Source organism: Nothobranchius furzeri, chromosome 9 (genome assembly GCF_043380555.1).
Source record: "Nothobranchius furzeri strain GRZ-AD chromosome 9, NfurGRZ-RIMD1, whole genome shotgun sequence".
Classification (NCBI taxonomy): domain Eukaryota; kingdom Metazoa; phylum Chordata; class Actinopteri; order Cyprinodontiformes; family Nothobranchiidae; genus Nothobranchius; species Nothobranchius furzeri.
The window spans coordinates 6079572-6222323 of record NC_091749.1 but is presented as its reverse complement, the minus strand read 5'-3'; the positions used below and the strand labels follow the sequence as shown (position 1 = coordinate 6222323).

General features: G+C 43.8%; 1 protein-coding gene across 2 annotated transcripts; it reads left to right on the top strand.

Moving 5' to 3' along the window:
- The first annotated feature begins 63273 nt into the window (after positions 1-63273).
- Positions 63274-121370, top strand: fah (fumarylacetoacetate hydrolase (fumarylacetoacetase)). 2 transcript variants are annotated; one of them, XM_054732457.2, is made up of 14 exons: positions 63274-63433; positions 68166-68276; positions 72110-72231; positions 74314-74363; positions 77118-77208; positions 77472-77569; positions 77812-77864; positions 90591-90690; positions 92479-92609; positions 104866-104941; positions 105121-105167; positions 107611-107712; positions 115302-115419; positions 121204-121370. In XM_054732457.2, the coding sequence occupies exons 1-14, from the start codon at positions 63332-63334 to the stop codon at positions 121278-121280; spliced, it is 1278 nt and encodes a 425-aa protein (XP_054588432.2). In that variant the 5' UTR covers positions 63274-63331; the 3' UTR covers positions 121281-121370. The 2 variants fall into 2 exon arrangements, with proteins under 2 accessions (XP_054588432.2, XP_054588433.2); XM_054732458.2 differs by lacking the exon at positions 107611-107712.
- The last annotated feature ends 21382 nt before the right edge of the window (positions 121371-142752 follow it).

The window sequence follows — 142752 nt, the reverse complement described above, 5'->3', positions numbered from 1 at the left end:
CAGAACTGTGATGCAAACCCTGGCCTCATATTTACCTGTTAATGACATCAGCCTGTCTGTGAGCACAGGTAAGTCTGTGCTCTGGTACAGAGAACGGGATTCAGTAAAATAAATATGAGGTAACATAAAATAACTCATTCATCACAACTGTAGCTACATTCCTACCAGCATTAGAAAGACCAACAACCCAGATAAAAGGTGAAATCTGAACATTTCATGACAAAAAGTCAACTAATAAAATTCTGCACTGATATAAAATATTTTCAGCTAAATAAATATTTCATGTAAATATAAATAATGCTGGAATGAAGCTGAATCATTTAGTAAATAGTTGAGTGTTCAAAAAAAAAGCCAGTGTGACTGTAATCTGTCCCTCCTCGTGTCACCATCTACAGAAACTTCTGGAACACCTGACCAACCAGGTGGATGTTCTGTATGACGTTTCCATAACTTTATAAAAGCTGCTGATGCAGATGATCAGATCATCTCCGTGTCCTCCGCTGTCCCGTTGCAGGAAGAGCAAAGAACGGCAACAATGTAAATTCCAAAACCCTAAGCCAAAAACATGAGAACCAACTGGATCACCAACAGATGACACTAACCAGATGGACGTCCAGACCAAACGTTGTACGGTTATCCTGAATACAACAGATTACCATATCAAAGTCACCACGCTCTCGAGCAAAAGCACCATACATGAAGCTCTGAAGAGGAACCCTAAGTGGAAATTCACGGACCATCTACGGAAATGGCTAAAGGACAAAGCAATCAACTGCACATTTTATAGACTATCCAGGTGTAACGTCCAGCAATGGTAAGTTTTTAGGTACAGTTTGACCATTCAACATCTGGTCAAAATGGAGACACGAGACTGCATGTGTTCCCTTTAAATTGGCCTGCCTTCATCCCATCAACTGGAGCCCAGAGCCTCTCTGCAGCTCTGAACATATAACGTATTGTCAACAATGTTGTTCTCTCCTCAAGGTCCAAGCTTCCTGTATCGTCCTACAGATTCTTCATGCCTCTGAATAAGGAACATTCACAGCTTGGATTAGTTACTAAATCAAAGAATGATTTCTTAAATTAAATATAAACTTCTAAAACTTATAAGCTAGATAATCATTAAATAAACATTTGTTTATGGCTACTTATAATAATTATAATATAAATGAAATGCTTTCATTAACCTGTGCTTGAGTGATTGAAGTTTGAAATGAATGTTATGATTACAGTGATTTATGTTTCAGCATGTTGATATGACAAGGTCATCACCATTTGCACTCACACAAGGACAAAGTTAAGTTAAACGCGTGACACATAGATAGTCCTTTACCCCAGATCAGAGCATCCGGAACAAAGAAGGCGTGGTTCTGAGATGTCTTGGTAATATTCCTCAACTTGTCAACCTCTGGTTGGCTACACAAATCATAACATGAGAACATTAAAACTGGATCACTGGTGATTCAGCAGTTCTAGAGAAAGCTTCAGATCGGCCATCTGAAGCGAAACCTCTAACCCTTCAAAGCTTTTGACACACCATCAGAATCTTTTTGCACCTGCGAAGCTGATACAGCAACAGTTCCTGCAAAACAAGCTGATATTGTTCAGACTCCTTAAGAGTCCCAGACGCACGGTTCCATCCATCTCGTGTGACCTGGAGACATCTCTGGACTAAAGAGTCGGTACTACGGTTTCTACAGCCCTCGGTGACAGAGATCATCCGACCTTTCTGATCTTCGGATCCACAAGACGGTCTCCGAGAACGGGTGAAGTACACACACAGATAGCGTCTGATGCTTTTTGATAATAATCAACTTCATAGCTTAACGCAAACCAAATTCTTTTGCACCCAGAACTCAGCTCTCCTAGATACGGAAGTTCTGATAACATCACATTCACACATATGTTCATACATCACATCTCCTCCATCTAGATTCATCCACTCACAGTAAATATTAGTTAACCTGTCATGTTTTAATTGTTTGTGAATTAAATTCTTACTTTTACAAACCTGACTCTTTTCTGAATCAAAACGAAGTGTGTACAATCCCTGAATAAAACAAAGAATCCTACAATCTTCTGATTAACACAGTAACGAACAGGCAGGTTGATATTCTATATTTATATAGAGTATCACAGCTTATTGGTCATAAGTAGAGGTAATATATATATATTGAGCTCTTAAAGCACTCAGTTTACCAAACCCTACACGGGAGAAGCCACCCCAAGTATATATGGTCTTGTGAAAATCCACAAGGAAGGAACACTACTCAGATGATCCATCAGCAGCATCAACTTGGTTACGAACCGCATTGCAAAACATCTGTCTGCCATCTTTGCCCCTGATGGTTGGGAAAATCCAACATCACATACAGAATTTAGTGGATTTTGCTAAGGAAGTTCAAGATCTGAAACTGGCTTCAGGTGAAGCCAATAGCCATGTTTCCCCTACCGGAACTTCAGGTGGATTTACAGGAACCTCCCAACACATGCGTGTCTCCACCTGACCGGGCTGGCCGAACGGCCGTTTTAAGGAACCTGAGTACCTGCTCTGGGGTAGGCTATAATTAATTATGATTGATGATTAAAGGGATGTTTTATGATGACCCCTTTGGGGTTGGAGCTCCCCTAGCTAAACTGCTAGTTTGGGCCACCTGGTGGCTCCCAAATATAGTCATACCTTTGAGTTGGGGTCATTACAGCTTTAGACAACGTCCTCTGCTGCCCTTGGATAAATGGAGTAGGAAGTGACGCCACCATCAGCGTCAGCTCTGAGGAAGTTTGCAGCCGCGAACGAAACTATCAGCAAGGTAAAAAGAAACCTTTTCTGTGTTTTAAAAAGGAACCAACAATGCCGTTAGAAAAGCAACACAGTAAGAACATACCAAAAATAATTTGGATTTTTATAGAAAAATGACTTCTGAAATAAATTTTTATATTTATAAACACATTTTAAAAGTAGAATGAAAAATAATTCATAAAATTAAGCTTAGATTTTTCATAACATTCTGTTTCACCATTTCATAGTCAGATTACATAATTAATGTCTAGTAATTATCCATGTAGATTTTTAGTTCACAATGTCTTGTTCATTTGTTGAATTTTGAATACTTTGGCGTTCCATACTGGAGCCCTTCTAGCCAATCAGAGGCGAGAAAGGCGGGACCTTCCTTGGACATCCTACGATTCCCAATTACGCTAACCGGACACACGTGAGTCGCGCGCATGAGCGAAGCAGCAGCAGGACGGGATGGCCACGCTGAGAGCAGCGAAGCGGGCCCTGCGGAGGGAGATCAAACAGCGGGTAGCGGCTCTGAGTAGGGACGAGAGGCTGAGACAGTCCCTGGTGGTCTCACACAAGGTGAGACAAACACGGCACCCTCCGCGGCAGGGACACAACAGGGCTGGAGGACTTCTACCGTCCACTTTCTAATGAAGGGCTAGTCCACACTAACTGACCCACAATCAGATTCTAGGGTTCGCACGGTGCTTGAAAACAGTGAAAATGCTTGAATTTTAATAACGTGTTTTCAAGGTATGGGAGTGCTTGATTTCTGTAATAAGTCCTTGAAAAACCAACTGTACAGTTTTGTATTCATGATCAACCGAGACAGTTTGATGAAAAAATATATATTTGGACAACAAAAACTACAGAGCGACCATTTAGCCTTTAATAAAGACGGTTGCTGCTGCTCCGAGAGGGTCAGCTTCTTTCTGTAACGCCGGTGTGTGAGTAGCAGACTCCTCCTATCAGAGACTGGCCGCTGGACCGGCGGTGTCCTCTGGTTCCGCTATGGAGCAGACCTACTGTGTACTTAGTTGCGTGTGTGAGGGCCCTGCTTTGGGACTCGAATACAGCGGATCATTATGTGATAGTTATGAAATCAAGAACCAAAAAATGACAAGAAGTATCTTTTTCGGTGCGCCTTTGCACGTGACGTCACCAGTGGTGTGTCCAGGCCTTTTAAAATGGGGTGGCCCAGGTGGGCACTTGTCTATGAATGGGTGGCACCTATGGTCATCCCTCACAAAATAATGATTTTTTTCATTCTAGTGAAATGGAGTGGAGTGGGACTGGGGCCAGGATTCTAAATACTATTTATGTCAATATGAATAATAAATAATAAAAATACAGAAATGTTCTGTAGTCCTGACGAAGAAAAGATCTTTTCTATAGCGCCTCAAGATAAAAATCACGAGGCGCTTCACAAAAACAAAAAATGTAAAAATATAAAAAAGGAATTTAGAAAATGGTTAAAATATATTTAAAATGAGCAAAAAATAGACAATTGTGATTAAAAATGTAAAGAAAGAGAGAGAGAGAGTGAATAGTAAACAGGGAAATGAGTGGATCCTGAGGAAGGTGGCGCAGTGGTTAGCACTGTTGCCTCGTAGCACAAAGGTTGCAGGTTCGAAACTCGGCTGCGGCCTTTCTGCATGGAGTTGCGTGTTCTCCCCATGCATGCGTGGGTTTCCTCCGGATACTCTGTTTTACCCCACAGATCACAACATGCCCTACAGGTTATAAATTGTAAGTCGCTTTGGATAAAAGCGTCTGCCAAATAAATAAAAATAAACAAAAGGTGGAGTAGGTAGGGAGAGCAGAATAAAGAGAGGGTGGTGATGAAGGTCACACCAAAACCAGTCTGAACAAGTGAGTTTTCAGCTGCTTTTTAAAGGAGACCACTGAGTCCACTGATCTTAGGCTCAGGGGGAGAGAGGTCCAGAGTCTGGGGACCTGCTGGGGGTGTAGGGACTAAGAAGATCACCAATGTAGATGGTGCTTGTCCATGTAAGGCCCTATAGACCAGAAGAACCAGGATCTTGAAATGAACCCTGAAGTTGACTGGCAGCCAGTGAAGCTGGAGGAGAAGCGGGGTGATGTGGGTGTGTTTGGAGGACTTGGTCAGAAGCCGAGCACAGGCATTCTGAACCACCTGTAGACGGTTCAGGGAGGTTCTGCTCAGACACGTGAAAAGAGAGTTACAGTAGTCTAAGCGTGAGGAGATGAAGGTGTGGAGAACTGTCTCAAGTTCAGAGCGGGACAGAATGGGACTCAGCTTAGCAATGTTCCTGAGATGGAAGAAGGAAGAGCGAACAAGATAACTGACATGAGAATCCAGGGTGAGAGCCGGGTCAAAGGTCACACCAAGATTCCAGACAGAAGGTTTGGTGTGAGAAGCAAGCTGACCAAGAGAGTCTCTGACTTTGGGAACCAGCTTGTCTGGGGCATAGATGAGGATCTTACCCCGGCTTTCCACCGGAGCCGTCAGCAGCACGTTACTGCAGCAGCACGTCATAGCTGCTGATAGGAACCGCTGTGGTCAACAGAACCTTTTCCACTGGAGCCGTCAGCAGCGCGAGTCGGCCGCGTCTCAGGAGCAGCATGTCGCGGCCCTTACGCGCCGGTTCTATTTTCTACGTGCGACGCCTCTGAAACGGGTCAAGTTCGACATTTTTGGGGAAGGAAAGACAGGAAATCTGACGCGGAAATGGAGAGAAGCTACCGAGATTTTCAGAATAAAGAACGTACTGCCTTCCGGTTGCTTTACTTTAAAAAAAGGTTACTAACTGTGCGGCCCCGTGAAAAGTTATCCCCTAGCTAGCGGTCTCCTTTGTTTTTCAGGTCCGTATTGGTGATTATAAAACAGACAGAACATAAAACACAAACCATGTTGTAATTTTCTCCTGCTTGTTGTTGTGTTTACTGACGAAGTCACTGTCAGTGACAGCTGCTCCCCTGCTGCTTCGCGTCTCGTGGGAAGGGCCAAGCAGCAGCTTACGCGAGCAAGACGTGCTGCTGCAGTAACGTGCTGCTGACGACTCCCGTGGAAACCCGGGGTCAGTCTTATCTTCATTCAGCTGTAGAAAGCTCCCAGCCATTCAGGTTTTGATAGAGTCTAAGCAGGTGTGTAACAGCTGCAGCTTAGACATCTCATGGGACTTAAAGGAAATGTACAATTGGATGTCATCTGCATAAAGATGGTAAGAGATTCCTTTGAAGGAGCTCAGGATGTGCTGAAGAGGAAGCAGTTAGAGGAGGAAGAGCAGAGGCCCCAGCACAGAACCTTGTGGGACACCATGGGTAAGGGAGGTGGTGGAGGACCTAAACTTGGAGACGACCACAGAAAAGGAACACTCAGAAAGATAAGAGGAGAGCCACTCCAGAGCAGTTCCTGATAGGCTGGGGTTGTAAACCATTGTTAAAGGTGTATGTTGCCACCTCCTGTTTGGGGTTTATAATTCTAAGCCTTTTCTGGACAATGTCAAGTCAATTTAAATGGAACTCAGTGGGGTGGCCAATCTGATTTCAGGGGTGGCATGTGCTATCTCAGGCCACTCCCTGGACGTCACGCCACTCATGTGACCGCCCCCATCGCCATGATGGACGGCAAAAAGACCCTTTACACCCATTGAAACTCCAGTGAAGGTAGTCAAAACAAGCCAGTATGTAGCCTTTTATCGCTTTTATTTAGATGATTGGACAGTAAAATGGTTTTAGCTTGCTGCGTGGTTGGCTGCATTAACAGTCAAGGACGTAAACTCAACTCGTTTTGTTTTTTTAATAACTTTGATTGAGACAGAGGATGGAGATGAACTGCAGCGGTCAATCAAGTGGACTAGCAGCCCTCAGATTTGCAGAGAACATGTTTTTACCGGGTAAGATTAACATTCATTTATTTCACGAGGAAGACGGGGACAGGGATAAATGTGGTGTGTTTATACTAGTTATTGATAATCCTGATGGATGGGTATTTCACCACGGGGGCTGCGCTCCGTCCACTGTAGTGTAAAGCGAGAAAATTATTAACAATATTAAAGCTCCTATGTATGATTACTTGTGTTAAAATCACGTTATTTATATATATGAGCGTCGGTGTTCAGAGATCTTCTCATTCCGGTGTGAGAGCAGCAGCTGAACCCGGTAACACCACCAGTAACAGAAGCTGGTAGGGATCCGGACTTTTTAAAAATCAGCTTTGGTGTAAAGTGAAACGCTGTTTACAACATAAAGTTATAAATCCAGAGGGGTGAATTAAGGCAAAGTCAGCAACATGTTTACATCGGTGAACAGCTGCAGAGAGAACGTAAGCTAACGTTGGTAAGCTAGTTAGCATACCGCTCTCTATGAGCCCCGCTAGATGCGCTACTTCTTCTGATAACTTAACTGGGCATGAACTAGTTGAAGGAATGCTGGAGGAGCTTTGTTTTTGTTTTGATCGCAAAAACAATTTCAGGCTCTACTTTTCCCTTTGTTTAGTACTCGTGTCGCTCACTGTTTACATGCTTTTGCCGTCCACCTTGGTGGACCCACGTGATTAGGTGACGTCGGTGCAAAGGGTCAATAAGCTGCTAAGCCCCGCCCCTCTTGCTGCTGTGGTTCACGTCAGACGTAGGCTGCTTTCTCAATCACAAGCTTTGTTTACAAAACATCTCCACGTTTGCAAACTAATAAAAGGCAGAAAAAAAAACGTTTTGGCTGCGTCTTGTGAAAGTTAACAGCACTAGAGCTAAACGCTAGTAAGGGGTCCAGCAACACTGACGCACCGGCGCATGTGGCAAGCCGGTGGGATCACAGATCGCTCACTTTTGTATTTGTTCGGGAATTTAAAGTCGTGTAATTGAAATACTGAGTGAGTCCAACTGTTAGTTCAACGTTCTTTATCTTTTGCTTCCCGCCTGAACATCCCTACACGTCTTCCCCGCGACTCTGTAGTCTTTATACATTATATATAGTTGCATCCAACTTACTAAAAATGACATTTTTCTTGACCATGAAAAAGTTCTGAAAGCCATCACGCACACTCAAGTACATGTCTCTCCCAGCAGCTGATAGATTAGGGCCATGCAGGATGTCATCCGCCTCAACACCCATGCAATATATCAACGTATTAACTTGATTCTCCTCTGAACTTACATTCTGATTACTGGCCAGGCGAAATCTTTCAAAACGTCGGATCCATGTGTCCCACTCATGCGGCTTAGAAAAGTCGAAGGACTCTGGCGGCTGGATATTAAAGGTAGCGCACTGCCCCGTAGTAGCACTCTGTGTTGGCACAGCGACAGCTAGCCACTGGCTCACGTCACTAGCCTCTCCACCTTGGCTCATTACGTCCTCCCGACGGTGTACAATAATCTTCCAGAACGGGTCTAAACTCTTAACGCAAACTACCAGACTTCTGACACCATGTCGTGTAATTAAAATACTGCGTGAGTCCAACTGTTAGTTCATTTAACGGTGTCTAAATCGCCGTCTTTATACAAAAAACGCTGAAAAAAGTGGCGGAAATCCCATCAGAAGGCCACATTATACGCCGTCTTCATGTAGTATTTCAGAGTGCCGTAAAAAACGTTTTTTTAAGGTTATTGAACGCATCACTGAAGCACTTCTAGCGCGTTGTCAGAATAGTGCAAAAGACGGCGCATTTGACAGTTCAAAACTTTACGGCGTTCTGTGACTTTTTCAGCTGCGTAAAAGGCGCCTTTTTATTTTTGATTATGCAGGCCACTCTCAAAGGTTTTCTCAGCCACTTATTTTAAACTGCGATGGCCCAATCCACAAAGAGAAAATACAGACAGTACTAGTTCATCCTAGATGCTATTTCCTTCTTTCCTGAAGATGCTACTTTCTGCTTCAGTTCACCAACTAAACCGTTTTTAGTTTAAAGACGGCAATTTAGACACCGTTAAATACCCGAACGTGTTCAAAAGTGGGCAATTTGTGATCCCAACAGCTTGCCATATATATCTGGTTCATTAGAGCGATACCTGTGTTGGTGTGGGCGTCGTTTAGGAAGTAGTTACGTGACCGACACAGCTGCTGTGTCGAACTGTGTTTAAATGCAGGAGCGTCTCCTTCTGTCAGCGGGATGAGTTTCTGCCACAAGTACATCTTCTGAAGCAAAATACTGGTGAAGGTTCTCAGTCATCCAGGTCATGGTAATCCAAAAGGGATTAAATGAAGGCAACAGGACTTCTTTGGTTTCTTGAAGACGTTTCTCTTCTCATCCGAGGAGCTTTGTCAGTTCTGACAAGAATATGGGATAGTCAAGCTTATAAGCTGTAGCTGTCTGTGTTTGTTTAACGAGCAGAAACTACTCTTGAGTACCCCTCCTCTCCATCCCCTGAGTCGTTGGCCTCTTGAGAGGGAGTCATTGCGTTGATTAGATCCAGGAAGGTGTAACCTAGACTGAAACTGCTGCTGCATTGTAGGTACTGGAAAGGTGAAATCTAAGCCCCTTCCTTTTTTAAAGAGCAAGTCACATCAAAATCAAACTTTTTTAGCTGATAACCAGTATAAATGAGTGTCTAATAGTGTTGTAGACATGTGTAGTTATTATTTTTGCATTTTGATGCATTTTATTTAAAAACTCTAAACTGTCTGAAAACGTCAGTCTAGCATCCTCTTCAGCTCAAAAGTATAGAACACGTTTATTTTGAGTCGGTTTTAGCCAATAGCTAACGAGAACAATGCAACGTAGTTAAGAAAAGTACTACCTAGCAGCTCTGTGGCTGTAGGTTATAAAAGCACCGCGGTCTCAACCAGCTTTGCAGCAGTCGGGGCTCAGATTAGCCGCAAGTGAGTTGTGCTGTTAGCATTAGCATTGTGTCCCAGCAAAGCTTCTAGTATTATAATTATTTAGTTCTAGTAGCTTGGCTGTTAATATTGTGGTTTAGTGATTTTCACACGACTCTTTCACCAGCTTGATAGAGTTTGAACCAGGTTATGCTGGTTTGAAGAGCGTTTCACAAATTAGTCCAAGCCGTTCTAGTAATTAGCCGGATCCCGCCGATTGCTGCTTCCTCTAAACGGAGATTTTGGGCCCAATCAGAGGTGAGTAAGCTAAATAATTACTTTTAACAGCTTCTAAAGATCGTTCTCTAACTGTAATTTTGCAGCTATATTTGCTATATTTATAAATGCAAAGTAAGAGAAACGTGGATGTGGTTTATGTAATTTAGCTAGTATCAGTCCACACTGCTGCAGGCTCGGAGCGAGTGTTGTGTGTGTGTGTGTGTGTGTGTGTGTGTGTGTGTGTGTGTGTGTGTGTGTGTGTGTGTGTGTGTGTGTGTGTGTGTGTGTGTGTGTGTGTGTGTGTGTGTGTGTGTGTGTGTGAGAGAGAGAGAGAGAGAGAGAGAGAGAGAGAGAGAGAGAGAGAGAGAGAGAGAGAGAGAGAGAGAGAGAGAGAGAGAGAGAGAGAGAGAGAGAGAGAGAGAGAGAGAGAGAGAGAGAGAGAGAGAGAGAGAGAGAGAGAGAGAGAGAGAGAGAGAGAGAGAGAGAGAGAGAGAGAGAGAGAGAGAGAGAGAGAGAGAGAGAGAGAGAGAGAGAGAGAGAGAGAGAGAGAGAGAGAGAGAGAGAGAGAGAGAGAGAGAGAGAGAGAGAGAGAGAGAGAGAGAGAGAGAGAGAGAGAGAGAGAGAGAGAGAGAGAGAGAGAGAGAGACTGGTTCAGGTTGAGTTTTTGTGCCAGTTAGTAATATCAGCGCTGATGCAGAGCAGGAGGGACACTGACGAGCAGCTCCTCCTTCTGCTAAAAAAACTGACCCGGTTCTGAACTGGTGCTGAGTCCGGTTCTCATTAGAACATGTCTGATTCTGGACCCCGAGTTAGCTCTGAGAGCAGTCAGATCACTCACCAGCCGTGTTATAAAGCACATATATTAGACAGTTAGTTTTGTACATGATCTAAGTTACTAAACTCCCACAACAACGTGATATTATTATTTTCAGGCTAGATCTGCCCAATAAATCTGCTGTCCTCCACCAGCCTGCACCGGTCCAGGCTAGAGCCTTGCAGGTGAATTATTTTTAACCATCTGTCTCTCTTTACCTTCTTGTTTTAACATTGTCATTATTTTAGCTTATTGATACACACGTGTGTTGCTGCTCTTAAAAACAACTATAAATATATTTGCTGTTTCTTTATATTTCACATAGCCTCCCAGCAGCTGTGTGTCTGACACTGGGACCGTGATGGGAATTCCACCCAGACCAGCTTCTACACTCCTAACAGACCCAGGTGTGGTGGAGAGCTTCTGAGCAGCTTCCATCTGAATGACAGGACAAGCTCTATGAACTGATCCAGGTAAAAACATTATAAATAATAATATTGTACTCTGTATTCTGTTTTCTTCTCACATCTCAGCCTGGTTGGTCACCACTGGAGAGGAGTATCTTCCCAGACTCACACGAACATCCCATTTTACCTCAGAGCCTCCTGATCTAACAGAAATACCTGTAGCTCCATCCTTGCTCTGCTCTCCACACGTTTCTCATCATCTCTGGAAGCAACCTCCCACAACACTGTGATGTTATATATAATTTGTTTCTTTCAGGCTAAATGAACCCAAGTAATCTGCTGTCAGACTGATTGTTCCAGCTACAATTGTTCCAGACTAACACGAAGCCTTGCAGGTGTAGTAAAGGTGAGTTGTTTTTAATCATCATGTAATCTTCATTACAGCCTTTGAGTTTTAACATTAACTATGTATTTGTTTCATAGCTTATTGCTACACGTGTGTTGCTGCTGCGAGCTTGGAGCTAGATTACATCATGACATCATGAAGGAGGCTACTGATTCTGGTCCTGTGACACTTGGTGAAGTGTGAGCTGATTCACCTGGTAAATAACATGTAAATTAAATATTTTGTTTTGTTGCTATCCAAAGTAAATTAACTAATAACCTGCATTATTGTTGGACACCCAGCAAAATATGGACGCTACACCATGAGGCAGGCACATGTTAATACTCTATAAGAGCACATAAGGTGAGCAACACCACATATTATTATTATTATTGTACACTGTCCTGGATTTGTTTTCTTTCTGCATCTCATCATTACCCTGGTTTCACACAGCAAGCATCAGCGGAACGGAACGGCAGCGAAGCGGCACCGCTTCAAATAGAATAGTCTGTGGAGTGTTTCAAACCAGCCGTGACACGGCAATTTCCAGGCGTGTCCCAGAAGCGGCATGCTGCGCAGCGCCGCCAAAGATAGGATTGAGTTCTATTTTTTCCGCGAGCCGCTTCTGGGACACGTCAATTTCTGCAGTTCACATAGTGCGAGACAGGAAACCACACACGGTTTCAGTGTAAAATCCCCGGTTATTTTCAAAATAAAATTTGACGTTGCAATGTTATATATAACTTACGTCAGCACGTGTGACCGAACGGCTTTGTTTACCACTAGTTTCTTTCGAGAATGCAACGGTATGATTCCTCGCGGGGGTTGTGATCTCTCAATGAGGAAGGTGTCAGAAGTCTCGAGGGATTTTAGAATCTCGCGAGTACAGGGAGCCGCAGTGAGGAAGCTGTGTTGTGGCCAAGACTCTCCCGGTGTGAAAAGGACCACTTTGAAATTTGTGAGTGAGCCGCTCCACTGCTGTTCCGTTCCGCTGATGCTTGCAGTGTGAAACCCCGGTTAGCCTGGCTGATCACCTGATAACTCCTGTCATCTGGTTACGACAGCATGAGGATGTCCTCACACACCTGTAACCTATCAGCTCATCTGGCAGAATAGAGAGAAGAGACAACACCACATCTCCTGTTCCTGGAAAGCTTTCAGCCATCCTTCGATGACTGAGAACCTCCATCAGCTCTGTCTCCTGTCTGCCTACAATTATTATAATAAATATTGTGCTTGACAAGTTTTTTGTGCTGCCAAATATCTCATTTTGATTCCAGTTTTTATATTTTAATGGATATTTATAAATTACATTAATTGAATTATCACATTGTTGCATGTTTAACTAGCTCTATTGTGATGAATTAAACTAGCACCTCACTGTTAAAAGCTTGTTTTAAACTCAAGTGTGTTTAAATATTTATGGACATGAACAAAAACAGGAAATATATAAATTGAGATTTATTTAAAATAACAAATAACTGTTTAGAGGAGTAAAGAGTCATTCAAAGGCACATTCTTCTGGAAGCTCCTGATCCTGACGACACCACCAGAGACCACCTGCAGACACCAGAGGGTCACCTACGACCAAGAGAGCAGCTGGTATCCGTAAATAAATAATGAAATCAGGGCAGTTTTAGTGGGCTGTTTGGGATTGTGTAACATAAATGAACACATGACATTTTTTTTTTTACCCACAAAGATTGTCAAGAAAGCGTGTTATGTTCATGTGAAATTAAACTGATCACAAAACACAGATTTACTTTCTTTATTGGTGTATTCACCTTTAATACTAGTTATTAAAATGCAGCAGTTGCTGGATTGGTGCAGTTCAAAGTGAAGTGCATCAAATGAAACAGTATTAACATAAAGGTGAGACATGTCATAATTTAGCGTAAAGGCTGGCACTGCCATGCTGAACTACCAAGTATAGGAAGTGTTCACTCTTTTAAGGGTTCATTATTTATAGGTTTTAAACAGATTTGAGACATTTTAATAGGTGTTTACAAAGAGTCCTCAGACCTCCCCTTTCTTAGAAAAGCTTATTTCAGTTAATATGTGAAGTTAAACTCATTTGTTAATACTGACATAACAGCTAATAAATCATTATTAAATTATCAATTAGACTCATTTGGTGTATTTAAGATGTGAAATAATGCTTTTCAATATGTTGACAAATTCATTACTGTAAAGCAGTCAAGACATTATTAAAGGCCCCGTGTGTGAAATTCACAGAAATCATAGTAAAAAGATCCGACTCTTTAGCACCACGCAGTTTAGAGTCGGTATTGCAGCTATTGGAGCCCCCGAGGATCAAAAAGTTTTTTTTATCATTATTTAAAACTTTATTAACAAATATAACAAATACAATACAAAATCGTGTTGCTGTAAACGGCAGCATGTCATCATCTAATTCCAGCTTTCAAGTCAGCGAACAGGTTAGTTGTTTTCATCTAACTTATTTTATTAATTTAATCTAAATAGGTTTTGAATAAGAAAAACTTTTTTATGTCAGTTATGTTTGCTAATAGCAAACGGCAGCTAGTTAGTGATGACTTCTGACTACAAAAAATGACAATATTTTGTTCATTTTATTTGAGAAATGTTATATTTCTATTTGCCATTTTGGAAATATACAAGGTAGTGTAGTCTGTAATTGTTTTCTCTCCGTAAACAGAGTCAGATATCATCCGATGGTTCATCAGTGGAGACAGACAGAGGACGAGGGAGAGGAAGAGGGCGAGGAAGAGGGAGAGGACAGACGTGTGCCAGCGCACAGAGAGGCAGAGGTGTTAGACATGCGACAGAAGCAGGGCAAGCATCCCAAGATGAAGGAGCCGAATTTGCTCAAACCAGCTGCAACGTCCCACGCACAAGAGGAAGAGGCAGAGCTGCAATAAAGTCTAGAAGATCGGCGCTTTCAAGCGCTTTCAAACTATCCCGTTTCTCAAGTTTGCTTGTAGAATATGTGTGATCCTCCATCGCTAGAAGTACGGTGTGGCTAGTTTCTTCTTCTTCTTAGTTACTTTGTCAGACTGCATGCTTACAAGGCACACTTCTGCCCCCTGCTGTTTCTTTGAGGTTACATCATTTAAAAAGGCAAACATCAAATGCGAAGCTTAATATGTTGTATGTCCCTAAAAGGTCACTGTATTTTAAGATGGCGCATGCCATATGGAGCACCGGTCTGCTTCTTTTGTCTAAAATATTAAAATATAAAGCTAATAATAATGCTTAGAATAAATGCTTGTTTGAATTATCATTAAAAAAAACAAATTTGAGAATGTGATACAAGAAATTTGATAACTTATAAGATTAAATATCACACATTGGGCCTTTAAATAACTTTAAATAGAACAATAATTGTAGATATTGTTGGACATGATTGTAAATAACTAGTGAAGTTAGGAAATCATTTATGAGACCAAATAAGATTCTTTATTAAAGTTAGAAAGAGTATGAAAGTCTCGTCTCCTGGAGGAGACCTTGTGAGTGCCGCTCCATGTAAGCATGAGAGGATGTTATGACGGCGTACCCAGATGGCCAGAGTAGGAACAGAAAAACGGGACTGTTTTGATATGCAGAAGCACACCATATTCCAGGCAGATGAAACCGGCTGGGCACTTCATGTCTGATGACCTCTGCCCACTGGTAGGGCAGGTGGTTAACATGTCATATGTCACACCCTGTCCTGTCTCCCTATTCTGTTCAGTCCTGTGTCCATGTTAATTGCTCCCACCTGCCTCTCGTCTCCCAATCACCCAAGGTCCCAGCTCCTCCTGTATTTAAACCCTGTTAGTCCATTTTGTCTGGTTGGTTCATTGTTTCATTGTCCCGCGTGTCCTCCATTAAATCAGTGTTTTAAATGTTCCTGTCTGCCTCCCTGCCTGTTTCTTCCCCCGCACTTGGATCCTTACCTCAGTCTCACTCACCGGCACGTTGTGACATCATAACCTTTGCATTACATGGCCTCCTCCTATGCTACAAATGTTTTATTTTCTGCAATAAACAGAATGTGGTTCATGCTCCAACATTTCTGAAATTAGACCATTGGTCCAAAACTAAAATGACAAACTTAGCCAAATATTTCATTTATTTATTTCTTACGCCCTTGAACTGCAGCCTAAATACCGTAAATCCTCTAATATTAGCCTGTATTCAATTAACGGCCGGGTATCATATTTTGGCCAGTGTCGGAGTCGGCGGAGGTGAATAATGGCCGGTATTTTATTGTGGCCGGGTGGAATGTGGTAACAAGCAAGTACCACAGGGGGGGCGGTTGTGTCATCCGTCTCACTTTTGACTTGCCAGTGACAGACCGCGATTTGGCAAGTGCGGAGACGAAGAGGAGGCGAAAATTTGATATCAAGTTCAAAGAGAACGTGCTGATTATGCTGCAGAACACTGGGGAGCAATAGGGGTTGTATGAACTAGTCAACTTCACTATGGTGACTTTTTATGCCTGTCATCGACTAGTCGCTGTCACGTGATAATGACCACCAAGATGCAGCCCTCAGAAAAGACAGCAGCCTGCTATCAGCCGGTGACAAGCTCCTGCGCTCAGGGGGGCAACGCGCTGTGCCAGAGCGTCTGTACTGACACGCGATCGTTCATGTTGGCTCATTTCCTTTTATGTTTTCTGTCTTTTAGTTGCGCCTGATGCGTTTCACTGCTGTGGAGCGGGGCCATCACCTTGTCCTCCGGTGACCCACCGATCACTGATGCGGCCGCCAAGCAGTGAGCACTCCGCTGTTTTTGCGGTCGGTAGATCTGCGTCCTGAGCACGGCCCCAGTAACATTATCAAATCAGGTGTCGCCACCTCAAAAACTAATTTAACACGCAATCGTTCATGTCGGCTCATTCCCTTTAATGTTTTGTCTTTTATTTGCGCCTGATGCGTTTCGCTGTGGAGCGGGGCACATCACCTTGTCCTCCGGTGATGCACCGATCACTGATGCGGCCGCCAAGCAGCGCGCACTCCACTGTTTTAGCGGTCGGTAGATCTTTTAGAACTGCAGTTCAAAGGTAACTCATGAGGTGAATATACAGGTGCTGGCCAGTAAATTAGAATATCATCAAAAGGTTGAAAATATTTCAGTAATTCCATTCAAAACGTGAAACATGTACATTATATTCATGCAATGCACACAGACCAATGTATTTCCAATGTTCATTACATTTAAATTTGATATTCATAAGTGACAACTAATGAAAACTCCAAATTTGGTATCTCAAAAAATTAGAATATTCTGAAAAGGCTGAATATAGAAGACACCTGCTGCCACTCTAATCAGCTGATTTACTCAAAACACCTGCAAAGGCCTTTAAAAGGTCCCTCAGTCTTGTTTTGAAGGCACCACAATCATGGGGAAGACTTCTGACTTAACAGCTGTCCAAAAGACAATCATTGACACCTTGCACAAGGAGGGCAAGACACAAAAGGTGATTGCTAAAGAAGCTGGCTGTTCGCAGAGCTCTGTGTCCAAGCACATTAACAGACAGGCGAAGGGACGGAAAAAATGTGGTAGAAAAAAGTGTACAAGCTCTAGGGATAACCGCACCCTGCAGAGAATTGTGACGACAAACCCATTCAAAAATGTGGGGGAGATCCACAAAGAGTGGACTGCAGCTGGAGTCAGCGCTTCAAGAACCACCACGAGGAGACTCATGAAAGACATGGGATTCAGGTGTCGCATTCCGTGTGTCAAGCCACTCTTGAACAAGAAACAGCGCAAGAAGCGTCTCGCCTGGGCCAAGGACAAAAAGGACTGGACTGATGCTGAGTGGTCCAAAGTTATGTTTTCTGATGAAAGCAAGTTCTGCATTTCCTTTGGAAATCAAGGACCCAGAGTCTGGAGGAAGAGCGGAGAAGCACAGAATCCACGTTGCATGAGGTCCAGTGTAAAGTTTCCACCGTCAGTGATGGTGTGGGGTGCCATGTCATCTGCCGGTGTTGGCCCACTCTGTTTCCTGAGGTCCAGGGTCAATGCAGCCGTCTACCAGGAAGTTTTAGAGCACTTCATGCTTCCTGCTGCTGACCAACTTTATGGGGATGCAGACTTCACCTTTCAACAGGACTTGGCACCTGCACACAGTGCCAAAACCACCAGCACCTGGTTCAAGGACCATGGTATCCCTGTCCTTGATTGGCCAGCAAACTCGCCTGACCTTAACCCCATAGAAAATCTATGGGGTATTGTGAAGCGGAGGATGCAATACGCTAGACCCAACAATGCAGAGGAGCTGAAGACGACTATCAGAGCAACCTGGGCTCTCATAACACCTGAGCAGTGCCACAGACTGATCGAGTCCATGCCACGCCGCATTACTGCAGTTATTGAGGCAAAAGGAGCCCCGACTAAGTATTGAGTGCTATACATGCACATTCTTTTCATGTTCATTCTTTTCAGTTGGCCAACATTAGAGAAACAAAAATTTTTTCATTGGCCTTTAGAATATTCTAATTTTCTGAGATACCAGATTTGATGTTTTCATTGGTTGTCACCTATAAATATCAAATTTAAATGTAATAAACATCGGAAATACATTGGTCTGTGTGCATTGCATGAATATAATGTACAAGTTTCACGTTTTGAATGGAATTACTGAAATATTTTCAACCTTTTGATGATATTCTAATTTACTGGCCAGCACCTGTATATGAACCCAGGTAGCAGTTTTTCTTTAGGATTGAGAAAAGATGCAGGAAGATAATAAACAGACAGGACAGAAAAATAGTCAAATAAAAACAAGTTATTTTTTGTACCTGGTGGTTGCAACAAACAGACACCACTGAAGGTAATCAGAAGTGAGGAACAGAAAATGAAATAATTATTTTAATGTTTAGAGCAGCATGAATTCCGAGAGGCTGCAGGCGCATCAGTGAGTTTGAGGCTGCTGCGCAGGGGGAGGGGGGAGAGGGCTGAAGCAGAAACTACCGTTGTTACAAAAAATGTGTTTAACTTTGAAAATGTGGGCGCAGTTTTAATTGTCAAAAACTCATGCGAACCATTAGTTCATTGTGCTCAAATAGAAATAGAGGCCTGCTTCTAATTATGGCCCTCCTTCCAATAAAGGCCTGGAGCTTGATGAGCTTGAGTAAAATACAGGCCCGGGCCTGTATTAGAGGATTTACTGTATGTAAAGCTGCTCCAAAGACATTAAAAGCTAATATATGGGCCCATTATGGATTTTATTACCTGAATTAAAGACGGAAATTGGATGTGTCATCTAGGTTTTCAGTGGCTTATAAGATTTTGTGAGCATCTGCAGAGCATGTTTCCCAGCCTATGTTGAATGAGGAAACATATTTTTTTACTTTGTTAAATCTTCTTACGTTTTAAATGTTTAGCATTTTCCTAAAAACTGTTGTGATTAAAGAGCTGTTGGGGGGATGTCGTGTTGCATCAGAAATGTTTTTGATTTTAAAAAAGCAAATATCTGACATCTTCTACTTATTGATGAAAACAAATCCATGTGAAATAATCGAGATGCATCGAGATACCGAATTGAATCACTGACACGGTAATCTTAATCGAATCTTGCCACTAGTGTAGATTCAATTCAAAAATACTTTATTAATCCCAGAGGGAAATTCAATTGTTTCAGTACATACACTTCTGAGATCAGACATACATACACAGACACATGACAAGAATTGGTGACTGTGGTCATTCGCAACTCGAGTTGCGCTACCGTAATAGATCAAGAGGGTTTATATGAGGATAGAGTCGGGGGAGGGGAAAAAATGCACTTCTGAGTTACCCTCCACAGGAAGGGCAGCTTTGCTATGCAAAGAAACACCTCAGATAGAAATGCAACAGACTTCAGACATCACACAACATAAGTGTCCACTAGGTGGCGAGGTAGGGTTGGGACTCTCCTCACTTCAGTGCGTGCAGCCGCATGGAGCAGCGCTCATCACCTCCGTTTGGACAGGGGAGGGAGATAATGGGTTAGAGGGCACAGTGACTCCTAGATACGGTTCCATGGCCTTCACCGGTCACAGTTCTGCCCAGGCTGGGATAGGGAGAAGAGTTACCATAGCTACGGCAGCATTCCACATTTCTTCTGAGGGGGGAGTTATCATTTCAGCCTCACAGGCTCCAAGGGCACCAGATTCAGATAAGGATTGCTTTGTGGACAGACAGATAATTTCCTCTGCCTTAGAGTTCTGTTGGTCTTCAACCCCTCTAGATCCAATAATGGCGTAATTAATCTATTCCAATCCGTGCTTATCCGTCCACTCGCTCCTTGATGGTATCCACCTTTTGTGCCAGAGTCTGAATCTCAGCTAAAGTTCCAAGCTTTCGACTCATCTCGACATTTATATGAGTTTGTGCGTTCACAGAGCGATGCATTCCATCCCTGAGCTCCGGGATTGAGCCAATATTCCTCGAAAGCTCGTTAATTTTCCGGTAAGCCAGGTAACCGCTCAGGCCAAACAGCAGGAATCCCGACACCAAAACGACGAATATCCAGACATCTTCAGAATCCTCTACAGACAGTTGAGAGAGGCAGATCAGGTTCCACTGTTTCCAGGAGTCCATGATATGCCCAGCTGGCTCTTCCCAGAGGGGCATCCGGGAGCCCCTTCTCCCGTTCTCATCGTAGAAAAATTTTGCCAATCGCGTTGAGAGACCAACTGACCAGGTCCATTTTTAATAAGTTCCAGTTTCCAGAAAAAATGCAGAAAGTGCAGTGCACACAAGACAGGACAAAGAGCCTTGGGATGAGGAGGGAGGGAGAGGAGAAAAAAAAGCGTCTGTACTCTCCAAGATCCGGTAGAAGAATGCACCCTGTGATTACTATATTCACAGCATAATTCAACAATAATCAGACTGTGTGGTTTCTGTTATGCTGTTTCCTTTTCCGTAGCTCTTCAAACACCCCAAGTATGTGTCCTCCCAGCGAATTGCTGTGTTTCTCAGCATGGATGATGAGCCGTGCACTCAAGAAATCATCAAAGACATTTTTAAATGTGGCAAAAGCTGTTTCATCCCCAAATACGACAGCAGCAGCTCCCATATGGACATGTTGAGGACAAACAGTCTGCAGGACATCCAGACGCTGCCACGGACTTCATGGAGCATTCAGCAGCCTGCTGCAGACGATGATAGCAGAGAAGAAGCTCTGTCCTCAGGTACACACACATAAAACACTCAAACCAGTGCTGATTACAAAATTAGTGTATGATCACAAAGTAGATTTATTTCATTAATTCCATTTAAAAAGTGAAACATGTACACTACCAGTCAAAAGTTTTAGAACGCACCAATTTTCCCAGTTTTTATCGGAAATGATGCAGTTTATTGTCACATTGCACTCTGAAATGAAAGCATGGTACAAATAAGCAATTGGAGTTAAAAAATAAATCATGGAATCAATTTATAAACAAAAATGTATTTTAAACTTTTGACTCTTCAAAGTAGCCGCCTTCGGCAGATATAACAGCTAAACACACTTGTGGCTTTCTTCTTACAACAGAAATCAAATATTCTTCGGAAAGTTCTTCCATTTCTGTTGCAGAAGTTCCCATAAATGTGTGGCACTTGTAGGTTGCTTTGCTTTCACTCTTCTGCTCAGTTCATCCCAAACCAGCTCCATGGGGTTTAAGTCTGCAGACTGTGCTGGCCACTCCATGTTTACAAGCTTCTGGCATAGCTTGGACTTATGTTTTGGGTCATTACAGCATTTTTTCAATCAATTTGCAACAATTTTCACAACATTGATGTCTTCTTTCACAACTCTAGACACAAAACTCATAACGGTCATCACTTGTAACACAGGCTGTACAGTGTTCTAAACACTGGATTGTGCATTCACATGTTTTGAAGAAATCTTGCACTTGCACAAACATTGGTGCAATAAAAAAATTACTGTGAAATACCATTGAAACACAACTCTAGATCACCCACACACAAGTAACATGTAGTCTTAATAAGTAATTGTTTGAACAATCATTTAATATTGAACAAAATAGGTGATACAGGTTTTATAATTCAAACATTCTAAGTTTTTATTGTCATGTGCAAAGTAAAATTAGAAAAATATTTTCTGCACAATAAAATTCTTACTTTGCTGCCAACACTAGATACAAGGGCTGGGCGATATGGCCTAAAATCAGTATCCCGATATATTGAGGATTTCACCTCGATAACGATAAATGGACGATAACTACAGGTGTGCACAGAAACAAAAGTTGTCCACAAGACGGGGCTGTCACCCGTATTACGTTGAGCCACATTTTTACGTGACTTAAAGTGGTACAGCTTCTTAAAGGGACATGAACGTTGACAACCTACACACATCTTTTCATTTTTGTTTATTATCAAATTTATTAACATGGGAAAAAATATCTCGAGAAGAGTCAGACATTTCGATACCGATAAATTTTCTATTTATTTCCCAGCCCTACTAGATACAAAACAAAAAAAAGGTAGAAACAAAAAGATCTAAACAAATACACAAGCTAACAACTCTACCTTGCAGAACACAATCATTTATGGTACTACATGCAGGGGGGGTGCCAGAGATTTTGGGCCCCATGGAAAAATATCAAGTTGGGCCCCCTGGGGGCTCGTCCATAGCTGGAGCTGGGGTTCCACCCTCCCAGATTCGAAGGGAGAAAAAAATATAATATATATATTAGTGTTTCAGTTTTGTTTAATTATGTAGGTCTACATGCATTCTTACTTATTTACATATCATTGTCACCAGCTGTCATTAAACAGTGAATTTCCTTCAACAGAATTAGCAATATCACTGCTGGAAAAAGCAGGAAATGCACATGCTGAAAGGTTTTAATCTCCTTTTCCCTATTACTCCCTTAAAATGTGTTTATTTATTCTAAAATTTTACTTGATGATAAAATTCAAATTTGGATATTTAATTAAATTTCCATGTGTTGTCAAAGCTTTACATAACTACATTTTCAGCTGTCCTTCCTCTTGAAATCAAGTATTTCTGTATGACTGACAAAAATTAAGGATTCACTGCTTATAAGTTGACTTCTTTATTAAGTCTCCATGTCTTCATCACAGACACAAAATGAATAAGCACACAGTTCAAACAGTTAGGGTTACATAAAATTTTAAAGTAGGACAACTTTGCATGAATATGTACAGTGGGGCAAAAAAGTATTTAGTCAAGAGTCAAGTCAAGAGTCATTTATTGTCATATTCTCCACATGTGCAGGACATACAGAGAAATGAAATTCAGTTTCAGCACACACAATTCAAAGATCAGACATACGTGGGTAAGACACATAACAAGAATTGGTGACTGCGGTCATTCGCAACATGAGTCGCGCTACCTTAATAGTTAGATGAAAAGGGTGTTACATGAGGAAAGTTCAGGGAGGGGAAAAAAAGGCATTAACAGGGTTACACCAGCAGGGTGTAGCACTCCAATGCAAAAAAACACCCGACATGGAAGCACAGACAGCACGTGTACAACATCAGAGTCCAATGGGGAGGTGGGGGTGGGCGGGATCCTGAAGCCTCCAATGGGAGCTGCCACTGCGGCGCATCGACCAGCTGCAGAACAACAGGTGGGAGGGAGAGATAAGGAACAGAGAGCACATTGAGGTCCCTGCAGATATAGCCTGAAGGGAGAGGGTGAAGGTCGGGACACAGCATCTGTCGGCATTCCTCCTTTTGTGGGGGTGTGTTGAGGCAGCCTTGAGAGGCTGCTATGGCGTCAGATAAGGATAAACATAACTTTGTTTAGGGTAGACAGAGATAATCTTCCCCTCCGTCTTGTAGTCTCTAAGTGGTCATTCATGTCCACCAGTGAAGCCAATTTTACATTCCACATCCCCGCATCGTCCGGCGACCCTCTCCAAGATCAAATCCATCTTGCGCACTAACACAGGCAACGCCGCAAGGACATTGTCCAGCTTACGGTTCACCTCGAGTAACGTCCCAGTCTGTGAGGTCACCGCACGAGCGGCACATTCCGTGGGTACGGGTCGCACTCCAATCGCTCCCGTCTTCCCAAATTTCCAGAAAACCAGATATCCTCCCACTCCAATCAGAAGAAATCCAGTGATCATCAGGCCGAATATCCACAAATCTTCCACGTCCTCGATGGACAGCTGAGAGAGGCACACGATTCGCCAGACCTCCCAAGAATCGAGTGCATATCCCGATGCGAATGTCCCCTCGGGACAGGTGGGAGCCCCCTTCTCCGTTCTCATCGTAGAGAAAATTTTGTCAATCACGTTGAATGACCAATTAATTAAGTCCATATTTCCAAAAAGAGAGTAGTGGTTTCAGGAGAAATGCAGAGAAGTGCTCTGTAGGCAGACAGGACAAGAGCCTTGGGGAAGCCGATAAGGGAGCTGAGAAAAAAGCGTCTGTACTCTCTGAAGGCTGAAGAAGAAGCCAGCCACCGATTGTGCAAGTTCTCCCACTTAAAATGATGACAGAGGTCAGTAATTTTCATCATAGGTACACTTCAACTGTGAGAGACAGAATGTGAAAAAAAATCCATGAATTCACATGGCAGGATTTTTAAAGAATTTATTTGTAAATCAGGGTGGAAAATAAGTATTTGGTCAATAACAAAAATTCAACTCAATACTTTGTAACATAACCTTTGTTGGCAATAACAGAGGTCAAACGATTACTATAGGTCTTTACCAGGCTATCCATTGTTTTACACATTTGTCCTGTACCAGAATGTTTCACCAATTTTGTAATTTGTATTTTGTCATTTGAATTGCTTTTATTTTTGATTTATTCAATATATTTACCTTCAACTGAACCATGTTCAGCGTTTTGGGCTTTATAAATAAAGCTTTGAATGATTGATTGATTGAAAAAACTTCTTGATGTGCAAGTTCATGCTTAAAGTGCAGTGCTAAATAAAGTGCTGAAGTGCCTTCACCAAAGTGCAAGTATTTATTTAAAGTGCTGTACAAACAATAAACCCGTTATGAAGATCCCTTCATTACAGTCTACAAATATTGCCCGAATTTCGTTAGATACTCTGTGCTTTTGGAGCTGCTATCTGGGTCTCTGTCCTCCACCACGTTGCCCCACTCCTCTCAAATGGGGCCCACGACCACCTCTCAGAAGGGGAGCCTGTCCTTTTCCAGTCCTTTGACCAACACGTCTTCCTCTTCCTTCTCCTCTCACCACGGCTTGATCTCCATTGTAACTTGGCTCTCTTGCTGGCTCCATGTCACCATGCTGGCTCCAAATCACCTCTTTATATACTCATTACACAATGTGCATCCAATCATCAGTAACGAGCTGGCAGAATTGGATAGCAAATTACAAATGAACCTATTGTTTGTTTGTCTTTATTCATACAGTATTGAAAGTATTGCAACAGTTATCATTTTGAGTAGTTGTATCAATTAATAGTTAGTTCATTTATAGGAAATGAACAGACTCATTTGAAACGTAATGAGTGAATTGCTTTTTGAAATAGTAGTACTTTGATGTTAAGTTGTGTCAAAATGAACCGGCGGTTGTTCTTAAATGAACAAATGACCTAAGTTTTATGTGTGTTGCATCCAAGCAATTGAGAAATGAGGGAGAGTTTAGAAAAAATGTGCATTTTGATCGTTGGCTGTGAGTTTTATGTCTAAAGTTGTGAAAAAAGACATCAATTGTTGCAAAGTGATTTAAAAAACTGTATCATTCTGTACCAGAGGGTACAGCATGATGCTGGGGAATGCTGTGGTTGCCATTTTGGTTCAGGTTGCCTCTCTGTACAAGTCACCAACCCTGGATCCAGCAAAACAGCCCCAGACCAACACACTGCCTCCTCCATGTTTGACAGTTGTTGCCACACACTGTGGAACCATCCTTTCACTTGCTCGATGGCGTAAAGATTCTGCGTGATGAACTGAAGATTTCAATTTTGGATTCATCAGTCCATATTACCTTCTTCCAGTCTTCAGTAGTCCAATGACGGTGTTTCATGGCCCAGGCATGCCTCTTTCTCTTATTCTGACGTCTTAGCAGTGGCTTTCTTGCTGCAACTCGTCCCGTCAGACCTGCTGCTCCAAGTCTTCTCTTCACAGTTGAAACTGAGACTTGCTTACTACTTGAAGCTGTTGTCCTGTGAGCCGCCTATCACACAAGCTGTTAACTCTCAGAAACTTGTCCTTTGATGCAGTTGTGGCTTTGGGTCTGCCAGACCTCTTCCTGTCAGAGTTTGCCCCAGTTTCCGAGTGCCTTTTGATGGTGAAGGAACCTGTACTCACTGACACATTGACTTTCTTCAGTTTCTCTGTAGGAAAGACCTACATGATGGTCTGTCTCTCTTCCATTGGTAATTACCTTTTTCTCACCATTGCTGTAGCAACACTATTATCGGCAGTCCAGTACTGTTTACCTGATGCTCACGAGGGTTTGGTACCACAGTACAGTTGTGGTCAGAGGTTTACATATACTTGTAAAAAATATAATATAATGGCTCTACTGAGTGTCTCGTTATTTCTAAAACTCTGATTTTTCTCTGATAGAGTGATTGGAACAGATACTTCTTTGTCACAAAAAACATTCATGAAGTTCGGTTCTTTAATGTCTTTATTATGGGTTAACAGAGAAAAGTGATCACATTTGCTGGGTCACAAATATACATACAGCAGTGCTAATACTTGGTTACATGTCCCTTAGCCATTTTCACTTCAATTAGGCACTTTTGATAGCCATCCACAAGCTTCTGGCAAGCTTCTGGTTGAATCTTTGACCACTCCTCTTGACAGAATTGGTGAAGTTCAGTTAAATTTGATGGCTTTCTGACATGGACTTGTTTCTTCAGCACTGTCCACATGTTTTCAATGGGGTTTAAGTCAGGACTTTGGGAAGGCCATTCTAAAACCCATATTCTAGCCTGATTTAGCCATTCCTTTACCACTTTTGATGTGTGTTTGGGGTCATTGTCCTGTTGGAACACCCAACTGCGCCCAAGACCCAACCTTCGTGCTGATGATTTTAGGTTATGTTGAAGAATGTGAAGGTAATCCTCCTTCTTCATTATCCCATTTACTCTCTGTAAAGCACCAGTTCCATTGGCAGGAAAACAGCCCCACAGCATAATATTCCCATAATATTCCCACCACCATGCTTGACTGTAGGCATGGTGTTCTTGGGGTTAAAGGCCTCACCTTTTCTCCTCCAAACATATTGCTGGGCATTGTGGCCAAAAAGCTCAATTTTCGTTTCGTCTGACCACAGAACTTTCCTCCAGAAGGTCTTATCTTTGTCCATGTGATCAGCAGCAAACTTCAGTCGAGCCTTAAGGTGCCGCTTTTGGAGCAAGGGCTTCCTTCTTGCACGGCAGCCTCTCAGTCCATGGAGATGCAAAACACGTTTGACTGTGGACAATGACACCTGTGTTCCAGCAGCTTCTAATTCTTGGCAGATCTGCTTTTTGGTGATTCTTGGTTCACTCTTTACCCTCCTGACCAATTTTCTCTCAGCAGCAGGTGATAGCTTGCGTTTTCTTCCTGATCTTGGCAGTGATGAAACAGTGCCATGCACCTTATACTTACAAACAATTGTTTGCACTGTTGCTCTTGGGACCTGCAGCTGCTTTGAAATGGCCCCAAGTGACTTTCCTGACTTGTTCAAGTCAATAATTCGCTTTTTCAGATCCATGCTGAGCTCCTTTGACTTTCCCATTGTAGCGTTTGTGGGCGTTTGTATCCAATGAGCCCTATTTACCTGAGAAGTCACCAGCTGTAGTCACTCATAATCACTCACAAGAAGTTAAGAGGCCATGCTATGAAGCTCAGTTCACTGACACGTTTCTAAGTCACCAAAATTGCTAGTTCATGTTGCTGTATGTATATTTGTGACCCAGCAAATGTGATCACTTTTCTCTGTTAACCCATAATAAAGACATTAAAGAACCAAACTTCATGAATGTTTTTTGTGACAAAGAAGTATCTGTTCCAATCACTCTATCAGAGAAAAATCGGAGTTTTAGAAATAACGGGACACTCAGTAGAGCCATTATATTATATTTTTTACAAGTGTATGTAAACTTCTGACCACAACTGTATGTTCTAGCACTGTTTGTATGCAGACAGAGGCGGTTGTAAGGAATCCAGAAATGTTGGAACACCTGTGGGAATTAGTAGCTTTCAAGGTTGATCAACCTCCATTGCTGCAGAACAGCTGTGTTCCCTGAAAAAGGCCTTTTTGTATAATTCTGAAATGTACATTATTTTTCAGTTTTGAATAACCTTACCTTTTTTAACCTCTGGCAGGTCACCCCTTAACTTTGTACCATTTCAAGCTATTCATTGGACTTGAATGACTTAAACTGCAATAAATAAGTGGAAAAATTGGGGCGTTCTAAAACTTTTGACTGGTAGTATATACCAGATGCTTAATATGCCTTGGTGTGAGGTGAATTAATTTAGGGTCGGGAAAATTAGCGCGTTAATTATTAGCATTAATTTTGTTATTTAACGTGTTAAAAGTAAATGACACAATTAATTTGACCATCTCTCCAACCCGGAGCCACCATTCTCCAAAATTTCTCCATATTTCCCCCTGGACAATATTGCTAAACCATCATTTACTGAGCCCGAAAAATGATCAAGTTTCTACCCATATTATAGACTCTCAGCATCGAGGATTCTTTTGAGCGTAGAAGATGAACAGAGGCAGAGCGCTCATGCGCTCCACCGGCATCTGCGTCTTGTGCTCGGCCACAGTAACATTCTCAAAGCGGCGCCACCAAAATATATTAAACACATGATCGTTCATAACTGCTTTGGTACTTTCTGTCCTTTGTTTGTGCCTGACACGCATCGCTGCTGCGCTCATCACCCCTGCTCCATGGCCGCGGCCAGGCAGCGTTTTTTCTGGAGAACTAGATCCTGCATCTCCCTGTGGCAGATGCAGGATCAGAGACAGACAGGACAGGTCAATGGTCAGATAATAAGAAAACATAACAAAGAGCTTGGAAAGGAAAATGTAGGTAGATTTATCCCACTACATGTTTTAATGTGATAAAATAATTATTATTTATAAGCTCATAATATTCATAAATTCCATACAATTCCGATCACCTTCAAAACTCCGTCCCATCCAGGGCCGTATCTAAGCATTTGGGGGCCATGCCAGTGTAGTGTAATGGTTTATGGCTCTTTTATTAAAGATGAACCATCCTACATATTAATTTGAGATATTAATTTTTAATAAATTAATAACCAAATTTTATAGGGTTAAGAAGACTCAAAGGTTGTTTTCATCGATAAACTGACGATCATATCCGTGTGTCTGTGTTTCAGTTCAATGAAGAGACAAGTTGAAATTTAAGAGTTTTAATTCTTCAATTTAAACTAATGATTTGAAATGACAATCATAGGAAAAATAATCAACATTGGCAACCTTGTTGGACAATCTTTAACAGTTGATATTTTAAGCTTGCACAAATAGACCTTGTGTTGGATGTGCTAAGATTGAGGATGATGGAATTATGACTGCATGCATGCAGGTGTCTGAGATTGCTTCAGGGAGAGAAAAGGCGATTCTGAGTGAAAATGATGGTTTGAATTAAACTTAGTTCTTATTAGAAAAGATGCATCAGAAAGCTATCTGGTCGTGTGCTGCCTCACCGTACGAGGACCCCCTTTCAGACCCGGATCCCAGGAGGGTGTGTACTCCAGATGACACCTTGGCTGGCAGAGGAGACGAAGGTGTGCTGGCGATCCGGTCCAGAGTTGCCCCCCGATACACGTTGTTGACGCGTTCACAGATGCGCTTTCTCAAGTTTAAATTAACTCAGAAATCAACGACTCTGGACGAGTCTGCGTTAGCAGTTGCATTTCAGCTATTCTGTCTGGCTTGACAGGAATAACGTGGGGGGGGGGGGGGGGGGGCGAGGCTCCGTTCCCCCTTTCGTTTGTTCAGCACGTCCACTCTCTCTCGTTGTCAAACTCGAACTGACTAACTTACCAAAACCCACTTCTCTTCCCAAAGCAAACTTGTGCGTCAGAGCAAATGTGTTTTGGAGTTACTGTGAATACAGACCTGTGTGAGCGAGTGTGAAGGTCATCACTAAAACATCTCCCAAAACATTGTTTAATTAAGTATTGATTCATTATAGTTCATTATGATTACCCAAAGCATAATAATCATTCATTTGATTAAAATACATTTATAATGAGTAAAATGGTAAAATTATTATTTAGCATTAATAAACAAAGGAAGCGTAAGACTCTTTTATTATGACTAGCTTGTGTGGGAACTCCTTCTTCTGGAGACCAGATGTTCGGTTGTTGTGGAATCGTGTAGACTCGCTGGCGGCTCAGGTCTTTATCTGTGGGTGAAAGTTGCTGGTGACCCAGCTTCGACCCAGTCGGGCAAATACAACCTTTGTCACAGAAAAACCCCTACTTCCTCACGCTACACCAGTGAGGTGTCCCTTATTTGTTTTTTGGGGATTGGCAATCCTAGTTCAACTGAGCTAACTGTGCTTGATTTATTTTCTGTTCATTGTTTACTTAATAGACTTTTTCAAACAACTCTGTTGTTATTGTGGTAACGAGCACACGCAATAATGAGTTAGTTAGCCAAAATCAGGAATGTTCTGGATTGTTTTTACTGGAATTTAAAAAGGATCGTTATTCGTTACTTAGCGCGGCGAGTGTAACTAAGGACTAGATCACCATGTAAACCCTCGCTGGAGCCTCCGGGGTGACAGTCGGTGCTGCGCTCCACTAAAACTTTCTGTGTTGGTGGATAGGACTAGGTGGGGCACGGGGCTCTGGCTATAAATCCCCATTTCAGAACCAGACCCGACTGGACTCTGGGTCAGAAAAAAGACAAAGATTGCCCCTGAAAAGGCTTTTTTTGATAGATTAATTTATAAAATTTGTTTAAAATTTTAAAGTTTGGTGTGAGTGTTTTTGTCATGACGTGTTCTCTGTTCCTGCTTTCAACTATGGCTAGATTCTCCAGTTTTACCGAGTGAACTGTAATTATGAAAACATGATGCGTGTTGGTAAAACACATCGGACACATAACCCACGTATTTTAATATTGCCCGACAGAAAACCTTGGATCTGTTGGCAGAACTTCTTTTCATCTGATCAGCAGAGCAGAGATGACAGCCGATCTGTTTCCATGGTCCATTTTTCCTCAGTAGCTCCTTTATTCTATCAGCTGAGAGACTTAACATCCCAGCACTCTGAAGCCTAATTAATACTTCTCTGTCTGCATCGGGTCAGGGACACCCAATGGCATTATGCGTCGTTGCGAGCCTGCTGGAGAGCCCTCGCAAAGACAGGCGGAGTCGAGCTCTCTTTTCTAAACACCCGTCCGACAAGATGGAAAATGCAAGCTTGTGATTGGTCATGACACCGCTTTTGAGAGCCGAGCCATCAAAGCCAACTCCCCACCAGGTAGTAGTCCGTTGACAGCTCCACCCCGTCTTCACCCCAGTGCCCAAGACATGCAGCTACAGATAAAAAGAAATGACAACAGAGGCAATCATGGGACTGCGGCCAAAGTCATCCTGGTGCCAAGAGCACAAATGGACAACTTTATGCTTGAACATGGTAATCATTATGGACAATCCTGTCATGTCCCTGAGCAGAGGTGAGTCCCACCATCTCCTCCCACCAGAATCAGAGTTCATACTCCGCAGGTGGGGAGCAGAGGGAACTACACCTGCAGACAATTCCCTAATCAGGAACGCGGGTTTAAAAGGAGGATGGAGACACTTCATTTTGCCAGATGATTGTACCAGTTCAGGTAGCACCAGCCACTCGATTCTGAAACCTTGAAATTTGTTAACTCGTGTTTTGACTCGCCTTCAACTTTTGGATTATCGACCTTGGATTGTATTTTCGGATTTGGATTTGGATTATCCCTTCCACCTGGTTGTCTCGCTCAGGATCACCTCGTCATCTTCTCACCCTCGCTGTCTTCACTTCTGGAATTATTCAACACGTCTCGTCCTCCTCTGCCGTTCCTGCTCGGACTTCCCTCTGCTGCCTCACTCCTACGAAATCTCACCCTCTGCTCAGCGTCCTTCCCGGCTTCTCTTCCCCTCATCATTAAACCTGAACACTTCAGAGACTCGAGCCGTCTTGGCTCCTCAGCACAGGACTTCCCTGTTGCGGTTTTCAGTTACCGTTTATAATAAAGACATTTTTACTTTACTGCTTTGGACTTGTGTGATGATTCTGCATGTCTTGGGTTAGGCACTTACCTCGAGCCATGACAATTCCACAATGAGCACAGATGTCCAATAACAAAACACTACTCGGATTTACATCAAGGGGGCCATTCCTCTCAACCACACGCGTCCAGGTCTCACTGTCATTGCCCACATGAGTGTCAAAAGTCCCCCAGCAGTACGAATGAGTCACCAGAAGGAACACTCTCAAACACCCTCTCCAAGGAAAAAAGGATGAGTAGTCTGAACTACAGTTGTTGTGGCCGATGACCTTTTACCTATGATTGTAAGCATGACATTCAAAATTTTATATCAAGACCATAATCAGACCATAAGTGTAGAAACATTTCATTGTTTGCTTCAAAGTGTTATGTAATCCAGCAATCCAGGAAGACATCGGAGCACTTTTCTGTCCATGTTATGCGCGTAGTAGAATGGAGACAATGCTAGTGTGTAAGTGACATTAGCTCCTAGGTTCATGGGGACACTCCAACCCCTCCATCACGGTAAGGTGGAAGTCCAGGGAGGGGTGTTTTCTCTATGTGTGCTGTAACGAATGAATTTCCCTACTATGGGTTAGGAAAAACAGGCTACTAGTTTAAATTGAACAGGACGGGGCTAGTAAACATCCAACACTGTTTGTTCTCTATGTCCAGGGGGTCTGGACCTGATACTGATGCCAGGTTTGGGTTTCGACCTGGTAGGAAGACGTCTTGGACGAGGAAAGGGTTTCTACGACACCTACCTGGAGCGCTGCAGCCAACACCCTAAAGGAAAGCCTTACACCATTGCTCTGGCCTTTAACGAGCAACTGTGTCAAGAAGTCCCAGTGGATGTCCATGATGTTCTGATAGATGAAATTCTGTATGAGGAACTGTAATCAGCTCAGGGTAATTCAAGTTGTCTTGGTCAACAGGACCTTTTAATGGCTTGTCTGTTTACAAGCAACTGAACAGTTTTTCTGGACTTATAGTCTGAGCTTGGCTACATCACCATGGTAACATACCCTAAAATCATATCCTACTTGGATTCAACCATTCAAATATAAACACTAGTGTTCACTGATCATGTAATCTAAAAAGAAGCACCAGCCATGGATCCCAGCTTATATGTGGATTGTTGGTATTCAAATGACATCACAAAATCATGTTCAACATCTGGTAACAAGTTTTTTTAATTTCTTTGGACCAGAACCCTTCAATTCTTCTCTTTGCCTCCACTCAAACATTTCCACATGTGATGGACAGGTGGCCTGTTCATAGGCGTCACACCCATGGGGGCTGTGGGTGATTCTACAGCAGAACAGCAAATTGTGGAAGCTCAATATCTTTGTGCAAATCAACAATTGGCACTTGAGTAGTCAATTCAATTCAAGTATTTTATTTAGCAGGTACATTGTAATCCAAAATAGTACAAACTAGTTGCAGCTATCATGGCATCATCTAACGCTGACAAGGAGGGGAGCTTTCTGAGCCTTGCCAAAACTAGGTCAAGAGTTTCCAATAACAGATGTTTAAAGACTGACAAGAATTATTGGTCACACTTGTGCTTTGTTACTTGGGAATGACTTAGGAGATAGTAAATGATTAATGAACTAGGGACTAATGGGTACTTACTGAAAAAAAACATCCACCAGTTTTATTTAGGGACAAATGTTAAATTATCTAAACAACAGAGAAGGAAAAATTTAGGGACTAATGGATAGTTAACCAGAACTTACTAGGGGTATAACGGTATGCTAAACTCGTATTTAGTTAAATTCAGTGTTTTGAAGGGCTTGGTTTGAGGAATTTTCAATATATTATTATTTGATTTATTTATGTATTTAATATCTGAAGCGGCTCCTATAGTGAGCAGAACCAGGTGTCATCACAGGCTGCTGATCTAGCATGATGTATTTAATTATTTCACAGGTTATTTGCTCCACAGACATGTATACGTAGATGCCCTGTGGACTGGCGCTGTCTATTGGAGATGCCGTAATGGCCGACCACCATTATAGATAGATTAGCCCCCCAGTTCATTCATTTCTACTGAAGAAGGTGCTTACCCAACTAAAAAACATGTTTTATCAGACACAAGGTACGGCATTAGAAATAAAATATAAATATAATTAAATAAAAGTAAATATAAAATCCTATCAGGTGGGCTAGAAAAGTCACTAATAATCCCACATGATCTGTTTCAATAGTATGCTGGTTGTTGTAAACGTAGGATGCACAGAAACGGGCATAGTTGTTCACTCTGCATTGACTTCGGAGAGTGAGGAGACCCATCCAACATGGTGGCGACACTGTTACACTCTCCAGCACCCAATGGGGCGTCTACGTGTTCATGTCTATGATTTGGGCAGCTCACTCTCATACAGACGAGACGAGTGTTGTGTTTGACGTGTTTTTATTTCTTAACTCGCCTCACACTGCCCAGAGTTTCTTCTTTACAACTCGTATTAAATAACGAGCTTCCTCCGCGCCGTGTTTTTGTTGTAAGATGAAAACTTTGCATCAGTTGTCACAGTGGAGAAGTTCAGCAGACATGTTTGTTTACACGTTTGCTGCTGCATGCCTGCTCGGTGTGAGAGAAGGGAGGGAGAGGAGACACGACGCTCCATTCAGAGTCTCTACAGACTCCACAGCAGCAGCGACAGCCAACTGGTTTGATCCTCTCTGAAAGATGTTGATCAGACGTTGCAGATCACATTTTTTGAACGGATATCGGGCGTGTGCAGCTATCATGTGTCATTCAATACAGCGTCCGTGCGGAAACTCGCCGGGAAACTTTAATCCGCATCACTTAAATCACGCAAATGTGTGAAAAATTCATTATTTAACGGAATAAATAAACCGAAACGGTACGCAGGTGGACCGAACCAAACTGCCCGGACCGAAACGGTTCAAATAACCCCCGTGAACCATTACACCCCTAGTAATTACTAGTTAAAACATTCACTAATCTTATTTAGAGACTTATGGGTAGTTATTCTAGGAACAGAGGAGGAATGAATCATTACTTACTCGGTACTTAACCATTACTAAATTTGTGTTCTCTATAGTAAAGTTAAGCTTTCTCCCAAGTACCTACTGAGGAATGAATAATAACTTTCTCAGTACCTAACTATTAACACCAATTTTTTTATTATCCAATTTTGAGAATGAAGTTAAATTGCCCTGAGGGCAGAGCATGTGCTAACGGTCGAGCACACGTAGATTCACAGCTATGTTTAAAGCAGATGGCAGCTTGTCATCAAAAAACAAGATGCATTTTGCCTAATTGATTTACTGACAAAGTAAATGATCCAGTAAGAATAATTAAACACATACTCCAACAATCTGGAGGACAATGGAGAAATTTTAGAGAGTCTACAAAATGACATTGACCAAGTTTTTGACAGTTTTGTCATGGGGCCGAAAAATCAGCAGCTGACTCTGACACACACGAGACCAAGAGAAGCCGACCTCGAGAAACTCCAGAGGTGGTCTCGTCTCCCGGTCAGGATAACATTCAAATACTGGATTCAAGGCATAAAAGGCTTTTGGGATTTGAGGGACGTCTCCACCTGCTATTCTGCCCAAAGAATTCCAGAATCTGTGACAGTCTCTGAAATTTAGCCAGGTAGAACGGCTTGCTATTGAGAACACTTCCTCGAAGGAGTCCATGTCTTCTCTGACAGAGGGAATGACCTGACTCTCTCAAGACAACAAGACCCTGAAGGAGATGGTTTTGGACCTTCAGGCCTGCAGCATGAGGTACAACTGGTGTTCACAGACCTGCCAGAGCAGACAGGAGAACAACCGGAGGACTACAGACAATCAAGGATTTCCGTCAAGGACTTCTTCCAGACCCACATGAAGTTCCCTGAAGAAATGGTTAAAAACATATAACTTTTCCAGGTCTGGCCAAGAAACTGGACACTGTCAACAGAGAGAGCGGTTGTGAGGATTTGGCATTGTGGAAGCAGTCCATTATTAACCACCTCTACTGGACAACAGCATCCACACCCGATGCAAATCTAGATTTAATGGAAGCGAAGTGGAAGTCACTGGTGAACCAAGCACAAGACGTTCACAAACATGGAACACAAGTGTTTCCATCTCGTCTCCACAAACAATGGCTAAATCCAGGTGGACACATCCTAGGAGAAGTTAAATAATTATGTGTGTCCGACAGGATCAAGTGCAGCAGTTAAACTGGAACAAGTAGCATGCCAGCCGTTGTTTGTGAAAGATGTCAGACAGCCGTCACCACAGCGTCAGACATATTCACTCCAAGCATTCCACTCCCTGATCCTGAAATTTGCTCCACAGCAAACAGGGTTCTCGTACCTGGGCATGTACACTAGGCAAGTATTATTGAGTGTGTGTGTGACCATATTTTTTTCCTGTTTCTCTATTTCTGCTGGCTGCTTTTCATCATAACATCTTCATGAATGGCAACAGCGACATGGCCAGAACCAAGGCTGGTGTGGACAGACGTGCAGCGCACTATCCACGCTTTAAAAAAGGTGGATAGACTGCAGCCAGTCAAAGATAAACCAAACTTCTGGTAAATGTTATTTTGATTACAGAGTATGCCACAGTACTACTCAGCAGGCTACAGGAGGCCCACAACAAGAACCCTCAGCTACTGAGCTCCTCAGTAACTACAATGAGGGCTGCAGATCCTGGACCCCTGGCAGCTCTGTGTGACAGAGTAGAAAAGCATGAGGCTGTTGGGCAGCACATCAGGATGTCAAGGTTTTCAAAATGGGTAGATTTTAAATTCAATGTATTGACTTAAGTTTTTTTTTGTGTGGATAATTTGCAGAGTCGAGTAAAATTTCCAAATGTACTTTTAGAACTTGTTACGGTCTCTGTAGGTTTGCTCCAGCCCTCCGGTCATGCTGCTGCTGTTTTCTCCCGTTTCCCTGCCATTCAGCCCCAGTCACAGCTCCAGTCCCACTCCTCCTCCCAGCCGGTTCATCACCAGAGCGAGAGCCACACCTAGGAGCAGCAGCAGCGGTGCTACGTCACCCGATCAGCAACCAGCCTTCACCTCGGGCATAATTAAGCAGAGCCACTCAGGAAGACACAGACCGAATCTGGTGATCTCCTTAGCTGTGACTGAAATGTAGTAATTGATCTAGATTGTAGTTCTTTAGTTTGTCATTTGTAGTTTAGTTTGTTTGTAGTTATTGAGCTGTGGGCCATTTTGTTTTTGCTTTAACAGTTTTCATATTTAAATGTAGGTTAGTGTGTTTACACTCTATCATTTAACAAGAGGGAGTTGTTTTAACATTTTGTATAAACTTGTATATATATATAAACCTTTTGTAAAATAAAACATTCATACCATCACTTAACACCTCATTATTTTACTCAGACTGCTTATTTTTCACTAGATAAACGCGATGTTTGCAGCAGGTTCCAAGCATTTTCCATCAGTCAGGCTCAGCGTGGGTTCAATGATGCGCTACGACTTTCAACTGCATTTGCGTCTTATTTATTCATTCCACATCAAACTTGCAAGATGATAATGGATCAGCACACATGATTACGCAGTATTCAGGTAAACGGTCAACGAAATTCTTTCACCCAAGCTCACCCCGCCATCATCCTTCCTGCCATCAGTCTGTGCTCAACAGGCGACAGGTGAAGATAAGTAGCTCAAGGACGCAGCCAGTGACACACCCTCTCCCAATACACACTAACACAAAAAAATCCTCATTTTTGGCTCCTACAGCCACCTTTTATATTCTCATTTCACTCTGTTGTGCTTCCCCACCCCTACAGCTAGACTGCCAGTGAGGCCGTAACAAACTTTACAATTTGTAAAAACTTTGTCAGTCAAAAGATGTTTTGCAATGACCAAGATCAGGAATGACATAATTTAATGTTTGTTTCAAGTCAGAGTGGATTACAAGCAGCAAACACTAACATTTTCCTGTTGGATTATGTACAAAGTAGTTTCTGAGCCACGCTAGTCCAGACTAGGCCACTGGAAGCCTTTAGTGGTGTCCAGCTTCATCTGGGAAGGCTGCTCTGATGGCGTTCACCACACAAGATGGCAGAGGTTTGTGGATGTGTCGCCCAATGATGCCATGTATCCATCGGATCATCTGTCTATAAGCAACATAACGATACTGTCTGCAAAATGAAGAAGTGGAATTGTCTTTTATTGTTAGCAGGAAATTTTTAATGACTATTTTCAGTAGCATTTTGTCAAATATGGATGACGACAGTGATGCACTGTTGCTAAACTTCATGCTTATGACATCAATGGATAAATCTGTTCTTATTCAGTGAACTGCAGATGTAGGGGTCCATGTTGCTCCTTAAATGTTTGATAAGCTAGCATCAACACAAAGGGATTCAAGCAGCAGCCCACAAATCCAGGATGGCCCGTTACACAGATGTGGTTCTGGTGGGTCCAGACTCAACAAGAGCTCCCTGAATGGTTCCAGTTCCTGACAACACACGCTGTGAACACACGCTGAACTTGAGCTGCGGAGATTTGGTTTTAACAGAACCTCAGAACATGCCCTCTCTGTGTCAGAAAGCTTGTCGTTATGGAGCAAAGACATGTGAGAGCAAGTTACCTTTACTCTGGATTCAGTCCTGCATGATGCGTACATGTGCGTATGACCTTCTGGTTACTGATCACACATTACTGATTATCATGAATAATAATTATTATTAACCCAAAGAATAATAAGTCATTTCAGTAATTAGATACATTTATACTGAACTATGATGATTATTTATGATGATTATTATATGATTGTAATAAACAGTAAAAAGAGTTTATTAAAATTATTGTTTTAAAATCTTGAAGTGTCCTTCATCTTGGGACGGAACAGCAGACAGATAAAAGATGGTGTTTAGCGGACTGTCGTCTCCTGTGATGGATAATCTGTGGAACAAAAGTTACAGCTTGACCCAGCTGACTTAGCTGGGGAAGTGTGACCTTTGGATCACAAATATGAGGTCATTCATGTCGCTGCATAACTAAAAGATCTGCCTCCAATCCTAATTTTAGATATTCTGGGAACCACCAGTAGACCTGCAGTCTGAGAGTGAAGTGCTCGGTTAGGAACGTATGGAACAATCAGATCACTGATGTATGATGGAGCTTGATTATTAAGAGCTTTATATGTGAGAAGAAGGATCTTAAAATCTATTCTGAATTTAACAGGTAGCCAATGTAGGGAAGCTAAGACAGGAGAGATATGATCTCTCTTTTTAATTCTCATCAGAACTCTAGCTGCAGCATTTTGGACAAGCTGAAGACTTTTAACTACATTCTGTGGACTTCCTGAGAGTAATGAATTACAGTAATCCAGTCTTGATGTAATAAATGCATGAAGTAGTTTTTCAGCATCACTCCTGGAAAGGATGCTTCTAATCTTAGCAATATTCCGAAGGTGGAAAAGGGAAATCCTACAAACCTGTTTAACTTGGGACTTGAATGACATGTCATGGTCAAAGATAACACCAAGGTTCCTTACTTTGTTCTCTGAGACTAATTTAATGCCATTCAGGTCAGGTGATTGACTAAGCAATTTCCTTTTCTGGATTTCTGGTCCAAAGATGAGAACTTCTGTCTTTTCTTGATTTAAAAGCAAGAAGTTAAGAGTCATCCAATTTTTTTATGTCTTCAAGACAAGCCTGTAATCTAACTAACCGATTAGGTTCATTAGTGTTGATTGATAGATATAACTGAGTATCGTCAGCATAACAGTGGAAGTTTATCCCATGCTGTCTAATGATTTTACCAATTGGGAGCATATATATAGTAAAAAGAATTGGCCCAAGCACTGAACCCTGTGGTACTCCACCCTGGAGTATGAAGAAGATTTGTCATGTACTTTTACTAAATGAAATCTATCAGACAGGTAGGATTTAAACCAGCCTAGCGCTGTTCCTTTGATCCCTACAACATGTTCAAGTCAGAGAGACATAATAAGATACCTTTCGTCAAACTTTTTGACAGGTCTATTGTTCTTTGACCTTTTAGACCTTTCACTCCTATTGTTCATTTTGACCCTTGACCTTGCCCCCCTTTCCTATCATTAATCAAATGGACAGGTGTATTGTTCAATCTTTGCCCCCACTTCCGTATCATTAATCAAATGGACATGTGTATTGTTGATCGTCCAGATGGCCTAGACCCCCCACGCCGCATCATCAATGGTGTATTGTTGAGCGTCCAGATGTCCATGATCCCCCACGTCATAGGCTAATGTGTGTAATGGCGCGTGAAGTTTCTTATTGTGTTGCTCAGTGGTTCTCACAGCCCCCTCCCTTCTGAGTGTAATCCTTTAGTGGATAACTCTTTAAAAGCTCAGATCGTGTCCGAATGCTGAAAAGCCGAGCTCTAAGAAAAAATGATGAACCACGAGGAGATGCGTGAAGCACCAAGCCACGAGGAAGAGGAATGTCTTACCTCTCAGATATGTTCATCACCTAAATTCAACACACAGAAAGTTTTGTCATCTAAATTGTACTGCAAATGCTGAAATGCAAGAAAAAGAAGGCCAGCCTCACCAGTGAGCAGAACCACATCAGTCTGACGCTGCAGTCATTATAATGCATTTACCAGCCCTTACTGGCACACCATATCAGTCTAAACTCATGGACTTTTTATATCAAACATGACATGGCTCACTGACAGTGGATGAGTGCGGCCTAACTGTTGTGAATGACAGCCCCACACGCTGGTCAAGTACTTATGAAATGGTTGCAGGTCTCGAGACTCAGCCATCTGGCAGATGTTCACAAAGTGCTTTTCTCCCAAATATTAGATATTTGGATTTTGTATGTTCAGTCTTAAACTTTGTGTTTAAATGTGTAAATATTTACATGCAGCTCACTGACACTTTTTGACCAGAACTAAAACTATTGTGTAAAACTCTCTGTCCAGCAGCACATCAGGGTGAATCATCAGAGGCTGTAAACACACACACACACACACACACACACACACACACACACACACACACACACACACACACAAACTCTTCAGAGTGACACATTGTCTATGTCATTAATACTCTCTTTGATTTACTCAGCCATCTGGTAGATGTTCACGTTGGATCTCGTATGTTCAGTCTTAAACTTTGTGTTTAAATGTGTAAATAATTACATGCAGCTCACTGACACTTTTTGACAAGAACTAAAACTATTGTGTAAAACTCTCTGTCCAGCAGCACATCAAATTAATGGCTGTAAGCACACACACACACACACACACACACACACACACACACACACACACACACACACACACACACACACACACACACACACACACACACACACACACACACACACACACACACACACACACACACTTAAAGCACTTCCCCCTTTCAGAAAATGTCTGACTCTCTCTAAGACAAGTAAAGAATGTAGGTTACCAACTCTAAACACCATTCATACATTTCTCTCACTTCACAAAATCAATGGTTTACTATCCTAAACCATTTATGGTTCTATTGTAAAGCACCCTGCATACTCAAGCCTATAAGAATAAAAGTTGATCCTTACCTCAGCGTGACGCTTTTAATCGACAACTCACAAAGCAAATGACTCTGTATTGTTCTGCAGGTGGATTTGTTTGAAAGAGTGCCTGGAAGTTGGTCAACAAAGATCTGTTGAGCTTTCTTAAAGCTCATTCTAAACAATTTTGCACGACCAGCGACTTCTGACAAAGCAATTGACTTCCTTTTTTTTGCAGGTGGCGGGAAAGTTGTAAAACAAAGAACTGGCTGAACCAAGTCGTCACGGAAACAACACGCAAAAGCAAATTACTTACTTTTTTGCAGGTGGGGTGAATTGAAAGAGTGGCGGGAAAGTTGGTGAACAAAGATCTGGTTCATCTATCTTAGAGCTCATTTTAACCAAGTCGGCATGGAAACAATTCACAAAAGCAAATGACTTGCTATTGTTTCAAAGAGCTATTTAGGTGAACAGCATCTTTGGTTCGTCATCATCAGCAGTGAAAGCTTAACCATCGCCTCCTGCCTTTAGTGTCACATTTTGTGACTTTTTGTTTTCACTGTCACACACACACACACACACACACACACACACACACACACACACACACACACACACACACACACACACACACACACATTGCTTCCTGCCTCAGAGAAAAGATTTGATCCTTTTTTGTAGGACCTATAACAGCTGAAATAAATAAAAAGCTGTTTATGAGGTTTGTTTTTTGGGAGGGGTGGATTAGTAAAGTCTCAGAGCAGACGTACCTCTGGTCAAACCTTTAATGTCATACCTCTCAGAATAGTTAAACTAAGGCACATGCATGTCGTAAACGGATTTACACACGAGTGAAGGAGCTGCTACATTTTATCCATTATTAAGGAAACATGAGCGATTTCAGGAAGAAATGTCCGGTACAAAACCGGTCCGGTATTATTTTTTGGATCGTAAAGGTTTTTTTATTTCTGCTCCTGGGAGTTTTGAAGAAGCAATGGATACGAGTTAAACACACACACACACACACACACGCACGCACGCACGCACGCACACACGCACTCACACACACACACACACACACACACACACACACACACACACACACACACACAACTCTAAACACCCATTCAGACATTTGTCTACCTATACAACAAAGCAAATGACTATGTATTGTTTATAAACATTTTTTTTCGACCAATCGCAACCGTTTTCTATTCAAGATTTTTTTAAACAGCTGTATAAAATGTAAAACGCATTTTCGGAGTCGTGATTTGAGGTGTAACAAGCTAAGATGACGGGTAAGTTTTTAACTTAAGACGCAAATCTTTTTTTTCTCTTTCTGGTTTAACATCTTTATTTTCAGACGCTATTGTCATATCGGACGGGGAGTGGGAAGAAATTCCTATTGAGGAATTAACTTGTAAAACTCCGGTACCTTTTCCCCTCGATGATTTGTCTAAAATTAATCGTGCGGTCGACAATCTGAGTGAGTGGATTTTATAAATATATACGTAACGTTCTTTTCTTCAGCTGAGAAATATCTCATTTTACAGAAAAGGAGGGGGTTCAACCTTACCCCGGAAGTGATAACTTTTACCCAACCACGCCTCCATCCACCAGCCGAACCGTCTTACATTCGTATCAGCCCAGCCAGACCGTCAGATCACACGCGAATGCGAAAGCTGTTCGTTACAGGAACATCACGCCACAGACGATCCTCGAAGCTGGTAAGTGATTACAAAATAGCGATTAATAAGTCAGAGATGTGTCGTTCATATTTATCGTTTTTATTCTCCAGAGCAACGGCCGACGGCCTACGCACCCCCAATATCTCAGCCCCCACCACCTCCAACCCCTTCTCATGCGCAGACGGATGGTAACGATAAAAAAAAACAACTGATTAATAAGTCAAAGATGACTCGTTCACATTTACCGTTGTTTTTATCCTTTCAGAACAACATCCGACAGCCGCTTCAATATCTCCGCCCACACCTCCTCCTCCTCCTCCCCCTTCTCCTGCACAGGGTAAGATATATATAAAAAGGTGGTTATTTACTTCAAAGATGATTCGTTCATATTTTTCCTTGTTTTTATTCTTTCAGAACAATCCGACAGCGACTCTGAAACCGCTGAACGTGCTCCTGAGCAGCCAGCCGGTAAGCTGTTTCACAAAACCGCTCCGCAGAGTATATTAAATTTTGAAGTAAAAAAGATGATGTTTTTTATCCTTTCAGAACAACCCACGACCGACGAAGAGAACGCACCACCTCCTGCACCTGTACAGAGTAAGTTAAATTTATATATAATTTATTAAAAGCTCGTTCATTTTATTTATTTTTATTTATTTTTTCATCAGAAAAACGGTTGAAGAAGAAGAAGCGGGGCATATTTACGCCATTGCAGAGATTAAACAGAATAAAGCTTGGCTACCTGCTCCTGCAAGTGAATTCTGGCCTGGTGGATGTGGTCCAACAAGTGCTCACTTTGTAAGGACGACACAGATTTTTTTTCTTCATTTTTAGTAGGTTTTTAATGTCTTTTGTATCATGAGTGAAAATTGGTTGATGACCTTTCAGATTTGTTTGAAGTAGATGATGAATTAAACGTAGTTGATGATGAATTAAACGTAGTTGATGATGAAATGTTAGATAGAATTTTAGCCAGCCAAAATCCCTCAGTGGAGGAGGCCGATAATTTGGTGTTAACTGACTGGTTTGATGTAAGCGGACTGAGTGAAGTAGATGAATTAGCTTCAGATAGTGAGATCTTAGACGATATTTTAGCATCCCAAGCCGTTTCAAACGAGGTCGATCAAATACTAGCAAATTCAGATGAGCCTTCATCAGAAGCAATAAACGAAATTTTGAGACAAATAGAACACCAGCAGCGCGTAAACGAGATCGATCAAATACTAGCAAATTCAGATGACCCATCTCCACAAGCTGTAGATGAAATTTTGAAACAAATAGAACACCGACAGATCGGAGGGAGCGTAAACGCAGCTTTTAACCAGCGTGAAATTAGAGAGAGAGTGTCTTTTCAAGCAATCAACGACCCAGCCGAGTTTTATATTAATCTGATGGAAATATTAAACAGGTTTGCTGAAAGAGGAAGCCAGATCGCGCGTCCCAACGATAGAGTCCAGTTTGAAATTAATACTTTGCACATGACGCACCACGTTAATTTTAATTATGACGGATCAAATATGTTAAATCAGCTTCAGTATTTACTGGATCTGTTAGTCCAATCAAATGAAGCATTAGAGGCCGACAACGAATTTAATTTCAGACTGCAAGTGATAAATAATCCTTCCGGCGGTGGGAAATGAAAAATCGAAACCATTCTGGATCACGAATTAGTCAATAAAAAACGAAACCATCTCATTTGCCCTCCAGAGGCCACTCAGCCGTTGTGTTTTGCGCTAAGCATAGCCGGACTGTTAAATCCCTCAGCGAGAGATACAGAATTATTGAATGTGGCTAAAAATATTCATCAACAGGCAGGGCTTCAGGAGCAATCAACCGTTTCATTTAGCGACGTGATTCGATTTGAAAATATTGTTCAAAGAAAAATAATCATTTTTTACAGATCCGACAGAATCATTTCTAAATTTGAAACAGATTTTAGCGATCGGTCAAATCCGTTGTTCATTTTGCTACTGAATCAACATTATTACGGCATAAAAAATATTAAAGGTTTCTTAGGAGCCAAATATTTTTGTTCATGGTGCTTTTCTCCTTATAATAACATGAACGGACATCATTGTAAATGGTTCTGTCGCGTATGTAATACCGATTTATGCAAACGAACAGAAACGTCTCTCATCACATGTTCTGATTGTAATCGAATATGCCAAAATGTAATATGTTTTCAAACTCACAAAACACCTGTTTTAAGGCCTCAAGCAAACAGGTTAGTTTCTCCTTGCGAAATGTTTAAAAAATGCACCATTTGTAAACAAACTTATTACATCGCCATGGGTGGAAATGGTTCACAGCACGTTTGCTCAGCGACCAAATGCATCGTTTGCAAACAGTCGGTGGTCACGGATGATCATCGCTGTTTTATTCAGCTTGAAAAAAAAGATGACGGTTTAACGGAAAAGGTTATTTATTACGACACTGAAACGTTTACGGATCAGAACGGTGTGCATACACCTTTTTTAATCTGTGCAAAATCCGATTCAGGCGACGTTTGGGAGAAATTTGGTTTAGATTGCATTAAAGATTTTATTATGCAGATGCGTCGTCCTAAATTCAGCAATTATACATTTGTTGCACACAATGCGCGTGGATTTGATGCTTATATAATTTTGAGAGCTATGTGTCAATTAAAAATTGTTCCCAAAAATATACTCATGCAAGGCTGTAAAATCCTGAGTTTTCACGATCCAGATTTCGGGTTGAGATTCATAGATTCCTTAAGTTTTCTCATGATGAAATTAGCCAACCTTCCAGCTGCTTTGGGCTTTACAGATAAAACTAAAGGTTATTTTCCTCACAGATTTTCATCGCTTGAACATCTGAATTATAAAGGGCCTTATCCAGATGTCAGCCATTATGGGTTTGAACAAATGTCTCCGGAGCATAAAAAAATATTTTTAGAATGGTACACCGATGTGTCTAAACAGCAGCTGTTTGATTTCAGGAAGGAGGCCGTGTTTTATTGTAGAAACGATGTGGAAATTCTGCGTAAAGCATGCGGTATTTTCAGAGAGGAGTTTTTTAATGAAACAGGTATCGACCCGCTGAAATCTGTCACGATCGCTTCAGCTTGCATGCGCGTGTTTAGATCAAAATTCCTAAAACCAGACACATTGGCCATTCCTTGTCCGCTCGGCTATCGACCGCAACAAAAACAATTTTCAAGTTCAAGCATCGTGTGGCTGGAATGGGTTTCACGCAGTCAAAATGTAGACATTCAACACGCTTTGGGGGAGTATAAAGTGGGAGATTTTTATCTCGACGGATATGCTGTGATTTCAGGCGTCGAACAAGGGTTTGAGTATATGGGTTGTTTTTTCCACGGCTGTCCAAAATGTTTCTTACAGTCATCCATATGTCCTCTGAGAAAAATCACTTTTGGTGAAATTTATGACAAAACCGTCGAAAAGCTTCAGTCGTTGGAAACTGTGCATCGATTAAAAATGAATGTCATTTGGGAACATGATTGGCAGGAGATGGTAAAAACTGATCCGGACGTGAAACAGTTTGTCTCAAGATTTGACCCACCGCCAGCTCCTCTCTCACCTCGTGAAGCCCTGTATGGAGGCAGAACTTGTCCGGTTCGGCTGAGGCATTCGGCTCAGAGCGGTGAAAAAATCCACTATGTGGATTTTACGAGTCTGTACCCTTATGTAAACGCCACACAGACTTATCCCATAGGCCATCCCAAAATTCATGTTAAAAATTTCAGAGATCCAAGTCACTATTTTGGCTTGATTAAAGCTGTCGTTTTGCCACCCAGAAAACTGTTTTTCCCTGTTCTGCCTTTTAAAACATCCAAAGGTAAACTTGTTTTTACATTATGTCGTACATGCGCTGAAATGAATAATCAATCTGATTCTTGTTCACACAGTGCGTCTCAACGTGCTTTGACGGGCGTTTGGGTGAGTGTAGAGTTCAATTACACTTTGGAGTCAGGTTACCGTCTGGTGAAAATGATTGAAGTCTGGGATTTTGAGAAAAGCTGTAAAGATGTGTTTTCAGGTTACATTAACACGTTTCTCAAACAAAAACAGCAAGCGTCTGGTTTTCCTGAAGGATTGATTGACGCTGAGTCGAAAAGAAAATACATTCAGGACTACGAGCTTCATTAGGGAATACAATTAGATGAGTCTAAGATTCAACACAATCCTGCTAAGCGTGCCATTTCAAAATTATGTCTCAATTCACTCTGGGGAAAGTTTGGCCAAAGAGATGATCTTGTACAAACCACATTTGTTCAAAAACCTGATGAATTTTTTCACATTCTGTTTTCAGGGAAATACAAAGTTAAATTCTTCAGCTTTGTCACTTCAGGAGCCGTTCTGGTGCAGCACAGTTTGACAGAAAAATGCCTAACGACTCCTGGCAGAAGCAACAACATATTTATCGCCGCTTTCACCACAACTTATGCCAGATTGAAATTATTAAATGCGTTGAACAAACTGGGAAATCGCGTCATTTATTACGATACAGATTCTATAATTTATTCTGTCAAAGAGAATGAGTGTGTTTTACCAACAGGACCGCTGCTGGGGGATTTAACCGATGAACTGCACGGCGATTCCATCACGGAATTTGTTTCAGCCGGTCCAAAAACGTATGCTTACAAAACCCGGGACCGCCAGCAGGTGGTGATAAAGGCTAAGGGTATCACACAGTCATTCATTTCATCTGATCACATCAATTTTGACAGCTTGGCGCTGCTGGTGGAGGGCTACATCGCTGGAGAAAGGGGGAGATTTTTGCAAACTCGGCAGGAGATCGTCAAGAGGGATAAAAAAGGCCTCACTCTCTCGAATGTTTCATTTGTGAAAAGGTTTCGTGTGATTTTTGATAAGCGGAGGTTATTTGCTGACGGCAGTACAGAACCATTTGGGTATTAAAAATGGAAACTGATTTTGACGCTAGACTAAAATCTCCATTCAGTGCACAAATTGCTGGTCCGTCAGGCTGTGGAAAAACCTTTTTTGTAAAAAGTATTTTGGAAAATTGTATGCAATGTTTAACTGAAATGCCAAAAAACATCGTGTGTTTTTTTACATCTTATCAACCTATGTATGATGATCTTTGTAATAAAAGTATTAGATTCATTCAAGGTCTCCCGCTTTCATTCGAGGATGATGATTTATTTCCATCGGGTCAAAACCACTTGGTGATCTTGGATGACATGATGTCTCAAACGTCCAGCCATCCTGGAGTGCTAAAATTATTTACCCAGCTGAGACATCACAGAAATATGAGCGTCATTTTAATCACTCAAAATGTTTTTCATCAAGGAAAACATAGTCGTTCCATCAGCTTAAACACCAATTATTTGATTTTGTTTAAAAACCCTCGAGACAAATTGCAAATCAATGTTTTAGCAATTTAAATATATCCTACCCAAAAAAGATATTTCATGGAGAGTTTTCAAGACGCTACGTCAGAACCGTACGGTTATTTAATTGTGGATTTAAAAGCGGAAACGCCAGAATCTTTCCGTCTCCGTACGGGTTTACTTCCGGATCAGCTCACTGCGGTGTATTTGTCTAAAACAGAGCCATGTCAGCCCGGATAAAACGCAACGCCAAGATTCTACGTGCTTTGTCACGTATGAAGTCTCGCCAACGTCAGGAGTTTTTAAAAGGGTGCTCCGAGGACGTTCTGAAGGCTTTGTGCGAGATAGCTTTAAACGTGATCAAAGGAAATATACGTCTGTCGCCGCGTCAATTTCAAAAGTTGTCTAAAAGCAGAACGGTGCTCAGACAGTTGACTCATAACAAAACTAGCCTTTTTTAAAAAAAAGAAGCTTTTAGTCGGCCAGAAAGGCGGATTTCTACCCATACTCTTAGCAGCCGCTGCGCCTTTGATAGGTGAACTGATAGGTGGCTTAATTAGGAAATAAACGATGGCTTCTCAAAAAATGTTTATGGTCACCCCCCAACAATTACGTCATCTTGTTAAACCTACGATACGGGACGTGGCTGAAGAGAATCTTGACTCTGAAATGAAATTAATTATGCAGGAGACGGGATTAACGCCGTATGAGAAAATTAAAAAATACAATGCGCTGCTACAGCGTTATTTAAAGTTGTTGAGAAGCGGATTACACGAAAGTGCACCTCCCACTGAACCGCCCACTGTGACGGCTGAGCCTACGTCAGCTGTAGAAACAGCGGCTGACACACTCATTAATGAAACGCTACAGAATCTTCCTGTACGCGGAAGAAAAAACGCCGAGTACCTGCTGAAAATGACACGATTAAACTGGACTCCGACGGGGGAATTTAAATATAAAGGCGATGTGCAGAAAGGATCACACATCCTTGACTTGATTAAAAGCATCAGCAACCCGTTAAAAAAACATCCACAATCAGAACCGACGGGTTGGACTCCTTTCCTAAAAACTCTAGTAGAAAAAAATGTGCCCTTATCTATCGTGTCCAATCCGCTAGCGAAACGTCAGATTACGCAACTCAGGAATGGAGGGGTTGTGCTTCCGGATTCTGAAGACGGTGTTTTGAAGAAAAAAAAAGAAAAAACCGAGGAGAAATATCATTTTTTCACCAAGCTGGAGCGATGTCCCCACTATGAAGAAATGGATCAGCTTTACACCTTAACTCTCTTGTTTGTTCAATAAAACTTTATTCAAAACAAATTTCACAGTCCGTGACATTCTTTAAACATTTCAAGAGTACAATTCACCTGTGTGAAGTATACATCATGACGTTTGATACAATTTGAAATTTTTTTAACAAAATGATAAACCATAGCATCATTTTTATCTACATTTTTATGATATTTAGACAGAATTTGTTTCAGAGAAAGTCCACAAGCCTTATGACACAGGAAAAAAACACAATGCTGGCCACAACGGTCGGATGCAAAACTCTGTAGCTGACGATCCTGATATTGTATTCGTGAACAACGTTCTGTTAGAAAATTCAGGATGTTTTCAGGGTAATATTTAAATTCAGGCGATAGACCGTAAGAGTCAAAAAATGTCCCGAGGCCATTTTGTTCCACAGCTAGCGCCAACCAGTGTTCACCGGGTAAATGGACAGGATGAGTGTTTACCACAAAGTAGGCCGGTAGTCGAATGTTTTTTGGGACGGTAGACAGCTGATCAGACGCGTACACGCCACCAAAATAATCTCCCAGCAGGTTCGATAATATGCCGTCCAATTCGTGATTATCCATTAATAATAATCCACCAATACCTCTCTCTTTGAGTTTATCTCCAGAATGGAGTCGTAACACGCATACACAATGAGTGTAGCCGTGGCTCTCAGAGGTTCTCCAAAGCGCATCTCCATCCTCAGGTTGCCGGTGGAAACGGTTGAAAGCGCCTCCGAGTCATCCGCTGTGTTCAGATTAAAGGCAAAGAGTGTATACCCCTGTTGATATTCCAACCTATTAATCGATAGAGGCAAATCTTTCAATTGTCTTGAAGTGGCGGTAAACAGATTATAAAATTCTCTGACCGATCTTCCCTGGTAAAAAGTAGGTTGGAAGGCTTTCGATGGAATCTGTTTTCCGTCTCTGGACAACGCCAGATATTCCACATTCATGTGGCGAAAATTAAAAGGCGAAAGATCTCTTCGTCCTGTGTAAGCTTCGTGATCCACTAATCCTAAGACGATATATTTAGGAATGGCGCCGAGAAAGAGGTTCTCCAGATTACATATCCTCGAATTTTGTGGAATGGAATAAGTTTTGACGGTCACGCGTGAGAGCGGGTACATGGCGTTTGCTTTTAGTAAAGCAGACTCGTGACCCAAACGTACGGCGGGTGAAATATTAACTTTCTTCACAAAAAGCGATGCACCCAGCAGTTTCAGCTTGTAGGTGGAATCACGCGCCCCCATCAGGCAAAAAGCATCACACGTGAGTGTCAGTTTAATTCTGAGATCGACAGAATTTAAAAGAAGTCTTTCACAGAAAAATATATCAGAATGCAGGGGTCCTATCAGATCCACTTCTCTGGAGTTTTCTGTAAAAGTCGCTCGTTGATTAAGGCCTAAATTGCGTCCGTTAATTACAACGGTGGAATCGTGCGCGCCTGCGGTGTCTTTGAAGAACAATCCCGCGCTGAATTGAGAATTCAAACTCGCTTCAGAAAAGTTCAGCAGGGTTTCGATGATCGCTCTGTAGGGGTGCGTGGCGCTGGACTGTGAAATCAGACGATCGCCGAGAACCACGTCACATTGTGAGAAAATCGTGTTTATCGGGTAATTAATCAGACCGGTGGCAGCACCATCATCTAGCGGGCTGCCGTCATCGTTTGTAATTTTCACCCGCAAAAATAGAAGAGTGTCGTTTAAATCCAAATATTTTTCTCCATCTCCGGGGACAAAAAATTCTACAGGCCCGCCGTCCGTCAGGGCCGCTATGGGTAAAATTTCGCTGTAGATCTTATCTTCGATAGACAACTGCGTCATGGGTACGGTGAAGAGATCCAGTTCACTCAGCGTACATTCTGACGATTTGCTGTGGAGCAGTGACATGATTAAAAAATATCAGAGTCCGTCTGACGAGACTTCTTCCTCTTTTGCTTGCGTTTTGTAACTGGAGCTTTGATGCGCCGGTCGCTTCGTGATGTAGATGTCTTTAAACGCCTGCCGGGGGGTCTTTTGCGAACACGCCTCGACAGAACCATGAGGCCTGACCCCTCTTGGGCATTAGGGTCATTGATTTTACCGACGGCTCTCGTCAACACATCTGACACGATTCCTGTAGCGGCCTTTTTGAGATGCGGTTTAGCCAGAGCAAATCCTTTTTTAACAAAAGGTGATATGAATCGAAACAGTCTTGAAAATATCGATCCAAAGCCACGTCCGTACATATAAGGAACACCGCTAAAACCTGGTAAACCATGACCGGCCTGAGTGACGTAATAATTGATTAAACGGTTGGGATCGTTTCTCTGCAGGTGATAAATCATGTTTGCAAGACGTACGAGCGTAACTGACTCTCTCACCCTGTTTCACGAGCGTTATATTATTGTATTTCTCTGATGTGCGGGCCTGAAATGAAGCCTCACCGTTGTTTTTCCGTATAAGAAGTGAATCGGCTCATTCTGATCAGATTTTATTTCGATATGAATGCTTTCTATATGATTCGTAGAAACGCTGATGTAATCCACAGGATTAAACACATGAGTGACCGTGTGACCGAAGGTCCCTTCAACTTTCACCGTACGTAATAAAGGCGCAAAGACGTCGCCGACCAACTGCTCGGTCACGACATCCGTGTAGCAGTAAAATTGATATAGACCGCCTGTTAAATCGGGTGGGTGAGGCGCCGATTTGATCGGTTCATCGAGGCCTGAAGTACCTTCAGGCGTCAACCACTCACCCGCGTTGAAACCTAACAGATAGGCCAGAGGCGCTAAAAATCTAAATTCTATTTCATCACCGATCTGATATTTGAGAATGGGGTCGGGGAATCTGTGAATGAGATAGAAATCAGGATCAATCTTTCTCATAGCAGTCTCACATTCCATTCTAAGTGTTTGGATAGCTTTATAATATCCGGGAGTAATCGGAGCTCTGTTGATTTTCTTAGGTTCTTTCACTCGTCGCCATTCAACAAACGCACGATCGTTCGGTAAATTAAACCACGAGTGCACGTAAGTGATTTCAGACAGTCCCACTTGCCACCTGCCATTGAGATTGATGTGACGGGCTAGATCGGTTCTGTAACTGGCAATCGTGTTATTTTTAAACACTTCGTTACTGGAATTAGAGGGTAAAGTGATATAAAAACCCTCCTCTTGTCTCAGATCCATTTTTTTATTGTATCTGTTTTTAAACGTCGTGCAGGTCTGAGGCTTTAATCCAACTGGAAAATTTTTGAGGTCAGCCAAGCCATTTAACAAAAACTTGCTTCTGGCCTCTGTAAGTTCTGCGCTTTAAAATTTTTTCAACGTGGAAGGATCGTTCGGTCGATAAGTTTACTTTCTGCAATTCGGGTTCATAAAATGACCCTTCAATTTTTTCCCCATCAAAATCTTTGAGTTTATAAACCGGCGGTGCTCGATGAAGACACTGGTCCACTGTGAACAGCTCGAGCGTGAAACTCTGCTCATATTTTTTATCAAAAACACCTCTGAGTTTGGAAATTCTCACAACGTCACCCCTGTTAAACTTCATTTTCTTTGCAGGCTTCGGTGCGGTGGTCCCGTAAAGGTTGCAAAACACTTGCCATTGATTTTCCGTGTTAACTTCAAAGGGGGCCATTTTGATAGAAGTGTGGTAGCTATGATTATAACCTTTCACCAAATCTTGAATCACATCTATGTAGCGATGGGTGTTTTTGGCTGTGAAATATCTCCACATTCTACCTTTTAGAGTCCTGTTAAATCTCTCCACAACGCTGGCCTTTACGCTGCTGGCTGTGGCAAAATGCACAATTTCGTGTTTCTTCATGAGGGCTTCAAATTTCTTATTAAAAAATTCTTTACCGGAATCCGTTTGCAATTTTTTAGGGACACCGCTGTCTTTCAAAACTGAAGCAAAAGCTTCTGTAACATCTTTCCCCGATTTGTTTTTCAGGGCTCGTACATAGGCTTTCTTTGAAAATACATCTATGGCGGTTAATAGGTAATTAAAGCCGTCGTTTGATTTTGACAAGGCCTGCATGTCGCATAAGTCAGCTTGAAACTGTTTTAGCGGCCCTGAGACAAAAACCTTATTTCTCAGAAAATGAACTCTTGCAGGTTTGTGAAGTGTATAGGCGTCTTGTTCTGAGAGAAAATCGCGAGCCTTATCCGATGAAACTTTCTCCCCAATATCTTGTTGTAAACCGGTTCTAAACCTTTCCACACCACCGTAACTACCCTGATGTTCTGGTGTAAAATAAACCTTTTTCATTACCTCCTCCTCCATCTCTGATGAATGGTTGGCAAAAATGATGCATATTTGTTTTCATTAGTTCTTTTTATTTCATAAATTGTACACACAGTCTAATCAGAACTAAAATCTAACGACGCTACCGTCAGAAATAAAATCTAATCATACTGTAAAAAACAACAGTCATCAAATATAATCACACAGTCTAATCATACTGTAAAAACAGCAGTCGTCAAATATAATGAATAAAATCACACAGTCTAATCATACTGTCGTCAAATATAATCTAAACACTAGTCAGAACTAAAAACAGTCGTCAAATATAATAATAATAAAGTTGTAGAAGAGACCCTCCGCAGCTTGCTCACTCCATCACCACCCCGGACAGCGCGTCCAGGTCAGCTTTGGACAGGCGATCGTACACCGGAAAAATGTCTTTGTGAATGGGCATCACAGCCCTGAATCCGTGCAGCTGCGTCACAGCCATGGTGAACAGAATCTCAGTGTCCAGAGGCTGGAAGCCGTGCAGACTGAGAAAACTTTGAAGAGCCGGAATCAGTTTAGGTGTTAAAACCCTGCGAATAATGTCCGTAAAGTGAAAATCGTAAAATAATTCATTTTCAGCTACGTAAAGACATTCGTGTTGCCGTTGACTGGGGTGATCGATCTTGCATCCGTGGCAGATGGTTGGTAAGTGAGCTTTGATCGCCATGTTGACCAAGTGAAGAAGACCCATTTTCACACGGTCTACTTTGTCTTCTGAAAACACCCAGTCAGGCAGACGGTGAGGCTCCTCATCGGTGCTCTGGATGTCGAGGGGTTGCACATCCTCCTCCTCCTCATGACCTGGCGGCGGCTCAGGGTTTGATGTCACCAAAGGTGGATCAGCCCCATCGACCCAGGGCCTGAATGGTACGTTCTCCGGAACCTCCATGATGGTGGGGAGTCGTGATAGGTTATCCTCTGGAAAACACGGTGGCGCCGATGCGGGCCTCGGACTGCCGTTGTATCTCGGCGGTGGTGGTGATGGTAGCGATCTGGACCTCGGACTGGTGTTGTATCTCGGTGGTGATGAATCCGTTAGTACCCAGCTCGGTGGTGGGCTCCAAAGGTCTTTAAGGGTCGTCTGATTGTAGAACCCCGTCATGCTGATGCCTAGATCGTCTGGATGAAATGGCTTCTAACTGTAAGCTCTTTATAACTAGTGCTGGGTGGGGGGGCGTGGTATGATGCAACCTCCTCCTCCTCCTAAGGCAGGTCTTAGAACTCCAGCTTTTTTCGCACTGTCAGAATGTCGTTCCAACAGCGGCTGGTACGAAAAAGTGAAGTAATACGATCCTCCACTTCATTTATTTTTTCACACCAGGCTTCGAAAGGTACAACCTGTAGAAGGCGGTAAATTCCGCATACAGAATGCACATTCTCCAGCACAAAAAAGAGCTCAAATCCTCTCGCACGGACCGAGGCCTTGAACATCCACTCTCCATCCGCATCCTCTTCCCCCTCCCATGAAGCGCTGAATGCTGTCACAGCGTTCTGGATTTCATCCAACGTTGGAAGAGCTTGCGGCCCGCTGCGATTGACTGGCGGACGAGGTCTCTCATCATCATCTCTGTGCACCTTGCGTGGAACAGCCAGCCTGAGCACAGCCCAATCGTTGTAGGAGAGAACCGCTGGTGAGTTTGATAAATAGGATTTAAGAGGTTCCCCCTCAGCCACATCTTGGATTAAACACAGTTCCTTAGTGTCGTAGCTGAACCGGTACCCAAAACTACCGGAATAGCCGTAAGGTTCCAACTGCCATATTTGCTCCAAGATCTCTTTACCCCCGAAAGGAGGAACCTGCACTCTGCATATGTAGAATGTAGATTTGCGGGGAGCTCCAATTCCAGCCGGCATCTGATGTATAGCGATGGATTTTTCACAAAGCATGATTTTTGACAGCGGCGTATCCACGCTCTCTTCTTTCACTTTTTGAGTTGAAGTTGAAGCGTCGGATGTAGTAGGCACCTCTTCCTCGTGGCTTGGTGCTTCATGCATCTCCTCGTGGTTCATCATTTTTTCTTAGAGCTCGGCTTTTCAGCATTCGGACACGATCTGAGCTTTTAAAGAGTTATCCACTATAGGATTACACTCAGAAGGGAGGGGGCTGTGAGAACCACTGAGTAACACAATAAGAAACTTCACGCGCCATTACACACATTAGCCTATGACGTGGGGGATCATGGACATCTGGACGCTCAACAATACGCCATTGATGATGCGGCGTGGGGGGTCTAGGCCATCTGGACGATCAACAATACACATGTCCATTTGATTAATGATACGGAAGGGGGGGCAAAGATTGAACAATACACCTGTCCATTTGATTAATGATAGGAAAGGGGGGCAAGGTCAAGGGTCAAAATGAACAATAGGACTGAAAGGTCTAAAAGGTCAAAGAACAATAGACCTGTCAAAAAGTTTGACGAAAGGTATCTTATTATGTCTCTCAAGTCTTTCTAAAAGAACATTGTGATCAACTGTGTCAAAGGCAGCACTGAGATCTAACAAGACTAGAACAGACACAAGATTCTTATCTGAGGCCATGAGAATATCATTTGTAACTCTCACTAATGCAGTTTCAGTACTGTGATACTCTCTAAAACCAGACTGAAATTCCTCAAACAGATCATTAGTGTTTAAATGCTTACATACTTGGATGGCCACTATTTTCTCCAGGACTTTGGATAAAAATGGAAACTTAGATATTGGTCTGTAATTCATTGGGTCATCTGGATCCAGAGAAGGCTTCTTAAGTGAAGATTTGATTACAGCAACCTTAAAATCCTGTGGTACATATCCATTTACTAAGGATAGATTGATTATATCTAGAATGGGGGCAGTAACCAAAGGAAATGCATCTTTAAATAATTTGGTTGGGATTGGATCTAACATGCAAGTTGAAGGTTTAGATGAAGCTAATATTTTTGATAACTCTGAAAGCTCAACTGGATCAAAACGGTTCAAACACAGATGATGCTGATGCTGCCTCACTTACTGAGGAAGAAGAAATCGCTTTAAGGATTATGCTAATTATTTTGTTTCTAATAGAATTAATTTTACTTGTAAAAAATCCCATAAAATCGAGGGCTGAGGGCTAAGGGAATAGATGGTTCAGAGCTGTGATTCTGTGTAAGTTTGGCAACTGTACTGAAAATAAATTTAGGATTATTCTTATTCTCCTCAATTAACGCTGAGAAATAAGCAGTTCTAGTTTTTCGAAGCTTATTTTTATAAAGCACAAGACTATTTTTCCAGGATAAGTAGGACTCCTCCTGGTGTGTAGAGCACCATGTTCTCTCCAATTTTCTAGAGTTTTGTTTTAAGGCTCGTAAATGAGAATAAAACCAGGGAGCCAACTTCCTGTCCCTAATTACCTTCTTTTTTAAAGGGGCAACATCATCTGATGCCACACGTAAAGAGAAAGTAACATTATGATCTAAGGCATCAATTTGTGAGGGGCTAGAATTGAAACTATTGCCCTCTGCTACGTTCCTCTGAGATGCCGAAGATAGTAGAGATGAGCTGGATGCTCATTTCAGATGAGTATTCGGTACGGATAAAGCATTTTTGATGAACACGAGCATGAAACGAGTAAACCTCGTAAATATCTGTAATCGTGCTGAAGGAAAATCCTCATTGGGTAACTGACTGTCTTCACGCTCTGTGATTGGCCAGTCACATAGAGCGCACGCCCCTCCCAACACACAAAACTCTCCAGCCGGCCGGGAGCGCAGTCCATCCGGCTCATCTACGCACACACAGACAGTAACGGATCTCGCTGTGATTGCTTCACTGTTGCTCACGTTTCTTCAGTTTCCTAGGTTTTCTTCAGCTCGCCTCTTTTTCGGTTGAATATTTAAAGTTACTTTTTTCGTAACTTACATGGTGCATTTCTAGCATCTCTCCTTCAGCCTTATCGCTGCCTCTCCCGACTCCAACCAGGCCCATCATCCTAGATAGCTTTGCTCCTGTTTCTTTGCCTGAGTTAACCAAACTAGTTAACTCTATGAAGACCTCTGCATGCCCCCTCGACATCTTACCTTCATCTTTGTTTAAAAGTGCTTTTCTGTCCATTGGTCCCAGCGTGCTCTCTATAATTGATGCTTCTCTGGTTTCTGGTCAGGTCCCTGCTTACTTTAAGAACGCTGTAATCCACCCGCTTCTTAAAAAACCGAGTCTCGATCCCTCTCTCCATAGCAGCTTCAGACCCATCTCTAAACTTCCGTTCATCTCCAAGATCTTGGAAAAGGTTGTGGCTAAATAACTCACAGCTGCTCTTGATGAACATAACATCTATGATAGCTTCCAGTCAGGTTTTCGTAGAGCTCATTCTACTGAAACAGCTCTTCTTAGGGTCTCTAATGACCTTCTGACTCACAGTGATGCAGGGGACTGTTCTGTTCTGGTCCTGCTGGACCTGACTGCAGCCTTTGACACTGTTGACCATCACCTGCTACTGGAGAGGCTGAGAGACTGGGTAGGCCTATCAGGATCTGCTCTGGAGTGGTTCTCCTCTTATCTTTCTGAGCGCTCCTTTTCTGTGGCCGTCTCCAAGTTTAGGTCCTCCACCACCTCTCTTACCCATGGTGTCCCACAAGGTTCTGTGCTGGGGCCTCTACTCTTCCTCCTCTATCTGCTTCCTCTTTAGCACATCCTGAGCTCCTTCAAAGGAATCTCTTACCATCTTTATGCAGATGACATCCAACTGTACATCTCCTTTAAGCCCCATGAGATGTCTAAGCTGCAGCTGTTACACACCTGCTTAGACTCTATCAAAACCTGGATCGCTGGGAGCTTTCTTCAGCTGAATGAAGATAAGACTGAGATCCTCATCTGTGCCCCAGACAAGCTGGTTCCAAAAGTCAGAGACTCTCTTGGTCAGCTTGCTTCCCACACCAAACCTTCCGTCAGGAATCTTGGCGTGACCTTTGACCCAGCTCTCACCCTGGATTCTCATGTCAATTCTCTTGTTCGTTCATCCTTCTTCCATCTCAGGAACATTGCTAAGCTGAGTCCCATTCTGTCTCGCTCTGAACTTGAGACAGTTCTCCACACCTTCATCTCCTCACGCTTAGACTACTGTAACTCTCTTTTCACGTGTCTGAGCTGAACCTCCCTGAACCGTCTACAGGTGGTTCAGAATGCCTGTGCTCAGCTTCTGACCAAGTCCTCCTAACACACCCACATCACCCCGCTTCTCCTCCAGCTTGACTGGCTGCCAGTCAACTTCAGGGTTCATTTCAAGATCCTAGTTCTGGTCTATAGGGCCTTACTTGGACAAGCACCATCTTACATTCTTAGCCCCTACACCCCCAGCAGGTCCCTGAGGTCCAGTGATCAAAGCCTACTGGTTGTGCAGCACCAGGCTAAAGACCAAAGGTGACAGATCATTTGCTGCTGTGGCCCCCAGACTCTGGAACTCTCTCTCCCCCTGAGCCTGAGATCAGTGGACTCAGTGGTCTCCTTCAAAAAGCAGCTGAAGACTCACTTGTTCAAGCTGGCTTTTGTATGACCTTCTTCACCACTCTCTCTTTATTCTGCTCTCCCCACCTATTCCACCTTCCTCAGGATCCACTGATTTCCCTCTTTCCTATTCACTCTCTCTTAACATTTTTTCTTTTAAATCACAATTGCTTATTCTTGCTCATTTGAAATATTTTTTTTAAACATTTTCGAAATGCTTTTTTATATTTTTCCAATTTTTATATTTTTGTTTTTGTTTTTGTGAAGCGCCTCATGATTTTTATCTTGAGAGGCGCTATAGAAATGATATTTTCTTCTTCTTCTTCATTTGACAAGACAGAGCTGACATGCTGCATCAGTCACTTACTACCTCCGCTCCAATCGGGTTTTTTATTTTTTTAACTCCTTCTCTCTCCCTCTTACCCTCTCTATGTCTCTCAGACACACACACCTTAATCAACATTGTTTTGTTTAACTTTATGTGGGGCAAAATTCCGAGAATGTTAAGAAAAAAATCAGTTCAATCAAATTAAAATAAAAAATATATATGAAGTTGTGTCTGGTTCTAGCATTTCATATTTCCTAGTTCCTACTGCATGAGTTCAGATGTATTAATCCATTCACTTAAATATTAATGTTCTGATTTTATTGAAACACTTGTTCTGTAATAGTTCCTTTACTATTGTGATCAAACATATTTAATCTCAATTCTGAGGCTGCTCTGTAAATAGTTTTCAAATAAATACTATACATATCAACTTCTGATCATTCCATATCAATTTCAGACTTAAAATAATATATTGATGTAAACCACACCCACTTCCGGTTAAACCACGCCCACTTCCGGGGTATGCCACGCCCATTCCGAGTACAGATACAGATAATTTAGTTGGTTGAACAGAAACAGATACAGATACAGATAGAGGTGTACTCGCTAATCCCTAGAAGATAGTAAAGATGGAACAGTTGATTTAAAAGATGCAACAGCATTGTCAGATAGACACCGACCATAGTGAAATTTACTTTCATCTCTCGAGAACTCAGTTATAAAAAAGTCAAAGGTCTGAGACATTTATCTGTTCTGACAGACAAATGTCAGATCTTTATACTGGTAAGAAATGTATTATCAAACATACTCACTTAGATAATTATTCAGTCAGAGTTACATCATATAATCCATTCGTTTCACTGAAAAAGGAGCAGGCAGAACTATGAACTTGTTTAGCCCGTCCAAGTAGCATGGAATAAAAATGAATATGTTAAGATGAGTTTTTAAATATGTCTCTCTGGAACAATAGACTATTGTCCTGAGGCTTGCACAATGGCATGCTTAGCAGCTAGCTAGTGAGCTAACGTCTGGTTAAAACCAACTTAAAAGTGGCTTAACTTACAGATTAACTTAGATAACATAAAATATACCATAAATCCTCTAATATTTGCCTGTATTTAATTAACGGCCGGGTATCACATTTTGGCCGGTGTCGGAGTCGGCGGAGGTGAATAATGGCCGTTTTTTTATTGTGGCCGGGTGGAATGTGGTAACAAGCAAGTACGGGGGGCGGTTGTGTCATCCGCCTCACTTTTGATTTGCCAGTGATAGACCGCGAGGGTAACTTTAACTGTGCGGAGACGAAGAGGAGGCGAAAATTTGATATCAAGTTCAAAGACAACGTGCTGATTATGCTGCAGAACACTCTGGGGAGCAGTAGCGGGGGTTGTATGAACTAGTCACTAGTCGACTTCACCGCTCTATAGTGACTTTTTATGCCTCTCATCGACTAGTCGCTGTCACGTGATAATGACCGGCAAGATGCAGTCCTCAGAAAAGACATCAGCCTGCTGTCAGCAGGTGACAAGCTCCTGCACGTCGGGAGGCAACGCACTGTGCCAGAGCATCGGTACTGACAGCCGCCATAAAACGGACATTTAACCAAATTGTGACCTTTACCCTCTTGCAATTTAACCTTCCCCTCACCCCCATCCTAACCTTAACCAGCTTGCGCATGCAAAGCTCTGATTGTTGACGCGCTCCAGACATCTGTGTCCTGAGCACGGCCACAGTAACATTATCAAATCAGGTGTCGCCACCTCAAAAACTAATTTAACACGCGATCGTTCATGTCGGCTCATTTTCTTTTATGTTTTCTGTCTTTTATTCTTTTATTTGTGCCTGATGCGTTTCGCTGCTGTGGATCGGGGCGCATCACCTGTTTTGTCCTCGGTGACGCACCTAACTGATGTGGCTGGCAAGCAGCGCGCACTCCACTGTTTTTGCGGTCGGTAGATCTTTTAGAACTGCAGTTCAAAGGTAACTCATGAGGTGAATATATATGAACCCATGTAGCAGTTTTTCTTTAGGATTGAGAGGAGATGCAGGAAGATAATAAACAGACAGGACAGAAAAATTGTCGAATAAAAACAAGTTAGTTTTTGTACCTGCTGGTTGCAACAAACAGACACCATTGAAGGTCATCAGAAGTGAGGAACAGAAAATGAAATAATTATTTTAATGTTTAGAGAGCAGCAGGAACTCCGAGAGGCTGCAGGCGCATCAGTGAGTTTGCGGCCGCTGCGCAGGGGGAGGGGGGAGATGGCTGAAGTAGAAACTACCGTTGTTAAAAGAAATGTGTTTAACTTTGAAAATGTGGGCGCAGTTTTAATTGTCAAAAACTCCAGCGAACCAACCGAACTCAAATGGAAATTGAGGCCTGCCTCTAATTCTGGTCCTCCTTCCAATAAAGGCCTGGAGCTTGATGAGCTTGAGTCGAATACAGACCCGGGCCTGTATTAGAGGATTTACGTTATGATCAATACTTACTTTAGATCCTTAGTAGACATGACATACAGCAGAATAACGTGTTTGGGGCTCAAAACTCATGTTGTTGACGGAGGTGGGGAAAAAATAAAGTCTTGGAGGCTATGTCACTTCCGGGTCACTGAACTGTCACTCAAGAGAAACCACTGTCCCATGGGAGAGGACTTCTCAGAAGTCCCACCCACCCAAAAGGGTTGTGTGTGGTATTGCCTGCCCTCCCGGACGAAAACAAAGTGACTTTATTCGAGAAGTTACATTTTGTTGTGAGCAAATGCACTTCATACATTTGGTGGCGGCTGTACAAAAGGCCCCATAGTTGTGAGTTCTCCTTTCTATTCTGCTCAGTTGTTCACCTGTAGTTGCTTAGAGTGACCTGTAGAGGTCACCCCACCATTTTGGATGGGAGAGGTTTTGGACAGGTGGATACGTGGGTGAGATCTATATGAGTGTGTTCGCTCCCGCTTACCAGCAGAGAAGTGGTCATTTTGTGAGAAGTGTGCGTTACTGAGCAACGTAAGTCTGTGATGTGTGAGGATGTACGGATAAAATGTGTTTGTGACTGTAATCGAAGTTAGAGGGAAATGACGATATTTCTGTTTGTGTCGCTAGCGAGTGCTAAGCCCCAAACATGGCAAAAAAAATGATAATTTCCCTTGCCAAAAATTGATTACAGTGTCCTGGTTACCTGTAAAGGGTTAAATTGACCTAAATATTACTTTATTTATTATCTCTTGATGTTATTAGTCCCATCACAGGATGCTGGGTCTCTTCCACATTCATAAACACCCCTTTCTGTATTACTTTCTGTAAAGTAATATTTAGGTCAATTTAACCCTTTGATAGAATATTCAAATACTAAAATATCTGATAGCTGCTGCCCTAAAAATCCTGTTGAAAGCTCAATGTAGAAATTCTTGGTTTGGTAACCATAGGAACACAAACCTCAGTAAACTCCATATGTGTGTGTGTGTGTGTGTGTGTGTGTGTGTGTGTGTGTGTGATTTTCTATAGTTTTGGACTAAATCAAAGCATATTAGTGACTTCAGTTGAAAGAAATTACAAACCAGCCTGGCTTATTATTTATTAACACGACTGTCACATATATTTCTGGCCTAGCAGGTCCTGTTTAAACTTACAATCACTGCAAAACTTTATTTTTCTTTTATTTCTGTTTAACTTACACATCACTTTTCCTTTTCTACCCGTGGTTAGTGTTTTTTCTCTTTTTGTCCAAATCCCTCCTAGATGAGGATGCACCTCCTCTGTAGTTCTGCTTAGTCATGCTCAGGAATGGTGTGCATTAGTGGTTTGGAGCAGGGCGGTGACTGAAGGCTGCATGTGATTGGCTGGGCGAAGGGAGGCGGGCTATTTTCAGTTAAACATCTGGAGTTGTTTTACTCCACTCAGTCTTTCACAAACTTGGTGAAGCTGATGAAGAGCAAAGACAATAAAATGTCCTTCATTGAAGTGGATGCAGATTGTGATTTCTCTTTCCAGAACCTTCCTTATGGAGTTTTCTCCACGGCTAATAATGTAAGTGTTTCTATTTTTCACAAATAGAGAATCTGAGGGACCAAAGTTCAAAGTTCATGATCCTGATTATTGGCTTTTCGCTTTGTTTTGATAAAGATGTGAGTTGATGGGTGAAAGATGCATAAAAGAGGCTACACAATTAAAGATGCAATAAAAACATCTGTCAGCGACAGGGCTGTGAGGTGCTGCAGGAAGGCTGAAGGTCTGAGACCTTCCTCACCTGATGACCCCTGCAGCTCCCTATCAGCCTGAAGTACATACATGTTAGAGTTCACTGAAATGGTAAAACGTCACTTATCGGTGACCAGAGAGAGATCCAAAAACATCTGCATGTTTCATTTGAAGCTCACACCAGAAACGTGTCCCGAGTCACGGAGACCAACCTCAAGTGCTTTCATCTGTAAACGCTGCCCAGGTTGACCTGCATGACATGATTCTGTCCCACCTCACAGTGTGTCAGTGACTGGTGTGTTGTAAAGCACCTTGGGGGGTTATACTCTAGAAGATGGTTAGGGTTCGGCACAAAGCATTCGCTAAAATGAATGGAAGTCAATGACGGTCCACACAACGAATGCTAGATTAGAGTGAGTGTGTGTGTGTGTACATTGGTTGTGTATTAACTCAGTAGTTACATTACCAGTCCACTAGTAGCACCACTCTGGTGTTGCTCCCACTGAGAGGCACCGAGCGGGGGTGCCCACACCAATTGCCCCCCATCTTGATGCCTGTATGTTGGGGTTTACCACGATGAATAAGAGGGTAACTACCCTCCGTCTACCTGTGGGGGGACAGGCCCTGACTGTGGTTTGTGCTTATGCACCAGTCAGCACTTCAGACTACCCACATTTTTGAGACCTTTGAGCAGGGGGCTGGAGAAACACCCTCGTTGTGCTGGGGCCCTTTAACGCTCATGTGAGCAACGACAGTGAGAGCTGAAGAGGTGTGTTCGGGATTAACGGCCCCTCTGTTCTGAATTCGAGGGGTGTTTTGCATGTGGGGCAACAGTGGCACAGGAGTCATATTGTCATATTCTGTTCAAAAAGGAGTAAGAGGAAGCAGGTGCTTATTAAATCCTTTTAGGCCGGCCCAAAAAAAAATAAAAATAAAATGCAGTTTTAAGCAGTTTTTCAGAGTTTTCATATTTCAACAACAGAATGACAGCAAAAGTACTAACATTTTTAGAACCATTAGTTTACTTTGAATATTTTTTCAATGGGATGTTGTTTTTAGTGGAAAATTTATTTAAAGAGCAAGTCACCCTCTGCAGAGTCTTACTCCACTCCCGCTTCCCATTTGAAAAATGCAACAAATGCTGTTGCCTGGCAGATCGAGAGGGCGGAGCCACTAACAAGTACACACACAGGCTCGCAACAACATTGTGACATCATAATGTACCAGCTAAAGTCATAGTGTATCTCTTAGCCAATAGCGATGGCATATTTCAATTCAAATGCAGTGCAGAGTTTTTACTTGACGACTGTGCACCACTGACAGTTTTAGGCAGAATATTTAAATATGGACTAAGATGCACTAAAGTGCCAAATTATTAACTCCACGTCTACAGCACGATTAAACACTCATTTATAGAAATGATCAGCAAACAAAAGTAGATTTGGGGGTGACTTGCTCTTCAAGCTATTTTTTGCCATTTAGTCTTCTTAATTTATAAATGAAAAGTTTATTTCTTTTCCAAAATGACAACAAATCTGTCAGAAAATATTCAAGGGAGAAAAAAAACATCACTTACTGTAAAGGCATTGGCCAGGCTCGGCATTAGAATAGTAAAAAATCAGTATAACTACACTTTACCATCTATATAAACATGTACTGGGTTCAGTTTTTTATTTTGTTAAGGACTTTTGTCATAAATCATTACAGAAAATCCAAATCCTCTCCTCCAGACAGTGAAGAACTGTGTTTTGCATACGTCACTCCAGCACGTAAAACAAGCTAGCTTAACTGTATTTGTGTGTATTTTAAGAAAGTGACCTGAGGGTGTGTTCAAACTACAGGGGGATCACTCTCCTCAGCCTCCCTGGAAAGGTTTACTCCAAGCTACTGGAGAGGAGGGTCCGATCGATAGTTGAATCTCAGATAGAGGAGGAGCAATGTGGTTTTCGTCTTGGCCGTGCAACTGTGGACCAGCTCTATACCCTTGCAAGGGTGATGGAGGGGGCATGGGAGTTTGCCCAACCAATCCACATGTGTTTTGTGGATTTGGAGAAGGCTTATGACCTTGTCCCAAGGGGCACCCTGTGGGGGACGCTCCAGGAGTATGGGGTGGGTGGCTTTCTGTTAAGGGCCATTCAGTCCCTTTACCAGAGGAGCGTGAGTTTGGTCCGCATAGCCGGTAGTAAGTCGGACCTGTTCCCGGTGAGGGTTGGACTCCGCCAGGGCTGCCCTTTGTCACCGGTTCTGTTCAATACCTTTATGGACAGAATTTCTAGGTGCGGCCGTGGTGTGAAGTGTGTCGAGTTTGGTGGCAGGAGAATCTCGTCTCTGCTTTTTGCGGATGATGTGGTCCTCCTAGCTTCATCCAGCTCTGACCTTCAGCTCTTGCTGGGTAGGTTCGCGGCCGAGTGTGAAGCGGCTGGGATGAGGATCAGCACCTCCAAATCTGAGACCATGGTTCTCGACCGGAAAAGGGTGGCTTGCCAACTCCGGGTCGGGGGAGAGGTCCTACCTCAAGTGGAGGAGTTTAAGTATCTCGGGGTCTTGTTCACGAGTGAGGGTAGGAGGGATTAGGAGGTTGATTTGCAGACTGGTGCTGCATCAGCAGTGATGCGGGTGTTATATCGGTCTGTTTTGGTGAACAAATTTACTAGTCAATCTACGTTCCTACCCTCACCTATGGTCACGAGCTTTGAGTAGTGACCAACAGAATGAGATTGCAGATACAAGCGGCCGAAAGGATTTTTCTCAGCAGGGTGGCTGGGCTCTTCCTTAGGGATAGGGTGAGAAGCTCAGTCATCCGGGAAGAGCTGGCAGTAGACACATCGAGAAAAGACAGTTGAGGTGGCTCGTACATTTGGTCAGGATGTCTCCTGGAAGCCTCCCTGTTGAGGTTTTCTGGGCACGTCCAACCGGGAGACCTAAAGTGAGACCCAGGACACACTGGAGGGACTATCTCTTGCCTGGCCAGGGAACGCCTCGAGGTTCCCCTGGAAGATCTGGCCCAACTGCCTAGGGAGAGGGAAGTCTGGGCCTCTCGACTTAGGCTTTTGCACCTGCGACCCGACTCCGGATAAGCAGAAGAGAATGGGTTGATGGATCGGGTCAACTCCGTCTGTCCTTGTGGGCCTGCTGGAGAGCCCTCGCAAAGACGGATAATGGTGATGCGTGTCTCCGCACAAAAGCATAAACTAGGCTTTAGGGTTCACCTTTCCAGCACCCGTAATGCAGCTTTGAATCTCAGTCCTAAGCAGTTTTAGTCTAGGTCATACCTTCCTGCACCTAATACACAAAACTCCCTGACAATAGAGGCTAACAACTCCTCAGGTGGCAGGAGTATTAAGAGTATGTTCTGCTTATTAAGCAACAATAGACAGACAAAGCTCCTCACGTGAGAAGCGGAAACTTCTTCAAGAAACCAAAGTCCAGTGGCTTTCATTTGAACCCCTTTGGACTTGCACATATTGTACACGAGAACAGTCATTTTATTTCTTTTACGTCTAACTGTCTTTTTTAAAATTTTTATTTAGTTTGTTTTTATCTTATCTGTCGGTGTAAAGCTACTTATGTGTCTGTTGGTGCTGCCTCTTGTCCAGATCTTTGTATATCAGAATGGGTTCTGAATCAACTCATCTGGTTAAATAAAGGTTAAATAAGCAATCAAGTTGACACTTCAGCAGTGTCACGTGATCAGAGAAGCTTACGTTGATTGGCTCAAAGCCACTCAACTTGATCAAGTGATGATTGCTTATGTTTGGTTCAGCAGGAATTCCCCTCATTTGTTGTTTATCTTGAAATGTCTATTATGAAATTCAGTTGTTGAAATTTTGCAGCTGAATTTTTACTAGTATATATGTAGGAGCCAATATTGTTTTGGTTTAGATTATCTTATGGTCTAAGTTTATTTTGATAATGTTTTATGTACATTTCAGTTTATTGCACTATGGTTTGTATTTCCTTTGACCACTGGTGGCACTGCGGAGCCTATAAAGGTGTTGAGGTGGCAGTGCACTGGCGTTTTCTGGGTGACGGGAGGTCACACGGTTTTTACCGCTTCGTTTGGTTCCATATGCCACATCTAATTTGCCGTTATAATTTTCATCATTTACATAAACCTGGACAAGAAATAGCCATTGTGGACCCAGCTTGTGATCATCATCATATTCAATAAATGGGACAATAAACCCAAACCCGCTTTCTGCCTGGACAATATTGTTGAAGCGAGTCATTGCCTCCACCCGCACCCGAAGGTGACTAAAAGTGGGATTTGATAGTCACTACAATATATATATATATATATATATATATATATATATATATATATATATATATATATATATATATATATATATATGTATATGTATATGTATATATATATATATGTATATGTATATATATATATATATATATATATATATATATATTATATATATATATATAATATATATATATATATATATAATATATATATATATATATATATATATATATATATATATATATATAATTCCTGGTCTCCATACATTTGTTTGTTAATTTATGTTTTTGTGCATTTCCTCAGCCCAAACACAGAATCGGTGTTGCAATTGGGAAAGAGATTCTGGACCTGAGTGTTATAACATCTCTGTTTGTGGGACCTGTGATGTCCAGACACCAGGATGTTTTTGACCAGGTAAGTTGAGTAGCCAGCCATTTTACAGGACATCTGCAGTTGTTATTACACTACCAACATTATTAAAACTACCCACCTGTGGAGGAATACAATGACGACACAGGAGTTAGGTTTGATCACATCTTGACTCCAACTGACACAGAACAGAACACAAGACAACACCCCCTCCATGGACACCCCCAAATGTGCCTCTCACATGTACACATGAACATGGGCTTCCTACCTGTGGTGGATGTGGGTGTTTTAACAGCCACACTCTTTCTAATGAGGAGGTTAAACACACACATTTCCTGTAGTTTAGCTCAGAAACGTTACTACCAGTCTGGTCCCTTTGTGTTTCTCTCACTGTGTTTGTCCTCTCCCCCTCCCTCTCCTGTTGCTAATTCAAACACCCTCCTCTGTGCAACGGTGTTACGTCAGTATTCCGGTTGGTTCCGTTTTTGAAATGCGTTTCTCTACCGCACCGCCAGAGCGGTAAAAACGCACATGCTCATTACAATCTCGCTCCCGTGGTGCGCTCTGGTTTTGGTTTAATACGAGCCACAGATCTACCGTATTTTCCGGACTGTAAGTCACACTTTTTTTCATAGTCTGGCTGGACCTGCGACTTATACTCCGGAGCGATTTATATACCAAATTATGTAGGCTATACCACGCTGCTTTGGACTGGCTCCGGACCAGGAATAAGCTCCCCTGCCCTGCTGGGAATTAAAGACGCACCGCCATCACCTGCTGGAAACTGTGGCGCGCTGCTGGGGGTTGGTTCCAGTCCAGGTTTCAGCTCCTCTGCCCCGCCATCACCTGCTGGAGCCTGTAGTGCGCTGCTGCGGGCCGGGCGGCTCCAACCCAGGAATGAGCTCCCCTGTCCCGCTGGGAGGGTTTCAAATACCGCCATCCTGGTGCGCTGCTGCGCCCGTGTTGTTTATTCTGTTATTGTTACCGGTACTTGTCTTTTAATGTGAAATTAAATTTCCCCCCAAAATGGGACTTATAGTCCAGTGGGACTTATATATGTTTTTTCTTCTTCATTATACATTTTATGGCTGGTGCGACTTATACTCCGGAGGGACTTATAGTTAGGAAACTACGGTACGTTGTGTTTATTCATGAAAACTTTGTAGAATGTAGTCACATTTAATAAACGCCTATAGAGCCTGCTCTCGTGTCACAATGACAGTTAATGGGATGAGCAGTTCCTGTCTAACGGGGACGTCGGGCAGAACCAGGACCCAGCTGGGGAAATTCCCGGTGGCCCTATTTGAGTTCGGTGTTTCCTGTTGTTTTTTCGGGCCGGTGTTACTCTGTAGATCATCCTGCTGCTGATGAGAGGATTTCTCCTGTCAGGACCAGGTGAGCTGCTGCCAACCCTAACCCAACAAGCTTCTGTTCACAGAAACACGTTTTAGCCCAGACTGTAGTGACCTGTTATTTATAGTTTTGTAATTAACCCTTTGATGCATAATGGTCACTACAGTGGACAGGTACTCAAAATTGTTATGTATTTGTTTTTGCTATTAAGCACAGCTGTTGAAGACTTTATTGCATTTGAGCCCCTCCATTTGGACTTCAGTAAGCCAAGCCAACATATTTCATGTTCTGAATGTACGCTGTCCACTGAGGTGGACATGTAATAAATTATTTGTGAATTATAAAATTTTACAAAAAATATTTGTTGAAATTTGTTTCATTCACACCTAAAGATGAATGAAAAAAAAGTTAAAAAATCATGATTGAAGATTTCATAATTCATGCATCAAAGGATTAATATTAAGTGAACGCACTAAACCCACAGGTGATGGAAAATAAGATTAAATAGCTCTGAATATTTTCTCCCACAGCTCAGCTCTGTTAGAAATAAGCAGATGTCTGCTTCAGCTGGATGATGTCACATATAAAAGTGTTCACAGATAACTGATCTTTAATGAAAAAAACAATGTGAATCATTTTTAATTTTAATATTGACTTTATTTCATTTCTAAGGTCTGGATGCCTGTGAACATTACTGAATGTTCTGATTGGTGTAAATAAAACATACACAGGTCCTTCTCAAAAAATTAGCATATTGTGATAAAGTTCATTATTTTCTGTAATGTACTGATAAATATGAGCCTTTCATATATATTAGATTCATTACACACAACTGAAGTAGTTCAAGCCTTTCTAATATTGATGATTTTTGCATACAGCTCATGAAAACCCAAAATTCCTCTAAAAAACTTGCATATCATGAAAAGGTTCTCTAAATGAGCTATTAACCTAATCATCTGAATCAACTAATTAACTCTAAACACCTGCAAAAGATTCCTGAGGCTTTTAAAAACTCCCAGCCTGGTTCATTACTCAAAACCACAATCATGGGTAAGACTGCCGACCTGACTGCTGTCCAGAAGGCCATCATTGACACCCTCAAGCAAGAGGGTAAGACACAGAAAGACATTTCTGAACGAATAGGCTGTTCCCAGAGTGCTGTATCAAGGCACCTCAGTGGGAAGTCTGTGGGAAGGAAAAAGTGTGGCACAAAACGCTGCACAACGAGAAGAGGTGACCGGACCCTGAGGAAGATTGTGGAGAAGGACCGATTCCAGACCTTGAGGGACCTGCGGAAGCAGCAGACTGAGTCTGGAGTAGAAACATCCAGAGCTACCGTGTACAGGCGTGTGCAGGAAATGGGCTACAGGTGTGGCATTCCCCAGGTCTAGCCACTTGTGAACCAGAAACAGCGGCAGAAGCACCTGACCTGGGCTACAGAGAAGCAACACCGGACTGTTGCTCAGTGGTCCAAAGTACTTTTTTTGGATGGAAGCAAATTTTGCTTGTCATTCGGAAATCAAAGTGCCAGAGTCTGGAGGAAGACTGGGCAGAGGGAAATGCCAAAAGGCCTGAAGTCCTGTGTCAAGTACCCACAGTCAGTGATGGTCTGGGGTGTCATGTCAGCTGCTGGTGTTGGTCCACTGTGTTTTATCAAGGGCAGGGTCAATGCAGCTAGCTATCAGGAGATTTTGGAGCACTTCATGCTTCCATCTGCTGAAAAGTTTTATGGAGATGAAGATTTCATTTTTCAGCACAACCTGGCACCTGCTCACAGTGCCAAAACCACTGGTAAATGGTTTACTGACCATGGCATTACTGGGCTCAATTGGCCTGCCAACTTAATGGCAGAGTGTGGGTGTGTAGAAGGTGGGAAGTGATCTAAAAACACCCGAGCACATTTCTAGGAAGAGTGTGTTTTATAAAGCAGGAGTTACATGCAGCCGTGTTCTCACAGTTTCATAGGTTGGAAAATTAATTTGATACAGTACAGGCCAAAAGATTAGACACACCTTCCACTTAAATGTGTTTTCTTTATCTTCATGACCATTTACAAAGGGGCCAACACCTTTGGGAACTCCTTCACGACTGTCGGAAAACCATCTCAGGTGACTGCCTCTTGAAGCTCATCAAGAGAAAGCCGAGTGTAAAGCAGTCATCAGAGCAAAGGGTGGCTATTTAGAAGAAAATAGAATAAAAAACATGTTTTCAGTTATTTCACCATTTTGGTTAAGTACGTAATCCTCATGTGTTCATTCATAGTTTTGATGCCTTCAGTGAGAGTCTCCCAATGTAAATGGTCATGAAGATAAAGACAACACATCTGATGAGAAGGTGTGTCCAAGCTTTTGGCCTGTACAGTATGTATATTTTTTTTGCTGAGCTTATGTAGGATTTTATAGAGATTCTAGGCTGTATAAGTCATTCTAAGTTGTATGAATGTGGCCCCTGGACTACTGATTTTAAACTTAACAGATCTTAACAGGTTCCGTTGGTGAGTAATGATGCCTTTGTCTCTTTTGAAGCCCACACTGAATGCTTTCATGGCTCTTGGCTATGAGGCCTGGAAGGAGACTCGGAGGACTTTACAAGCGTTGCTGTCGGTAAACAACAGCACCCTGAGGGATGACGTCAGCCTACGGACAAGGTCAGTCTGGGTAAAATATCACAAAGAAAAATATCATCTGGATGACAACCACCAGAAAACTGCATGGGGTCGCTCATTTTTATCACTGAACTGATTTTTCTTCAGTGTTAGGATCAATAATATCACCTTTTAAAAACATCATGAAGCATTTTATTACTGCTCTGAACCATCGACATACAAATATTGGACAATGGGTTTCCATAGACTCCAATAACACGTTTTTGAGGAGAAATGGGAGGTGGCCACCACCGCCATTTTGACCTTGTCACAGGTTCCGTCAAGCCCAGACAATTCTACAAAAGGGAAGAGAGGTGGAGCTGAGGGTGGGGCTGTAAGGCTGGGATCAACTGACAACACGCGGTCCAACTAGCTACAAGCTAACCTGAAGCTAACCCAAAGCTAACGCGGAGGTGGGAGCTAAGCTAATGGAGGTAGCAACCTAGCTACAACCGGAGTTAACTGTGCACAACACCAGAGCTTCGGAGTCAGAGATACGCCGGGCTGACCGCTGGGTAAAACCGGGTGGAACACAGAGGTCTCCGAGAGCTCCACAAGCCGGCAGCCGCACAGAGACAAGCGCCGCTGCGATCTGAGATGTGCAGAGCTGCCGCTGGGGAGAACCGGGTGGAAAGGTTTCCATCCCAGAGCTCCACAAGCCGATAGTCGGAACCCAGCTCCACCAACATGTTGTATTTCAACCCATTTTCTAAAGTGCAGCATTATGTTAAATGCACTGGGTTTTACCCTATTACATTTAAATTTCATGGTTAAACAGTACATGTTATAATCTAAACTCAGCTCGGCAGTGACCTAAAATGCATGAATATAATTTTACTTACTGAAAATAATGAAGTGGAGACTCCTTGGACGCTCTATTAGTGCAATTGATGCCTCAGCAAGTCATTTTGTCCAACAATTGCACAAAAAATATCCAAACAAGAATACACACACACAGAGACTCAAAATCCCGGAACAGTTTCCAGGCCAGGCCAAGGCTCTACTGAGGCCTTTCCACAGAGCTAGCTCTGTGGTCACGTGGGTCGGATGCTCATTAATTACACAGAATTTTAGGCTTTTAATACACTTAAACAGAAGAGTGAGAAAAAAATTCACCCCCCTCAGAGTTGTCATGAGTGTAAACTAGATCATTTAAACCAAAAACATGTTTTGGTACCAGGCTGTAAACGTGTTTATTTCTGCTGTGAAATTGGTATTTTTAACATGGGAGTCAATGAGGATTTGCTCGCTTCTGTGTGTGTGTGTGTGTTTGCATATGTCTGTTAATGTTTTTAAACTGTTTCAGGAATTTGGGGTCATTATGTAAAGCACTTTGAGTAGCACTTTTTTTGAAAAGCACTTTATAAATAAAATCTGATTGATTGATTGATTGATTGATTGATTGATTGAAACCAGGCCTGTATAACAGACATCACTCAGTCTTCTTTAGAAGTGCGTCTTCATTCACCTGCAGCCTCTGAGATCAGAAATGGGGATCCGTACTGCAACCTGAGCAATTAATCCGCGTATTTCCAGTAGGACACATTTGCCCCAAAATTTGTGTAATAATCAGATTTTTATTTTCACGAAATGACTATTTTAAATTAAATATAAAAAAGAAACAGGAAAGGCTTGCCATCAAATTTAAAAGCCAGGCAGGATGGCTCGCTGGCTGCTTCCAGGCGAGCGACCTTCAAATGCGTTACGAGCTACCGGTAGCTTGTGTGTGACGCTTTGGACACCCTTGCTGTAAAGTCTTTGACACAATGCAGTCTGCTGAGTTTCCTTATATAGGAAACATTTAATGAACTGAACTCAATGCATTAATAACTAGGTTCAATTGGAAGGGGTGGGGGTGCGGGGGTGCGGGGTTATGGTACAACTGTTCCAATGCTTTTAAATTGTTGTGGGAGGGATGGGAAAGAGGGTCATGTAGGGTCATATTAATATGTAAAGCTATTCTGTGTAGGAGAAGCACTTTATAAATAAAGTTTGATTGACTGATTGATTGGTTGTTTATTTTGAATATAAATCTACAGTTTTGCCCTTGCTTAGTAAAGTATTTCCTCTTTTTTCTGTCTGCAGGGCTTTCGTTCATCAAAGTGATGCCACCATGCACCTTCCTGCAGACATCGGTGAGCCCCTGCTCTTTGGAAACCTGCTAGCATGTTTGACATGGGCTGTGTCTAAATCCAGGGGTAGGATGCTTGTGAATACACATTTTATGGGGATGACGTTTCAGCAAAGTGACCGGTGCTTTCTGAATTCCAAGGATCATCATGCGTCCTCGTTCCACCTGAATTTAGAGGATGGGTCTAAAAATGCACGTTACCATGTAGTATTATCATGTAGAAAATTATTATCAACCTAATACATTTTAAATTTTGAATACAGTAAAGTATAAAGTCAGGAAGGAGGCCGAGGACTAGTGAGTGTGAGAGCCACTGTCTAAGATCCATCAGTACACAGATGTCTTTAAATTGCAGGGGCCCTATTGCAAGATGATGTTCTGGGGCCTCTATCTTGTAAAACTACCTCCATACATAGATCATTATCCCCGGACTGCAGCCGAAACCCGTTGAGGGTGGTTCATCCCATCCCAAACCAATGAAATAACAAATGGCAAAACCACCTCTTTCAATCGTAATGGAATTACATTCGGATCAGGCCGTATCAGATTAGAAAAATCCGATTGACATGTTTACATGACGAATTTTTGATCTGATAGGGCATTAATTCCGGTTACTTCTGCCCATGCAAACGTAGCTAATGTGAGAACTTCAGAAAGGTCGCACACTGTACAAGCAAGATTTCTGAGTCAGACCGCACGACGTCCCACTCCAGCAGGACAAGCTACGTCCTTCCCGTATTTCCCGTAAGCATACGCCACTAAGCAGACAGCTAACCAAAACAAAGCTGAAAAGATTTAAAAAACGCTTCCATTAACAGTTTTTTTAGAATCAGCTGGCACAGCTCGTCTTCCTCAAAGAGGAAGAATAATTTTCCAACCACTCACTTAGGAGTAAGACGATGGCTGGGGGTCTCCTTTTCCCATCTTCCCTTTTAACCTGTTTAACCCTAATGCCCCCCAATTGGGGCCTTTACAGTTTCATGTCCCAGATGTCATCTACAACTGTCCACATTCTCCAAACAACTAAAACCACAGTCAAACAGCCCAGATGGCAAACAAGGCCATTCTCAATTGTAATAAATTAAGATAAAATGATATCTGAACTTTATTTTACAAGAGCATCTGGCCTTCACTGGTGTCTGCTGAAAAAAAAAACCTTGAATAAATGTAGTTGAGGACCCCTGGAATAAATAAAACAACTGACTAAATTTCCTAAATGGAATTTGAACTCACAACCTCCATCCTGTCAGCACGTTCACACAGGGCAGCTCTTCAAGTATTATTTCATCTTAATGTATCAAAAACCAAAAATTGCTTTGTTTACAATCTAACCTGGTTTGATTGTAGCTGTAGCTGTGCTCGGGGAATGCAAACCATCACTGACACTTGGGACATGAAACTCCAAAGGCCCCCAGTTGGGAGGCGCCAGGGCCCAAAGAAAAAAGGCCCAGGGCCTAAAGGGCTAAACAGCTGATCTGTCTGCGGAACATTCATTCTTCTCATCCTTCTTTATACATAAAAACCCCACTAAACTATAGAGAAGTAACTATCTGCCACAAATTGCTCCAATATCTATCTAAACTTTTGCTGTAAATGTCTCGCTGTGTAGTCTGCAGCTCCGCTCAATGACAGATCATCACACCCGCTGTCACCGAGCGCAGCTTCCTCCGTCCCTCTGCAGTAAAACGCTACTGAACCATCCTTATCAGTTGAATATGTGAGATTTCCACCAACAGCAAAGGGATCTCATGTTTTTGTGTTTTATTTTTTTGTTTGTGAGCTCATCTCCTCTCAGCTCTCACAGTCACGGTTTTCCCAATTTATCTGATGGTCTAAAAATGTGGTTAATTATTTCAGTATAACTCTGGTTTAACTTGGGCTTTTGGCCCCCCAATAAACCTGGTGTGTAAGCCGCATTTTAAACATAGATTGAAACCAAAGCTCAGAGAGTGGGAGTCTTGCTGCTGCGGCATCAAGATGCAAAACCCACTATTGGTGCCAGCTTTGCCCTCAGTGAACTTTGGTCCCACATCACTATTTGCATTCTGGAATTTTTTGAAGTACAAATTAAGCACTTCTCACAAGCATCCTATCCCTCAATTTGGGTGCAGCCATGGACTCACAATGTATCATCCATGTTAGCTTAACAAATGTATTCAAAGTGTGTGTGTGTTTTTTACCTTCTTATCCACGTGTAAGTCAATGACTCGATGTGATCTGCTGGATTTTCTTACACTTAACTGGCAGAATGAACTGAAGTCAGTGCACTGATAATAGGTTCAGTTGTAATGTTTACATTGTGAACTGTCTTGAACTCTTGTGGTTTAGTGCTATATAAATAAATGAGGTAGTCACCTGAAATGGTTTTCCAACAGTCTTGGATGACTACCTCTTGAAGCTCATCAAGAGAAAGCCAAGAGTGTGTAAAGCAGCAATCAGAGCAAAGGGTGGCTATTCTGAGGAAAATAGAATATAAAACATGTTTTCAGTTATTTCACCTTTTTTTGACTAAGTACACAACTCCTCATGTGTTCATAGTTTTGATGCCTTCAGTGAGTCTACCAATTGTTCATGAAGATAAAGACAACACATTGAATGAGAAGCTTTTGGCCTGGACTGTATGTATGGATAGAATGTCACTCAGGGTTTTCAAACTTGAATTTTTGACTCAGGAAGCCATTTAGCAGATGTTTGAAATTGGTTGTGACAGCAGTGTCACCACGGCTCCGTAGGGTTAATTAAACTCTGTGTTTCACAGGAGATTACACTGATTTCTACTCATCCAGAGATCACGCGACAAATGTTGGCACCATGTTCCGAGGGAAGGAGAACGCTTTGATGCCAAACTGGTACAAGCCCTAGCATCAGCACACTTAGCTCCCGTAGCTCCAGAAAGGACGAACAAAACACTCAGTGAGAGTATTTTTAAGAAAGCGCTCCTCTGGTGCATCATGGGAAAAGCTAGCTCACAATTGTAGACACACATTAAAATGTTATTTAAAAGATGTTTTTATCCTTCTGCTGTTATTGTGCGTTTCTATTTGAAGAAGTGCCCCGCAGGTTTGCAGTGTGTTTGGTCCTGTGGTGTTGAATGGTTGGATGTGTTTTGCAGGTTGAGACTTCCAGTGGGATACCACGGCAGAGCGTCATCGGTTGTAGTTTCAGGAACCCCCATTCGCCGCCCAAGGGGCCAGATGAGACCAGATCAGAGTAAAACTTTTGCTGAATTCACAGTTTACAGCTCGTCGTTACACATCGTGTATAAGTAAATGTTTGATGGTGTACCTGAATTCCAGTGGCTGTGTTCAGTACCCCTCTCTTGTTAAACCTATCAGGCAAAAATAGATTACAGCCATACTCTGACTTTGTATGAATACAAATTAAACCTACAGCTATGTAAGAGACCAGTGAAACAGTCGAAGTAAAAGCTGTCTCTGTGTGTTTTGTCTCAGCAAAGCCTCCGGTCTTCGGCCCCTCCAAGCAGCTGGACATCGAGCTAGAGATGGTAATTACTGCACAGTTGTGAGCCACGCTTTAAAACCTTTCACTGTTAACTTTCTCTACTGTACTTCAGTCTGCGGCAGTGCCGTTGCACCCAAAATGCGTAGGGCACCGAGCGGCCAGGGGGGCACCAAGCAATCAGGCTTATGAAAAAAACCCAGATTTTATTAATTATAATATTAGCTACTGGACAGCATGCACACAAACACCTCAGTGTTGTTTCAGTGCATGTGCAGGTCATTTATCAATTATGAGCGTCCACTGCCAATAAAAGGACGCTATTGTGGAGAAAGCCGCAGGCAGGAGTATTAAAGGGGATTGCCATGATGAAGGACTTCCAGGATCGTTAACGCCAGGCGTGGTGAGATCAATCCTTTTTTCATTCGGTGGTACACCACTTTTTTTTGTAAAGCAATCACATTTTTGTAGCCTGGCCTGCCAGACTCGCCCTCTGTCTATTCTACACAGAGGACGAGTCTGGATACTCAGCGGCAGAGAGCACTTCATAACTGATCTCCTTCCAAAACTTCTCAAACCCGACAGCTTCCCAGATGGATTGAAAGTGGACCGAGCACACCGGATAGGCACACAATCCTCACCGATCGCCAAAATGCATCAGAAACTGAGGGAGGCAGGAATAAAACATAGTCTTTTTTTCCCCTGCACGTCTGATCCTCACCTTCAGGACCTAGCAGAAAATATGTCTAAAACCCACTGCTGCCGAGACATTCATAGACAGGTACTGCTGTGAATACACAGCAGACCTGAGCCCCTTCTGCGGATGGTTTTCGGTTGGTTCCAATGGCTTAGCACAAGCTCAGCCTTCTATTTCCTCACGTAGAATAATTACTGTTCACAGCCTAATTTAGCTCAACTGTAAGTTAAAGGACGTACGAGGGTGGACGGGGCTGCTCTGACAGCCCATCGTTATGTGGCACCTTACTACCGGGTAGGCAGGCTACGGTATATGACCAAAGAATATAAAATTCCTCCCACGGGTTACACGAGGTAAAGTTGAGAGTGACTGCTAAAAACCAAAGAAATCAGCTGGTTAGCCACCACACCAGGGTTTATTCAGAAAATAGCTAACTAAAAAGTCACTAAAAAGCTTTAAGCCAGTCAAAGTAAAACCAGTTGCCAGAACTAGGGCTGGAGAGAGTCTGCAGCCTTATCTGGGCGCTGTGGGGCAAGTTTCTCTTCTGCAGAACTGTCCTCCTTGGTCCTCTGGCCCTGTCACCACCGCCTCCTTCAGGGTTCTTTTCCGCCGCACTGCCGTTCTCCTCATTCGCCTGCCTTGTGCAGGTCAATCACTGGCTCGGACGTCCTTCCGCGCCACACCGTCGTCCTCCGTCGCGGGCTGCACCTGCCAGTGAATTTAGACGGCAGTCACTGCTCAATCACATACCGGCGGGTCACACCTTTTCACAGACTGCTACTCACACGCCAGGGCAGAGGCATACTCTGCCTGCATCTTCATGGAGCTTCGTTACAGACAATCGGTGTCCTTCCACCCGGCAACTCTCCACTCTGCCGTCGTCTCCAAAGAAGAACAAACTCCTAATCTTCCACTGGTGCAGATAAATGCCCAGGTGGGGTGCCATCTGTCTGAGCTTGTCAGAATAAAAGCACACATCCACCCAGCTTCCCGGATTTTTCAGAATAAAAGCACACATGCAATAAAAACTAAATAAAAAGAATACACACTAAACTACACCACACTGGAAGGAAAAACACAATAAAACCCAACTTTGCCCGTATGACATCCCCCACTTCTTGACGTCGTCAGTCCCTGCGACGTGAACAATTCAGTCACCATACCTGTCTGGTGGTTTGCCAAAACTAGGCCGAGCGGAGCGTTGCACCGCTTCCTGTGGTCCATCTTGCGGAGGCCCAGGTGGAGCCATAGGAATAAACCCATAGAACAACGGTTCCGGCAACTTTAAAGTCTCTAGAAGCCCTTGAAAGTTTGTTTCAGGCTCTGCCACTGGTGGCAAAATGTCTACAGGGGGTGCGCTACCCAACTTTAATGCATTCCTAAGCATCGTCTGCTGGCGACCACCCTTTTCAAGTTGCACCCGATACACCACCCTCGTCTCTCCCACCTTGTCCAAAATCACATAGGGGTCATTGCTCCACCATGTACACAGTTTCCCTCTGCCCTGCCTGTTTCTCTCCCGCACCCACACTCGTTCTCCTGGCAGCAAGGGCATGGCCTTGGCCTTCTTATCATAGTACTGTTTCAACTGAGAAACTGCCTCACTCATCTTTCGCCTCGCTATACTGTAAGCGGTTGGTTGGTCACTATTGGTTGCCGTAATCTACCGTCCTTCCAAAATGAACCAAAACTTTCTTTCAGATTTCAGTCATTTTCTCACTCAGCTCTCCTCCATCTGTTCTCCTCCTAGGGGATTTCAACATTCATGTCGACTCTCCTAAATCTCAGCTCACAGCCGACTTCCTGGACATTTTAAACTGCTTCAACCTGACTCAACACATAAACTCCCTCACACACAGACATGGTCACACTATGGACCTAGTTTGTACTACACACTCCCTGACCATCCAAAACCTCTCATTAACTGACTTAACCATTTCTAACCACATGGCCATTACCATCGATCTGAACCTACCCATCTCCTGGCCCAAACAAAAACGTACAATAACCATTCGTAATCTTAAGTCTCTTCCCTCAGCCGCTTTCTCATCCTGCTTATCGGACATCATCTCCAGTTTCTCTCCCCCTGCTGACGCTACACCTTCTGAACTTGTCGATCACTACAACAATAGTCTCTCCACCTTCCTAAATCCCCCCCCCCACCCCCCCACCCCCCCACCCCCAGAACACTAACTGTGCCCTTTGCTCAGTCTGCTCCCTGGTATACCCCGGAACTCCATGCTCTGAAGAAAAAGCAACGACAACTGGAACGCCTTTCTAAGAAAATTGGTCTCACTGTCCATAGCCAAATCTACAAACACCACGATGTACAAAACAGCTTGCAATATTGCCCGTTCCAAGTTCTAGTCCGACACAATCCAATCCAATTCATCAAACCCCCGCACCTTCTTTTCCATTTTCAGCAAACTATCCCAACCTAAGGACAACATTTCAACCACCTTCACATCACACAAATACAACAATTTCTTGACGCATTCCCATTCAAAAATCGCATCAGTTCACAGTCAGATCGCTTCCTCTCTGTCTACTGGCTCCACCGCGGAACCCAAACTTAACCCACCACTTACCTATTACTTCTCCACCTTCACAGCTCTCACCCCAACTGACTAAGCCAAGCTCCTCTCATCCATGAAATTTACCACCTGTAATTCAGACCCAATCCCCTCTCCCCTCCTCAAAACCTGTCTTCCCTTTCTCTCCCCTCTCATTATCAGTATCATAGACACCTCCCTAACCACTGGATCTGCCCCACCTTCACTCAAAATCGCCTCCATTACTCCCATTCTGAAAAAACCCGGTCTGAACCCAGACTCTGTTGATAGTTTCAGGCCCATCTCTAACCTCCCACTACTCTCAAAGCTCCTGGAACCCACGGTGTTCCACAGGGCTCTGTGCTGGGGCCACTCCTCTTCATCCTTTACATGCTCCCCCTTGGTCATATCATACGCCAACACGGTCTCCACTTTTATTGATACGCTGATGACACACAACTCTACATCTCTAGCAAATCAATCACCCCAGTCATTCTTTTCACGATCTCAGGATGCCTCTCTGACATAAAACATTGGATGGACACCAACTTCCTCAAGTTGAACTGCTCCAAAACAGAACTCATTATAACTGGTCCCAAATCTCTCCTACCCTCAGTTCAAAATATTTTCCTACAAATTGATGGTCTCACAGTGACTCCCTCCTCTTCAGTCCGTAATCTCGGCGTCATCTTTGACTCCTCTCTTTCCTTCAAGTCCCACATCAACAACATCACCAGGGTATCATTCTTCCACCTCCGCAACAATGCTTGTCTCCGTCCATCCCTCACTGACTCCACTGCCCAAACACTCATCTTTGCCTTCATAACCTTTAGACTGGACTATTGCAACAGCATTCATTACGGACTTCCTTCCTCAGCCCTAATAAAACTTCAATACATCCAAAACTCAGCAGCACGTTTACTCACCCACACTCGCTCCAGGGACCACATAATTCCAGTACTCAATCAACTTCACTGGCTCCCAGTTTCATACCGGATCAATTACAAATTGCTCCTCATCACTCACAAATGCCTCAATAACCTTGCACCATCCTATCTGACGGAACTTCTCAATCATCATTCTCCTTCCCGGCACCTCCTTTCTGCTGACTCCAACCTCCTTTCCCCTCTCAAAACAAAACATGGCACCATGGGGGATCAAGCCTTTGCAGCCGCTGCCCCGACACTTTGGAACTCTCTCCCACTAAACATCAGGAATGCCGTCTCTCTTTCTTCTTTTAAGCCACTGCTTAAAACCCACATCTTTAAATTGGCCATCTCTTAAGATCAACCCAGCCTCCCCCAGCCTGTTTACTATGTTTCATTTTGTTTTTAAAAGCAGCTGCTTTACAAAGCAGCTGAAAACTCAAGATTGGAATAAGATTTACAAAAGCTGCTTCTGTTAAAGAGGTCCAGGAAAGTTTATCATTCATTTCCATCTTTTGGCCATGTATCATTTCAGAAAGGGGCTGGATTTTTTCAGCATAATGAGGAATGTGAGGCAAGAGTCGGCATCATCAGAGGCAACCAAAACGTCATCCATGTAAACAAGAATCTGTGAATTTGCTGAACATTGAAAATCAGCGAGACAGTTAGTGATTGCTTCAGTGAAAATAGTGGGGCTATCAGCGAACCCTTGCGGTAGACAGTTGAAAGTATATTTTGAGTTTTTGTAGGTGAAAGCAAACCAAAATGGCGAGTCAGGATGAACAGGAACACTGAAAAAGGCATTGCTCAGATCAATCACAGAAAAGTACTTCCTGGAAGGCCTGAGTGAATTTAACATCGTGTGTGGATCAGGCACATGTGGAGCACGGGTTTGCACAGCAGAGTTAACCATTCTGAGATCTTGTATCATACGCCAAGCTTTTCCATCAGCCTTTTTTATAGGCCAGATGGGCGTATTACATGGAGAATCAGGACAAAGTCTGATAACTCCAGCTTCCAGGAGATCTGATATCACTGGAGTAATGCCTTTATCTGCATCAGGGGACAACGGGTTCTGTTTAACTCTGGGCCTAAACTGGGATTTTGGTTTAATCTGAACAGGTGGCATTGCGTTCAAAAGGCCGACATCAGTCGGGCCTGTGGACCAAAGTGTTTCAGGGATCTGTTTAAGTTGCTCCTCCTCCTCAGCCGTCAACAACGCAGAGTCAGTCAGTCACTGCAAAGGGTTAACAGCAGTCACACACTGGAGTAGTACAAGCAAAGGAAGGCAATAGAGACCTGTGCTTGCACTGTACTGCCATTGGTCATCTTTATCAAGTTGAACTGGGACAAAATCTGTGGCATTACATGCAGCGTTGACCTTATAGCCCAAATCTTTCCAGCGTGAGGAGCTTCTTTTAGTCAGAGAAATGTGTGGAGCAGTGGGCAAATCATGAAAAGCTTTCATGTTGGTTGGCAGTGACACAGAAGCTGCAGAATTGGACTCTCCATCTGTTATCACATAGGAGGTGGTCAACACAACAGGTGGCATAGGAAGAAAGGAGGCCTGATATGATAGATCAGGACCTGGTCTGAGGGCCATTGTCACATGGAGTTGCGACAAAGGCATCTCATCTTTGGTCGTGTCAGTGAGCACCGGACGCACTGTCCTCATAACGAGCTCTGTTTCTGTTAGATTTACATCAAAGGCAATTTGCAACGAATAATAGACACCTGTGGGGTCGTGGCGATACCAACAATTATCAGCCACTTGAACTGCCCTCATGCCATCTTGTATTGGGACAATAGAGATCTTTAGTTCTGACATGAGGTCTCTGCCCAGAAGATTTAAGGGGCAGTCAGGTGCTATGACCAGGGAGATTCTTTTTTCCAGTCCTGTCACCGGATCATCCACCAGAACAGGTTTAGACAGAGATGAGCGAGTGGTGGCTCCAATATGCTGTTCTGAGACCTGGGTAATTTCACCCCGGAAGAAATAACCGTTCGACATGCACCAGAATCACACAGGAACTCCACACTCTGTCCTCCAACATTAAGTTTGATAAAAGGCTTTTCTTTTAGGACATTAAGCAGTTCCCAAGCTCCGCAACAATCAACTACATTATTTTCTTCCTTCCAGGCATCAGAACCAGCTGCTAGTCATTGCTGAAAGTCATCCCTTCGCACCTGTCTGAATCGGGTGTGATTGGGCTGGCGATTGACATGCTTACGGCTAGGTTGGCTGCCCCGTGACTGGAAACCTCTGCCTCTTTCAGGGCCCCTGTTGGGTCATCCGTCACCCGGGCCATCTGAATCGGAGGGGCAATCACGTGAGAGGTGGCCTTGACCTCCACAAATCCAACAAACAGGTGGCTGTGAGCGGTCCTGAGAGGTCCACCGTCTCTGGTTGTTGTGACGACCACTCCCCTGGGGACTAAAATTCCCCCTGTTGTTACCCTGCTGATAATAAACAGCCTCTTCCTCAGTTTCCTCTAGGAAGTCCCGTGGGCCTCATTTAGGGGGTTTTGGCTTTTTATCTTTGCTCTGGAGGACCTTTTCTGCATGTCTAGCATTTATCATCAGGTCCTCAATGCTGCAGGTTTCCCAGGAAATGAAGTGAGTTGTAATCCTTGCAGTAACTGCAGGCAGGAAACCTTTCAACAAATCAGAGCATAAATGTCTCACGTATGGCCCGTCTATATCCATATCAGGTGTGAGGGCACTGTGGATGTTGAATTGAGTTTGGTATCTGGAACGGATATCATCCACAGATTCATCAGGCTTTTGTTAAATTGAGGCTAACTGGGTTCGTTTAGGAACTTTCTTGAAGCATTGTTTTACATTTGTTGCCAGAATATCAAACTGGGTCTTTAAATCTCCAATTATTTCTCCAGTTCCCTGATCCTCATCATAGAGAGCCACGGCTCCGTTAGGGCATCTCCCTGTGAATTGGCCTTGGACTCGGTGCCAATGTTTTTGAAGGCTCGCTTGAGCCAGCTGTCCTAATTCATGACCGCTTAGGCGCTAGGAGTGGATCACCTCCATCATGTCTGAAACCCATTTATCTGGATCATCAGTGTGAGGTGTAACCTGCTCAGCGACCTCTCTAGCATCCTTAAGGGACCAGGGTCTGAACACATATTGATTGGACCCGTCATATGTGGGGACCTGAATCATGGGGTAAAGTCCCCTAGCAAGTCCCTCATCTTCAGAAGAGTGGTCAGACCCCTCATCGCCTAGAGGAGTCACGTTGTCATGTTTTCTGTTAGCTTTTCCTTGCTGATGTGTCACCATCGTGGACGGTAGAGACACTTTTCCTGCTTTAAGTCTAACAACTGGCTGCTCTTTGTGTTTGACTGGGTCCTGTGCAACAGGAAGCGGGGGTTTCTCCTCAGCTGGAGGAGCAGAAGGAGTGCGCTTTACAGCTTCAGGGGTGCTCTCCACAGGAGGAGCAGAAGCCGAAGCTGCGTGGAGCGGTTGTCCTGCTGCTCCGCCCGCAAGCGGAGCGGGAGGCTCCGGTGGGGGAGCAGCCACAGCCCCTAGATAAGGCGGAGGAGCTGGCCCAAGGGATAAATCGTCACACAGTTTTTTTAACACATAGACTTTTTCCCTACTTCGCATTTTTTGTCCTTCTCTCTCTCTTTACTTTTCTGAATGCTCGCTCGTTTTTTATCTGTTTCATCTCGCCACAACGTCGCCACTCTTAACTGTTCTTCCTTAGTTAATTTAATGTTTCCTGTGGCTGCTGCAGCTTTAACTTTGTAAATACTGACTAAATCATGCCATTGTTGACCCTTTAATCTTCCGTCCACCTTGTACTTTTTGTGCCATTTTTTCATAAATTTTAAGCTGTCTGGGTGACGCTGATGCATAAATCTCATGTCTTCCTCCAGCCTGTCTACTGATGTAGCGTTTCCCATTTTATCTATGATGTTGCATTCACTGGTTTAGTAAAGAAAGCTGGGAGAACACGGTAAATTCCAAAATGAAAATAATTAAAAAGAGGATCAGACTGCTGGCGAAGGCAAGAATCAAAATGGACTTTTCAGACAACATTTACACAAACAGTCAACCACCGCAATAAATCAACACTTCCCTCTTTCTTTCTTTCTTTCTTTCACATACACACACCCTCAGAACCTCAGCCGAACCTCCTCACACACACAAACAGACTACACAGAGTCCACAGCCGGACTTAAACACAATCACAGATTATAACCACAATGCGACAAAGACAAAACCAATAGCTTAGTCACAATCAACAACTTACTTAAACACAATGAACAAAACCAGGACAAAACTCACAAACCATGAAACAATAAAGGTTGAATTTAGAGACAGTTTGGGTCTTTTGAGCCAAATGAAGCGGTGATCGTATTTCGTACCTCTGCAGCACCTAAAATATTTAACAATCAAAGCAACAGTGTGTTTACTGGTGTTTATTGAGAACTTATATAAACTTTGCCAACACGGTGGTCAGCCGGCGTTGCTCAAATATACTGTGGCAGCTTTAACGCACTTTTTTATAGCTATCCGCTTTAACGTGGCTGCACATAACGTCTCATTACAGCGCCATAAGATGGCGGGTTGACATCATCTATCTATGCCATGTGCATCCCAAGTACATATGTAATAGATTTAAATGTGTTGCCAATGCGCAGCAGCCAGGTGTAGTTCAGTGCAGAAAGCAACCAAAGGAATCCGTCAAACCCCTCCTATTGACAGCTGTAAAGGAGCATGTGCTTAAGCCAATCTGCGTTTGGCCGCTTTAACGCAGCGCTGTTTTATTTACTCAGTCAGCTCACTTTTCGTGCAGCTTTTTATCATAGGTCTGCAATTTCAGTCTTATTACTGCCCACCTGAAACCGTGGTGGGTTGGACCGAGAACGTGGACTCAGTCCCCATTACAACCTCCTGGGTAGCGATCTATGGCCACCGTCAGTTTCTCTCAATTCTATTTCAAGTAGACAAGTGCTACCGCAATCAACCGGGTCCAGGAGAAGACTCAGCTTACAACAGCTGGGGTGCAAAACGTCTCTCGCGCCGGAAAGGCAGACCCAGGCGTAAACACACTGTCAATCAGCCGTTTAGCCATTCATGAAAGCCGTTCATGAAAAAGGGTGCGAAATAAAAAAGGTATTTACTCCCCCCCATGCGTGATGGATTCGCCCCAAATCCGGGGCGTGTGAGCCGTCGGTGGAAGTTCGTCTGCGGAGCTAAGCAGCCGGCCGGTGAAGGAATCCCAGCCCCCCGGGCTTTAGTAGAAAGCGGCGCCTCGTCGGCTCCCAGGAGAGGACCTCCCAGCTTCTGGCTCAGCACGACAGGTTCACGGCACCAAAATGTTAGGTAATTTTATCAGTCCAGGATTACCTTAGGGAAAGTTTAATGGACAGGGGGTTATTGTAATCAATCATTCAACACCAATACCAATTATAAACAACCAATTTAGACTTTGCAAAGTGGAGAGAAAAATCAATACACACCAAGCGTGGATTCAGATCGCTCTCTCATCAGACTTACGTCCTCCGGCAGAATTTATTGAAGCACAGAGTTGAAAAAACACACACACACACATATCACAGTACTACGTAGACCCTAAGGCGGGAAGCTGCTCGCCTCCAGGTGCACACTGAATCAACAAAGCAGTTTCTAGACTTTTTCTCATGGGAGTGTTACTGATAAACCAGACCAAGCTGGTCTGAGGCAAGGTCAGTCTTCCCTGTGGAGACTGGTGGAGACTATCAACAGGATGAACCTGCGTTTAAACATTTTTAACAAAGCACCAGATGTTCTAGCAGTCGAGACATTAACATTAATTCAATAATATCAGTTTTTACTGAACAGTTCGTTTTTCCCTTGCTTTTAGTGACGTCTGCTTTTTGGGAGGTGCACTCGTGATGTATCGTATCCTAATAGAGCAAGACATCGTGCAGTTTGGCTCACTGAAATCTTGTGTCGTACAGTGTGCCACCTTTCTGGAGTTCTCACAAAAATTGCAATGCGGTCCCAGCTTTAGACTACTTGTCTGAAGCCTGTCTGAGCAACACCTCCCTGGTCTGTTTACAAGTAGTTAAAAATGCCTGTGCTTGGCTTCTGACCACATTCTCCAAAGACACCCGCATCACCCTGCTACTTCACACAAACAAAGAGAGTGCAGCAAAAGTGAAAGCCCGCTCCCCACAAGCTTTGCAGCTCATTTTGGTAACGTGTTCCAGTAGGTGGTCAGCAGACCTTCATGACCTGGAGGGTATGCAGGGGGTGAGCAGCTCTTACAGGTAGAGAGGAGCTAGATAAACCAGAGCTTTTATGGCATAAGTTAAAACTTTGAGCTGCACTCAGCAGTGCACTGGGAGCCAGTGTACATTGGCTAGAATGGTTATGATGTGACAGCATCTGAGTTTGAAGGAAGTCTTGCTGTGGCATTCTGGACTTTCTGTTGAGGACAGATGCATTTACATCAATGAGAACTGGGTTGGCATAGTCTGGAGGTGATAAATGCACAAATAACAGATTCCAGGTGCTCTCTTTTAAGAATGGGCTTCAGTCGGGTTAGGCAACAAAGCTAGAAGAAACAAGATTCTACAGTGGCATTAACATACGAGGACATTGAAAAATCTCCATCCAGCTTAATCCCAAGGCTGGTCACACAGGGATTAAGGTTTAGGGAGGAAAGATCAAAGGCAGCAGATGCATGAAGATTACTTTTTAGTTTGAGGAGAATGGCCTCAGTATTGTCACTGAGCCTTAAGAAGTTGGAAGCAAGCCAGATTTTAATTTCCAGGAGTTTTAGAAGCAGATTAGTGGAACCTGACTGCCAAATCAATCTGACAATCGTCAGAGTAGCGATGGGAGTGCATGCCATGTTTAGTTAAGATGCTTTACCATAACATATTTATATATTTGTAAAGCACATTTAACCACTGTGTCAGCTGACCAAAGTACTCGACAAGGAAGGGGCAGCAGATGTTGCCCAGTGGATGAATGTAGATGGAAAAAAATGGTGGACCCAGAATATAGCCTTGGAGCACTCCCCAGAGGAGATGTTGTAGTTTTTAGGGCTTTAGAATCAGAATCAGAAAGAATTTTATTGCCAGCGCTCCAGCGATCCAGAGCATAGGAACTTGACTCCACAGTACAGCCTGACCAAGATTACACACACACATATAGACAGGACAGATACAGGCAGACCGCGAGAGCAGCCATAACGGCGCTCATTTCAGTAGATGAAGAGGGGATTACATGGGGAGAGTTCGGGGAGGGAGAAAAAGGCATTAACAGAGCTACACCGGCAGGGTGTAGCTCTACTATGCAAAAAAAAAACACCCAACATACAAGCACGAACGTCACAGTTCATAACATGAGACCCGGTAGGTAGGGGGGATGGGCTGGGACCCTGGTTTCCTCAGCGGGAGCAGCCTGTGTGGCGCTCGGCCAACTGAATCCACAGGTGGGAGGGAGGTCACGGGAAAGCACAGAGCACAGCGAGTGCCTCCAACTTGATGACCTCGGTGCGGAGACCACAATCTGAAGGGGGGGGGGGTTCACAGCATTTGTCTGCATTCCTTCCATCGTGGTTTTTTTTATACACAACTCCAAGGCTGCTTATGGCGTCAGATTCGATAACAAGACTTTGTTTGGGTCAGGCAGAGATAATTTTCCTCTCTGCCTTAAAGTCTGCATTGATCATTCAAATCCTCCAAGTGAAGCCAATTCGGTGAGTAAACATCTCCACACCGTCCGGTGACCCTCTCCGAGATGACATCCAATTTGCGCACTAACACCGGTAACGCAGCTAAGACATTGTCCAGCTTGCGATTTACCTCGATTAATGTCCCAGTCTGTGAGGTCTCCGCCCGGATGGTGCGGTTCATGGGTGCGGGTCGCCCTCCAATCGCTCCCGTCATCCCAATTTTACGGAAAACCAGATATCCTCCCATTCCAATCAGAAGAAATCCAGTGATCATCAGGCCAAATATCCACACATCTTTGACGTCCTCAATGGACAGCTGAGAGAGACAGATGACATTCCACTTCTTCCAGGAATCGAGCATATATCCCACTGCATGTGTCCCGTGAGGACAAGCGCGAGCCCCCTCCTCCGTTCTCATCGTAGAAAAAATCTTATCAATCGCGTTGAATGACCAATTAATTAAATCCATTTCTGAAAAATAGTGATTTCCAGAGGAAATGCAGAGAAGCGCTCTGTAGGCAGACAGGACAAAAAGAGCCTTGGGAAAAAGCAGATAAGGGAGCAAAGCAGAAGCGACCGTGCTCTGTGAGTGCCAGAAGAGAGGACCCTGATTTACAAGGACAAGCACCATCATTCATGATCTTCTCTGTTCCTACACCCCCAGCAAGTTGTTTTTGTATTTTTAGGGATCTCATGTATTTTTTTTCATTGTTTTATTTTATGTGTTTTTAAGTTTTTATAGGGGTTGTGATGCCCCTTGTCATTTTTATCTATTTAAAAATGACAACTTCTTCTTTCTTCAACTGATACAGGGTGTAACCAGACAAAAATACTGTATCTGGAGGAAAACCTCTGGAAGTTTTCAGTGTGCCATGTGCCTCATCAGCTGCTTTTGTCTTGTGTTCAGGCCTTCTTTGTCGGGGGAGAAAACCACCTGGGGGAGCCCATTCCCATTCACAAAGCCCATGAGCACATCTTTGGGATGGTTCTCATGAATGACTGGAGTGGTGAGAATCGAACTATCACTATATTTTACATCACAGTCAGTTTTTTCATTCAAATATGTCAATGGGAAACTATGTCTGCTAATTTTTAAAACAAACATCCAACAATGTACAATTGCACAAATATATAGGTACACATCTACGGCTATAAAAACTTACATGGTTAATAAAACCCACAAGAATCACACTTTCATATTTTTATTAATCTGAAATAATTCCAGAACTCTGCAAACTTTGGGCAGCAACATAAAATATGATACGTAGTTGCTGGACCCTGATTTCAGCTTTCACATCTAGGGTTAATATTTGGAAATATTTTGGCATGTTTAGATTTGAGTAATTTACCACTTTAAACTGCATCAGCACAGTAAGTAAGTCACAGGAATGAAACTTTTATTCTCTGACATTAAATGTATTTTAGACAAAAAGTCTGAACTTTCCAGTTCCAGATCTGGAATCAAAACAAAACTTGTAAATTTGATTAGGATTGATGAACGTTCTGCCAGACTGAGTAACAAAGGTTCTCGGAAGATCTGCACAATGACCTTATCTAGTCTGTGGGATTTTTTTCAACATGCCTTATGACCAGTACAAAGCCACTAAAAAAAACTAATCCCAAAATGCACTGGCACAAACCTTTCCCCATCAACAGGTGACCTGCAGAAGCTCACGTGTGTAAAAACAGAATAAACTCTGCATCCTGATCCCAGATGAACCTGAACTAGAAAGGATCAACTTCATCTATTTTTTTACTTTGTTCTTAACGTTGATTGGAGTAATGTTTCCATGTTTGGATATTATTATTATTAAGAGTTTTCTGACAAAAGAAGAGATATTCACATTATTAGTATTTCATAGATATGACCTCATTTATAAAACCAATAATGCCTGGAACCATCCAGCTCCTTCAGAGGCAGACTGAGACATCCCAGATGTACAACAGAACACCACCGTAGGTCATTCATCCCCTCTGTTGGGTATTTTTATATCCTAAAATGACCACACAGGAGAAAAGGATCAGTAGGTTTTTTACGCTGTATGCAGTGGTGAGAGAGACAGGACGAGAGCCTGTTAGGCCCTCGTCCGATCAACTCCGGCCTCCCCAAAGCACCACAGCTGGTTTTATTAAAACACAGGACAAAAAGGACAAAGAACAATCCTTCACTGTCCACACTTAGCCAATAACAGTGGGGCTTCTACCTAAGGCGGGACATTCCAAAAAGAAAGTCTTAATTTATGACTGACAGCCAGAAACTCAGTAACCATGGATACTTGTTGCCAGACAGGCTATTCCCCAACCCCCATGCTTATCAGCCGCATACCAGAGCCAAGAGAGAGAAGAAGAAAGAACTCTGTGGCTTACTTCACAACATAAGATTAACATCTGATTACTTAAAACGGAACATTTAAGACAGTAATACATTAAAATACCTAACAACCTCTGCAGTAAGAGCGTAGAAACCTGGTACACAACAATGTCAATGCAATATTCAGGATGTGTTCAATACTTGTGCAATACCTAATGAACATAAGTATGTCTGTGTCCCCTATGCTGTTCTGGAAACACGAGCTTTCTATTTACAATAATAGCTTTCTGCCATTGTGTGTTTACCTGTAATCTTATTATTTTTCTTCTTCTTTTCTCCAAGTGTATGTGCTGCTGTAGTAAGTGAATTTCTCCACTGTGGGATCAATAAAGCATATTCTATTCTATTCTATTCTATAATAGAAGGTTTGGAAACATTAAACAAGAAACCCATCTCATTCAGGTTTAATTTCCTTTGTTCTCAGCCAGAGATATTCAGGCTTGGGAATATGTTCCCCTTGGGCCTTTCCTTGGGAAGAACTTTGGGACCACCATCTCACCGTGGGTTGTGCCAATGGAGGCACTCTTACCTTTTGTAGAGCCAAACCCAATCCAGGTGAGTACAGGGGTTTGAGGTTACAGTAGTGGAGGTTTATTCCTGTTAAACCGGAGTTTTCCTCTCCACTGTTGCTACATGTTTGCTTAGTATACAGCAACAGCTTTCGACATTGTAGACAACAACATTTTATTATCCCAGCTTGAGCAGTGGGTGGGGATCACCGGATATGCAGTGGGGGGAGTGGGGTGTTGCCCTGTGCGTAGCGCTTGGCAACTTCTCCTACTCCAGTGTCAGTCTTGTTGGGGTACCACAGGGCTCTGTTTTGGATGCATTGTTGTTTTCCCTCTATCTGCTGCCCCTTTGTTCACTTTTTTGGAAGCACAAGGTCAATTTTCATCTGTATGCTGACAATTGCCAGATATTTACTGCAGGCTCAATCAAGCCATTTCTTCTTAGCTTTAATCTGGCCACAAAGCATAAAATTGACCTCTCTTTGCTGGCCTCCTTAAAAGGCTAGTTTATCAGAAGGGTTTTATTTCCATATGTGTGAGAATCACAATATTAGGAAATTGCTGCGGTACTTGGTACAAGAAAAAATAAATGACAGGCGAAAATTAGAAGTAAGAAATAAACATGAAATGATTACAATGTGGGGAGGCAATAATTAGAGAAGCAGCAACTTTATTCAAGTGACTGGGGTGGCCACTTCTATGATTGACATTAATGAGTCCGACCGCAGAGGGGAAGAAACTGCTTTTGTGGCAAGAGGTTCTGGTCCGAATGGATCAGAGCATCCTGCCAGATGGGAGCAAGTCAAAGAGACTGTGTTAAGGGTGAAATGGGCCTGCTGTGATCTGACCTGCATGCCTCAATGTCCTGGAGGTGTACATGTTCTGTATAGAGGGGAGTTTGCAGCCAATGACCTTCTCAGCGGAGAACACAACATGCTGCAGCTTCTTATTGTCCCTGGTGGTAGCTTCAGCATACCATACAGTGATTGAGGAGGTACGGATGGACTTGATGACTGCGGTGTAGAACTGCCTAATCTACTTTACTGGTAGGTTAAATCTCTTCAGCTGCCTCAGGAAGTTCATCCTCTGCTGGGCCTTTTTTATGATGAAGGTGATGATGGGCTCCCACTTGAGATCTTGGATGATGGTGGTGCCCAGGAAACGACATGAGTTCACCATTATGATGGGAGTGTCAGACAAAGTTATGGGGGGAAGTGGGACTGTGTGCTTCCTAAAGTCCACAACAACTTCCTCTTTCTTCTGTGCATTTAGCATCTGGCTGTTATGGCTGCACCAGGACACCAGCCATTCGACCTTCATTCTGTAGGTAGACTCATCCCCATCCGAGATGAGCCCAAAGACGGTGGTGTCGTCTGCAAACTTGATAAGCTTGACACACTCGTGGTTAGAGGTGCAGTCGTTAGTGTACAGGGAGCAGAGCACAGCATAAAGAACAAAACCCTAAGAGGAACTGGTGCTCTAAAACATTTTTCCCAGCCTCATTTGCTGCTTCCTGTCCATCAGGAAGTCGGTGATCAACCTGCAGTTCATGACAGGCACATTCATCTGGGACAGTTTGTCTTGGAGGAGGTCTGGGAGGATTGTGTTGAAGAGCTGAGCACTGAAGTCCACAAACAGGATATTTCTCCATCTGAGTCTGTGCAGAGACATGCAACACTATTATACGCAGTTGCAAGGGCTATTCAACATGCTCAAAAGGACGGACAAAGTAGAGACCACTTTTCTGAATGTTCGTTGAAAGCAACTGTGCTCACAGCTCTCTCTCTGAGCTACTCGGTCAATGCAGCTTTTCACGTGCAATTAGATCATCACAGCAAGACTTACCAGTCATTCCATGTGCAAAATGCTTAACTAGAGGAGGCCGGTCTTTCACAGTCTTTGGCCATAAGCTGTGGAATGACCTTCCACTAGAGTTCAGACAAGCACCATCACTTCCTGTTTTTAAGAGTTGGATGAAGACTTTCCCTCAGCATGCGCTTTAGCCATTTTATTTGTTTCTCCAGGATCAGTCGACTAAATATTCCATCCATCCATCAATTTTCGGCCACTTATCTGGAATTGGGTCATGGGGGCAGCAGCAGGCAGAGGCCCAGATTTCCTTCTCCCTAGCTACTTGGGCCAGGGAATCCAAAGGTGTTCCCTGGCCAACCAAGAGACATAGTCCCTCCATCGTGTCCTGGGTCCTTCCTTGGGTCTCCTCCCAGTTGGACGTGCCTGGAAAACCTCGCCGGGGAGGTGTCCAGGAGGCATCCTGACCACATGCCCAAGCCACCTCAATTGGCTCCTCTCAACGCGGAGGAGCAGTGGGTCTACTCCTAGCCCCTCTCAAATGACCGAGTTTCTCACCCTGTCTCTAAGGGTGAGCCCAGCCACCCTGGGGAGAAAACTCATTTCAGCCGCTTGTATCTGCAGTCCCATTCTTTCAGTCACTACCTAAAGCTCATGACCAAAGGTGAGGGTAGGAACATAAATCAACCGGTAAATTGAGAGCTTTGCCTTCTGGCTCAGCTCTCTCTTACCACGACAGATTGGTACAATGCCCGCATCACTGCAGACATAGCATTAATCCGCCTATCGGTCTCACACTCCATTTTTTTCTCTCACTCATGAACAAGACCCCGAGACACTTAAACTCCTCCACTTGAGGCAGGATCTCATCCCTGACCTGGAGAAGGCATTCTACTCTTTTCCGATTCTAGACCATGGTCTCGGATTTAGAGGAACTGATATTCAATCCCAGCCGCTTCACACTCTGCTGCGAACTGCTCCAGCAAAAGCTGGAGTTCACTGTCTGATGAAGCCTATAGGACCACATCATCTGCAAAAAGCAGAGACCTGATCATTAGGCCACCAAAACAGATCTCCTCACCACCTTGGCTGGGCCTAGAAATCCTGTCCATAAAAGTTATGAACACAATCTGTGACAAAGGGCAGCCTTAGTGAAGTCCAATTCTTACCGGAAAGCTCAGCTTACTGCCGGCAATGCAGACCAAGCTCTGACACAGGTCATACAGGGACCTAACAGCCCATTTCAAAGAGCCTGGTACCTCATACTACCAGAGTACCACCCATAGGCCCCTCAGTGGACGCAGTCGAGCACCTTCTCCAAATCCACAAAACACAGGTATATTGGCTGGGTGAACCCCTACGCACCCTTCAGAACCCCCCTAATCATATAGAGCTGGTCCAGTATTCCACGGCCAGGACAAAAACCACATTGCTCATTCTGAAAACGAGGTTTGTCTGACGGACCCTCCTCTCTAGAACCGTCAAATAGCCCCCACCAGGGATGCCCAGAAGTGTGATCCCTCTGTTGCTGGAACATACTGTGATTCCCCTTTTTAAATAAAGGGGACCACCACCCCAGTTTGCCAATCCAGTGGAACTGCCCCCGATGTCTACGCGATACTGTAGAGCCGTGTCAACCAACACAGCCACACAACATCCAGAGACTCAAGGAACTTCGGGCAGATCCCATCCACCTCTGGGGCCTTGCCATCAAGGAGTTTTTTTGCCACCTCAGTGACCATGGCCCCAGAGATTGGAGAGTCCAACGCAAAGCCCCCAGAATCTGCTTTTCACTGGAAGACATGCTGGTGGATTGAAGAGGGCTTAGAAATATTCCACCCACCGATCCACAACTTCTTGAGTAGAGGTCAGCAGTACACTGTCACCACTCTTAACAGTGTTTGTAGCACACTGCTTTCCCCTTCCGAGATGCCGGATGGTGGACCAGAATCTTCTTGAAGCCGTACGGAAGTCTTGCTCCTTGATCTAACCAAACTCCTCCCACACCTAGGTTTTTGCCTCCATGACTATCCAAGCTGCATTCTGCTTCGACTGCCAGTACCCTTCAGCTGCCTCTGGAGTCTCACAGGCCAAAATACCCAATAGGACTCCTCCTCCAGCTTGACAGCATCCATAACCACTGGTGTCCAACAGCGACCACCACGACAGGCACCGACAGCCTTGCGGCCGCAGCTCCAATCAGCAGTTTCAACAATAGAAGCAAGGAACATGGCCCACTCGACCTCAATGTCCCCCGCTTCCCTCGGGACATGTTCGAAATTCTGTCAGAGGTGGGAATTCTAGCTCCTTCTGATAGGAGAATCTGCAAGATGTTCCCAGCAGACCCTCACAAAATGTCCAGGCCTGCCAGGTCTGACCGGCTTCCTCCCCTACCATTGAAGCCAACTCACCACCACGTAATGGTCAGTTGACAGCTCCGCCCTTCTCTTTACCAGAGTGTCCAAGACATGCGGTCACAGATCAGATTATACAACAACAAAGTCAATCATTGAACTGCAGCCTAAGGTGTCCTGGTACCAAGGGCACATATGGACACCTTTATGCTTAAAGAAGGTGTTCATTATGGACAATCCATGACATCCACAGAAGTCCAGTAACAAAACACTGCTCAGATTTGGATCAATGGGGCCATTCCTCCCAACAACACCTCTCCAGGTCTCATTGTTCTTGCCAACATGAGCGTTATAGTCCCCCAGATGAATGAGGGAGTAACTTGAAGGAGTGCTCTCCAGCACCTCTCCAAGAACTCCAAAAAGGGTGGGTAGACTGAGCTGCAGTTTGGTCCATAAGCACAAACTATAGTCAGGACCCATCCCCCCACACAAAGGAGGAGGGAGGCTACCCTTTCATTCACTGGGGCAAACCCCAACGTACAGCTCCCAAGATGGGGATCAACAAGTATGCCCACACCTGCTCGGCACCTGTCAGAGGGAGGAACTCCAAAATAATAGTAGAAAGTCCAACCCCTCTTGAGAAAACTGGTTCCAGAGCCAGAGCCATGCGTTGAGGTGAGTCCAACTATATCTAGCCGGAACCTCTCCACCTCACCCACCAACACCAGCTTTTTCCCCATCAGAGAGGTGACCTTACAGAGAGCTAGCTTATGTAGCCAAGGATCAGACTGCCAAGGTCCATGTCTTCGGCTACCACCTGACACACAATGCAGCCGACCCCTTTGGCTCCTCCCACGAGTGGTGAGCTCATGGAAAAGGGGACCCACATCTCCTCTTCGGGCCATGCCTGGCCGGGCTTCATCTGGAAAGACCCGGCCAGCAGTCACTCACCAGCATGCCCCAACTCCAGGCCTGGCTCCAGAGGGAGGCCCCGGTGACCCTCGTCTGGGTGAATGAACACTGTTTCCATTTGTATTGTTCATCATAGGGGTCTATGGGCTGCACTTTGTCTGATCCCTCACCTAAATATTTAATTTATTTTTTTCATTTAACCAAAAAAGTCCCATTGACATTAAAAACCTTATTTTCAAGGGAGTCCTGGGCAAGAGGCAGCAAAAGATAGTCACAAAACTTCTGTGTCATTTACAGGTGCTGGCCAGTAAATTAGAATATCATCAAAAGGTTGAAAATATTTCAGTAATTCCATTCAAAACGTGAAACTTGTACATTATATTCATGCAATGCACACAGACCAATGTATTTCCGATGTTTATTACGTTTAATTTTGATATTTATAGGTGACAACCAATGAAAACATCAAATCTGGTATCTCAGAAAATTAGAATATTCTAAAGGCCAATGAAAAAATGTTTGTTTCTCTAATGTTGGCCAACTGAAAAGAATGAACATGAAAAGAATGTGCATGTATAGCACTCAATACTTAGTCGGGGCTCCTTTTGCCTCAATAACTGCAGTAATGCGGCGTGGCATGGACTCGATCAGTCTGTGGCACTGCTCAGGTGTTATGAGAGCCCAGGTTGCTCTGATAGTCGTCTTCAGCTCCTCTGCATTGTTGGGTCTAGCGTATTGCATCCTCCGCTTCACAATACCCCATAGATTTTCTATGGGGTTAAGGTCAGGCGAGTTTGCTGGCCAATCAAGGACAGGGATACCATGGTCCTTGAACCAGGTGCTGGTGGTTTTGGCACTGTGTGCAGGTGCCAAGTCCTGTTGAAAGGTGAAGTCTGCATCCCCATAAAGTTGGTCAGCAGCAGGAAGCATGAAGTGCTCTAAAACTTCCTGGTAGACGGCTGCATTGACCCTGGACCTCAGGAAACAGAGTGGGCCAACACCGGCAGATGACATGGCACCCCACACCATCACTGACGGTGGAAACTTTACACTGGACCTCATGCAACGTGGATTCTGTGCTTCTCCGCTCTTCCTCCAGACTCTGGGTCCTTGATTTCCAAAGGAAATGCAGAACTTGCTTTCATCAGAAAACATAACTTTGGACCACTCAGCATCAGTCCAGTCCTTTTTGTCCTTGGCCCAGGCGAGACGCTTCTTGCGCTGTTTCTTGTTCAAGAGTGGCTTGACACACGAAATGCGACACCTGAATCCCATGTCTTTCATGAGTCTCCTCGTGGTGGTTCTTGAAGCGCTGACTCCAGCTGCAGTCCACTCTTTGTGGATCTCCCCCACATTTTTGAATGGGTTTGTCGTCACAATTCTCTGCAGGGTGCGGTTATCCCTAGAGCTTGTACACTTTTTTCTACCACATTTTTTCCGTCCCTTCGCCTGTCTGTTAATGTGCTTGGACACAGAGCTCTGCGAACAGCCAGCTTCTTTAGCAATCACCTTTTGTGTCTTGCCCTCCTTGTGCAAGGTGTCAATGATTGTCTTTTGGACAGCTGTTAAGTCAGAAGTCTTCCCCATGATTGTGGTGCCTTCAAAACAAGACTGAGGGACCTTTTAAAGGCCTTTGCAGGTGTTTTGAGTAAATCAGCTGATTAGAGTGGCAGCAGGTGTCTTCTATATTCAGCCTTTTCAGAATATTCTAATTTTTTGAGATACCAAATTTGGAGTTTTCATTAGTTGTCACTTATGAATATCAAATTTAAATGTAATGAACATTGGAAATACATTGGTCTGTGTGCATTGCATGAATATAATGTACAAGTTTCACGTTTTGAATGGAATTACTGAAATATTTTCAACCTTTTGATGATATTCTAATTTACTGGCCAGCACCTGTATATACAGAAATTTCTAAGGCAGTTCCAACACAGGAGATCTCTCTCAAATGCTCTTAATCTGTTTCAAATGTATGCAAATAGATAATATCAGTTCATTTCCAGATTTTCTGCAACTAGTTTTATGAAGAAGAAGCAGAGTGGAAGAAAGCCATTTTGCCCAGTTCTCTGTAAGCTTATGGAACACAAAGTAACAACTGTTTTGCACGCAGACAGTGAGAAGTTACACTTTTCTGTGAGATTAAGTTACAGATGTAGGTGGGTAGTAATCCAAGCATGGCCTTATAAATGAAGGTGTATCAATGACTACGTTTACATGCAGCCAATATCCAGGTTATGATCGGGTTAAGGTCGGTATTCGGGTTTCTGAGTTGATCAGAATAACCTGTTTACAAGCATAAATAGAAAGAGTTACCCCTAACTTGCATAACCCGATTTAAATGCGGGCTTTGGGGTAGCTTCAGGACGTATGGACTACGTCCAGACGCAATATGCCTCATTTCCGGTTCTTCTTGTTCCGGTATCCGTGAAAACAACGTTTCCCAGTTCGGAAGAGATAGCGACCGCGTTTGTTTGCGCTTTAGTTTCTTCGTCACTCCAAAAGTGTGGTGCTGTGCCGCGACTCGCCATTTTGCTCCCAACTTGTTGTTTACTTCTGGTGTTCTGGCGCATACAAGATGTCTCGCTACTCAAAAGACCAAGATTCCTTGTGAACAGAGCATGCGCAGAACACACACTTTGATGGGGATATCCCGTTATGCGTTTACACGAACAAACATTCGGGTTAGAAAAGGGTTACCCCAGGTGTAGTAACCGGGTTTTTAAAAACCCGGTTATGAGCATATCTGGGTTTTTGGCGGTGTTTACAAGGACCTGCGGAACCGGGATATTGTGAATATTCAGGTTTTAAAAGGGTTACTGGCTGCATGTAAACGCACTGATAGTCCCAACCTCCTGGTGGACAAAGAAGGCCGTCCCACTGGAAAAAAACAATCCACAATGATAGGTCAGTTGTCCACAGTTAGTAAGCATGATAAACCACATCAATCTTACCAAGACACTGTGCTGAGGCATTCATATGCAAAAGGTCTGCCATTATCCAGAATAGACATAAATGTTGCAGTAACTAGTCTGTTTTTTTTTGCCTCAAAAGAAAAACTCTTTAGAAAAAAGCAACCCAGTCTGAGTTTGAGTTTCTTCAAAAGATTATCTATATGGGGATTAAATGAGAGGAAGTCATCCAGCCAGATACCAAGATGTTTGTATGTGTCGACCACCTCTATGATATTTCCCTCAAGAGAGGTCACTGAAGGCATACTTGGGTCTTTTTTTAGAGTTTGAAAACAACATTAGCTTAGTCTTGTCAGCATTGAGGACCAATTTTAACTGCAGAAGTGTTTGCTGGACCTCACTAAAAGCTTTCTGTAAGAATTGAACAGCTTTATTGGGGGGTGTTCCAAAACAGTAAATGATTGTGTCATCAGCGTAAAAGTGCACGTTAGCATCCGACACATTTTGTCCTATGTCATTGATATACATAATCAACAAGAGGGGTCCCAAGACTGAACCCTGTGGTACTCCCTTGTAGACACTCAAAAGTTCAGAGGACAACCCATAACATTTAATGCATTGAGTTCTGTCCTTCAAGTAGTCTGTGAACCATGAGACTGCATGTTCAGACAATCGCAAACAAAGAAGCTTTTTTTTTTAAGAACAGCATGGTCCACGGTGTCAACGGCTTTTTACAGATCAATAAAAAGTTAAGCACAGTACTGCTTTTTATCCAGAGCAACACGTATGTCATTGATCACCTTTGTAGCTGCAGTGATGGTGCTGTGGTTGTTTCTGAAATCCAGTTGCAGACTTGAGAGAAGGTCGTTTGAAAATAAAAAGTCTTTCAATTGTTCACTTACTAGGGTCTCTACAATTTTTGCCAAGACACACAGAATAGATATTAATCTGTAATTTGTTTAAAATGTCTTTTGTAGCTGATACTTGATTTGAATTTAGGCCTTTTGGTACTCCTACTAGTAGCAACAACACAAAGATCACTCAAAGCATTGTAGAAAACAGCCAGGGTGAGAATTTATGTGGGATATTTGTTAAAATTACGTCAATCAAGGTGGATTTATCAGGAATCTTAAAATTGGGTCTTTTGGGTTGGTTGACCAACTGGCTAAGATTTATAGAGTCACAGAAGCTTTTGAATTAATCTGCATTTTGCCAGTCCCTGTTGAAATCACCAGCCATTATGTGTTCACTATAGTTTAATTTGGACAATAGATGCTTTAAGGATGATAATGCCTCCTTGGAAGCTGATGGAGGCCTGGAGCACCCACCAACAGTTAAAGAAATTGATTTAGCAACTTCCACATTCAAAGCCAAAACCTTTGGCAAGACAAGACTATTGATGCATTCAATTGTGATCTGACATAAATAGCACATCAAACTTATTTTAGGCCTGTCTGTGTGATAAACATTGTATCCATCTATGTTAATATCCTCAGTAGTAATGGCTTTAGTTGGCCAAGGTTCAGAAATGATTACAGTGTCTGCAGCTGTTGATTTAACCAAGATGGCAACCATGTCTAGTTTGGGATCAACCACACAGCAGGCCTTTGTTCTCTGGGAAGGTGGTCAAACAGGATCTGACTCAGTCTGCAGGCCTCAAGTTTCAACAAGGGTTGAGGTGGAGAAGTAATCCAGGCCCATCTGTCAAATTGCATGAATAGAAAACTGCCCAAAAATATCGAGAGTGTTAATTATAACATCGACTCCAACATTTTCTCAAAATGGAAAGAAAATATCAGCTATAAAAGCACAGAAAAACAAAACGTATAACAATCAGGGACCAACAGACAAACAATATTTACAGTGGTGTGAAAAACTATTTGCCCCCTTCCTGATTTCTTATTCTTTTGCATGTTTGTCACAAAAAATGTTTCTGATCATCAAACACATTTAACCATTAGCCAAAGATAACACAAGTAAACCCAAAATGCAGTTTTGAAATGATGGTTTTTATTATTTAGGGAGAGAACTAAATCCAAACCTGCATTGCCCTGTGTGAAAAAGTAATTGCCCCCTGAACCTAGTAACTGGTTGGGCCTCCCTTAGCAGCAATAACTGCAATCAAGCGTTTGCGATAACTTGCTACGAGTCTTTTACAGCGCTCTGGAGGAATTTTGGTCCACTCATCTTTGCAGAATTGTTGTAATTCAGCTTTATTTGAGGGTTTTCTAGCATGAACCGCCTTTTTAAGGTCATGCCATAGCATCTCAATAGGATTCAGGTCAGGACTTTGACTAGGCCACTCCAAAGTCTTCATTTAGTTGTTCTTCAGCCATTCAGAGGTGGATTTGCTGGTGTGTTTTGGGTCATTGTCCTGCTGCAGCACCCAAGATGGCTTCAGCTTTAGTTGACGAACAGATGGCCGGACGTTCTCCTTCAGGATGTTTTGGTAGACAGTAGAATTCATGGTTCCATTTATCACAGCAAACCTTCCAGTTACTGAAGCAGCAAAACAACCCCAGACCAACACACTACCACCACCATATTTTACTGTTGGTATGATGTTCTTTGTCTGAAATGCTGTGTTACTTCTACGCCAGATGCAACGGGACATTTGCCTTCCAAATAGTTCAACTTTTGTCTCATCAGTCCACGAGGTATTTTCCCCAAAGTCTTGGCAATCATTGAGATGTTTCTTAGCTAAACTAAGATGAGTCCTAATGTTCTTTTTGCTTAACAGTGGTTTGCGTCTTGGAAATCTGCCATGCAAGCCATTTTTGCCCCGTCTCTTTCTTATGGTGCAGTCGTGAACTTTGACCTTAATTGAGGCAAGTGAGGCATGCAGTTCTTTAGAAGTTGTCCTGGGGTCTTTTGTGACCTCTCGGATGAGTTGTCTCCGCGCTCTTGGGGTAATTTTGGTCGGCCGCCCACTCCTGGGAAGGTTCACCACTGTTCCATGTTGTTGCCATGTGTGGATAATGGCTCTCACTGTGGTTCGCTGGAGTCCCAATGCTTTAGAAATGCCTTTATAACCTTTACCAGACTGATAGATCTGAATTACTTTTGCTCTCATTTGTTCTTGAATTTCTTTGGATCTTGGCATGATGTCTAGCTTTTGAGGTGCTTTTGGTCTACTTCTCTGTGTCAGGCAGCTCATATTTAAGTGATTTCTTGATTTAAACAGGTGTGGCAGTAATAAGGCTTGGGGGTGGCTACAGAAATGGAACTCAGGTGTAAAACACCACAGTTGGGTTATTTTTTAACGGGAGGGGGGCAATTACTTTTCCACACAGGGCAATGTAGGTTTGGATTTTGTTCTCTCCCTAAATAATAAAAACCATCATTTCAAAACTGCATTTTGTGTTTACTTGTGTTATCTTTGACTAACGGTTAAATGTGTTTGATGATCAGAAACATTTTGTGAGGCAAACATGCAAAAGAATAAGAAATCAGGAAGGGGCAAATAGTTTTTCACACCACTGTATGGGATGTTCCACAGTGATCTGCAAGGGTCTACAACTTAAAATAATCATCTTGTTGTTTTGTGTCACTACGTAGCCAGTTTGAATGCATTTAAAGTGCATCAACTTATTACCACGGAGAATCCCATATTTATTCAACTGATCCTGGAGAAACACAGTCACATCCAGAAGTTCTGATGGTGATTTGGGTCTGAACAGATGAAAACCTCTCATGTGTCTGCTTAAAGTCAACTAATAATTCCATCTGTGTGTTCTGGAGAACCCCGGAACAGGACTCTAGGGCTATTGCCTGTTCTCCGGACTACAGAAACATCCAGCATCAGCCCACTTGGAGAACATCATAGACTTCTCCCACAGCAGACAGGGATCACACACCCATCATATTGGTGACAGGTTCATTCATGGCCAAGCTACCGATGCATTGTCAACAACAGACCGACCCCCCCCCCCACACACACACACACACACACACACACACATACACACACAAACACACCGACGGAGCAGTGCCCCAGGACAGGTGTGGCTACCACAATCATTGTGTGAATGGATGAATGATTCACTCTTCTATAAAGCTCTTTGGAGTCCTCAGGCTCTGAAAGATGCTATGCAAGTGTAGGTCATCATTCATTTATCCTGCAGCAGGGCAGCCTTCATGTCGGGTATTCTCTTGTAAAAGCACAGAAAACGTTTTAATAATGGGAGGATCTGGATTGCTATCACAGAACCCACATCGTCTACGATCCGAAGCATCGCCAATTCAGAACCAACGGGAGCAAAGAACTTATATTTGAGTCTTTTTATAATAAAAACTATTTGTCTCCCTGCAGGATCCGGAACCACTTCCATACCTCCAACATCAGGATGCGTACACCTTCAACATTAATCTGTTTGTGTCACTGAAAGGTGCTGACACACACACACACACACACACACACACACACACACACACACACACACACACACACACACGGTGTGTATTTTGATTGAACCAGCAGAAGTTTACACCTGTTTCCTTTTTAAAGAGTTATTAATTCACCTCATTCCAAGGCTCTCGTCTGTTCTAAAGCTGTTTGTTCATCTAGGAAAGGACATGGCAAGTGCTGTAAACATCTGCAGTTCCAACTTCAGGGTAAGAGCCAGAACTTTATCATTTTACAGTTGCTAAGCTTATCCACATAGCGTCTGATACATCATTCCACAAAGACCTTTTCCAGAAATAGTAAACAGAACGTTAGTACATGAAGCAGCTTAGAGGGCCGAGGAAGTGAAAGGAAGGGAAGATGAAGAGTTGACAATACTGTGGAAGTTTCTGGATCACATGTATCAAACGCAGGCCCTTGGGCCAATTCTGGCCTACGGTCAACTTGTATTTGGCCCTTGAGATCAAATACACGTTTAAACTGGCCTGCCAGTGCATTTGCCAAAAAGACTACAAATCCTGATGTGCTTTGCAGAGTTAGCAGGTCGGTTGAAGTGCCCCCCCTTCTGTTTCCACTCATTAGTGTCCAGACTACTAGTGTCGGCATCTGCACTTGCAGCTCCACAGCCTGGGACAAACTGAAAATACTCCTCTTCCCTGGCGCTTTGCAGACTTGAAAGCCCAGGAATTGAGATTCCAACTCATTGGTGTAAATTTGCTCTTTACATTGATGTGAACTTATAAATGTACACCCCATCCAACACCTCCACCACCCCCACCCGTCCAATTTGTGTTGTTTTCTCTTTGATCCATGGTAAAAGTAGCCTAGTGAACTAGACCAAATTCTTGCTTTGACAAGTTTGGTCTAGGCTCCATAGGAACCTATGCAGCCCTAGCAGCATTCTGACTGGCTAAACATAGCTCTCTATTTGGGTTTCAAGCTCATAGAATGCAGTGATTAGTCCACAATGATGGGCCAATCACAGGGCTCTATCCACATTGAGGGCCAATAGGGCCCTCTATTTGTCTAGTGGGTGGCATGATGCAACAGCGGGGAACAAGATGGCGACAGCTCGTTTGAAACCACTTTTATATCTATTTGGGACAACTAGGACTTGGGCTGTATTAGAAGCAGGAGCAGATTGATGTATTTAAGTCCTTTATTTAAACAAAAGGATTTATTTTCACCTTCTTCAACAGCGGTCCGCCCTGTTTACAGACATCCATTGCAATGAGTACGTCACGTTTTTCATTGTCCGATAGCATGCAGAGATTGTATGAAAGACAACGGTAGGACCCGCCCCACGACTGAGAGCCATCAATGTAGCGTTGCCAGACAAAATAATCTATTCATTTAGTCAGAAACTACTCTGATTCCTCTGATAATTGAGTAGTTTCTGCTGGTTAAATAACAACAGACAGCTACAGCTTGTAAGCTTGACTCTCCCATATTCCAGTCAGAACTGACAAAGCTCCTCGGATGAGAAGTGAAACGTCTTCAAGAAACCAAAGAAGTCCAGCTGCCTTCATTTGAACCCTTTTAGCTTACCATGACCTGGATGACTGAGAACCTTCACCAGCAAAGTGTCAGTCCATTCCAAAACTGGGTGTGCACATTTTGGTCAGGAAGGTCTCTGGGCAGTAGAGCGATGAACACACAAGACATGGTTGAATGTTACAGTTGATGCGTTTTCATCTGGTGGGGGGCATGATGCAACAGAGTGGAACAAGATGGTGACAGCTCGTTTGAAATGGCTTTTATATCTTAGGTGTGTTCTTGCTGTGTCGTATCTCTAATTCCATGCTGTAGTTCTTTTTTTAAACACAGAGCAGTTTTGTTTACCTGAACTACAGCATGGCTTTTATATGTATTCGGGACTATTAGGACCACTGCACCTGCTGACAGGTGTTGTAACCCTCATCAGCTCATTAGTGAACTGCTCTCATTTTTCTGGGACTGTTTTGTTCTCGTGATTTTTTCAACCACAATTCAAAGTTTTATTTGAAGGCTCAAGAACAGAACCTTTGCCCTAGTGATCACCACTATGACGCACACGCGCACCAAAACTCGTACAAAGATCTACTTGTGATGATTGACCTGTCAGACGCCAGCTGTGTTCATGGTGCTTTTATTGATCCTGTGATTTTTCTTTACTCCAGACTAAATATTAGGACCAGGACCTTTGCAGTTTCACTGTCCCAGCAGCACTTCCTGTTGTTGAACAATGGCAGTAATTATTTAGCCTGATTATAATGTAGATATTTTCTATTTGCTATATTCTCTGTATCTCTCAGTGACTTCTGTGAATTATGTCTTTTCTTTAATGGAAGCACCTGAATAAATGTGAGGATTATGCATGAACATGGCTCACGTCCTAATGGAAAACTTTACAGTACTGTAGAGAAGCTGACGGTACATTTGTTATGTCATCAGATGGGTTCATTAGGGTAATCTAGGGCTTTTTGGCTGCTTACTGGTGTCAGTAATGAAGTGAAAAGTTTAAAAGATCACAGATCTGAAAGAGTAAGCTTTGTTTAGGAGAGGATTTTTACGTAACTAAAGCTGTCTCTCTCTCTCTCTCTCTCTCTCTCTCTCTCTCTCTCTCTCTCTCTCTGTGTGTGTGTGTGTGTGTGTGTGTGTGTGTGTGTGTAGTACATGTACTGGACCATGAAGCAGCAGCTGGCCCATCATACAGTCAATGGCTGCAACGTCAGACCAGGGGACCTGCTGGCCTCTGGGACCATCAGTGGGCCTGTGAGTGTCTCCCTACCTCACCAGCCAGTGGCTGTAGTAGTAAACTGGACAATAGACGTAGTATACAGGACAGCACTGGTAGTAGTAAGCAAGACAGTAGTACTATTAAAAACGAGCCCTAGAAACGGCCCTGTTCCTACCTATATTTCATAGACTCAGTGTTCCGGGTGTTGGACAGGAGGGAGAGCGGCAGAGCACTGATGGTTGATGCGCTCCAGGCCGCCAAAATGGCGCCACCCAAATGATATAAACAACACACGATCATTCCGGTCCGCTCATATTCTCTGGTACGTTCTGTCTCTTACTGGCTAGCCTGAAGCCCCTCCCTGGAGAACAAACCTGCTCGGCGACAAGAGAGCAGCTAGGCTTACTGAAGCTTGGTGAATATGATTGGACGAGGCAAGTTACTTCACCTTTTTCTTGTCAGTAGTGGACAACAACGAGGTGATGAATTAGTGCCACCGCTGGCCCACAGCGGTGGCAGCAGCTGCACCTTTGCTTCAGACGGCTAAATTATTAATAAATGTGGAGTTTAAAACGTATAAAACTGAGTTGTTATTAAATTAGCATCTTAACACCGTTTGTATTTAATCTTCATTTGCAGCCAGGAGTGTTTTATTCCACTGATGTTGCTCCTGATGTCAGCATTATTAATAAGTATAATTATATATCAGCTTTAGTCTGGTATGGGCCCGTATCATTAACATGCTGTCCTCTTTATGAACATGTTAAATAGCCTTAAACTACTTACAGCTGCTAACATAATACATGTACAAGGAAATACTTTATTGATGTGACTATATATTTACTCTGGTCACACGTGTCAAACACGGTAGTATTTGATATAAATGACATACACAATGTTTTATCCATCCATCCATTTTCAGCTGCTTATCCAGAGTCGGGTCGCGGGGGCAGCAGCCGAAGCAGGGATGCCCAGACTTCCCTTTCCCCAGCCACTTGGGCCGGCTCCTCCAGGGGAATCCTAAGGCGCTTCCTGGTCAGCCGTGAGACATAATCTCTCCAGTGTGTGCTGGGTCTTCCTTTAGGCCAGGGCTATTCAATTCTGAGCCTCGAGGGCTGGTATCCAGCATGTTTTAGTGTTAACCCTGCTTCAACACACCTGATTTCAATCAACAGGTGATTAACAGGCTTCTACGGAGCCTGATGAGCTGCTGCACAGGTTATTCAACCACTGAATCTAGTGTGTTGGAGCAGAGAAACCACTTGTAAGTCGCTTTGGACAAAAGCGTCTGCTAAATACATAAACATAAACATAAAACGTGCTGGATACTGGCCCTCGAAGCCCGGAACTGAATGGCCCTGCTTAAGGCCTTCTCCCGGTTGGACATGCCTGGAAAACCTCACCAGGGAGGCATCCAGGAGGCATCCTGACCAGATGCCCGAGCCACCTCAACTGGCTCCTGTCGATGTGGAGGAGCAGCAAATCTTCTCCGAGCCCCTCCTGGATGACTGAGCTTCTCATCTAAGGGAGAGCCCAGCCACCCTGTGCAGAAAACTCGTTTCGGCCGCTTGTACCTCTGATTTCATTATTTTGGTCATTACCCAAAGCTCGTTACCACAGGGGAGGATAGGATCTTTGATCGAAAGGTACATCTACATCTTTGCCTTCCGGCTCAGCTCTCTCTTCACCACGACAGACCGGTACAACTCCCGTATCACTGCAGATGCAGCACCAATCCGCCTATCGATCTCATGCTCCAGTTTTCCCTCATCAATCAATCAATCAATCAATCAATCAATCAAAGCTTTATTTATAAAGCGCCTTCCGCAACCCTGTCAGGAAGCCCAAGCGCTGAACATGGTTCAGTTGAAGGTAAATATATTGAATAAATCAAAAATAAAAGCAATTCAAATTACAAAATAGGTGAAACATTCTGGTACAGGACAAATGTGTAAGACAATGGATGGAGTGAACCAATGAAAACTGTGAAATAAATTTAACGTAAAAGAGGGCCAAAATCAAACATGTTCAGGAAACGCCAAGCGGAGGAGGTGTGTTTTTAGGCGACTCTTAAAGACTGGCAGAGATGGGGACAGCCTAACAGAGGGTGGCAACTGGTTCCAGAGTGTTGGTACTAGGACTGAGAAAGCCCGGTCCCCGCGAGTACGACACCTAGAACGAGGGACAGCGAGCAGGCCTTGGTCAGAGTAGCGCAGAGCGCGTGATGGGGAGTGTCTCTTCAGGAGTGTGGCTAGATAGGGGGGACCACCACCCTGGAAGAAATGATAAACAAAGACGAGGATTTTGAATTGTGAGCGATAGCAAACCGGCAGCCAGTGCAGGGAGGCCAGAACCGGACTGATGTGGTCCCGTTTCCTGGTCCCAGTCAGGAACCTGGCGGCGCTGTTCTGCACAACCTGTAGGCGATGCAGTGATGACTGACACAAGCCTGCATATAGAGAGAGTTGCAGTAGTCAAGCCTAGAAATAACAAAGGCATGCAGTACCCGCTCCAGGTGGGCTCTCGACAGCATATGCTTGATTTTAGCAAGGCGTCTCAGGTGAAAGAAACTGGACCGGATCACAGAGTTGATGTGAGCCTCAAATTTAAGTCCAGCATCAAGTTTCACCCCCAAACTGGTAACAACTGGTTTTGAGTATGGAGAAAGAGGGCCAAGATCAACATGACGATCCACATTCCTGCTGTTGGGGTGAAAAACAATGAGCTCTGTCTTTCCCTCATTCAGATGTAGATAGGGGCGATGGTGGCAGAGGAGTTAAGTGCTCGCCCCGTAATCGGAAGGTTGCAGGTTCGAGTCCTGCTCAGTCTGTTGCTGTCGTTGTGTCCTTGGGCAAGACACTTAACCCACGTTGCCTGCTGGTGGTGGTCGGAGGGACTGGTGGCGCCAGTGCTCGGCAGCCTCGGCCCTGTAGCCAGTGCGCCCCAGGGCAGCTGTGGCTACATCGTAGCTCATCCCCACCAGTGTGTGAATGTGTGTGTGAATGGGTGAATGACTGATTGTGTTGTAAAGGAGGATACTGGTCCTCGAAGCCCGGAATTGAATGGACTCTAGAAGGCGCTATATCAAATACAGGCCATTTACCATTTACCATAGTTGGCCATTAGCCAAGACTTCACCTCATTAAGACAGGACACAAAGGACTGGATAGAGTGACCTTTCTCCTGACACAATGGAGAGTAAATCTGGCAATCGTCAGGATACAGATGGAATGATAGGCTATGTTTACGAAAGATTGACCCCAGAGGTAGCAGATAAATGGCAAACAAAAGAGGACCAAGGGATTGATCCCTGTGGGACCCCCCAGCGGAGCCCCTCCCAAGATGAAAAAACATCACCCAGTTTAATGCAGAATGTCCTGTTGTGGAGATACGATCTAAACCAGTCCAGAGCAGACCCTTTGATCCCAACCCATCGTTCCAAGCGATCGAGTAGATTGAGTAGAATCGCGTGGTCAACTGTGTCGAAGGCTGCCGTCAGATCTAACAACAGAAGCACCACAGAAGTACCCTAATCTAGTGATAGATAGATGTCATTTAGGACCCTCAGTAGAGCCGACTCTGTGCTATGGCCAGACCTGAACCCTGATTGGAAAACCTCAAACAGATCAGAGTCAGCTAAATGTGAGACCAGCTGCTGATAAACGACTTTCTCAAGCAGTTTAGATGTAAAAGGCAGGGTCGAGATAGGCCTGTAATTTTCTATCACAGAGACATCAGCACCAGGTTTCTTCAGGGTCGGCCGAATAACTGCTGCTTTCAAAGCAGCTGGGACCACACCTGTGCTGAGGCTCCCATTGATAATCTGACCCAGTGAAGGGCCAAGGCACGGAAAGGCAGCCTTCTAAAGACGAGGCGGCAGAACATCAAGTGGAGAGCCAGATGGCTTCTGCCTCGCAACAAGCTTACTCAGCTCAGAGTATGAAACAGTATTGAGGGAGCTCAGGGTGGGTGGTGATGGAGGAACTGGAACAGGGTCAATAGAGCTACCAGAAATAGCTGCTGTAATGCCTGATACTTTATCAACAAAGAATCTGTGAAAAGCTTCAGAGTTTCCAGCAGCTGTAGGAGACATGAAGCTAGGCTTCTGATACACTAGAACAGAGTTTAGTGTTTTGTAGAGAATCCTGGGGTTCTTGGAGTTTGTTTCGATGATGTCTGCAAAATAGGCCGTTCTGGCAGCCCTCACAGCATCCTGATAAGCAACCAGAGATGCTCTGAACAACTCACGTGAGACCTGTAGGCCATCCTTTTTCCACTTTCTCTCAGAGGATCTACACACCCGCCTACAAGCCCGTGTGACATCAGAGAGCCAAGGCTCCCTCCTAGGCCTAGACTTGCAAAGTTTGAGAGGGGCAACCACATCCAGGACCTGATTACAAAGTAAATCAAAGTGTTGTGAATAGTGTTCAGTGTTAGATGGATCAGGGTTAAAGGTCTCTAACCTTACAGACATACAGTCCACAAACTTTGAAATAGTTTCTGCATCGAGGGCTCTGAACCTAGTAGCTGGAGCTTCACACACAGGGACAGGACATGGCAACGTAACATCACAGAGTATAGGAGAGTGGTCAGAGAACACAGGAGGCAAAGTCACAAGGTTCATGACGGGTAGACCATAAGAGAGAACCAGGTCCAGGGTGTGACCCCTGGCATGAGTTGGGGATGTTACCCATTGAGTCAAATTGAATGAATCTAGCAAATTCAAAAAACCTTTAGCAAGCACATTGTCAGGACAGCAGATATGGATGTTAAATCACCAAAAAATAGGACATAGTCATATTTTAGGATGCAGTCTGACACGAGATCACAGAAATCATTAAGGAAGTTAGAGTCAGTCTTTGGAGGCCGATAAATCAGCACAACGAGCAGGCGGGGGGAGAAGCACAGTTCAAATAAGCACAGTTCAAAGGAAGAAAATGACATGGTGGGTGTAAGCTGTTTACAAGGAAAGCTGGATTTAAAAACAACAACCAGCCCTCCACCTCTGCCCCGTGATCTGGGGATATTAAGACAGGAGCAGCCAGGTGGTACCAGCTCCAGCAGGGCGCTTGAGTCACCGAACGGGATCCATGACTCACAGATGCAGAGAAAACCCAAGTCATGCTGAATAAAAAAGTCACAAAGAATAAGAGTTTTGTTCAGCACAGAGCTGGCATTGACCAGACCAAACCGGGTCTGCGGCGGGGCTGCAGCACCGAGATCGCGCACGGGCACAGTCCCCTCCAACTCTGAGCCCGTAACCGAGCGCAGATTCTCCCAGCAAACCCCAGTCTGGCGAGGTCTTCGAGCCGATTGGCCGTGGCGCGGTGCCAGTTCACCCTCAGAGCCGGCCAAGTTCCCTGGGCAGGGCGCCGAGTAATCCATGAGACATCTCGGAACCACCGGGTCAGAAGCTGTGCCGAATCGGACCAGCCGCTTCTTCAGGGATCCAGGCCGACGTCTCACGCGCCGGCTACCTCTCTTTCCCCGTCTTCTCCGATGCTTCCTTCTCGAGCTGGGGCGGACAGAGGGCCGACACATCACGTCTTGGGGGGAGAGAGCACATGGGCAGTCCAACCAGCAGCACCATCCGTGAGGTTCCCAGCTCGCGCAGCCCGCTACATCAACGGGAGGACGAAGCCTCAGCAGCGCAGCTCGATCGTAGGTCAGCAGAGGATCCGCACCATTCAAAAAAGTCATCAGAGACAACAAAAATGCATAAAAGCCAATAAAACGCCAATAAAAGCCAGTAAAAAGCAAGGTACCACTGCATAAATAGGACGAGCAGCTCGCAGCGTGCACCCGCGGGAGCACCATCTCAGTAGACCCTGCTCTCTGAAGAGCAGGGTCTTCAGGAGTTTCTTGAAAATTGAAAAGGAAGCCCCTGTTCTGGCAGTGCTTGGTAGGTCGTTCCGTTTGTGGAACGATGCATGAGAAGAGTCTGGATTGTCCTGAGCGTGGTGTAGGCACTGCTAGCCGAATTTGATTCCTGACGAAAACAAACAGATGTAGCCACATTACTCCAGCCTCCGGTTGTGCTCCGCGTACATTTTAAGATTCTGACCTTTGTGTACAAGGCTTTAAATGACCTAGCAGCTGCTTATCTTTCTGATCTGCTCACCCCCTATTTTCTGAAGCGCTTGTTGAGGTCAGCCGATCACGTCCTCCTCTGCATTCCCGGGACGCGCTATACATCGCAGGGAGGGTGAGCATTTACCTATTTATCTAATCAGATTTTTATTTTTGTTCCACAAAATGCTCATTTTAGACGAGGTATTGCAGAAAATGGGGACGGCTTGCCATCAAATTTAAAAGCCATCCCTCATAATCAAGTCAGTCAGGATGGCTCGCTGTCTGCTTCCAGGCGAGTGACTTTCAAGTGCATCACGAGCCACCAGTAGCCCAGGCTACCAGAGGCCCCTGCTCTAAGTGTAGGTGCTTCTGTAACAGTGAATTTCTCCGCTGTTGGATCAATAAGGGATATTCTATTCTATTCTATTCTATTCTATTCTATTCTATTCTATTCTATTCTATAATCAGAAACTAGAGAATTCCTGAAGAAATTTTAAAAGGGACCTGCCTGCTGGCACAAGACAGTGGTCATGTGTTACAGAGGCTTAGACTCATGATAATGGGGTGACCACCCCAACATCATGAAAACCCACACTTGCCACAAGTAATGAACACACACAAACTGAACAGCTGTGTAATGAACATCATGATATACCACCAGCATGTGTGGGGGTTTCACGCCACTGACAAAGAAATCATTTCCTGAAGAAAATTTTAAAGGGACCTTCCAGCTGCCCAAATTGTAATAAACACACTTGTACTGAACACACTCAAAATGAAAAATGTTTTCAGTGCTTTTTGCAAATAACTTCGCCCTGGTAAATCAGAAAGGTTAGAAAAGTATTAGCACATCTCCTAGGGCAGGGGTGCCCAATCCTGGTGCTGGAGGGCCGGTACCCAGCACGTTTTAGTGGTTCCTCTGCTCCAACACACTTGATTCAGTGGGCGAATCGCCTGTGCAGCAGCTCATCAGGCTCTGCAGAAGCCTTTTAATCACCTGCTGATTGAAATCAGGTGTGTTGAAACAGAGTTAAAACCAAAACATGCTGGACACCAGCCTTCCAGGACCAGGATTGGGCACCCCTATCCTAGGCCCAAGCCAGTTGTTTTGATGTAAATTTACGAGGATGCACACTGCCATGCAAGCCGCGTTGACATCCGCAAAAACATAAGTAGAAAATTCCTAAAGAAATTTTAAAAGGGATCTGCCCGCTGGTGCAAGATTGTGTTTATGCATATGTAAAAACCCCTCTCTGGAGGGCCTGCCATATAATTAATAAATTAATTATGTGCACATTTAATTGATTATTATGCAAATTTAGAGTGCCACATATGTTTTTTGCTAACAAGTTTGCCATTGTAAAATCAAAACACTTGGAAAAATAATATCACACCCCCCATACTCAAGCCGCTCGTTTTGATGTATAATTTATGGGGGGTGCATGCTGCTGGCAGAACAAATCCAACGGTGATGAACAATAAACAGGACAGTAGTAGTAGAAGTAGTAGTAGTATTAAACATGACAACAGTATTAAAAACCTGTCTCCACAGAACCCAGAGAGCTTTGGCTCCATGCTGGAATTGTCCTGGAGAGGATCTAAGACCATTGATCTGGGAGGAGGAAACTCTAGAACGTTTTTGAATGATGGAGATGACATCACAATCACAGGTAGGTTTGTTATTAGGTAGGCTGAAACATGTGATAGTGCTTCTTTAAGGGGTACATATTTAAACTTTTTCTGAAGTTATAAAATTTCTATGGCAAATACAAAACACGTTCATGAAGTTATGAAAAAGATAAGAGTGTGGGGAAAAAAAGTTTAGAGACAGGATTGTAGGAAACATCCAATGTGAGGTCAGAAAGAAAGGACGGGTGACTCGATGCAAATGTTCTTTACTCCAAATCCCTCTGACACGAAAGAATTTCAGCAGTTTTATTCTCAGCAGTTTCAGTACCCTCCAGAATGAGCTGTTTCAGGGCTCTGTCACTTTAAGGGACACATGCTGTTTCTCTCTATTCACGCCCACCCAGCCCCTGTTTGGTGTCCATAATATGAGGAGCTTGGGTATCCAGGAGAGGCTCAGAGTAGAGCTGCTGCTCTGCCAACTTCATGTCTCCATTGGTGACATCACAAACAGGAGCCAAACACTGACAGAAAATGGATGGATGGACCACCTCACCCCTGCCACGTGGACCTCAAGGGATAAACCATCAACCCTGCTCAATGGTCACCTTTCCTGGAGGGGTCACCCGATATGACAGTGGGAGGGTTAAATGAGCTTGCGTGTAGTTTAATGACCATTAATTCAAATTTTGTAGTCTTAAAGCATCTTTCAGGCGTTTTCCCATTTCAGAAATTATGTATGATTTTTCAGAAATCAGTAAAAGTGATTATCTCATCATGTATTGTGATATAATGTAAGCATCTTATTTAAATGTTGTTTTTTTTTGCTAAGCTAAAAACGCTATTTTCTATTCCGCTTGTTTTGTGCCATGGATTTCACATATGATGTCCATGAATTTTAAAGACACATTTTGATACCAAAAACGCGCTTATTTGCGAACAGGGGAAACTTTATTTTAGGTTTTGTGTGAAAATAAGTCCAGAACTACAAATGCGCCCCACGAAAGTGACGTCATCGAACCAGACACTGAGAAAACTGAGGGATAATGGCTGTAAGTTCAGCAAACTTCCCTCAGGAGGAAAGAACCACCATAAATCTGGTCATGTGGTAACTAGCAGCTATGCTAGGGGGGAGGAGATTATGTGGTGACGTCACATATACAACGTGCAGAGTTCTAGTGTGTAGTCATGCTAATTACAAACTTTTACAAGCTGATAAATCTCAAAGTACGTGACCGGCGTGGTCGAAACCCCCATCATTACTTTTCATTTAAATTGCAGTACAACATATGTGATCCAGGGCGTAAAGGCAAAGCGGATTAGAAACTAGCGTTTTTAGTCCCGTTGACTTGCATTCATTTTTTCATTCTTCCGGGACCCGTGAGCCGGCCCGAAAGGGAGGAGACTTACAGTGGTGTGATAAACTATTTGCCCCCTTCCTGATTTCTTATTCTTTTGCATGTTTGTCACACAACATGTTTCTGATCATCAAACACATTCAATCGTTAGTCAAAGGTAACACAAGTAAACACAAAATGCAGTCTTGAAATGATGGTTTTTATTATTTAGGGAGAGAACAAAATCAAAACCTACATTGCCCTGTGTGATTAAGTAATTGCCCCCTGAACCTAATAACTGGTTGGGCCTCCCTTAGCAGCAATAACTGCAATCAAGCGTTGGTGATAACTTGCTATGAGTCTTTTACAGCGCTCTGGAGGAGTTTTGGTCCACTCATCTTTGCAGAATTGTTGTAATTCAGCTTTATTTGAGGGTTTTCTAGCATGAACCGCCTTTTTAAGGTCATGCCATAGCATCTCAATAGGATTCAGGTCAGGACTTTGACCAGGCCACTCCAAAGTCTTCATTTAGTTGTTCTTCAGCCATTCAGAGGTGGGTTTGCTGGTGTGTTTTGGGTTATTGTCCTGCTGCAGCACCCAAGATGGCTTCAGCTTTAGTTGACGAACAGATGGCCGGACGTTCTCCTTCAGGATGTTTTGGTAGACAGTAGAATTCATGGTTCCATTTATCACAGCAAGCCTTCCAGTTACTGAAGCAGCAAAACAACCCCAGACCAACACACTACCACCACCATATTTTACTGTTGGTATGATGTTCTTTGTCTGAAATGCTGTGTTACTTCTACGCCAGATGTAACGGGACATTTTCCTTCCAAAAAGTTCAACTTTTGTCTCATCAGTCCACAAGGTATTTTCCCCAAAGTCTTGGCAATAATTGAGACGAGTCCGAATGTTCTTTTTGCTTAACAGTGGTTTGCGTCTTGGAAATCTGCCATGCAGGCCATTTTTGCCCCGTCTCTCTCTTATGGTGGAGTCGTGAACTTTGACCTTAATTGAGGCACGTGAGGCCTGCAGTTCTTTAGAAGTTGTCCTGGGGTCTTTTGTGACCTCTCGGATGAGTTGTCTCTGCGCTCTTGGAGTAATTTTGGTCAGCCGCCCACTCCTGGGAAGGTTCACCACTGTTCCATGTTGTTGCCATGTGTGGATAATGGCTCTCACTGTGGTTCGCTGGAGTCCCAAAGCTTTAGAAATGGCTTTAAAACCTTTACCAGACTGATAGATCTCAGTGACTTTTGTTCTCATTTGTTCTTGAATTTCTTTGGATCTTGGCATGATGCCTAGCTTTTGAGGTGCTTTTGGTCTACTTCTCTGTGTCAGGCAGCTCATATTTCAGTGATTTCTAGATTGAAACAGGTGTGGCAGTAATCAGGCTTGGGGGTGGCTACAGAAATGGAACTCAGGTGTGAAACACAGTTGGGTTATGTTTTAACAAGGGGGCAATTACTTTTCCACACAGGGCAATGCAGGTTTGGATTTTGTTCTCTCCCTAAATAATAAAAACCATCATTTCAAAACTGCATTTTGTGTTTACTTGTGCTATCGTTGACTAACGGTTAAATGTGTTTGATGATCAGAAACATTTAGTGTGACAAACATGCAAAAGAATAAGAAATCAGGAAGGGGGCAAATAGTTTATCACACCACTGTAGGCTCCATGCAAAAGGAAATTGAGCGCCGACCAAAACTAACCAATACCCTTAGAGTACCGCTTACATGCTTCAAATGTAAGGAATACCTCGGCTGATGCAGAGTTGATGAACTTTTCGCGGACAAGTAAGTCTCTAAAATATAAATATTGGGGCTGGGGGTAAACGATTATTTTTAAAACGATTTTTCTGACAATTATTTTATTGAATAGTCGACTATTCTAATGACTATTTAGACGATTAACCAAATGATTATTTTTTTATTGCACAGTTACTAAAAACCAGAAAATCTCTAATAAATTCCTCCAAAAAATTGATAAATTGTTACTGTAAGAGAATAAACACTACAGGCCTTCCATTTTGTATAACACTGCTTTTATTGTGTTGCGGTTGGTTATGTCCTGGTGATGTGTAGAACTTGGGAGTGCAGGCTGCTGCCTGAGAGGTGGTTGGAGACGGAGTGTCTCCATGCTGCTTTGTTTTGGTCACATATGTGCGTGAGGCGAGTGGTGTTACGACTCTTCCTGGGGAGTTTGGCTCGTGTGCAAAAAGGAAGGGACAATAACGGGATTTAAAAGTTAAAATGATGATCAGGTTTATTTACAACTACAAAAAAACATAAATCTTTCCATCCACAGGTTGGGAATAATAAAACTAATTCTGCCTGTGGGGAATTAAAACAAAGTACAAATAACTAGGGATGTCCCACTGGGCAAAGATTACTGGGTTCTGGACCAAAATAAGGATCTCCAAAGGTCCAAACTCTAAACTGGGCGGTTAAACCAAACTCAAGGTGACATTTTAAACTAAACCGAAAACCCACAACACTCTAAATGTAATAAAAGGGAGATCTGCACCACAAAAAAGATGAACTCTAAACCAAAACGTAACAGCTTATCCAAACGCAAGAAGCTGTTAGCGAAGATGCTAACAGTAGCTTTACCAACGTTAAGTTCAAGTTACCGAGTTTAAATAAACCAAAATACCCACCAAATAGACCAGCACGGAGGAGAGACTGCTAGCACCAAAACAGCTCTCCTAATGTCTGAAAGAAGCTCCTTTATGAAGGAAGAAACGCTCCCGGTGATTTTCTACATCTGCGGTAGAGATGAAGCAGCACATTTGACCCCGGAAGTTGTTGTGCCGTGAGACGAAGGCGGGCAAAACAGGAAAGGAATCTAGTAGAAGACGGACATTGTTCCGGGTCTTCGGTATTTGGTGGAGATGTTAGTGAAGGCGGAGAAGAGGGCGAACTAGAGGAAAAATGGGCAGATTCCTCCTCTATTTAAAAACTCCTGGGGATGCAACAAGTGGGCGTGGTGCGTCGACTACCGGATCTGACGTCAACGAATTTTTAGAATTGAGCCATCGACGTCATCGACGCTGCGCTACAGCCCTAATAAATATACACTACCGGTCAAAAGTTTTAGAGCTTATTTATTCCAGTTTAAGTCATTCAAGTCCAATGAATAGCTTGAAATGGTACAAAGTTAAGTGGTGACCTGCCACAGGTAAAAAAAAAAGGTAAATAATGTACATTTCAGAATTATACAAAAAGGCCTTTTTCAGGGAACACAGCTGTTCTGCAGCAATGGAGGTTGATCAACCTTGAAAGCTACTAATTCCCACAGGTGTTCCAACTTTTCTGGATTCCTTACAACCGCCTCTGTCTGCATACAAGCAGTGCTAGAACATACTGTGGTACCAAACCCTCGTGAGCATCAGGTAAACAGTACTGGACTGCCGATAATAATGTTGCTACAACAATGGTGAGAAAAAGGCAATTACCAATGGAAGAGAGACAGACCATCATGTAGGTCTTTCCTACAGAGAAACTGAAGAAGGTCAATGTGTCAGTGAGTACAGGTTCCTTCACCATCAAAAGGCACTCGGAAACTGGGGCAAACTCTGACAGGAAGAGGTCTGGCAGACCCAAAGCCACAACTGCATCAAAGGACAAGTTTCTGAGAGTTAACAGCTTGTGTGATAGGCGGCTCACAGGACAACAGCTTCAAGCACATCTTAATAGTGGTTGTAGTAGTAAGCAAGTCTCAGTTTCAACTGTGAAGAGAAGACTTGGAGCTGCAGGTCTGACGGGACGAGTTGCAGCAAGAAAGCCACTGCTAAGACGTCAGAATAAGAGAAAGAGGCGTGCCTGAGCCATGAAACACTGCCATTGGACTACTGAAGACTGGAAGACGGTATTATGGACTGAATTGGGTTAAAGGATGGTTCCACAGTGTGTGGCATCAGCTGTCAAACATGGAGGAGGAAGTGTGATGGTTTGGGGCTGTTTTGCTGGATCCAGAGTCGGTGACTTGTACAGAATGAGAGGCACCCTGAACCAGAACAGCTACCACAGCATTCTCCACACCATGCAGTGCCCTCTGGTATGTGCCTAGTTGGTCAGCGGTTCATCCTACAGCAAGATAATGACCCAAAACACAAGTCCAAGTGGTCTATCAATGCCTCAGTGCCGCTCTCTCGGTCCGCAAGGGGACGCCTCTTTCAGAAGCGTTCTCCTAACAGGAGGTGTGGATGAAATACGTCTCCACCCAGGCCCTGACTCTCACTTTAAGTGTGGCTTTTCTCCTAGGACTACAGTGGGGGTGTACTCATCAATGCTGAAGACTGTGTGTGTGTGTGTGTGTGTGTGTGTGTGTGTGTGTGTGTGTGTGTGTGTGTGTGTGTGCGTGTGTGTGTGTGTGTGTGTGTGTGTGTGTGTGTGTGTTAAACTGTCTTTGTCTTCTTATCCAGATCGAAACTCAATCCTAAAACAGACATTATTCATGGAAGTAACTGATATTTACATTTGTATGCTCAGGTTACTGTGAAGGGAACGGATCCAGGGTTGGTTTTGGATCCTGCCAGGGAACCATCGTCTCAGCTCTGCAACCTTGAGCAGATCTATCAGAACTGGATGGAAGACTTCACTCACACATCAACATCTTCATCACAAACACGGAAGGAAATAAAGTCGTTTACAACAAATTGTTTATGATGAAATTTCTTCAGAAGTAAAAACTACTTAATTTATATGAAGCCCTGTTGGTTTGTTATAATTACGCTACTCCGGTCACAGGGATAACTCGGCCAGGTTCATGCAGGGCCGTGCATCAAATTATAAACTGATATTATATTAATGTGTTGAATAATCTTGATTGAGAGAAAAAATGTATGGCAGAATACCGCTTGCATGCTTCAAATTAAAGGAATACCTCGGCTGATGCAGAGTTGATGAACTTTTCATGAACAAGAAAGTCTCTAAAATATAAATATATGAGAACACAACATGACACGAGAATAATACTCGTAAAACAACGGGTTTTAGCTGTTTGTCGGCACAGAAGCACATTTATAAACAGAAACGTGAAGTTCCCATCTTAAAAAATGGCCACTAGATGGCGCCATCGCATAAGAGAAATACTCTGGAAAGATTCTTTAAAGCTGTCAGTTTGTTCCAGGACGCCCCAGGTAGTCTGTGTATTTCTTGTGTATCTGCTTCATTAATTACCACTCTCTCTGCTCAGGCGGTGCAACAAATGCATCAGATCAACTAGCTGACTCCAGAGTTTCTGCTTTTCTTCAAGCTCACATCCTAGCTGAAGGGAGAAAAACTACTCACAACATGGATTAATATTCCTTCATCTTCAGGTTTCACGCTCATCAGTCTGACTCAACCCTCTGCATTTGGGGCTGGCACAAGGAATCACTTGTTAGTTACAACGTTTATTGCTGCATTTCCCCTGATTCTAAAGTAACCCTTTTGGGTTACGATCTTTTATTAATAGTTCTGCATTTGAAACGACAATGTTTACATGTATCGAGGTACAATAATGCCAGCCATAGTACTGTATATGAATCATGACCTTTATTGAGGTTATAAACTGGCCTGTTGTACTGGGACGCTGATTTAATGTCAAATAAACTGATTCTAATTCTACTTAGTTTCCAAAACCGGAAAATTGTGAAAAACACACACAGAACAAAAAGAAGTGATAAAAAAGGGTGCCACTCATTCTAGAGTTTGTTTCAAATTTCCTGTTTTTGCATATCAAATTTCTTCTCATTTTAAAAATGATCTGATGACATCATTGTGTGCTGTTGGCAGTGTCTGAATTCAGTTTTGAAGAAGGTAGTCTTGTAATCAGAGAAGTAAAAGCTATTAGTTCCAGCTCTGTGGTCGAGTAGCAGCTATAAACCTCTAATCGACGAAAATACCAGTATGTGGAGAAGAGCCGTGGACATGCTATCGACAGATTAGTAAGGGTTTTGCAAGAAGGCATCAGATTACTACTTGGAACTGTATTAATCAATCAATCAATCAATCAAAGCTTTATTTATAAAGCTCCTTCCGCAACCCTGTCAGGAAGCCCAAGGCGCTGAACATGGTACAGTAGAAGTACAAATATAGTGAATAAATCAAAAATAAAAGCAATTCAGAAATAAAAGCAATTCAAATTACAAAATACAAATTACAAAAAAGGTGAAACATTCTAGTACAGGACATATGGGTAAAACAAGGGATAGAGTGAACCAATGAAAACTGTGAAAGAAATTCAACGTAAAAGAGGGCCGAATCAAACATGTTCAGGAAACGCCAAGCGGAGAAGGTGTGTTTATAGGCGACTCTTAAAGGCTGGCAAAGATGGGGACAGCCTAACTGAGGGTGGCAACTGGTTCCAGAGAGACGGTGCTAGGACTGAGAAAGCCCGGTCCCCGCGAGTACGACACCTAGAACGAGGGACAGCGAGCAGGCCTTGGTCAGAGGAGCGCAGAGCGCGTGATGGGGAATGTTTGTTCAGGAGTGTGGCTAGATAGGGGGGAGCACCACCCTGGAAGAAATTGTAAACAAAGACAAGGATTTTTAATTGTGCACGATAGCAAACCGGAAGCCAGTGCATGGAGGCCAGAACCGGACTGATGTGGTCCCGTTTCCTGGTCCCAGTCAGGAACCTGGCTGCACTGTTCTGCCCAACCTGTAGGCGACCCAGTGATGACTGACACAACCCTGCATAGAGAGAGTTGCAGTAATCAAGCCTAGAAATAACAAAGACATGCAGTAACCGCTCCAGGTGGGCTCTCGACAGCATAGGCTTGATATTTGCAAGGCGTTTCAGGTGAAAGAAACTGGGCCGGATCACTGAGTTGATGCGAGCCTCAAATTTAAGTCCAGCATCAATTTTCACTCCCAAACTAGTAACAACTGGTTTTGAGTAGGGAGAAAGAGGGCCAAGATCAACATTACGACCCACATTCCTGCTGTTGGGGTGAAAAACAATGAACTCTGTCTTTCCCTCATTCAGATGCAGATAGTTGGCCATTAGCCAAGACTTCACCTCATTAATACAGGACACGAAGGACTGGATAGAGTGACCTTTCTCCTGAAACAACGGAGAGTAAATCTGGCAATCGTCAGCATAGAGATGGAATGATAGGCCATGTTCACGAAAGATTGACCCCAGAGGTAGCAGATAAATGGCAAACAAAAGAGGACAAAGGATCGATCCCTGCGGGACCCCCCAGCGGAGCCCCTCCCAAGAAGAAAAAAACACCACCCAGTTTAACGCAGAATGTCCTGTTGTGGAGATATGATCTAAACCAATCCAGCTTAAGTGGGCACAGATGCAAGTTTATGTCTGGGGCAGCAGTAGCTGAGTGGGTTGTCGTGTAATCAGAAGGTTGCAGTGCACCTAGGGCAGCTGTGGCCACATTGTAGCTCATCCCCACCAGCATATGAATGTGTGGATGACTGATTTGTTGTCAAGCACCTAGGATGGTTGTACAACCCTAAGAAGGCGCTGTACAAATACAGGCCATTTATTATTTAATATTTTGTTGCAAAACCCATTGAGGCAGTCATTACAATCAAATGATTTCTGTAACTGTCAGTGAGACTTCTGCACCTCTCAGCAGGTATTTTGGCCCACTCCTCCTGAGCAAACTGTCCCAGTTGTCTCAGGTTTGAAGGGGATCATTTACAGAAGGTATGTTTCAGCTCCTTCAAAAGACGTTCAATAGGATTGCGGTCAGGGCTCATAGAAGACCACTTTATAGTCCAATATTTTCCTCTTAGCCATTCTTGGGTGTTTTAACTGTGTGTTTTGGGTCATTGTCATGTTGCAAGACCCATGACCTGTGACTGAGACCAAGCTTTCTGACACTGACCAGCACGTTTCTGTCACGCGTGCCAGTGAGTGGAGCAGAGGTGAGGATCCAACTGCTGGGGAAAACGCTGGGGAGGAATCAGGCAGGTAGACAAACTGGGACAGGTAAGGTCTTTTAATGAGAAACACGCAGACATGGAAACAATGAGGCAATAAGAGACAAAGAACTGGAGGGGTTTAAATACAGGAGGGCTGGGTGCTTGGGAAACAAGAGGCAGGTGGGAGCAATCAACAGGGACACAGGCTGAACCAAATGGGGAGACAGGACAGGGTGTGACAGTACCTACCCCCCCCCCCCCCCAAAAGGGCGGCTTCCAGACGCCCACAGGAACACAGAACAGGGCCGGAGGAGGGGGACCCGGATGGAGGGCCGAGAGGGACCGAGGGCCCGATGAATAGGAGGCAGGGACCAGCAGAGTCCGGGGGCCTGCACCCAGGGCAGAGGAGGCGACGACGACGGGCTCTTGGGGGGCCTGCGTCTGGGGCAGAGGAGGAGGCGACGACGACGACGGGCTCTTTGGGGCCTGCATCTGGGGCAGAGGAGGAGGCGACGAGCTCTTGGGGGCCTGCGCCTAAGGCAGAGGAGAAGGCGAAGGCGACAGGCTCTTGGGGGCCTGCGCCTGGGGCAGAGGAGGAGGCGACAACGGGCTCTTGGGGGCCTGCGCCTGGGGCAGAGGAGGTCTGTAGGCTGGGCCGGGGACATGGTCTCTGCAGGCTGGGCCGGGGACATAGTCTCTGCAGGCTGGGCCGGGGACAGAGCCCCTTGGACGGGCTGGACCAGAGACTCGTAGAAGGGCTGGACCGGATACGGTACGACCTCCGGAACCACCGCTGGAACTGGAGACGGCGTCGACCACGGAACTGGAGACGGTGGAGACATCGGACTAGAGGGGACGTCGACCTCTGGACAGGAGGGAGCGTCTACCTCTGGACAGGAAAGAGCATCGACCTCTGGGCAGGAGGGAGCATCGACCTCTGGACAGGAGGGAGCGTCGACCTCTGGACAGGAAAGAGCGTCGACCTCTGGACAGGAGGGAGCGTCGACCTCTGGACAGGAAAGAGCGTCGACCTCTGGACAGGAGGGAGCGTCGACCTCTGGACAGGAAAGAACGTCGGCCTCTGGACAGGAAAGAGCGTCGGCCTCTGGACAGGAGAGAGCGTCGACCTCTGGACTGGAGAGAGCGTCGACCTCTGGACTGGAGAGAGCGTCGACCTCTGGACAGGAGAGAGCGTCGACCTCTGGACTGGAGAGAGAGTCGACCTCTGGACTGGAGAGAGCGTCGACCTCTGGACTGGAGAGAGTCGACCTCTGGACTGGAGAGGGCGTCGACCTCTGGACTGGAGAGAGCGTTGACCTCTGGAGTGGGTAAGGCGACTTCAGACGAGGCGACTTCAGACGGGACGTCGACTTCAGACGAGACGTCGACTTCAGACGAGACGAGACGACTTCAGATGAGACAACTTCAGACGAGACGACTTCAGACACGTCGACTTCAGAGGAGACAACTTCAGAGGAGACGACTTCAGAGGAGACCACTTCAGACACGTCGACTTCAGAGGAGACGACTTCAGACACGTCGACTTCAGAGGAGACGACTTCAGACACGTCGACATCAGAGGAGACGACTTCAGACCAGTCGACTTCAGAGGAGATGACTTCAGACACGTCAACTTCAGAGGAGACGACTTCAGACACGTCGACTTCAGAGGGCGTTGGCCTCTGGCCCGGGGGCGTCAGCTTCTGGCCCGGGGGCGTCGGCTTCTGGCCCGGGGGCGTCAGCTTCTGGCCCGGGGGCATCGGCTTCTGGCCCGGGGGCGTCGACTTCTGGCCCGGGGGCGTCGACTTCTGGCCCGGGGGCGTCGGCTTCTGGCCCGGGGGCGTCAGCTTCTGGCCCGGGGGCATCGGCTTCTGGCCCGGGGGCGTCAACTTCTGGCCCGGGGGCATCGACTTCTGGCCCGGGGGCGTCGACTTCTGGACTGGAAGAGGCGTCGACCCTTGGACTGGAAGAGGCGTCGACCATACGACTGGAAGAGGCGTCGACTTCTGGTCCATCGACTTCCGAACCGTCAACCTCTGGACCGTTGACCCCTGGACCGTTAGCCCCTGGACCGTCGACCCCTGGACCGTCGACTTCTGGTCCGGAACCGGAACCATCTGCTTCTGGGCCAGAACTGGAACCATCTGCTTCAGGGCCATAACCGTCTGCTTCTGGGCCGGAACCGGAACCATCTGCTTCTGGGCCCGAACCTTCTGCTTCTGGGCCAGGACCGCCTGCTTCCAGACCGGTACCATCAGCTTCTGGGCCGGAGGCAGAGCTGCTGCGGGAGGAGCTGCCTGGACAGGCTGGACCAGATGCGGTGCGACCTCTGGGACCACCGCTGGAACTGGATGCGGTGCGTCCACCGGGGCCACCGCTGGAGCAGGCTGCGACAGAGCAGGTGGTGCTGGGAACTGTGAGAGCAGGGAGGACAGACCGTCCAGCTGCATCTCTTTGAGGCTGAGCGTCCGATGGAGCTGGGCCAGCTCAGCCCGGAGACCGGCGAGCTCCGCTGGGTGAACCCCGGGCTCACTCCTCTGGCCCTGACATGAGGAGGATAGAGCGTCCAGGCGGGATTCTTGGAAGCTGATGAGCTGACGGAACCGGCCAAGCTCTGCCTGGAGACTGACAAACTCAGTCAGCTGGGCTGCGGCCAACGCTCCTCCCTCTGCAGATGACGGAGGCGCCGATTGGGTCGGAGACGGAACTGCTGGTCTGGCCAGGGGCGTGTCCAAACTGCTGCGCAGAGCAGGGGCAGCGGCGGGCACACAGCTCCATCCCGGAACACAGGACTGCGGGGGAGCCCGGTGTCTCTCCCCACGCCGTGGACCAACGCCGGGGGAGCACACAACCAGACGGGTGCCCACGTAACTGGAGTGATCCGAACGTGTCTCTCGGTCCGGTCTCTCATCAGGCGCTGGGAGGATGGAGAGGAAGGCATAGGGTGCATGCCGGCGCCGTCGTCCGCGGCGAGGTGGAGCTGGAGCTGGAGAAGCCGGGTGGTGGCCCGGGGCAAGCCACTGGAGCAGGTACTCCCACGGGAGAATCTCCCCGCTGGATCCTTCAACGGGTTGCCTCATTCTGTCACACGTGCCAGTGAGTGGAGCAGAGGTGAGGATCCAACCGCTGGGGAAAACGCTGGGGAGGAATCAGGCAGGTAAACAAACTGGGACAGGTAAGGTCTTTTAATGAGAAACAGGCAGACATGGAAACATTGAGGCAACAAGAGACAATGAACTGGAGGGGTTTAAATACAGGAGGGCTGGGTGCTTGAGTGGTTGGGAAACAAGAGGCAGGTAGGAGCAATCAACAGAGACACAGGCTGAACCAAATGGGGAGACAGGACAGGGTGTGACAGTTTCTCTCTAGAAACCCTTGATAGTCTTCAGATTTCGTGGGACCCTGCACAGATTCCAGACACCCCGTACCAGATGTAGCAAAGCAGCCCCAGAACATAACAGCGCCTCCTCCATGTTTCACAGTAGGGACAGTGTTCTTTTCTTGATATGCTTAATTTTCCATCTGTGAACATCGAGCTGATGTGCTAGTTGTGTCTCATCTGTCCAGAGGACATTCTCTTAGAAGCTTTGTGGCTTGTCAATATGTGGTGTCCTCCTTGGTCGTCTCACATGCAGTCCACTTTGGCTCAAACGACGACGAATGGTGTTATCGGACACTGATTATGTGAAGTGCCTTGAGATGATATTTGTCGTGATTTGGTGCTATATAAATAAACTTGAATTGAATTGAATGTCCTTTGACCTAGAATTTATCTTGGATCTCGTTTTTCTGGACTCTTTTGTTACCATTAGGTCTATCCACCTCTTTGATTTGTCATCACTTTTCCTCCTAACCCTAATATAAAATAACTCATTAGTACATTTTACATTACCTGTTCAAACACAGAGAAAATTCTAACTAAACATGGAGGTGACGCATTTTCTGACCCAAACACTAACAAAGGAACACTGGAGTCATCAATCAATTCATCAATCAACTTTTATTTGTATGGTGCTTTCCATCATCCTCAAAGGGGACCCAAAACACTGAACACATCACAAATAAAACTTAGAAAACAGGACACCAGTAAAACTAGGATCAGAAAACATGGTCAATAAAAAGCAAACAATAAAAAAGAAATACTAAAATGAGATAAAACCAGTCATTAAACAGATTTGGTGAACGCCAGATGATAAAAATGAGTCTTCAAGCGACTCTTAAAAGCAGGCAAAGATGGAGACAGCTTAATGTTAAGAGGTAACTTGTTTCAGAAGTGCTAAAACCGAAAATGCCCTCCCCCCATGTCCTAGACCTGGAGCGAGGGACAGTAAGCAGGAATGGATCTGCAGAGCGCAATGACCTTGAGGTTACATGACTTTTTAACAAATCCTCAATGTATGGAGGGGCACTGCCCTAAAAAAACTGATGGACAAATAGAAGGAGTTTATACTGTGCCTGATAAGAGACCGGAAGCCAATGGAGCATTGCCAGCACAGGACTAATATGGTCCCATTTTCTGGACCCCGTCAGAAACCTGTCTGAACTGTTCTGCACCAGTTGCAGACATCAAAGAGCAGCCGGACCCAACCAAGCATACAGAGAGTTACAGTAGTCCAGCTTTGATATCATAAAGGCATAGAGTATTCACTCCAAGTGGGTCCTGGACAGTAACAGCTTCATTTTAGCTAAGCGACGCAAATAAAAAAAGCAGGAGCATGTAACTAAGTTAATCAATTTCCCTCTGGGATTAATAAAGTATTTTTGAATTGAATTGATGTGGGCGTCAATTTTTAATCCAGAGATAATGCCTAACCCCAAGGCTAGTGACAACTGGTTTCTGACGTGGTGAGAGAAGGTCAGATATAGCGCTTGGGTCTGATCAAGATATCCGGTGAAAGATGGTGAACTTGGTTTTATGCTCATTAACATACAGATAGCTAGCAGCCAACCAGGACTTGTTTTCATTAACACAGCTAACTTGAATCGTAACAGAGACATGTTTCCCAGGACATGGTGTTGAGTAGATCTGACAGTCATCAGCATAAGGATGAAACTCAACACCATGGAAGATGGACCCCAGAGGAAGCAAACAAATGGCAAATAGGAGTGGACAAAGAGATGAGACCTGCAGATCCCCCCAAAGCAGAGCCTCTCAGGAGGAAAGAACTTCCCCCATTTTAACACAAAACCTCCTACCAGCAAAGTACAACCAAAACCATTCTAGTGCTGACCCTGTGACTTCCCCCACTGATCCAGCTGATCAAGCAAATATCATGGTCCACTGAATTAAAGGCAGCATTTAGATCTAATAACAGCAGCACCACAGAGAAACCATGATCTAAAGATACATAGATGTCATTTAAGACCCTAAGTAGGGCCGACTCAGTGCTGTGCCCAGACCTAAACCCTGACTGAAATTCCTCAAATAAATCAGAGTCTAATAGATGAGACACCAGCTGCTGGTAAACGACTTTCTCCAACAGTTTAGTGGAAAAAGGGAGGGTGGAAATCAGTCTGTAGTTCTTGAACAAAGAAGCATCAGCAGAGGGTTTATTCAGGATAGGCCAAAAAACGGCTGCTGTTAGTGAGGACGGGAGCACACCAAGAGTCACGCTACCATTCATAATGGTCCCTAAAAATGGGCTGAGGAATGAAAAAGCCTCCTTCCAGAGGCGAGGTGGAAGAACATCGAGAGGAGAACCAGCCATCTTCTGCCCAGAAACCAGCTTACTCAGTTCAGTGGGGGGAGATCGGGGTGAAGGAGCTCAGGGAAACATGTAAAGGAACAGCTGGATCAGGGCCGGTGAAGGAGCCAGAAATAGATGCTCTAATATCAGCTAAAGTTATGAAAGTCGACACTGTTAACAGCAGCAGATGCTGAGCCTGTGTCCTGTGTTGAGGGTATACCCTCATGAGAAATTACTATGCAGTGATTTTCTCCAAAAAGACTGTGCTAAATTGCTCTGAAAAAGCAAATAATCACATCAGCGCCAAGACACTTCATTTCCCATGATGCTTTTTGTACACGGAAGCAATATGATGACGTCACCGCCAAGGCGGAGCACAGGTTCACAACAGTCTCAGCCCACGAACTGCCAGACTCTATAAAAGGGAGACGAAAACGAAACTTATTTGTTCTTTGTCCAGTATCACTGGCTGTAAGGACGCTCATCGCACGCTCGAATCAACTTGAGCAGATCAGACACCGGACCGCTGAAAGCTGAGTTGGAAACCCAGCAAATCTACTCTTTTCTGCAGCAACTCCAGTTGATGTGAAGGAAACGATCGCTGAAAGCAACTCCAGCTCCATCCAGCTCACGCTGTGAGTTACAAACTCAGCACAAAAGGAAACTTTGCTCTTGTGTCCAGCCCGTTGGAGAGACACTCGTGCGGAGAAACAATGGAGGAAATCACATCTGACAAGGGACGCCTTGCTTTGCTCCGGAACAGCTGTTATCTCCTGCAAGTTTTATTTCATTTAAACTTTTACCTTTTCTCGTCTCTTCTAGACCAAGATAAGCAGTCGACCGCGTGACTTGCTTCAAATTATCAGACGGTTTTTCTCTATCTTCCGTATCAAACACGTTAGATATCTACCGTGAAGTAAGATCTTTCGTTTATTGTTTATTTAATCTGGTATTGTCGGTCAGCTCTGGCCAGGCTGGTCGACTTCTCTTTTGAATTAAATAATTTACGAGTGACCTTTGTTGTTTTGTTAACTTTTGAAGTTTTTAAGTTTAAGTTTTACTGTGATTTTAAGCCACTAAGTGTTCGGGAAAGTTGAGAACTGGACACACTCAGTTCTCCTGTGTATGCAAGCCCCCACACACTCACAGCTTACAGCACATCCCAAAGACACACACTCCCCGCGCACCTAGGAAAACAAAGCCCATTCATATATCATTCATTCATACACACACACACACACACACACACACACACACACACACACACACACACACACACACACACACACACACACACACACACACACACACACACTCATACGTGTTTTTAGCGTTTGTGGGGACATCCTCCATTACACACACACATTTTCAATTATATCAAATTGTTTTGCATTATTAATCTCCATGTTTAATTAAAGGTTATAAAATTCTGATTTGTCTCCAGTAGATTTGTTGTGTCGATGTAAAATCTCTGCTCCTAGAACTTTTCCACATCTTTTTGATAGACTGATAAGAGTTTTGGATTCAATTTTCCCCAGTTAAAGGGGATGGTGCCCCGTAGATTCCTAAAGAGTATCTTAATTAATTAATACATCGGTAAATATTCCCACATTTACAGAATTTATTGAAGAATCCAAAAAGTAAGTAAAGCTTACTAATTATTAGCTCCTAATTACCCCAACACCTGAAATACCAGCACAGAGTTCAGTGTTTTAAAAAGAGTCCAATGATTATTGGGCTTTGCCTCAATGGTGTCCACAAAGTAAGCCGTCCTGGCATCTCTAACTGCATCCTGATAGGCAGCCAGAGATGCTCGAAAAATCTCACGGGAGACCTGCAAACCATCCTTTAACCATTTTCTCTCAGCAATCCTACAGACCCAGGGTTTTTTAAGAGGAGCGACAGTATCGAGAGTCTGTTTGCAAAGCAAATCAAAATGTTGCAAAAACACCTCAGTGTTACCCAACTCTCCGTTCGCATTTTCAGCCTTAGCTGACAACAAATGTAACAACTGACCCAACATTTAAAACTCTGGATCTAGTGAAAAGAACAGCTGTCATCGGGATGGGACGTGGTCGACTAAGATCACAGAGAACTGGAGAGATGTCAGCGAAGACAAGAGGTACAATCTCATCATTAATAGCTGGGAGACCTGCGGAAAGAACCAAATCAAGTGTGTGGCGCTTGACACGAGTAGTTCCAGTGACCCACTGAGTCAAATTAAGAGTCCAGCTAATTAAAACGTCCCTAGCCAACACGTTGTCAGGACAACATACACGAATATTACAATCACCAAGAAATAAAACATGATCATACTTCAGGATGCAGTCCGCCACGAGGTCCGAAAAGTCCTTAAAAATTCGGAGTCATACTTTGGGGACGATACATCAACACAACAAGCAGGCACTGGGAAAACCAGAGTTCAAGCAAACACACTTCAGAAGAGGCCATCACAGGGCCAAACAAATTACAAGATGGCAGCACTCACTCCTAAGTAGCACGTGAAAGTGTGTGGCAGCCACTTAATTCAAGGTAATTAACGATGTATCAAGTCCCAGACAACTAATATCCCAATGTAAAGGCAGTTTTACGAAGGCTAACAGAGCTCATTCATGCATTAAATAGTCAGGAAGCACTAGAAATGTTTCACTTTCATTAGTTTACACACATGGAAGACAGAATTTATGTAAACAGGACATGGTAATTTATTTTCTGTCATTGACTGAACACTCAGAGCATCGTTGATAAAGATGGCACAGGAACGCTGCACACAACCCAGGTGATAACTCAACTCAACTACAGAGCGAGTAGGCTACGAGTGCACACGTCACTTCCTCTAACAAGATTTAAAGACAAACTACCAAAATAAACAAGAAACTCCCAAGCCTTTATACACCAGAGGTAGGCGGGGTCTTGGGCCGGGGTGGACAGGCCCACCTGGCATTGTTCCAGGACAATAGACGGCGCTATATCAAATACAGCCCATACACCAAGACAGTTTCTGATTTTTAAAACCTTAATTTGACTTGTGAACGTTCAAACGAACAGATTTCAGCACTTTTCTAGGCCCCATTGGAATGACTCAGCTCATTAACCACAACACCTAGACCTAAATGTTAACCAGAGTATTCTAAACTAATAGCAGAGTCCTTAAAACATAATTTGTGAAACCTTTCTTTATTTGTTACAGTTGCAAAAAACTATTTTCATCTGGTCCACCTTACATCTGGTCAATCTCAAAACTACCACACTGACTCTTCAAACCTGGGTGAGATTATTTCACATTAACAGCACAATCCTGAAAATGACTGTTGGTCGTTTGTGAAAAAACAGAAAGTAGGTCAAGTTGATTAGTGAAAACTCAAAGAATGCAACTTTCTTTACGTATCTTTAGTGAGTTTGGATCATCATGCTGTCAACATTTTGTTTAGCACTGCAGGTTGAGGTTTACAAACAATAAGCTACGTTTATTTCAAGAGTTCTGATTATTAACCATGAAATAAAACATTTTGTAATTAGAGCTGATTAAAGATGTAATGAGCAGAAAACAGTAAATAAATAAGAAACAAAAAATTTGGCCAAATCAAATTCAATTCAAATTCAAATTCAAAAATACTTTATTAATCCCAGAGGGAAATTGATTGAAAATGAATGAAAAAATATCTCATTTAAAAACCACATCCCAAATGACTTAAGTAATTCAAAATATGTCAGAATCATGCACACTGGCATCAGAGTAGGGTATGTGTATATATATATATATATATATATATATATATATATATATATATATATATATATATATATATATATATATATATATAGCTGTTACCCCACCCCCCTCGCTTTGAGGGCAAGCGGGACAGAAAAATGCCTGGGCCGAACTCCCCTCGGATTCAGAGTCAGGGGGACCGTTCCTCCCAACCAACCCTCTCCAGGACTCACTGTTGTGGTCCACATGAGCGTTAAAGTCCCCCAGGATAACGTCGGAGTCACCAGAAGCAGCACTCTCCAGTCTCCACAAAGGGTGGGTAGTCTGATCTGCAGTTTGGTGTATAAGTCCGAACAATCCTCTTGTTTTTTTTTTCATTCAAATTTTTATTGATTTATTCCTTTTATATTCAAACCCAAACACATCACCATGTAACATAACAACCATAACCCTGGCCTAAATTAAACACACAAGTAGGGAAGGGGAGAGAGAGAGAAAAAAATAAATAAAAAAGGAAATAAGCAGAATTGAAATAAGTAGATAATTAAATAAGTGAATAATATCATCATACAGAGGAAAGACCATCATGCGATGTACCAGACTCAGGAATAACATTGCTTATGGGGCAGATGCCAAGTATTTTATGTGCCCTTGTCCAGATCCACTGTGAGTGCTGCAAGATTGGATTTTGTTGCAGTTTATCAATATGTTTCTGAGAGAGGAGCTGAATGACATTGAACGGGTTAGACATAGCCCCTTCAATCCGTACCCACCCTGGATCCAAATTTAATGTATTCCAATGTCTAGCGTTTCATTCATTTCAAATACAATATTATACAGCTCTAAATCTGGGAGGGCTACGCCTCCATCCTCTTTAAATGGACATAATTTTTTTAATCCAATTTTTGGATTCTTGCCATTCCACAAAAGGGTCTTAATCAACCCCTTATACTGTTTGATGAAGACATCACCAATGATAATTGGGACCATTATAGACAGATAATTAAATTGTGGGGCAACAAGCATCTTAATGATATTGATTTTTCCCCACATCGTAAGATTTAACGTCTTCCATTTATCTAACTTTAACTTTAGTTTTTGTAACATTGGCTGCGCAGACCTTGGGCTTACTAGTAAGATCTGGGAAAAACAAGGATCTTGTTAAAGCAAGTGGCTCTTATTGTCATGGTCTGTGTCTGCATCTCCCCTCTTGTGTCTCCTTGTGTCCTCCATTCGTCTCTAGATTCCCCTTTTGTGTCTCATAGCGCCCTCATGTGTCCTTTGTCTGCATCTCATTTATGTTTCTTCTGTTTGTTGCCCTTCCGGCGTTCATTCAGTCGTCCTCAGCCCCTCCAGTTGTGGCTCCAGCCTCTTTGTCCGCAGCTCAGTGTATGTGTGTGTAAGTGTATGTGTGTGTTAGTGTGTGTGTGTGTGTTAGTGTGTGTGTGTGTGTGTGTGTGTGTGTGTGCGCGCGCGTGTCCACTCCCCAGCTCAGTGTTTGTGTGTGTGAGTGTATGTGTGTGTTATTGTGTGTGTGTGAGTCCTTCCCTCAGTCTTTAGGTTTAGTTTTATGTTTTAGAGCTTCAGGTTTAGTTTCAGGTTTATCTGCCCTCCTCTGGTTCTGTTCCCATTTAGCTTATTGTAGTCACCTGATTTCCCTCCAGCCCTCACTCCACACACCTGCTTCTCGTTTCCCTTATTGCTGCTTCCTGTCTATATAAGCCCTGTCTTGTCTCTGTGTTGTGTCGGTCCATTGTGTTTGTCAGCGTTGTTACTCGTGCTCCGTGTGAGCTTTATGTCTCCAGGTTTTTGGTGCTCTAAGAGAGCTTTCGGTGTCCTGTGTTCGGGACTTTTGATTCCTGACTTTGGTGCTCTAAGTGAGCTTTAGGTGTCCTGTGTTCCAGAACTTTTGGATTTTTGGCTCGCTGCCTTTTTGGATTTACTTTTGTTTTCATCCTGCAATAAAATGATTATTTACTTTACATCATCTCCTGCCTCTTGTCGTCTGGGTAATCTGCACTTTGGGTCCTAACCATCCCCGCAACGTGACACTTATAGTGCACAACAGATGTACTTTGGCTAAAGAAACCGAGGTGAACAAGTGCCCCATAGCGAAGGGCCTTTAAATACCGCTTTGTTGCAGCAGTCCGCCTGCAGGCAGATATGCTGCTGAATCTGGTGCGACTAAACTTCCTGGCCATCAAAGACCAGGTATGTTGAAAATGATTTATCCCTAGACTTTTTCAACACACATTTTTTTTTACATTATTCAGTTCTTTATTGTATATTTTAACAAAAAGCTAAGCACTGTGTGACTACCCTTACTAGGTCCCAGTGACAATGACCTGCCTGAGGACAATTGGAGATGCAGCACAGCCATCAGACTCATTCCTAGCCCAACTCCACAAGGACCTGGACAACCCTGCTGGCTTAGGTGCATTTAGCATCACGCATGACGAAGAGAGGCTCAGGATACGCAGAGTCAATGGTCTTTCTTGAACCACAGTCTTTACACTCACGACACCATCGTTTCACATCCTCAAACCAACCAGGCCAATAAAAATTGTCTTTTATTTTAGCCTGCAGCTTCTGGACCCCCAAATGACCCGCTGCCACTGAGTCGTGCAGCTGTTCCAAAACCTTTGGAATAACGGACTTTGGGAGAACCACTTGAATCTGTTTTGCTGCATCCGAATTGGCTGGCGGCACCCTGACCAACCTCCCCTCTTCAATCTGCAACTGGACCATCACAGCTCCAAACTTCTGTAACTCTGGTGGAGGATGTGACCCTCCATGATCACTTTTGAGGGCATTAATCTGCCAACTCTACATCCTCCCTCTGGGCCTTGGACAAATCATCAGTTTTCCCTACCCTAGAGGAAGCAGTGTCCAACTGCTGTACTGCACATATTGTTTGGGGGGTTTCATCCTCATCCTCTTGGGGGTTTACCACCTAATCAATATAAGCGGGCAGACGTGAGAACGCATCTGCATTAGAGTGAACTCGGCCCGACCCATGCACAATCTTCTATTGGAAGCTTGCTAGCTTCTCCAGCCTGCGAGCTAGCTACCCCTCCACTCCCTGGAAATTATGTAGCCACCTCAAGGAATTGTGATCTGTTTTCAACACAAACTCTTTACCTGACAAATAATGTTTAAAATGTCTAGTAAAGGTGACCACACTCAATAATTCCTTTTTCGTGGTGGCATGCTTCCATTCTGGTTTTGACAACACCATACAGGCATAAGCGATGACTCGCTCCTGCCCTGCTTCCTCCTGAGATAACACCGCTCCAGTGCCTGCATCACTTGCATCTGTGGCTAAATTACAGGTCTTATGTGAGTCAGGGTATGCCAGGATAGGAGCTGACAACAAACACAGCTTAAGCTGCTCAAAAGACAACTGACATCATCAGTCCACTTGAACCTCCTACCGTTTTCCGTGAGGTGATGAGGATGTGCCACCTCTGCAAAACCTTAAAAAACCTCCTATAATAGCAGGTTAACCCAAGGAAACGTCTTACTTCAGTTAGATTTTTTAGAACCGGCCACTGCCGCTCTGCTTCAATCTTTGCTGGGTCAGCTTCCACTCCCTTGGCAGAGATGACATGACTCAAGTATTGCACCTGGGTAGCAAAAAAGTTTTATTTGGCTGGCTTAACTGTCAAATTAGCCAAGCGCAGTTTGCTTAACACCTCGTCCAACCTCATCAGATGTTCCTGAAATGTACGCCCAAAGACTATAATGCCGTCCAAGTACACCAAACAAGTCGTCCACTGCAAGTCTGTCAAAACCACATCCATTGACTACTGAAATGTGTTTGGGCTGTGTAACAGCACTTAGCAACAAGATGGCACCTGTGCTTGGTTTTTTCAAACGTTTCTCCACTAACCTCCTGTTTTCCACCTTGCTCCTGTCTGCGATCCTCTTCAGTAGTGTCCCTGCTACCATCTTCTATGATCGCTAAACTCTTTTGTCCTTCCGTTTGTTCACGATCGCCCAAGATGCACTGAGGGCGTACCTTCCTGTTTGTTTAACTGAGTGGCGCACTGGCCTGGAACAAACAACGGTCCCGAGCTGCGCACCTCCAGCGATGTTTATCCGGTCCCGGGAACATGTTGGAGGAAAAGAGGTAAACGAGCAGGAATCCAGGTGTGAATAAGACTTCTCTTAAAGCGTGGTTTATCTAGTAAACATCGGCGTGATATTCTAGCTTCTCTTCCTTTGTTTGGTGACCTGAGCGCCACTTCCGCATTCCCGCCAGGCCGCATTGCGGCGCGGTTCATCCTTCCACGTTTTTTAAGGTCGGTTTATCCTCATTCCTCAGTGGTTTCTCCTCCTGTTCCCTCCATAAGTGGTTTTTATAAACACCGTGGATCTAACCCTGCTAATTTACGTCCACTAACTCCAGCTGTTTCTGTAGTTTCTGATTCCTCCACCTCACTCAGCATGGCTCTATTAAATACCCGCTCTGTTAACAATAAGTCCTTCCTGCTCAATGATCTAATTCTCTCTAAAAACCTGGATTTTCTGTTTCTGACTGAAGTTTGGCAGCAAACATCTGATTATTCTGGTCTGATTGAACTCTGCCCGAGTGGTTATTCTTTTCGTAGCCAGCCCCGGGGTTCTGGTCGTGGTGGAGGCCTAGCTGTTGTTTTCAGAGACCATCTTCCATGTAGCTCTACAACCTCTGGTCACTTTGCTTCCTTTGAACTGCAGCTGATTAAAGTTGGGCGTAAGGACCCGTTCTACTGTGCTGTGGTTTATCGTCCACCTGGTCCAAACAGTTCTTTCCTTCAGGAGTTTAGTGACTTTCTATCCTCCACTGTGAAGCTGTCCAGACTGGTGATTGTTGGTGACTTTAACATCCACGTTGATGATCCCTCTGACCACTTTGCCATGAATTTCTCCAGCCTTATGGACTCCTTCAGCTTTACCCAGCATGTTTCTGGCCCCACACACACCAGGGGGCACACTCTAGTCTAGAACTTGTTTTTACCCTGAGTCTAAATGCTGACAGTGTTTGTCCTGAGGATGTTTATATATCAGATCACCATTGCATTTTCTTTAACTTGTCAGTTTCTGCATCACCACCTCCTGCTCACCATATGGTTAGTTCTCGTTTTCTTAATGAGATCACAGCTAGCAATTTTTCTGCTGCTTTTGATCCACCCTGTTCTTCTGATAACGACCCAGATTCCTTAACTTCTCAGTTTAACTAGCACTGCCTCTCCATTCTGGACAACGTCTGTCCTGTCAGAACCAGATCAGTTCCTGCAGTGAACCCTACTCCCTGGTTTAATGACAGCCTTCGCAGCCTGAAGCGCCAATGCAGAAAAATTGAGCGTTTGTGGAAGAAAACCCATCTCCACGTCCATCTGCTGCACCTAAAGGATATTCTGACATCCTTTAACTCTGCAGTCAGAGACGCGAGGGTTTCCTATTTCTCCAACCTGGTGTCCCAGAGCAAAGGGAACCGCAAGGTGCTGTTCAACACCATCAGCAGCATCGTCTCTCCTGTCTCTCCTACAGCCTCCATCCACTCTGTTACAGACTGTGAGAACTTTCTGTCTTTCTTTGTGGACAAAGTCAATAAGGTTAGATCTAGCATCTCTCCTTCAGCCTTATTGCTGCCTCTCCCGACTCCAACCAGGCCCATCATCCTAGATAGCTTTGCTCCTGTTTCTTTGCCTGAGTTAACCAAACTAGTTAACTCTATGAAGACCTCTGCATGCCCCCTCGACATCTTACCCTCATCTTTGTTAAAAGTGCTTTTCAGTTCATCGGTACCAGCGTGCTCTCTATAATTAATGCTGCTCTGGTCTCTGGTCAGGTCCCTGCTTCCTTTGAGAACGCTGTAATCCACCCGCTTCTTAAAAAACCGAGTCTCGACCCCTCTCTTCATAGCAGCTTCAGACCCATCTCTAAACTTCTGTTCATCTCCAAGATCTTGGAAAAGGTTGTGGCTAAACAACTCACAGCTGCTCTTGATGAACATAACATCTATGATAGCTTCCAGTCAGGTTTTCATAGAGCTCATTCTACTGAAACAGCTCTTCTTAGGGTCTCTAATGACCTTCTGACTCACAGTGATGTAGGGGACTCTTCTGTTCTGGTTCTGCTGGACCTGACTGCAGCCTTTGACACTGTTGACCATCACCTGCTACTGGAGAGGCTGAGAGACTGGGTAGGCCTATCAGGAACTGCTCTGGAGTGGTTCTCCTCTTATCTCTCTGAGTGTTCCTTTTCTGTGGCCGTCTCCAAATTTAGGTACTCCACCACCTCCCTTACCCATGGTGTCCCACAAGGTTCTGTGCTGGGGCCTCTGCTCTTCCTCCTCTATCTGTTTCCTCTTCAGCACATCCTGAGCTCCTTCAAATTAATCTCCTACCATCTTTATTTAGATAACATCCAACTGTACATCTCCTTTAAGCCCCATGAGATGTCTAAGCTGCAGCTGTAACACACCTGCTTAGACTCTATCAAAACCTGGATGGTGGGAGCTTTCTACAGCTGAATGAAGATCAGACTGAGATCCTCATCTGTGCCCCAGACAAGCTGGTTCCCAAAGTCAGAGACTCTCTTGGTCAGCTTGCTTCTCACGCCAAACTTTCTGTCAGGAATCTTGGTGTGACCTTTGACCCAGCTCTCACCCTGGATTCTCATGTCAGTTCTCTTGTTGGCTCTTCCTTCTTCCGTCTCAGGAACGTTGCTAAGCTGAGTCCCATTCTGTCCCACTCTGAACTTGAGACAGTTATCCACACCTTCATCTCCTCACGCTTAGACTACTGTAACTCTCTTTTCACGTGTCTGAGCAGAACCTCCCTGAACTGTCTACAGGTGGTTCAGAACGCCTGTGCTCGGCTTCTGACCAAGTCCTCCAAACACACCCACATCACCCCGCTTCTCCTCCAGCTTCACTGGCTGCCAGTCAACTTCAGGGTTCATTTCAAGATCCTGGTTCTGGTCTATAGGGCCTTACATGGACAAGCACCATCTTACATTGGTGATCTTCTTAGTCCCTACACCGCCAGCAGGTCCCTGAGGTCCAGTGATCAAAGCCTACTGGTTGTTCAACGCACCAGGCTAAAGACCAAAGGTGACAGATCATTTGCTGCTGTAGCCCCCAGACTGTGGAAAACTCTCCCCCTGAGCCTGAGATCAGTGGACTCAGTGGTCTCCTTTAAAAAGCAGCTGAAGACTCACTTGTTCAAGCTGGCTTTTGTATGACCTTCTTCACCACTCTCTCTTTATTCTGCTCTCCCCACCTATTCCACCTTCCTCAGGATCCACTGATTTCCCTATGTAATGGAACGGAATGACTCTTATGTTTCCCTTCTTTGCTCAAGACTAGTCTGCATGAGCTATAGTCTTAAGGTCTCATGCAATCCTTCTAACCTGTTTACTTCCAGCTCCACAGAAGAACGAAGAATGAACTCTTTTCTTTTAATTAATCAAAGAACTCTATTTTAATAAAGCTAATCCATCAAAGTGTTAGTCAATAAATAAGATGTGACCGACCTGTGAAATCAAAATATTAATTACCTTGTTATAATCGTATAGAATATAATAAGTAACATGACTTTAAGGTATTCCAACAGGACTCATTTCACGTAGCGTTGAAAAGACATATCACATTCACTGATCAATCAGAATCTTACAGATCTGACAGAGGCATGGTTCTGATGGCGTTTGGTAATTTTTCATTCGACAATAAACCATAACATCCGAAGTATAAAACTATGCCACGTCATCTCTAACGCCAGTTCAAAGCTTTCCAGAGAAAGTGACGGAGTGGCCAATCCTGATCTCTACTCTTTAACCGAAAGAACCAACGACAATCTGAAAAATACAGTCGCTATACCAACCAGCGGCAACAGTTCCTTTCAGAACAAGAGCTCAACCATCCGGACCCAAGGCTTGGGTCTGACCAGACGCCAATAAACGTGTCGTGTGCCGGAAGTAACTCGACGGGTTTGATCGGAACCGCGGCTTTTCCTACCGGCTCGGATCCAGAGAGGGTTCACTGGACCTCGATATTCCTGATCTACAGAGGACTTCCACCAAATGCAAGGTAGACCGGCATGATGGTGTCTCATGTGTTTCTGAAGGTAACCAATGCTTAATGCGAAACAACATCTTCAGTTCCCGTCCAAACAAACGCTTCTTCAGATTTGCTGGTTCTGATTAACATCACACGTCATCCATTCATCGCCTCATCCATTTTAGTTACACTATACATTTAGTTTTAAAGTCAGTCTTGTTTAATTTGTTAGTAATAAAATTCTTAACTTTGAAACTTGACTCTCTCTATTCTGTTGTCTCTGAGTGAATACGTAATGGTTATCTAATCTCTGCAACAAAAAGATCCAATCTTCTGGTTTAAATAACCCTGCAATCCGTCAGGTGGATTTAATATTTCCTATGGAATCCCACGCCTTATGGCTCATTAATTAAATGTAATTCTACATCATTACACCTCTTTCCTGTTCACTCTCTCTCTTTCTTAACATTTTTTAAATCACAATTGCCTATTTTTGCTCATTTTAAATGTATTTTTAAACATTTTCTAAATGCTTTTTTATATTTTTACATTTTTTGTTTTGTGAAGCGCCTCATGATTTTTATCTTGAGAGGCGCTATAGAAATGACACTTTCTTCTTCTTCTTCTTCTGATAACTCACTTGTTCAAGCTGGCTTTTGTATGACCTTCTTCACCACTCTCTCCTTATTCTGCTCTCCTCATCTACTTCACCTTCCCCAGGATCC

What these genes read in the sequence shown, in the direction of transcription:
- fah (XM_054732457.2), top strand. Translation starts at nt 63,332, where the DNA reads ATGAAGAGCAAAGACAATAAAATGTCCTTCATTGAAGTGGATGCAGAT. An exon ending in CCAGATGAGACCAGATCAGA is followed by an intron (nt 77,570 to 77,811) that starts GTAAAACTTTTG and finishes GTTTTGTCTCAG; the next exon opens with CAAAGCCTCCGGTCTTCGGC. An exon ending in AGATGACATCACAATCACAG is followed by an intron (nt 115,420 to 121,203) that starts GTAGGTTTGTTA and finishes TTGTATGCTCAG; the next exon opens with GTTACTGTGAAGGGAACGGA.